The sequence below is a fragment of the Chelonia mydas genome, chromosome 11 (genome assembly GCF_015237465.2).
Source record: "Chelonia mydas isolate rCheMyd1 chromosome 11, rCheMyd1.pri.v2, whole genome shotgun sequence".
In the NCBI taxonomy this organism is placed as follows: domain Eukaryota; kingdom Metazoa; phylum Chordata; order Testudines; family Cheloniidae; genus Chelonia; species Chelonia mydas.
The window spans coordinates 42563405-42707583 of NC_051251.2; the positions used below are offsets into that span (position 1 = coordinate 42563405).

Below are 144179 nucleotides of genomic sequence, written 5' to 3' on the forward strand. Positions count from 1 at the left end.
CTTTGCTTGGATACTGTATCCCTTTTCTCCCCCCTCTGGTTTGAGACCGTACATTCTTAAGACAGACAGTGTGTCTTTTTTGGGAGCACATTTTGGATACCAGCATGGACTAAATCAATATCTGCACATTGTGTACACGTACTAGTGAAACAACGTGAAGCCAGTCATATGACAAACATTGCATTTATTATGCTCTTCTGACTACCTCATCTGCACTCTGCCCACTGGGCATACTTCTAACAATCCATGAGCATCTTAAGGGGGCTGCAATTAACATGTTCCATAAAAATATTTCCCATTTCTCCCAAATATGGGGCTTCCCCTCAACACAATCCCCGGTCAATGACAGGTTCAAGTTTGAGATCTTTTAACCATGAAGGCAAAAAAACTGCATACAATTGAAAACTGAAGATGACCAGCTTTCAAATGAAACTACTTCTGTCTCTCACTTGTTAAGATATGAAACCTAAAATCATATTTACCAGGAAAGTAGACTGTTTTTTGGGATAATTTAATCTATCCTCCTGGGGTCATAGAATCATAGAATATCAGGGCTGAAAGGGACCTCAGGAGGTCATCTAGTCCAACCCCCTGCTCAAAGCAGGACCAATCCCCAACTAAAACATCCTTTGTCAAGCCTGACCTTAAAAACCTCAAAGGAAGGAGATTCCACCACCTCCCTAGGTAATGCATTCCAGTGCTTCACTCTCCTAATGAAAAAGTTTTTCCTAATATCAAACCTAAACCTCTCCAACTGCAACTTGAGACCATTACACCTTGTTCTGTCAATTGGTGTACAATTGGTATACAACTGGACTCAACAGAAACTGGTTTTGCAGACAAAAAGACATGAAAAATGTTGTTTGCAGCATAGTTGTAGCCGTGTTGGCCCCAAGATATGAGAGAGACAAGGTAGGTGAGACATCTTTTATTGGACAAACTTCTGTTGGTGGACAGAACAAGCTTTCAAGCTTCACAGAGCTCTTCCTCAGGTCTGGAGAGGGTAGCAGCGTGTCCAAACTAAATACAAGGTGGGACAGATTGTTAAGCATAAGGGGTTCTCACATGCTGTAGGAGACCACTTAAAATGAAGTGGAAAACTGCACTATAAAACTAACAATATACATCAATGATATTTTAATCCTCTGGACAGATGACCTGAACTCCCTCAGACTTCCAACACAACTTCAACAACCACCACCCATCCGATGAACTCTCTGAAATACTCCCACTCTAGCATTAACTTCTTGGACACCACAATCAGCTTCAGCAATGGAACACTACACACAACTATATACAAGAAACCCATGGATCACCACATTAATTGCCATAGATCCAGCAACCACCCCAGATACACCAAGATATTTTATCTACAGACAGGCACTCAGAATTTGCTCCGAAGAGGAAATCTGGGATACACACCTAAACTCTCTAAAAATCACCTCCACCACACAAGGATTCGCCCACCAGAGAAGTAGATTATATCATGGAATGGGCCACCCAAATACCCTGGGAGAACCTGCTTCAATACATAAAAAACCCACTGACTGCACACCCCTAGTTGTCACCTACCACCCCAAACTAGAATCCATATGGGGTATCAAATAATTACAATCCATACTTGATGGGGACCACTTCCTGAAAGAAATCTTTTCCAAACCTCCTCTTGTAGCCTTCAAACAACTGCCCACCAATCTGCCAAATTCATCATCAGAAGCAAGCTCCCTACAGACTAGGGCATACCAACTCAAAGTGGAGCCAAACCCTACCAGCACAACAGACACAAAACCTGCAAGCCTGGACACAAAAACTGCTAGGAGGATTAATCACTCCCCAGCAAAACACACCTTTAAGGATCCATGGGTCCTACACATGCCTATCACAACATGTACCTCATTCAGTGTATCAAATGCCCCAGCCACTATGTGGGTGAAACCACACAATCACTAAGCTCTCAAATGAACTCATACAATAAAAATGACAAAAGACATAAAAGACAGACACCCCATCGCCAGTGGGTCAACACTTTTCACAAAACGATCACTCCATGTCTGATCTCTTAGTTCTCATCCTCAAAAGAAACCTGCACATCATCTTCAAAAGAGAGCCTGGAAATTTAAAGTCATAACTCTGCTGGACTCTAAAAAACATGGACCTAACAGAGGCACTGTCTGCATGGCTCATCACAACAATTTGTAATATGCACTACTGCCTGCTAACCCTTAATTGTCCACTTCATTTTAAGTTGTCTCCTATAGCATGCATGAACCCCTTATGCCTAACAATCTGTCCCGACTTCTATTTAATTTGGACACTCTAGTTACCTTCCCCAGACCTGAAGAAGAACTCAAAAGCTTGCTCCTTCCACAAACAGTAGTTGGTTCCATAAAAGATATTACCTCATGAAAATATTAATATTTTAACAATACTTGAAAATATTTTTTCTGTACAATGAGGCACATGCAGAGCACATGATGGTGCGGAAGAGGTTTGACTGACAATTATTTGGCATGACCTGTATTACTCTGTATCAGACACACATGGTTTATTCAGGCCATCCCAAACATGTCAATAAGACTTCTAATATAAGAGAATACATAATAGTCATACATTCTGCATACACAAACCAATGAAACATCACCACCTCAGGGGTGAAATGTGACATCAGCTTAGCAGTGTAAAGCAACTAATTACAACTCCAAGGATAATTTTAGGCAAGTAGAATATAACTAACCAATATGGAAATTGTTTAGGGTAATGTGGATTGAAGTCCTTTTTGCAAGTAGTACATGGAATTTTTAAAGACCACCAACTACCAGGATTTCTGTTTTACATGCTTCAGAGTAACAGCCGTGTTAGTCTGTATTCGTAAAAAGCTCATGCTCAAATAAACTGGTTAGTCTCTAAGGTGCCACAAGTACTCCTTTTGTTTTACATGCCACTCTTAAGAGGGCAGCTCCAGCAGCAGAACCACTCAACTGTGCTTCAGGGTTTTGTTTATTTGTTTCTAAAACATAATGGCAGCTCTGCAGTAATCAGCTAGGTGGAAACAACTAAGGCCCTGTCTATACTACCGGGGTAAGCTGACCTAAATTACGCTACTCCAGCTAAGTGAATAACGTAGCTGGAGTAGATGTAGCGTAGGTCGACTTACTGTGGTGTGTACGCCACTCTGCATTGATGGGAGACGCACTCCCATTGACTACCTTACCCTTCTCAGGGAGCTGGAGAACCAGAGTCGACTGGAGAGCGCTCTGTGGTCGATTTAGTAGGTCATCACTAGACCCTCTAAATCGACCCCGCTGCATCAATTGCCGCAGCGTCGATCCCTGGTAAGCGTAGACATGGCCTTAGTAATTCAATGTGCTGTTAACCAAAAAAAACCCTGGAATTGTAAATTAGGCACATTTAGAAAACAGTGGAATGTACTAACATAACTCTACAAAAAGCTTCTAGGTTAATTACCAACCCAGTTCAATTCTACCAACCAAGTCACATAGGTACTAAAGTACATGCTCTTTATAAAGCAAATTGACGTATTCCTTCAAGAGTCTCCATAAACCGTTATAGTTGCTATATAGCACACAAAGTTTTCTCATGAGTTCTGGAAAATACAAAGCAAATATTGCTGCTAGATAGTCTTTATTTTCCTTTAACAAAATACACAAAGGCACAACATTCACTTATATATCGTCATTATTATACAGGTATAAATAACGCTCAGTATTCAAGTACCATCAAGTGCAGAGACTTCCTATACTTTATGTAAACACAAACTAATTTTGTATATCATGTGCCTTTGGCCCATCTGCAACATAGGTAATGCCAAAGGAGTTACCATATAGCTTAGTGCTGTTTAAATGCATTCTGTCAAAAAAGTTAAGACAATGACTAAGCTGTTACAGTTATGATGACGTTTCCATACTGCTTAAGCTGAATGCCTAAAGACATTTTAGCATGTAAACATCTAGATATTTAAAAGTCACTCAATCCATTCCAATGGGTAAACATTAAAAAAAATCCTAAAAAGTTCACAAAACCAAAACTCCACTAGACAAGTTGTTGCCAATTACTGCAGCTTATGTTCAATAACCTAAAACTTAGTATGCATTTGGTTAAGTGTATGGAAAATAAACCTGTAGGTAAATTTTAGTTTTCAAATATACAAATCTAAACTAAAGCGACCTGTGATTGTGTTAGACTTCAACCAGCTGCACATTCTGCAGTGCATTAGCTCACTGAAAGAATACATGCTTAATGTTCAATATCCAGTAGTGCACATAGTTTCAACGTACTGTGGTAGTGAGGCAGTCTGAGCTCAAGAGAGATTTTAAATTATACCATTTTCGAAAAGCCCACCTTAAGAGTAACAACTTGCATGAACAAAGCTAAAAGAACTAGCTACAGAAGGCACTTGAAGTACTTATTCTGCTTCCAGGACAGACTCATCACTTTGTTCAGTTGGAACAGCAGAATCGATTTTTGTAACTGAAGGTTCATTTTCATTTGTTGTTTCTTCTTTAACACCCTCTTCAGATAATTGAACCCCTTGCTGCTCAGTACTTGATGCCTCACCATCTATCTGGTCTGCTTCAATAATATGTGTAACTTGTTCTATGGGTTCTGAGAAAAAATAAAATCATTAAATTAATCATTTGATCACTTCCAGAAATACTGAATATACAGTTCACATTTGTAAAGAAGTGTGGGAAACTTACACTTGAACATTTTCTAATCACAGGTTTAGAGTACTGTCACTGTATAAAAATTCTTTATAAATACCAGGACCAACTTGCAATGGGTTGATATTTCTCTAATGGTAAGGCCAAAAGTAAGAATTTGCAGAGTTTTGTTGTGGGGAGAGAAAAGTGGACAATGGGTGGAAGAGATATTGAAAATTCAAAGCTATCAAGGCAGGCATTTATATATTTGAGCGTATTTGATATAAGATTACACACAAGAACATTATTATAAAATTGCAAAAACTTAAGCACTCAAAAGTTAAGTATCAGAATTAAGGTTTCCTATGCAACCTTAATTCAGTACCCTTGTGCATATACATTATGATATAGTCTTTAATTACATGTTCACATACCATTTTTTCCCCACAGGACCCCTGCCTCATTCTATGGACAGGACAGACTGAATTAGAACTGTGCAATGAAGGAGGCTGTTTGTAGGACCCCTTGCAGCTTCTGCAAGAGATGAGGCAGTTCAACCTGAGTTGACTAGTTTGTGATTTTTACATGTTCACATACCATTTTTTCCACAGGACCCCTGCCTCATCTCTTGCAGAAGCTGAAAGGTGTGTAATATTTATAGTACTGGAGGCAGGGGGGTTTAGGTCTGCCGATAACTATAGGCCCAACCCCTCAACTACAGGGGAGGAGCCAATGAGCCCAGACTATAGTTGATTTCTGGGGACAACAAATGAAAAAAAACGGGCACAGAAGTGACATCAGAGGTAAAAAATAAGAGCTCCAGAGGGGGACACAAAGCAGAGAACCCCAGACAGCACCCACTGCTCCTCTAAGGAGTTTAGGGAGTCAGTGGACACTGCCCAGAGGAACTCTGTCCAAAGACGTGAGCGGAAAAGGGACCAAAAATAGGCCCCACGGTCACAGAGCACCCCTCTGTCTAGCTTCCTCCTCCTGGAATGATGGATGACCATCTTGGCCAGCACCAGGAGGAGGTTGATGAGGAGGTCCTGCAACTTTGTGGGGCCACAGATGCAGTGTGCATAGATCAAGAGGTGTGGGGAAAAACGTGGCCAGAACCTCAGCAAGAGGCTCTGGAGGAGCCAGAAGAGGGGCTGCAACCCGATGTACCCACAGAGATGTGCACCAGGGTCGTCTTCTCATTGCAGAAGGGACAGGCATCAGGGGATTTCGTGAACTGCACCAAGTACATGCCTGTGCTCACAGCCACCAACTGAAATGCCTGGCAGGCTGTGGGACCAAAGTGGAATACAGGCTGGCCCACCAGTTCCTCACCCTCCTCTGGTGGCAGCAGGTCCTGCCACTTGGTGTCAGGGTAGGACACAAAGGTGAGGATGTGCATAGTATAAAGCACTAGGACGTACAGATGTTCTCTGGGCAAGGTTTGGAGGCAGACTAGCTGGATGTTGTGCAGTTGGCTCAGGTGGCATTTTAGGAGTGGCTGGGGAGGCTCGCAGGATAAGGGTCCAGTGATGAGTTTTGGAGGGAAGCATCCTCCTGCAGGACTCACTCGAGAAAAGCGAGAAGCAGGAAACAAGGCTGCCCTCAGTTCCTGGAGTGCACAAGAGGAAATGTGCAGGATGGAAAGCCCCATGTGCTGGCCAGTGGTTGCAGGGTCCACCTGGCCCCTCTGATCAGAGTCCAGGTGTGTAATGAATGAGGCAGGGGATGCAGGAAGAGAAAGGGTGGTCTCACAGTTAAGAATGCTGCCCTGGAAAACACTGCATTCTATCCCTGCCTCTACACACAGTTCCTGTGTGGTGCGAGGCAAGTCACTTAAACCAACTTTTCACAGGTGGTCTCTCATTGTGTGTTCTTTATTTTCTGTATGCCCAACCTGAGATCCAGATTGGAATCTGATTTGCAAGAAGACTGAGCACTCACAGCTGCAACTGAAGTCAGAGCTGTACTCTCATCATATGAGCTGTTAAATACTCTGAAAAATCAGATCCAAGTCAGTTCAAGTTGAGCACTGAAAGTTAACATCAGAAGTGTCCACTGTAAAATGGGGATATCACTACCCTCTCATCTCTCACAAGCGTTATGAAGATACATTAATGTTTGTGATGTACACAGATACTATAGTGATGAGCACCATAGAAAGGCCCCCGAGCAAATTAATAATTTTGTCTTCAGAGGAGAGTTTCAATACCATGCAGTAAAGGCATGGGGACACTAACTGAACAATGAGGAGGAAACAAAATATTTAATACTTCTCATTAGCTGGGCATCATTTAACCTGCACACTGAATGAGGCAGGGGGTCCTCTGGACAAAACTATATGTGATCATGTAATAAGGCTATCACAAGGGAGAAAATTAAAGTTGGACAGACAACCTTAATTCTGGCATTTCCTAACTTCTGAGTGCTAAACTTTGCAACCTTAATATTAATTTTAATGTAGTTTTTTTAAAAAATATAATTTACTAGGTCTTTAAGAACACAAGCTATAAAAATAAATTCCATTATATGGCATCATACTGACACTCATGAGGTTCACCAGCAGGGCTGGAATCTTTAAAGCCACTCCACTGATCTCTGCAACTTGAGCTAATGTTGTAAATGGTAGCCGTAGAAGGTTGTCGTCCTCTACACGGATCAGCACCAGAGTGGTAGGACACACCGACAGGGGGTTCACAGATATTTGGTGACAGAAAAGGAATGGGGAGATTCAGGCATCTTGGGTTCCATTCCAGGGTCTAGAGGGGAGTGTGATCTAGTGGGCACAGGCTTCTGCACATTCTTTTCAACTTGACTCCTGTTCTGTTCCCTCTAACCAGTCCCTGTCTAGTCTCTTCTCCACCCATCTCATCATCCCAGCCTCATTCTCTTTGCCTCACCAGTCTCAGCCTCCACTCCTCTGGCTTCTCATCCCAACCCCAGTTTCCTGGCCCAGACAGTCTGTTTCATCTCCCAGATCCTCAATCAGTCTCTCTGCTCCTCCTTGGCCTCCAGTCCTTCCCACCCGCACTGGTTTTCTAATCCCAATTATTTTCCCCAGACTCCTCATCTAGTTTGTCTCTCTTACCTCCACCCCACTCCCTGGCTCCTTGTCCCAGTCTCAGTCTCCCAACTCCCAGTCAGATTTTCTTTCATGTCTTACTTCAGTCCCAGTCTCAGACTCCTTGTTCCAATCTACTCCGTTCCTTGCCCAGTTCTTATCCTCTCTGCATTCAAGTCAGATAGCTTTCTCCTCCCTGGGCTCTTCCCCCACGGTGGGTGGGTGGGAGTGCCATTGAAAGCACAGGAGAGACACCCTTCCCCTGCTATCAGTTCCAGTGCCCAGCCGCACCATAGCCTGGAGATTTTTAGCAGCTCAACCAAGAAGTCTGAGCATGTGTGAACTGCAATTTTTCAAAAGCTTATAGCAGCCAAATTTGGGTGGATTTTCAAAGGGAAAACAAAAGGCACATTCTTGTTACAGAGACCACTCCCCTGCCAAATTTCAAGCCCCTGAACTGAAGCATAGGGGCACACTAGAGGTCTCAAAAGAAGATTCCAAGAATATGAAAAGGTAAGTGAAAAGTAAGTTTTTATTCATTAAAAATAATTCTGGCAAAGGGCTGAACTGTTTGGGCTGAAACTTTCAAAAAATATTCAGCCTGAGGAGACACTATGCATAAAAAAATTTCAGCATAAATGCTTAAAAGTTGGCAAAGTTGTATGCAACTAAAAACAGGACCTTATAACAACTCCACCTATTGTATAACAAACTCTGATGTTTAAAGCTTTCATGTGCAAGTACAAGGATTTAATGTTACATCATAACAAATTGGTTATGATTAATGTAAATGTCTAAAGTAATTTAGATCTCAGTAACAATTTAAATGCTAGCAAAAGCTGTAATTGTAGAGGGATAAAACTCTGAAAATTAAATTGAAAAGGACAAAATATTACAATGCAAATATCTAATTCGTTGAAGTACTTGAGTATTAGCGATTAGCTTTGATTTAATTGAAGGGAAATACACCTACATATATCGGTCTTACACACAACTGTTGTAGACACTGCGACGAAGAGCTGGGTCGTTTTCTTGAATGGCTTCGTACGCTCTATGTAGAAGGCAAGGGCCCTTTGAACATCGAGGGAGTGTAGGCGCTGCTTCTGACTACTGGCGTGCGGTTCTGGACAAAAAACCGGGAGGAAAGTGTTCTGGTTGATATGGAAGGTCGATACCACCTTGGGAAGAAAGGCAGGGTGAGGTCGCAGCTGCACCTTATCCTTTTGGAAGATTGTGTAAGGTGGTTCCGAGGTAAGAGCCCTAAGTTCGGAGACATGCCTCGCCGACGGGATAGCAATGAGGAAAGCCGTTTTCCAAGAAAGGTATAGGAGGGAACAGGTGGCCAACGGCTTGAACAGGGGCCCCATAAGCCTGGAAAGGACGAGGTTAAGGTCCCACATGGGGACTGGCTGCCATACCTGCGGGTAGAGACGGTCCAGGCCCTTAAGGAACCTACAGACCATGCGGTTGGCAAAGACAGATTGGCCATTCGCTCCCAGGTGGAAAGCCGAGATGGCTGCCAGGTGAACTCTGATGGATGATATCTCCAGGCCCTGCTGTTTCAGCCTCAGGAGATAGTCCAAAATGAGAGACATGTATGCTTGGAGGTGGGGGCGTGCCGCGGTGAGTGCACGAGCACGAGAATCGCTTCCACTTAGCCATATATGTGGCCCTAGTGGAAGGTTTCCTGCTACCCAACAGAACTTGCTGCACCAAATGAGAACAGAGGAGTTCTGAATGGCTCAGCCTATGCAGCATCCACACCGTGAGGTGGAGGGATTGTAGGTTGGGGTGACAGAGGCGGCCGTGATCCTCAGTGATCAGGTCTGGAAAAAGGGGCAGCGGCACTGGGGCATCCACAGAGATCTCCAACAGCATGGCATACCAGTGTTGCCTGGGCCACGCTGCGGTGACCAGAAACGGCAGCGTCCTGTCCCTGCGCACCTTGAGCAGTACCTTATGTGCCAGGGGAAACAGCGGAAAGGCGTAAAACAATCGGCTCGTCCACGGGAATAGGAAGGCATCTGTGAGAGAGCCTGGGGAGCAACCTTGGATGGAGCAAAACGCCGGGCATTTCCGATTGCTGCGAGAGGCAAACAAGTCGACCTGAGGAAACCCCTACTTTAGGAAGATGGAGTGGATGACATCCAAATGGAACGACCACTCGTGGTGGTCCGCCAACGTGTTCTGGACCCCTGGGAGAAAAGATGCCACTAGGTGAATGGAGTGGGCTGTGCAGGACTCCCACAATCGAATGGCCTCCTGACAGAAGGGAGGAACAAGCCCCCCCTTGCTTGTTGATGTAGAACATGGCTGTGGCGTTGTCTGTGAGGACTGCCACACAATGACCATGCAACTGCTCCTGGAAGGCTTGACAAGCCAGACTTACCGCCATCATCTCCCACACATTGATGAGAGAGAGCTCGGACGGGGCCTATAGTCCCTGCGTCTGGATGTCCCTGAGATGGGCGCCCCATCCCAGGGCTGATGTGTCCGTGACGAGGGACAAGGAAGGCTGAGGAAGGGGACTCCTTTGCATACCGTCCTGGGGTCTAGCCACCAGTGGAGGGAGGCCAGGACCCTCTTCGGGATGGTGACCACCAGGTTCAGGCTGTCTCGACCTGGGCGATAGACTGATAGCAGCCAGGCTTGAAGCAGGCAGAGCCGTAGTCTAGCATGCCTAGTCACGTATGTGCAGGAAGTCATGTGTCCAAGAACACATGTTCTTGCCATCGAGGTTGGGAAGCTTTGAAGGCTCGCCAAAGCTTGGAAACGAGTGTCCAGCAGGAGGGCTCGAGCTCGCATGGAGTCCAGGACCACCCCGATGAATGTTATTCTCTGGGTCGGTTCTAGCATCGACTTCGCCAGGTTGAGAAGGAGGCCTACTCGACAAAACGTGTCCATGACCAATTGAAGGTGGGACTGTACCTGTTCTTTGGTGCGACCTCGGATGAGCCAGTCGTCAAGATACGGGTATACCTGTATCCGTCGTCGACGGACAGCCATACATTTGGTGAATACCTGGGGGGCCGTAGAGAGGCCGAATGGAAGGACCGTGAACGGATAGTGTTTGCGGTTGACCATAAAGCTGATGAAACGTCTGTATGCTGGATGGATCGCTATGTGGAAATATGCGTCCTTCATGTTGGTGGTGGCATACCAGTCTCCAGGGAAGGTATAATGGTGCCCAAGGAGACCATGCGGAACTTCAACTTTACCATGAATTTGTTGAGTCCGTGCAGGTCCAGGATAGGCTGAAGCCCGCCCTTTGCCTTGGGGGATTAGGAAGTAATGGGAGGAAACCTCCCTGACCCTTAGCTCCCTTAGAACCCCCTTGATCGCCCCCATGGTAAGGAGTATCTGAACCTTCTGAATGAGGAGTTGCTTGCTTGTGAGAGGGGTCCCTGAAGAGGGACAGGGAGGGAGGGTGGGGAGAAAGAAAATTGGAGAGAGAGTATCCCTTTCCACCATGTGAAGAACCCAACGGTCCGTGGTTATGAAGGACCAAGCACGGTGGAAACGAGATAAACGATTCAAGAAGGGTAGGGTAGGATCCGGAACGAGGTCCAGTACATCATCCTCGGGTGTCCCTTCAAAAGTTTTGCTTAGAACCTGCCGAGGGCTTGGAAGGGCCCTGGCCCTGCCTGGATTGGTGGTTGGACGGCTTCCTCCTGCCATTACAACCCCGTCTCTTATAAAAATCCTGCCTTGGCCAAGAAGGGGGATAGGAGCGCTGAGGCTGAGGTTTAAAGGGCTTCCGCTGGGTAGCCGGCGTGTGCATGCCCAGTGACCTCATTATGCCCTTAAGTCTTTGAGGCTCTGAAGCCTTGAGTCTGTCTTGTCCAAAAACATGTCCTCTCCATCAAAGGGGAGATCCTGCAACATTTGCTGAAGCTCCGGTGGTAACCCAGAAGCTTGCAGCCAAGAGATACGCCTCATTGCGATCCCTGAAGAGAGGGTCCGAGCGGCAGAGTCTGTGGTGTCCAAGGAGGCCTGCAATGAGGTCCACGCCACCCTTTTGCCTTCTTCCACCAGGGCCCCAAACTCTTCTTTGGACTCGGGAGGTACCAGCTCCTTGAACTTCATCATGGAGTTCAAAGAGTTAATATTGTATCGGCTCAGGAGCGCCTGCTGGTTCACGATCTGGAGCTGAAGTCCCCCCGAGGAACAGACTTTGCACCCAAACAGATAGAGGTGCTTGGCCTCTTTTGACTTGGGCACTGGGGCTTGCTGACCATGCCACTCCTTCTCGTTCACTGAGGCCACCACCAGTGAACAGGGCTGTGGGTGACTGCAGAGATAGTCATATTCCTTGGAGGGTACGAAATACTTCCGCTCAACCCCTTTAGCAGTCGGGGGAATGGACGCAGGCATTTGCCAGATTGTTCTGGCCGTGGTCTGAATGGTCCGGATGAGTGGTAGGCCCACCCTAGATGGAGCCTCTGCGGACTAAATGTCAACCACAGGGTCCTCCACCTCTGCGCAAAAGGTCCCGGTGGGTATGGAAGTCTATTGGAGGGGGACCCGATATAGCAGTTCCCTCGTCTGGTGAGGATGAGGAGGCCGCCACGGGAGGAAGAGGATCATCTGGAGCCCTGAGCCCGCGACCTCGGTGTCCGGATCAGGAACTGGAGCTGGAGGAGGGCCTGGAGCCGGGAAGGACGACACCACAGTCTCCATGCTTCCAGGAGCAGTACAGCTGGCGGTGGCCTCTTGCAGTCGCGGCTCAGACGGGGCTGAACGAGAAGCCCCAGATGGAGCACCCTGGCCTGGTGGTATGCCCAGGGCATCCAAAAGGGCCATTGAGTGGACCCTTGAGCAGGACCTTGCTCCTGTATCTGCCAGTGTCCAGCCCCTGAGTCCAGGCAGCTGTGATCCAAGTGGCGGCGGTCTGAGAAACTCGACCCTGCCTCTGACTGAAGAACAAGAGGCGGAATGCGATGGCCACAGTGGTGCCAAGTGGGTCTGCGCAGAGTCACATCAATGAGACGATGGAGAGCGGTACCGCAAAGCTAGAGATTGGTGCCGCGATGGTGGAGAGCGGTACCTTGATGCCGGGGAGCAGTGCCGGGACCTGGACCTAGGCCGCGATGATGACTGACGTTGGGAGCAACGTTTGAATCAGGATCTACTCCTGGACGGCGACTGGCGTACGGAGCGGTGTTGAGAACGGTGCAGGGAGTCAGAGCGGTGCCGTGAGTATGACTGACGCCGCGGCTCAACTGACAATACCGGTGGATGAATAAGAGCCAGCTTGCCCCGGAATGGTGCCACACGAACAGGTGCCGGTGCCTTGGTCTGCTGAGGGGATGCCGACACTGTCATGGCAATCAGATCCCTTGCAGCCACAAAGATATCTGGAGTAGATGGCAACTGGACCTCAACCATGCTGTGAGTCGGGGAGTCCAGTCGCACCGGACTCAATGGTTCCTTTCTTGATGCTGGAGTCAATGGTGCCGAAGCCGCCACTCGTGCCCTGGGTGCTCGGCTGCGGGACGCGGCTCTGTAAACAGATCCAGGGAGGGTGGCACCTGCTGAGGTGGGCCAGCCTTTTCCGGTTTGCGGTGCCGCTTCTGGCCAGGCGAGTGGGAGCGGTGATGTCGGTTGCGGTGCCGGGGAACGTCGGTGCTGCGGGTCTCTATCAGAGTCCAACCGCGATGCCATTCCTACCGCTGTTGCTGGGGCGCTGCACACCAAAGCGCTCGGTGCCAGGAGCTATGTTAAGCAAAAGTCCCGCTCCTTCTTAGTCTGGGGACGAAACCCCTTGCAGATCCTGCACTTGTCTGCTTGATGAGACTCCCGCAGACACTTCAGGCAAGAGTCATGGGGGTCGTCCATTGGCATGGGCTTAGAGCAGGAACAGCAGGGCTTAAAGCCCGGAGCCTTGGGCATGAGCCTAAGCAAAAGATGGGAAGGAGGGAAAACCCCTTCCAACCCCACTAATACAAACAACTATACTATAACTATTAACAATCTGTGTAGGAAAAACGCTAGGGAGAGTGGAGAGCAGCAAAGCCAAGCTCCACAGTTCCAATGACAGTCACGTAAGAAGGAACTGAGGGGGCGCTGGGCCGGCTGAGGTATATATCCAGCGCCATGAAGGCGACACTCCAGGGGGCTCCACAGCTGATTCACCGGGTGTTGCTAGGGTAAAAATTCTCTGATGACCGTGCACATGGCATGCGCACACCTAATTGGAATCAATATGAGTAAGCACTCTAAGAAGAACCACCCATTGCCTATTCTCTAAAATTCTGAAGCAAGAGACTTTTGTAACACTTCTGCAGCAGTGATGGCATCCAGCCACCTGTAATTCTACACTCAAGGAATCCATCACTAGCAGCAGAATTTCAAGAATCCTGGCTTTTCATAATTCTGTTCACAAAGCCTCAGACGCAAGAGAATTAAACCCTTTCTGAACTAGAAAAATCAGTATGTGATTAAATGGTTTCAAATTAAAAAATTCTCTGAAAATCTGCGTTATCAAAAGTGAAACAAGTTTATTCAGTTCAGCCTAGCACTCCACAGAATGTCAATTCTGTATGACAAGAATGGAACAGCAGAATTAGAGTTCAGGGATATACATAAAAGCTATGTGAACAAGTTACTGTATACAAAAACTTTTCTGCATTGTACCACGCTTTAGCTACTACTAACAACATTTCACTCTAAATAATAAAGGTCATCCCAAAAGTTTCAAGTTAGAGTCCAGGGATTCACATTTTACTCACTAAGAGTGAAGTGACACAGGAAGATATTTGAAAGTTTTCATCTAGTTACACACAAAGCAAAATGCCAGGTTTCAGTTTTATAGACCACACGTGACATCAGCATTGTGTCATATAGTCAACTCCATTGTGTTGCATTTAGATTGACTGGCAAACCTCATTCAACCAAAGTGCACATTTTGGGGAGCTGTATGAAGTCCCTTTATTAAGTAAATTTTAAATGTTCAGAAGAACCAGCCACCTGTTAAATAAGGATTACTGGGATAAATCAACTCTTCAGCTCCTAACTTTAAAGAGTCTCATGTCCAGACTTGCAAACTACAGAACCTTTACTAGTAGTAAAAGCATGAGAGGCAGTGCATGCATCACCTAGTCTGGAAACATTCTGTAACAGAGGAATAAGACAGACAGACCGACCGACCCTCTCTAATAATTTCTTTAGTTGTTCCTTCCATTGGCAGAAGTGATCTCAGAACCTCCATTTGCTCCTTTGCATTGGGCAAACTCCTTGTTATTTTTATTATTCTTAGTACAATGCAGGATAGCTTAGGAGTTGACAAAAGAAACCAAAGGTCTTAAAGTAACTCAAGTTTTTGCCCTTTATATGAATTTTCTCTAAGGCTAGGTTTCCTTCTCTACCTTAGCAGACTCAGTGAAATAATCTGACTTTTAAAAATGTGCACTAGTGAGATATGCACTTTCCAGTGTCTCAAATACCTGCCCGAGGGATATTTGTCTCACATGTATTCTGTGTGCGTGGCTTTTATACCATGAGGAAGGAAGGAAGGAATACATGCATTTTAGTTTTTCTTGAAGGAGAAAGCCTAACATTTACACAGCACTTGCATCCATATGCCCGTGACAGTTCTGCCAAAGAGGTAGATCAGCGCTCCTCAGCAAGTCAGACTGAACTGAGTAAAAGGATCAACAACTTAGGACATTTTTACACTGAAAAAAAATCATATTAGAAGTAACTGAATCCAAGAAAATATGATTAATCTCCTCAGTCCTCTGTGCCAGTGTTAGGAGGTCTGAAGAAAAAAACCACAAAAGACATTCGGGGGCAGAAATGCTTTTCTTCCAAAGAAAATAACTTATGGGTTTAAGAAATGGTGCCCTAGTGCTATTCCCTTCCAGAGCTAGAAGATATTAAGCCTTACTGGTTAAGAGACAAGCCAATTCTTTGCCAACAAAGTTTGCTTTCAGATCCAGTTTCTTGAACAGTCATTCTGAGCGGTCATTCAAACCGAGCTAGATTTTTTCCCCTATAGTAGATACTATGTCTCTGCTGCAAGTATCTCAAAAAACATATCTGACATTTGAACCAGTGTCTATTCTTCTGGAGCATCTGGTAGGTAGCCAAACAATGGGGTCAACACTTAGTCTTAGAGACATGCATCGTTGTCTGCTGAACTTCAGTCTACGATTCTGAAGCTCCCTTTTGAAGGGTAGGACTTTTTACAGCTAAAATAGATGAGCCTGAAAAAATAAAAGTATCAGATCATCTGCCACATTGGCCTATCTCCTGGCCTGCCCCAACTGCCATTAAAAAAAAACTTTGAACACCTTTTTGTTTCTAGTAGTCCCCTCGTGGAAGATGGTCTTCATAATCTCAAAACATGAGATACCCAAACAACAGTCAGATCAGCAGTTTAGGAACGGTCAGATGTGCAGTAATCCCCTCCTGCTTGATGTGCAGTGAGGACTGTCCTCAGCTATAACTTAGCATCTGCTTTTAGCACAGCTGTTTTCTGAGAGTGAGGAGGTCTTGAGACCACTTGTCAACCAGCTGCAGGAAAGGAAAGTGTATTTAAGCAAGCCTAGTTGCTGCTTCTACTACCTGTAGATTGCAGGTACTCTAGCTAAGCCAAAGCTTGAGAATTCAGCTGTTTTTACCTATCGGTCCTCTGGTTCATAGGCCAAAATGAATCGAGTATTGGACAAAAGTTATCTGTTCCTTTAACAAAACGGGCTTAGTGGGACACAGTTTGAATGAAACATTGTATTATGAAAAAAAACATTAAACTATTTTATGTTGTGGAAACGAGCTCTCTATAATACTTAACTATATTCTAGCTTTCCTTATCCTAAAAGGTAAATCACTTCAGACAAAAAAAGCTTTAATTTCTTTTGCACTTCTGTTTTGAGCTTGTAACTGGGAAAGCATGTCTTGCACTGTTCAGTCTTTTGACTGATCACTTTAACAACCTCAGAATTGTTGTATACAGTGGATTATTTTTTTCCAGTTGTATATTTTTGGAACCCTATACAAATATCACTGTCCTTGTTTCATTTTAATGTGCTAAACTATGTAGCTTTATCATTCGACTTATGTTTTCTTTTAATCAACTGTTGCCTTGGGTTTAGGTGGAATTAAATTCGGGCATCACACTGGAAAATGCCACTTACTGGTGGTAGTTTAAGGTTTGGAGAGTACTATGGGTTAAAGTGCAAGTTCAACACTATTATATCTTCTATGTCTGTCCATGCAATGTGGTTCTTGTATTCAAATTAACAATCTTAAGATAGGCTAGGGGACCTAGAGCCCATATGAAACTCCTTGACTTACTCTACCTTTCTGTATTATTTGTTGCAATATTTTCCAGCACTGCAATCACCTTTGATTGATAGGTCTTGGAAGTTAAAGTTTACATTGAGTTAATGGCATATCAAAACAACCTCCTTTCCGGGATCCTTCTTATAACAAGTTTCTAACGGAAAACTCATGTCCCTGTCAGACAGAAGCCATGGAACTAGAGCCAGAGCTTTATTGGGGCAGAAGTTTTACTCCAACTATCCTCAGAGAAAGAAGTTTCTGTCCCATTCTTGACAACTGAAAATGGAAAAAACTGACAAACAGAAGTTTAGGATGGCTTCTCAGTAGCTACTATGGCTTATCTGCTTTCTCCCATCCCTTAGTAAACTGACTCATTTTTATCTCCCAATTTATAATCCTATAAACCCTTGGAACACTTGTAAAATTCATCAGAACCATACATGTTCCTTTCAGGATGACATGACTTTAAATCCTCAAGATACATTTTTGCATCCCAGGGGGTCGGAGACTTCTACATAAATCAATGTATTTTGCTTCCACTGTTTCTTCCAAGACATGATCTCCTTGGGGAGAGATTAGCTATATCTGTTAAAATGACTATTTTGTTTTATTTAAAAACTCTAATTTAAAAGACTGTCCACTTGGGGCTATGGGTGCCTTCACCGTCAGCTAAAAGCACAATACAAAAGCCAATTACAAAAATAAAATCAAAATAGCAGAATTCTTCTACACACCAGTCACTAGTCAGCATATTACATATTATCTGCCAAACAAAAAGCCTACAATCACAGCTCGGCCTCAATGTCAACTCAGAGGAACTCTGTAGGATGCTTAGGTCAGATCTGAGTTACTTTAGAATGAAGCTGTGTACCACCGGGCCAGGGGAGAGGAAGATGCTTTCCCAAAGGACTTCACAAAGAATGCCTTGCCAGCAGCCTGTTCTCTAAAGGTTCAAACTGAGTACCTACGCAGATCTCAAATTGTGGCAGTATGGCATAAAGAGACAGGAAGGTCCTTGGCCATTGTAGGTCAAAACCAATACCATAAACTCTGCATGGAAGCCAAAAGGCACCCAGTGCAGATACTGGAGCACAGGTGTCACATGTGCGCCACGAGATACCACACTTATGAAGCATGCTGATGTATCATGCATTAATTTCAGCTTCCAAACAAATGTTAAGTATGACCACCCTGAAGAGCATATTACAGTAGTACAAAGTACAGGCGACAAAAATATGAAACAAGGACAAGGTCAGCATCAGAGAGAGGACTGCCATCTCCTGATCAAACAGAGAGGAAAAAAAGTCCTTATCACTGCCACTTGTTGATCATCCAAAAGCAGCTGGTAATCTAATCAGATCACCAAACTACAAACTTTGGTTACAAGTTTTGTAGATTCACTCTCAATCAGGGATACTGCTAACTTCCGCCAGCTTGTCTGCTTCCTTACTGCAACTCACCATTCACTACCTGAGTCTTCTCAGGATTGAGTCTCAATCAACTCACTCTCATTGCACCCAGACACTAGGAAAAACACTGAATCATACTCTCTGGATTGGTGAGATATAAAGTTGGCAAAAAGAAAAGGAGTACTTGTAGCACCTTAGAGACTAACTAATTTATTTAAGCATAAGCTTTCGTGAGCTACAGCTCACTTCATCGGATGCATTCGGCTATAGCTCAAGAAAGCTTATGCTCAAATAAATTAGTTAGTCTCTAAGGTGCCACAAGTACTCCTTTTCTTTTTGCGAATACAGCCTAACACGGCTGCTACTCTGAAACCTGTCATATAAAGTTGGGTGTCACTAACTCTAGCAGCCCCATATATGCAATGAAGAGGGATGAGAAATTAGATCCTTGTGGTATGCCATGACAGCCCTGGGGTGGGGGGGGTAAGGGAAGAGCAAATCCAATACTATCCTCTATGGTCTATCAAGAGCAAAACAAACTAAGGCAATGAAATGCAGCCCTGTCCATTCCCTTCAGAGATCCCGGGCATGTTCAACATCACCTCATGATTTAAGGTACCGAAAAGCTGATTGAGGCCTATCTTAAAATAAACACCTTATCTTTTTGCATCAGGTGGTTGTCAATACAATAAAGCATTCTGTGCCATACTCAGGTTGGAATCCCAATTGCTCAAGGTCAAGTAAATCAGAAGCACAGATCTTCCAAGATTTGTCAAGATTTGCTGCCTTTCTACAGTTTTAATTGGATATAATGCTCTATTTTTGGTTACCAAATATGTTCGGTGTCAAGATTTGGCTTTTTCCAACAGGGACTAAATATGATGCACTCAACAGGAACATTTGGAGACACAGACCAACAGCTGCTGATCCCAAATAACAGGACAAAGAGAAGCACTTTACTTTAAAGCACTCTGTGCTCTGTCTTCAAATGAAACCAGAGGAGCAAAATGGATAAAACTGTGCTTTGTAGCTTCTTAAAAATTCTATTGGAGATTTAGTACTAAAATGACTCAGGTTTTAATCTACTAGAGGAAAGGCAGCTACCATGGCTTCCCTAATGAATTTCTCAATTACTGAGATATATTGAGGCTGCCATTAGGAGCTCAATTCAAACATTTACTAAGCACTAGTCTTTTGATTCAGATGCAAGATAAGATGGTAGGCATGTGAGAGCAATTTGCTCAACTAGTTTTCCTCAGGCACATCTCTGCTGGCTAATCTCTATCGAGTTGAGATCTGCAGAAGCAATTTCATGGAGAAAAGAAGAGCAATCACCTTAGTGTTTTAGTGTCAACAGGTACTTTAACCCCATCCCCCTATGTCTGTGACCACAAAAGATTATGCAGCAGGCTAGTGAATACTTGGACACAAAACTGGAGGGAGGGCGGGGGGCGGGGATTCAACCCAGTCATCTTTACTGAAGGTGGCTAGTCATTTTGTCCATGCGACTGTGGTTTTGCTATTTTGGTAATGGCATTAGCCTTACTCCAAGGCTATGGTTTAACAGGGTTACTGATCCAAATTATGTTTCTGAATGCTGTCAACATTTCGGTAGAAGTTATTTTCCTGTTGCCAACATCTGTTGTAATTATAATTAAACATACCCTTTTTTGCCAGTAGAGAACCATCTTAATAGGTGATCTGCAAAAGCCTTGCTTACAGTTTATACCTCATTAAAAGGAAAGTTTAGTAGCTTAAGTTTACAGAGTCACATTAATTAAAGCCTTTAAAATCAGTATGGGTCAAAACTACCTGTAAGCAGAGTTTATGCTATAAATTAGATCTGACAAAAAATGGCTCATTGAAAATACTTTTTGACAGATTGAGAGAAAAGATTATTTTCATAAGACAGCTGCTCAAATGAAATGCCTTGAACCAAGTCATGGGCAGTTTGTGCATAATGACAAAATTACAAATTAGCACCAACCTATAGTGCACCATCTAATATGGGTACAAAAAACATTTTCTTTTGGATAGTACAGTTAGAGAGTTAATATTTTGTTTTATACATCTATTGTAATAGATTAAAAGACAGTAGGTACAGTATTTATCTAGTATATTATGTGGCTGAGATTTTCAGAAAATAAGAAAATTAGATGCCCACATTCCAGTAATAATGGGTGTTGGGAACTTAACTCCCTTCTTCTGTAAACCCCAGCCTGTTTTAAAAATGTAGTCTGGTGCATATAGATTATACTTTCATACTTTACTTATTGACAATTAATTTATTGACAATCTGGATTGCATGTTTTGTTTTAAAACACCTTAATCCTTTTTTAATTATATCAGTGACTTCCCTGCTTGTCTGTATTCTGACTCTGCATTCTACACAGAGAACTTTGGAAAATAAGAAATGGTTAATTCAAGGGAGGGATACTTTACAATTTTATCTGCAATAGCAGCAGGAAGATCTGGGTCTGTGTTCAATAAAGAACTCAACGTTTAACTAATATAACGCAAGATCACACTGGTAAAACCAAAATGATGGCCATCACGATCTTCATGATTAAAAATCAATTGAAAGATGATCTCATAGTTAATACAGTTCAACATAATATTGGGAATATTAATGTAACATACGTGAGAAAATACAAAGAAAAAATACTTCTTTTTAGAGAAGCAGAATTACAAGGTATCTTTAAAAATGGTTTGCTTCACCAGCAAGATTTTCCCTCTATGAAGGTTGAGTTCACAGAAAAAAGAAACTACACTCTGGGCTGCTCTAATCTATGCGGGGGAAAGTTATCGATAGAGTCAGCCTCGAGAGCAAGTGAGGGCTGTATACAGCTACTTTGGAGTTCCTTCACTTAGCTGCACCCAGAGTTTATTGGGTGCAACTAAGGATTGAGCCTGAAACCTCTTGGCTAAGGAGATTAAAAGGTAGGAAGACTAATAAAGCCAATATGGCTCCATCAGGAGCTCTTTAGTGATATGAAAAATCAAAAAGGAATCCTACACAAAGTGGAGAGATGGACAAACTGCATGTGTTTCTTCCTCCTTGTTGTTAATATTAATTGTTAAGCATCTGGCCAGTTAACCTTATTAGTGAATGCTGAAACAAAATAGGCATTAAACACCTCAACCTTTTTGATATCAGTTATTAGCTCTCCTTCCCTGTTAAGTAGAAAACCTACACTTTCCTTAGAGTATGTCTACACTGCAACGTAAGAACATGCTTGAGCCCGGGCCGAAGCCTAACCTGACCAATGTGAAAAGGTTAAAAAAATTGGGCTTGAGAAAAGGCGACTGAAGGAAGTCCTAACAGTTTTCAAACAGAAGGGTTATTTTAAATAAGATGATCAATTGCTCTTTATGCTTATTTCTTGTCCTCCCTTCTGTGATGGGCTGAATCTGCAGTAAGGGAGATTTAAATGAGATGTTAGAAAACCCTTTTTAACTATAAGTGTAGTTAAGTTCTGGAAGAGGTTACTAAGGGAACATGGGAAATCCCCACCACTGTTAAGAACAAGTTGGATTAACACCTGTCAGGGATGGTGTAGGTTTTCTTGGTCCTGCCTCAACTCAAGGTTTCTTCCAGCCCTGCATTTCTATGATTTTATGATTAAGTATGATTGACTAGAAACTGGAGAACACAACAAGGCCCTGAATAAGGGCTAAAGCAGCAAGAGACACTCCCACATCAGAGCCACTGAGCAGTTCCTTCACTGACCAATCAGAAAGGAACTGTCTGCAATGTTCTGGATAAGGTTATGTCTATACTGCAAAGAAAAACTCAGTGCCAAATCTCAGAGCCCAGGTCAATTGGCTCAGGCTGTAGGATTAAAAATAGCAGTATAAACATTCCCACTCAGGCTGGAGCCCTGGCTCTGGAAGCCAGAGAGGGTGGTGGAGCCTGTGCCCCAGCTTGAGTGGGATGTCTACACCTCTATTTTTAGCCCCGTACCCCAATGCTGAGGAGCCCAAATCAACTGACCTGAACTCTGAGACTCCGTGCTTCTGGTTTTTCTTTGGGTGTAGACATACCCTGAGGTACTTGAAGTTGGAGCATATTCAGCAAGTTAGAGCTCTCAAGCCAGCCTGCAGGTGCCTCACCAGATCAAGTTTTTCAAGACCTAGAGGCAGTTTCCCACATGACTCATGCTGAGGCAGGAGACATCAGTAATGAGAATTCTGTACAAGTGGTATTTTTAGAGAACTCACAGCACTATTAGCAAGTAATTAGACACTAATTGTGTGTGTTTTTAACCAGTTTAAGCCATTAAAGGTCTTAATACACCACTACAAAAAACCCCAATTTATTAATCTGTCCTCTGTGCAATGGCAAAGATGATCACCCTGCCTCTTCATGCTACATACAAAGTGAAAGACAATGGCACTCTGTCCCCAACATGAAAAGATTACAACAGGAAGGGAGTTTTATTTGTTAAACTACTAGAACTATTTCCTGTAGTCAGCTGCCTTTTAAACCTCTTCAGCTAAGCACATAGTGACATGAACTGCTCCATACTCCCTAGCCCCACATGCATTAGATCTTGTCTGGTTTGAACGGAACCGTAGAGAAATCCATACCTCTTTAGTAAATAATCGAAAGTTAAGTCTAACTGAAGATTCTTTGGTTTTAATTACAACTCTTTTCTAAACTCTCCTGAAAACATTGCATCTTCTTCTTGGCTGAACTCTAGACACCTACTGTATTTGCAGACTATAAAACCTCTCAAAAGGAACTTTGTTAAATTAAAATTGACAATTTGTCTTTGAACTCTTGATTTTAAGCAAGGCAGTTTTACTAGATTTTCCTGCCCTGGGGAAAATAGCAAAACTAACTTAAGGAACAAAGGCAGGAATTTCAACCCACCTCAACCAAATGACCTGCTGAAAAAACAGTGAAATTTAACCACTTAGGGGCAGATTGTCTTGTTAATTATGCACATAATATACAGTTTAGATTTGATATTTGTTTATCAATAATTAAAAAAACCAGGGATTTCATTAAGCAGTATTTTCAAAGGGAAAATAACCTTGCCAGACATGAGTGAAGTAAGACTGAATTTTAAGGGGTTGAATGGCTAAAAACCCTTCAGCAATGCAGATGAAGAGTAAACCACAAACACTAAGGAACAAACAATGCAAAATACACACACTACAGGAGAATAAAAAAGTTAGAATGCTTTAAAACTGCTGCACTTTAAGGAAAAAAGACAGAACCAAGAAGAGCAGTGACAAAAGGATTTCAATGAACATTAATAATGGCAACCTTCACAGGATTAGTACACACCTTCCTTTGGTGGATTCTCTTGTAGTTTTACCCCTCCAGAATGCAAAGGTCCAACCGTAGTCTGCAATTCTGTTGGCTGCTTCTTTTCACAACTGAAGTCTGGGAGTCGTGGAGCTTGTGGTCTAGTTTTTCTTGCAGGATTCAGGAAAAAGCAGTACGCACACCTAAATGCTGCACAAAAGATTACAAAAGCATACACAATAATAATCTCACTTTCAGCTCTGCTGCTGCTACTTGTAAACATTTCTGGTAAACATTACTAGGGGTGTCACAAACATCAACAAAACATGATTGTCTATGGAAGAAAAGTATACTTAAAGATTTATAAGACCAGTCTCTTGGGGGTTTTTTTTGGTTTGGTTGGGGTTTTTTTGTGTGTTTTTTTTTAAATAAATACTCCAGTATGGATATCCATTCCCTTTAAATTATTCTGTAAAATATTATTATTCAGTCATTTCCTTCCCTGAGGGCTACACCTTGATGTGGTGGGAAGGCTTGAAAGTTCTCATGACCTGGAGAGCTTTGCCAGCAGGAGTTTAACTTCTGGTAGGACCACTCCAGCCAGCCAGGTCAAAGACTAGGGACCAGACAAAAAGCAGTCCATTGCTGGGGTATACAAGACTCCTAGCCCCAGTAGGCAGCTCGTCTAGGAGAAGACATACTCTCCATAAATTGACATATAACCTCCGGGGCTTGTTCCGACTCCTGTTTTGATGCCTCCTTGAGATCTTCTTGCCAAAACAAGATTTTCTTTAAGTTCTTTAAGTTTCTTTAACATCAGATAGTTTTTAGCTATAAAACCCTTTTGAGAGCTATTCATAGCCCACAGTGATTCTCAAGGATGTTTTGGAAGAGGCTTATTTCTCCTGAATAGTTTTACACACACAATATACTCAGCCTGAAGGTTGTAATAAAGTACTTTTTTAAAACTTAAAATGTATCCTTAGCTACTGAATAATAAATTACCATAAGTGGCATTTCTTAGCTTGTACTAAGTACTTAATTAGAATCAAAATGTTACAGTACTGTAACAGTCTCTCAAGAAGTACAAAACTTATTTTTTAAAAGAACAGACTATATAAGTTAGTTCTTACCAATGTATTCAAACTCCTCCTTCAGAGCCATACCATTATGAGAAAAACACTGTTGACATATAAGGGCATACCTTAAAAAAAAAAAGAGTAAAAATACAGGTGTTAAGTTGAAGCTAAGTATTCAGACAATGGAACTGCTGTATAGTATTAAAGCTGAGCAACTTTCAATATAGTTAAAATGTTAACAAGTAATGCCCAATCCATTTATGAAGAATGTACTGGTTAGCAGGGTCTCTTCATTTACACATCAGCAAAAGACAAATTTTGAATCATAATCTTAAGAATTAAACCAAGATGGTTAGGTCTTAACCTATCACATAGCTGCAATTTAAGTGTCTGTTTCATACTAGACTCTATAGAAGCCACATCAAAAATACTGGTAATTCAACTTTTATGAGGAAATACAATGATCTGATTAATAGTTCCTCTAACAGAGTTAGAAGGCCAGCTCAAGTGGTTTTGGGACAATTCAGCAGGCAATTAGTTATAAGCAATTAAAATGACGATACATGTGAAAAGAAATTAAGAGTCTCAGATGTTTTTAGGTGATGGTTTAATTCATTCTCCCACTCAAGCTTCAGTAAGGCTTTTCTTTTTCACTAGTGCACTATCATTTTAAAACTGCTCATGCTAGAGTTTATGCTTCTGAGTGTGGGGTAAAAGAGTTCAGGCAAGGCATTAGAGAGCCAGTTCATTAGGAAAACTCTATATGAAGCCACCAACAAACATAAGCAGCAGAATTCTAGAACATCTAATCCTGCACAAACAAAAACCAGACTTTCAACTCATTGTGTATGTGCTGTTACTTACTATCATTAGCAAAATTTTACCTGTTCTGTGGACCATCACCAACTAAGTATTCAACAACTCTATCCAAAGCTCCCCTTTCTCGAGGAAGAATAGGTCTTGCTAAAGGAGGGCCTGGTGGATGGAGACCTAACAGATGAAGTAAGCATAATGAATTGACTTTTAACAACAAAGTCGTACTACATAATGTACTAGTTCTACTGTACATGCTAATACAGTGTATTAATATATGCAGTAATTTTAAACGGTCACATTTGTGAAATCCACTAGGGAAGTTGTACCACTTTAGATAGTTGGACTGCAGCTAGTTTTCTTTTCTCCAACATGTCATTCTTAAAATTCAATTGCTCTTGCTGTTTAAATCTTTCAGTTTTATCAGTTACTAAATGTGAAATCAAAGTTATGATTTCTAAACCACTTTTTTAAAAATACTGGTAAGTAAGTTACTGTTGTTCAAAAGTCAAATCTTTGAGGAAAAGGATTATAAAAAAAGCAAAATCCACCCTTGTAAACTGAAGAACCTTTGAAGGAATGTGTATGAACATAGAGCATGTCCAATTCTCATTTATCGTAAGGCCTTTTAACACCATGTTGTCAGTGTAAAGAGATGCTTACAGTAGGTGTAAATATCAGAGCATGCACTGGTGCTTGTGTATTTGCTGGAATAAGGGATCTCACTTCAAAATACTTTTGCTCTCACTGCCTATATTAGCCAGACTAGGCAGAAACTAGGGGCAGAAATTCACCTGCTCCTCAAATGTAGATTACCAAAAAGCCAAAAGGTTAGACAAAGTCAGTCTAGACAGCCCAAAATTAGAATCTTAAAAATATAATCTTGAGTATCAGCATCTTAATACCAACAATGGACAACAATCTCTCGGAGTACCAAAATGGCATTACTTAAAATAGGTACTGCAAAGAACAGATGAGAAATCCAAGATTGAACACAAAAATGCTGTTATAAGCAAAGAAATTAAGCGAAGCTAAAGAGTGATCTCGTTCTGCAGTACAGTAGTTGGGGAAGGCTATTGGTGCATTCTTCCCTGTCAATTTAAAGGATCAAACAAAAAAATTAAAGTAAATTTATGACCCCAAACTATTTTAGAGGGCAAGCCTTAACTTTTTGCATTGCCATGAGTATTACGGAAAATTTAAGACAGGTTTCAGAGTGGTAGCCGTGTTAGTCTGTATCAGCAAAAACAATGAGGAGACCTTGTGGCACCTTAGAGGCTAACAAATTTATCTGGGCATAAGCTTTCATGGGCCAGAACCCACTTCATCAGATGCATGGAGTGGAAAATACAGGAGTAGGTATAAATACGTGAAAAGATTGGAGTTGCCTTACCAAGTGTGAGGTCAGTCCAACGAGACAATTCAATTAACAGTAGGATACCAAGGGAGGAAAAATAACTTTTGTAGTGGTAATGAGAGTGGCCCATTTCAGACAGTTGACAAGAAGATGTGAGTAACAGTAGGAGGAAATTAGTATGGGGGAAATTAGGTTTAGGTTTTGTAATGACCCAACCACTCCCAGTCTTTATTCAGGCCTAATGTGATGGTGTCCAGTTTGCAAATTAATTCCAGTTCTGCAGTTTCACGTTGGAGTCTGTTTCTGAAGTGTTTTGTTGAAGAATTGCTACTTTTAGGTCTGTTATTGAGTGACCAGGGAGACTGAAGTGTTCTCCTACTGGTTTTTGAATGTTATAATTCCTGATGTCATATTTGTGTCCATTTATTCTTTTGCGCAAAAGAATAAATGAACACAAATCTGACATCAGGAATTATAACATTCAAAAACCAGTAGGAGAACACTTCAGTCTCCCTGGTCACTCAATAACAGACCGAGAAAGCTTATGCCCAAATAAATTTGTCAGTCTGTAAGGTGCCACAAGGACTCCTCATTGTTTTTGGAAATTTATGAACACCTGTGGTAGAAAACCTGTCAACTGTTGCTTCAATGAGGTTTCATCTCTAATAGAGATGCCATATTATGGATCATCTCCCTCCTATTTGAAATCATGAAATCTCCCTTTTGGAAACTATAGCAGTTGACGCAACATGAAAAAAATAGCGATGAGAAAGAATTTACGTACTTTTAGTCAATTTTCATAAGTGTTTTGTCCTCTCAAATGAATTAATCTCACAATCAGATTTTGCTTCTTTTTGTCTCTCCTCACATATAGAAATAAGACCACCCAACTCTCCACAGACCAGAGTTCGGGAACAGTGGGTCTGCTGTACAAGATATAGGCAACCTTAAAAACCTGCAAATTTTATTTCCTGTAGCTTTAACTCTTCTCTTCCTTACTCCTGAAGTTGTCAGCCACATTATGGAAAGATTCTTGTCAAATTAATTTTTAAAATCTAAAGTAGTCTCAATTATACAAAACCAGTCAAGTGTTAACAATTATTATTCCATTTCCCCAAACTCTCACATTAGCGGTCAAGAGTCAAAATTTGGCCAAGAACTTAATGAATAATAATACAGGTACCCTGTGATACACTGATAACAAATACTGGACAGATTTTACTATGGTCAATGTCAGCTGCCTCCTCTCCCATTACTGGATGCCTACATAAATACACTGAGTAGCATTCTATATTTTAAAGGGAAATTTGCCTCAAACCCAAAATAGTTCTATGCCCTGAAATTTGCAATTCTCTAATCTTCAGAAATAAATCTTACATTGCCATATCATTTTTCTAGTGTCCCATAAGTGAGTTTGAAAGTTTGTCCAGACTTTATACTGAAAATTTTTTTGTTCCAAATTTTAAGCCGTTCATCAGTCAGCAAAACTCAAACTGCTTTTGAAAATAGGGTAACAATGCAGGTGGTAAGGATGAATACCTTTGGCTCAGACTTCATCCACACTTAACTTTTGTGTTTAACAAATCTGAATTGAAAGAATTAATAGATTAAAGCTACAACCCAAACGCTGATTCATGAATAACCAATTTTAAGGTAAACAATGTTAACAAACATTAATTACAATGTACTGTTGCAGTACTATTCAATGTCAAGGCCCTAACATTTGACATCCCTCAAAATGCAACACAGGAAAATTTCTGACGATGTTTTTTTGGTAATGATTCACAAACAAAACTGCACTTTGAATGAAAAAGGCCTTTGAAAACCTATGTTTAAGATAATAAAAAATGCTGACAGAAAAGGTTGTGTGTGTTTTCCATAACTCCCCATTCCTGCAATAGATTACAGGGGTAGAAGAGTGACATACATGTACTGAAACATAGAATGAAGAATTGCAAAATGGTAAAATTAAGAGCTTTGTTAGCTCTATTTTAATAATTTGTAATTCTGGATACCGAATGGGTTTAGATGAGGCAACACTTAGGCCAAGGCCTTGCCTGGCATAAGTGTGGTTTTGCCAATCCCTCTTTGATATAAATTGCTGTTTTGTTTAAAATGATATTATTGCTAGCAAGATACATAATGTGTCACGTTACAAGATGTGTTGCAAGACGTAAAGAAGATACACATAAACATGTAATGATAAATATAAAATCCCAGGTTTCTGGGAAAGCTAGGAACAGGGTGACATAGAATGACATGACCCCAAAACTGCAAAACCAGCAGGAAAAATTAGGTAAGTTAGGTAACTGAAGTTTGCACGTGCATATTGTATAGGTTACACACACGCACAAATGAAGGGGATGATGTGGTAAAAGCCTACTGGATAAAATTAAGTAATCTAGAAATGCGTAAAAAAGACTCAAGTGAACAAAGCCCAAATTAGAGAGACTGCACCAGAAGCTGCAGGAATGGGACTGAAGGACTAGACCAAGAGATCAGAGAAGGCGATGATCATCATGGAAGGTGGAAGAACTTTCCAGTGCTCCGGAAGGCAGTAATTTGGGCCCATTTACCTATTCTATCTTGTCTGTTATTGGCATAAGCATATGTTCAGACATTATAAATTACAATACTTCTGTCTGAAATTGTATAAATAAAGGCAAAAATTGATTAAGCCTAAATTGGGTGGACTTGTGACTCAGTTTCCCACTTTGACATTGAACATTGGCATCCCTGGGTAGGCACGAGTCCATGATGTCTTGTTCCTTGTGGTCACTTCCAGCTCTTCAGGATTATGAAGGCTCCAGATACTAGGATACAGATACAAGCCTAAGGCTTGGAAAGCTATAGAGAACAGTGCCCTGGCCTCCAGCCATGGTGTTGTCCAACACCCAGACAAGAAAGTAAGTTCTCAGTCATAATGGAGGAGTATGTTAATATAATTTGCCACAGAGAGGGATTTGAAAGAAAAGTCTTAGCCAAGGAAGAACCTTGGGACATAGCTGAAAAGACTTAACAGTAAAGTTGAGAATAATAAGAACTATAAAAATTCCCATGAAAAGGGACTGTATATGGAAGTAGTATATTTAATGATCTTGTGTCTGAGGAACAAGTTAAAGAACGCTGCACCTAGTTACAAGTACAGAATAGAGAGGTTGTGGCCAATGACCAAATGACAACCACAGTATTTGCTCTTGGTAAAAATCAGTCAGTGAGCTATGACAGGGAGAAACTAAGCACAACACAGATTGTTGTGCAGTTACGGAAAGACAGAACACACAGTAATATGTCCAAGAATATAAAGTACAATCAAACTATAGAGAATTTAAGGAAACGTAAGGATATTGGTACTAGGGAGGACTTGTCCCATCTGTACCTTTGGGAAGAAGATAATGGCTATTCTGATTTGTATTCCCCCTCAACCTATAAACCTTTTTGCTAAAACGCTGGCCACTAGTAACACTGAAGATTATAGACCTCTATAATTGTTAAAAGTTTGTATTATGTCATGGAAGGACAAATTCAGTGGGGGATGCCACTCACCACAAGGATCCATGAAAATATGTTTGTTAAGTTTGTTTGTTTGTACTAGAAACCAGAAAAGGGTTGGGAGGGGGCTCTGGGCTAGGGGCTGGGGTACAGGAGGGGATACAGGGTGCTCACTCTGGGAGGGGGGTCAGGGCTAGGGCTTTGGGTGCAGGAGGAGGTTCAGAGTGCAGAAGGGGGTATGGGGTGCTGGCACCGGGAGTGGGCTCATGGCTGGGGGTTCAGACGCAGGAGGGAATTTCAGGTGCTGGCTCTGGGAGGGGCCTCAGGGTGGGGCTTGGGATGCAGGAGGGGTTTCGGGGTGCAGGAGGGGGTATAGGGTGCTGGCTCAGGGAGGGGGCTGGGGTGCGGCCTCCCTCTGGGCAGAACTTACCTCTGGTGACTCCCAGTCGGCAGCGGGTGCAGTGGAGGCTAAGGCAGGCTCCCTGCCTACCCCAGCCACACACCACTCCCAGAAGGGGCCAAAGTGCATTGCCCCTCTCTGCAAGCCCCGCCCCCCACAACTCTCCCAGCCAATGGGAGCTGCGGGGGCAGTGCTTGCAGGCAGGACCAGCGCACGGAGGGAGACCCCCGCCCCTGCCCCTGGGGCCGCACTGGCTGCTTCTGGGAGTGGCATGGGACTGGCGTAGGCAGGAAGTCTGCCTTAGCGGCAGCCACACTACACTGCCAGAGATCACGATCAACTGGGAGATCCTTTAGGATCGACCAATTAGTGACCACTGTTCTAGACTAATACATAGCCTTACTTCAGGAGGCAGCTTTGCATATACACACACACAGACTAATGTATTATCATAATACATATATCTCATGCAATGTATTGTATTTTCCTAATAAAACAAGTTTTTTGTATATTTTGAATATAAAGTAGGTTGAAAATCAGAAAAAAACTGAATACTTTTTGTAAAACCCGGGAATTTTTCAGTAAAAATTTCGTTTTCAGTTTAAACGAAGGGGCTTATGTTTTTTATATGTAATTTTTTGTTTTATATATCGTAGGCACCTATATTTTGAAGCACTCAAAATACAGGGGAAAACTTATGAATGGCTCAGTCCTCAAACCAAATACAAACTGAGTTTATATATTTGTGGCATAACTTGCCAACTGAGGAGCATCAAAAATCCACATTCATCAGTTAAAAATGTTTGAAGGGAAAGCATAATATTGTTAATATTTTGCAAAATGGTTCTTGGAATATTTTCTAAAATGCTTGTTAAACTGTATTAAAACAAACTGCAGTTTTTAGGAACTGGCTTCTCTTGGGAGTTTATATTTGAATATATAGAAATAGTTGCTCCTTCATATAGTTTGCTTTAAAAATGTAGTAGTTGGGAATGGAACCCACAAGTGTCTGAAGCAGTCACTAAATTGAAACCGGTATTAAGCTCAGTTCCAGTGTTGGTTCAGCCTGACTATTCACAACCTTTTGTGTTGGAATTAGCTGCTACAGAAATAGCACTGGGAGTCGTCTTGGGTCAACACAGAAATTCAAAACTGAGACCAACTACTTACACACTGAGATACTAACTCCTGTAGAACAGAAATATACCTGGTATGAAAGACACATGTTAGCTACATTTGGGCTGATAAGCATTTTGCTTATATTGTGGGACCATCGTCTTTAATTATCAATACACACCACAGTACAATTCTTGTTATTTGCCCAAGCACTAACGGAAACCCCAAAGAGGGCTAATCAGTTAGTCACAATAATGAGGAAGCTGAACATCACACTGTAACTATACGTAATGTGAAATGCAATGGGTGCATATATATGAATAGATGTTTCACAAGCTTTAAAAGATATCCGCATAGGGAAAACGCATAGCCTCATTACCAACAAATATCTGCTGGACTGGTATAGGAATGAAACAACTAGTCACAGAGGTTAATATCCTCAGTAATCTAGCTGTGGTAACAATATCATCTCTTAATTATAATTACTATACAAAAGGCTATTTTCTTTTTAAAAAGTCTGTCCACCCCACTTTCACTGCCAATAAAGTAAGCATCCTCAAAGACTCCAAATTTAAGGAACATGTACCATGTCCAGCCATGTACCTCACATACTGGAAGACACTCACATGAATGGTGGCAAGCACCTCTTCTGGACTGCTGCACAGAAGTGCAAGCCAAATGGATCTGCTGATGTGATGCCCTAGGGGCCATGCAACCAATCTGTGGTATAGATCATAATAATGAAACAAACCCAAGAAAGAAATCATCTTTCAACTGCCAATACAGCTGAGTATCTAGAATAGACATAAAAAGTGTGAAATGAAGACTACTGTGTGGTTATACAACAGTAAAAATACAATCATGGAGGGAAAGTGTGCCCATTCAATCAGCTCAATTGGTGTTTTATTCTTAAAATTCAAAACTATAATTGAATCAGTCAAAATTATACCTATACTCAAATTTGTTGAGCCAGTAGTAGTAAAGAGTCAACTAAGCTTAATTGCTAAGGCTTTGCAATTACTTCCTAACTTTAAAATACCTCTTGTAAAATTAAATTTGCATTTAAAAGTCTTTATTAAAATAACATACAAACCATTGAATTCACATGCAAGAACAATTAAATACAATATATAATTAGATAGAGTAAGTGTTACACCCAGTTACTGGGATCAAATTAATACAATTGGGGAACATCCAGATATGGCATTTAGTTTTAAGATAATATTATGGATACCAGTGTTGATAATTGTAGTAACGCTTATAATGTGTTGTAAGATAAAGTGGATTTGTGGCTCAGTTTCCCACTTGAAGCCCCAACAAAAATCAGTTAATCTGATGAAAGCTATGAAAATGAATAGTTATGCTTTCTACCATCTCCAGTTGGCTTGAAGACCCCATCCTATCCTTATGGATGATGACCAGTTACACTGCCTTTATCACCTCCTCGCTAGACTACTGCAATGCAATATACTTGGACAAGAAGCCATCAACGCTTAGGAAACTCAGAGTATAGAATGTTGAAGCATGTCACCTAAGCAGCATGGGTTATGATAAGCACATCAAACCTGTTCTCTGCTTTGACACTGGTTTCCCCACAGACTATCCAATCAAGTTCAAGGTCTTGATCCTGATCCTCCAAGTTGCTTAATAGCCTAGACCCAAGATATTGAAGAGTGCCTAAAGCACCAGAAGGAAGTGCACTCTCAACAACTCTGCTTCTCAGGCACAACAGAACTTACTACCTTTAGTATTACTACTTTAAGAGTAAAGCTCGCCCATGCAGGAGATAAAGCCTTCTTTGGTGGACAGTCCCAGACCGTGGAATAAACTCCCACAGGAACTAGCTACCACCATAAACCTGAGCATCTACCACTTTAAGTGAAATGTACCTTTGTGTTCCCTAACAAAACATAAAGCAATATGTATTAATTTATAAATGTATAATACTAAACTGTACAAGATTTCCCCCCGGGGGGAGAAGGTGAGAGAAAAAGTTAACCACACATGACAGATGTTCATCAGATGGAGAGTTTTTTGCAGTTGTGCACTGAGCAGATACTACAGTGATGAGGGGCTGTATAAGAACCTAAACAGAACACAATATATGGAAAAATCATGTTAATTACATGCTGTGTGAAGACAGACAAGAACCATAATTATACACAGTAAGGAGGGCAAACCCAGAAAAGACAGTTACCTTTTTTTCTTTTTTGTAACTGGTGTTCTTTGAGATACGTTGCTCATGTCATAAGAATGTTCTTATGAACATAAGAATGTCCATTCCATTGTAGGTGTGTGTGCTCGCCACATGCACCGGTGCTGGAAGTTTTCCCCTCAGTGGTATCCATAGGGGACCAGCTCTGGTGCCCTCTGGAGTGGTGCGCGTATGCTGCGGTATAAGGGGTATTGCTGGTTCCCCCCACCGTCAGTTCCTTCTTGCTGGAAACTCCAACAGTGGGGAAGGAGGACGGGTCATGGAATGGACATGAGAAACATCCCGAAGAATACCAGTTACGGAAAAGGTAACTGGGTTTTCTTCTTCGAGTGCTTGCTCCTATCCATTCCATTGTAGGTGACTCCAAAGCAGTACCACTGGAGGCGGGTAGGAGTTCATGGGCATGTCGATTGCAACACAGCTCTGCCAAATCCAGTGTCATCTCTGGCCTACTGAGTGATGGCGTAATGTGTCATAAACGTGCACGCTGAAGACCATGTGGCGGCCCTGCAGCTGTCCTGGATGAGGACGTGCACTAGGAAGGCCGCTGAGGATGCTTGAGCTCCGGACAAGTGGGCCTTCAATACAGTTGGCAGTTCGGCCTGTGCTAACTCATAACAGAACCGGATACAAGAGGTGATCCAGTTCTAGATCCTCTGCGAGGACACTGGAAGGCCTTTCATCCGGTCTCCTGTTGCAATGAAGAGTTGGGTCAACCTGGGGAAGGGCTTGGTGTGCTCCAGGTAGAACACTAGGGCATGCCAGACATCCACGATATGCAGCCGCCTCTCCTCTACAGTGGAGTGTGGCTTTAGACAGAGAACTGGGAGAAAGATATCCTGGTTGACATGAAAGTGGAACATCACCTTAGGCAGAAATGCAGGATGGGATCACAGCTGGACCTTGTCCTTGTACAAAACCGTGTAAGGAGGTCAGGAATTAAGGGCTTTAATTTCAGATACTCACCTTGCTGAGGTAATGGCTACAAAGAAGGCAACCTTCCATGACAGGTGTGAAATGGAACAAGAGGCCAGGGGCTCAAAGGGAGGTCCTGTGAGCCTCGAGAGGACAAGGTTGAGGTCCCACCGTGGAACCGGATCCCAAACCAGTGGGAAGAGTCACTCTGGGCCTTTTTGGAACCAGATGGACATGTCCTGGAAGAACACAGATTTTCCCTGGATCTGCTGGTGGAAGGCCAATATGGCTGCCAACTGCACCCTGATAGAGGAAAGAGCGGGGGCTTGAGGTACAGTACGTAATCCAGGATAGACTGCGAAGACCTTGTTGGTGAGATGCCATGCAGAAGAATTGCTTCTACTTTGCTAGGTAAGTCGCTCTGGTGGAGAGCTTTCTGCTTTCCAAGAGGACTTGCTGCACCTGGCTGGAGCAGGCCCTCTCCTGCGGGTTCAGCAATGCAGCAACAAAGCCGTGAGGTGAAGGGAGTGAAGGTTCAGGTGCAGGAGCTGCTCATGTTCTTGTGAGAGGAGGTCTGGGTGGCTGGACAGTGGCCATGGAGGGGCCAGTGCCAGATCCATGAGCGTGCCGAACCAGCGCTGGCGATGCCACGCCGGAGAGATCATGACCACCTGTGCTTTGTCTGTTTTGACTTTTGCTAGGACCCTGCTGATGAGCGGAATCGGTGGGAATGAGTACATCAGATGCCGTTCTTCTGTCGTGGGATGGGGATCGGAGAGGAAGTCCCTGCCGAGGCCCTGGAAGGAGCCGTACTGTTGGCACTTCCTGTTCTGTCTGGTGATGAACAGGTCCACTTGGGAAGTTCCCCACCATTGGAAGAGCAGTTGAACGATCTCTGGATGCAGGGACCACTCGTGGGGAGAGAAGAACCACCAGCTGCGGTGATCCGCCACCACATTCCGGCTGCTGGGGAGGTGCGACGCCTCAAGGTGGATGTTGTGCTGGATCCGAGTGCTTCCTGGCAGAGAGCCGACGAGCAGGCTCCCCCTCACCTGTTGATGCAGATCATCGAGGCTGTGTTGTCTGTGAGTATCCATACCACTCAACCAGAAAAATGTGGCAGGAAGACTTCGCAGGCTAGGCAGACTGCTCTGAGTTCCCTGATGTTTATGTGCAATGTCAGCTCCTCTGGGGACCACATCCCTTGAGTTCTCAACATGCCGAGATGCACTCCCCAGCCAAGGTCAGAGGCATCCAATATCAGAGATACCAAGTGTCAAGGACTCTCCAACGGGACTCCTTCCAGTGGGGTCATTCCACTACAGCAGGAGGCAAGTATCTTCGGCGGGATCATAACAACCTTGTCCAGATGGTCTCTGGATGGGACGTAGACTGTTGTCAGTCACTGTTGGAGGGGTCGCAATCTAAGCCTCACACAGCAGTCAACACAAGTACATGCCGCCATGTGGCTCAATAGCCTGAGGCAGACCTGGGCTGTGGTGAGGGGATACGCAGAGACACTGGCAATGAGACTCACCATCGTCTTGAATCAGTCCTGTGGCTGAAGTGCTCTGGCACAGGTGGAGTCGAGGACTGCCCTGTTGAATTCTATTGTTTGTACTGGGATTATCGTTGATTTTTCCTCGTTTATCAGCAGGCCCAGGGCATGGCACGTGACCTGAAGTGCTGAGATGTCATGCTGGACCCGAGACCTGGAGCGGCCCTTAATGAGCTAGTCGTCGAGGTATGGGTAAACCTGGATACCCTGACGCCTGAGGTAGGCAACCACCACGGCCATGCATACAGCCTCAGGGCTGTAGCCAGGCCGAACAGCTAATGAGCAGGACCCACCATGAAACGCGGGAATCATCTGTGTCCTTGGAATATCGATACGTGAAAATACGCGTCCTTCAAATCAAGGACGGCGTACCAGTCTCCTGGATCCAGGGAGGCCAGGGAGACCATGCGGAACTTCAACTACTTGAAGATATTTGTTGAGGTCTCGCAGGTTTAGGATGGGTCTGAGACCCCCTTTGGCTTTGGGGATCAGAAAGTACCAGGAGGAAAATCCCTTGGCCCTGTACTCCTGAGGGACTTCCTCCATAGCCCCCACTTGCAGAAGGTCCTTTTCCTCCTGCACGAGCAGGTTCTCGTGAGAAGGGTCCCTGAAGAGGGATGGGGGGTGGTGGTGGGAGGGAGGGACAAAAACTGGAGAGTATAACCCTGCGTCACGGTGTTGGGGACCCATGGTGTTGAGGACCCGAAGTTATGGAGACCCATGCAGAGAGGAAAGGTTGGAGAAACATGGGGAAGTAGGATCCGGGATACAGGCTGGTAGGTTGCCCTTGGACGAACCCTCAAAATGCCCGCTTACCACCCTGTTGGTTGCGGATGGAGCTCAACTGGGCAGAGGGCACCAGCTGGTGACCCTGCCAGCATCTGTAGCTTCTCCCTTTTTAAAGGCAGGCTCCAACCTGGGCTGGCTCCCAGAGCACTGGGGCTGCGGCGACAAACTGCTTTCTGGCCGGGGCCAGGGTATAGAGGCCCAGGGTCCACAGCATCATCCCAGAGTCCTTTAGACCATGTAGTTTTGTGTCTGTTCCACAAACAGGAGGTTGACTACTGAATGGGAGATCCTGTATTGACTGTTGGACCTCTGTTGACAGAACCAAGTGTAGCCAGGATGCCTCCTCATTGAGATGGCCGAGGCCACTGTTCTGGCCACAGAGTCCGCCGCGTCTGACGCCGCCTGAAGGACCACTCTGGCTACTACTTTGGCTTCTTCAAAGATTGCATGGCACTCTTCCTTGGGGTCCTCAGGCAGTGAATGCTCGAACTTGGCCTCAGACTACAACATGTCGAAATTGTAGTGGCCAAGCAGGGCCTGGTGATTGGCCACTGACAGCTGGAGGCTCGAGGAAGAATAAGTTTTCCTTCCAAATAGATCGAGCCTCTTTGAGTCTTTGTTCTTGGGGGGGGGGGTCGCTCCTAGTTGGTCCTGTCTTTCCCATTCATTAATGGCCAAGACCACCAGGGAGCTTGGGGCAGGGTGTGTATAAAGGTATTCATAACCTTTAGCAGACACATAGTACATTCGCTTTGCTCTTTTGGAGATGGGGGGAAGCGACGAGGGTGTCTGCCACAAGGATTTGGTGATCTTTACCACCCCCTCATGTAAGAGCAATGCCACCCTGGCTGGGGCCGCTGAGCTGAGAATATCAAACAGGGAGTCTGAGGGTTCCTCCAGCTTCTCAGCATGGAGCACCAAGTTTGAGGCTACCCTCTTTAGTAGCTCCTGATAGGCCTTCGCATCATCCTGTGGAACTGGATGAGTGGACCCCTGTAATCGCCTCATCAGGAGGGGAAGAGGAGGAAGCAGGTGCTGGAGGGTCTGCTGCCTCTGATGGTTGCTCCACTGGTCCCTTGATGGGGGCCAGGTGAACTTGAGGAGTCTTTTCCCCAGTCAGCTCCATGTTGGGTGGGAGACTGTGGCCAACGGCTTATGCAAAGCACCAAAGACCAACCTGAGCCCTTGCAGAAACCCCCAAGTATTCCAAAGGTAGCAGGGGTCAGGCCACAAGGTGACGGGTGGTGCCGTTGGTAAGGAGGGTATCCCTGGCGTGGGACCCTGGACTGCTAGTAGGGACTCTGAGGCGGAGGGATCACGACCGGGGGACCAGGACAGTGCTGACTGTCCATCCCGATCACGACTGTGCCAATCTCGATGCTGCAATGGGGGATCTGTCAGAATGTGATGATTCCCTGCGTTGAGCTCCCGGAGACAGATGGCATTCAGCGGATCAGCAACAGTGGCCTGGCAATCTACGCCTCACGCTTCTTGAGCGGTTCCGGTCCGTCAAGTGAGAGCAGGAGCATGTTAGCTGCTGAAACAAGGAACTTCAGCCCAACTGTGGTGACCCATACCAGTGCTCCGGCGGCCAGTAGTGAGGCGCTCGGGACCATCGGCTTGGGTTTCCGGAGTGGTCTGAACACTGGGGGAACGGCTAGGTCGATCCTGGTTTTGGGGCTACAGGGATGGGAGCACTTCCATGGGCCTGCGCCATGCCACTGGCGATCGGCGTCTCAAGCCCGACAAGCAGTGCCCTGAATCTGGAGACCTGTGGGGGCTCCGTTGGGCTGGCCTCCTGATGTCCGAGGACTGATAGCTCCACACAGGGCAAGCGCTGGTGGGACACTCCCTGTGGTGGGGAGCGGTACTGCGCCGATGGTAACCACTGAAAGGGTCCCAGGACCGATTTACCCCTGGAATGGGGCACCGTTGTGACTGGAATTGGTAGCGCTAGTATATCCTCGCAGCCTGCAGGGCCTCAGGAGTCGATGACACGTCCAGGTGCCGAGGGCCCATGTCACTATCCGAGGTGGCAGGTGGGTCTTGGGGTGGGCTAACCCGCTCGACCTGAGCCGGAACCCGATTCCCACTTGGGGGTCAGAACCTGCCCTTCTTGGATCTTTGCTCCCCTCTGGCTCCCTCCTTCCCTTTGTGGGATATAATAGGTCGTCCCCTCATGGTCTTTCTTTGCCTTCTAGCCAGTGCTGGGGAGGGAGTTAGGATCAGTGACCGTCTGAAGACGGCACCAGCAGAGTGCTCCGCACCGATGCCATGGTGCTGGGAGCAGAGTCTGATCTAGATGGCTCCAGTTCCAGCGCTGATTCCATAAGGACTGCCCGGAGATGTTTTGTCTGAGGTTTGAAACCCTTACAGATATGGACACTTGTCACTGATCTGGGTCTCGCCCAGGCACCTCGGACAGCTACTATGGGGATCGCTGATGGGCATCTTTTTTACAGTGGTCACAGGGTTTGAAGCCTGGGGATCAGAACATGCCCTGCCCCTAGGCTGAGTCCCATCTGGAACTAACTCACTCACTCCACTAAGGGAAACTACTAACAACTGTAAACTATTTACAGGCAAGGTTCATAGAATGACTGAGACAGGAAAGGGTCAGGCATTGTCATGCTGTCATAATTAGATGGCTTTGAAGAGATCTTATCAGGGAGGCAATCGCGAGGAACCGGTTGTTCAAAAGTTGAGCTCTTGCTTGTACTGAATTGAGTCCTGCCCCTATGAACTCTATCCTTTTGACCAGGATTAGGATGGACTTCTGGAAGTTCAACAAAGGGCCCAGAATATCAAAGGTCAACTGGATGAACCATAAGTCAGCCTTTACTTCAGCTCTGGACCAGTGCTTGATCAGCCAGTCATTGAGGTATAGGAACACGTGGACCCCTTTTTCCTTGGAAGGCTGCTGCTACTGCCATATATTTCATGAAAATCCACAGAGCGGTGGACAGGCCAAACGGGAGCACTGTGAACTGGTGGTGATTTTGGTTTACTTCAATCTTAGGAAACATCTGTGACCAGGGAAGATCACAATATGGAAATCAGCATCCTTTAGATCAAGGGCAGCATACCAATTCCTGGGATCCAGCAAGAGAATAATGGAAGCCAAGGAGACCATGAGGAACTTCAGGTTCCTGAGATATCATTTGAAACCACGCAGGTCTAAAATGGGTCTGACATCCTTGTTGGCTTTCGGGATTAGTAAGTAACAGGAGGAGAACCCTCTTCCCCTCAAGTTCCAACAGGAGCTCCTGAGAAGGTCCCTGAAGAGGGATGGGGGTAGGGAAAGCTAGGTGGACAGGAATTAAATGGTGCAACCCGGTTTTATGGTGTTGAGGACCCATCGGACCAAAGTAATGTGAGTCCAGTATCCAGGAAATAGGAAAAGGAGTTGGAAAACAGGGGAGTAACTGGATCCATTGTAAAAGGGGCAGTAATGCTGACCTTGAGTGCTTTGACAACTCGGGGTGCCTGGAGGCCAGTTGCATAAGGCCCGACAAGGATGACGGAGGAGGCTGCCTGTGCCTAAACCCTCTAATTCCTTCTCTTCTGTTAGTCTTGACTGGCTGCCCGAGGAAAGGAATGGCTGGGCTGCTGTGGTCTGTATTGTTTTCTTGTACTTGCTAGTACATAGAGACCCAAGGACTTCATGGTCACCTGGAAGTCCTTAAGGCTGTGCAGCCTAGCATCCGTCTGCTCTGAGAAGAGTGACAAACCCTCAAAAAGAAGGTCCTGAATGGTGTGTTGCACTTCCTGAAGAAGTCCCGATATTGCAAACAGGAGCTCCTACACATTGTCACTGTGATCACCAATGATCTGGCCATAGAGCCAGCAGCGTCCAGGGCTGTTTGTAAGGAGGCCTGGGTTACAGTTTTCCCTTCCTCGACAAGAGAGGAAAAATCCTGTCTGGAATCCTGGGGAAGAAGGTCCCTGAATTTGAGCAATGACTCCCACATGTTGAAGTTGTAGCACCCTGCTGATTTACTATACTCAGTTGTAGGCCCCCTGAGGAGTAGGTCTTGCACCCAAAGAAGTCCAGATTTTTAGGGTCCTTCACCTTGGGAATAGAACCCAGTTGTTCCTGACGGTCTCATTCATTGGTCGCCGCAACTACCAAGGATCTCAGGGGGACAGATGGGATGCATAAAATGAAACTCCTACCTCTTAGCCATGGGCAGCGGGTGAAGCCCCACTTTGGGGAGGCTAGCCTACCGGCCCCGCCCCTTCTGCCTGAGGCCCCGCCCCCTGCATGCCAGAGCCCCGAACTCCACTCCATAACCGGAGAAGCCCTGAGGGCCCCCCCACAACCAGAAGACTCTGGCCTGCCAGCCACAGCCATGCTGGCCCAGCCCCCCAAGCACCGGCACAGCAGAGCCAAAACACCCTCCCCCCTCAATGAGCACCGCATTGGCCCCAGTGCCCAGCCGGCCCATGCCAGCCGCTGGCTCCCCTCCTCCTCATTCTCCCGCAAGACCGGGCCTCCCCCCCACCGCGGGTTTGCCGCATCCTTCCTCACTCCCCCACCTCAGAGGAGGAGGAGGGACATGGAAAGCTGGTGGGGACCTCCTGAGAGTGAGGGGTGGAGTGGAGGATGTCAGACAGCAGCAGTAGGCGATGGGGTGGGGCCTTGGGGAAGGGGCGGAGCCAACACATCTCAGGCATCTGGTGGCAGGTCAGCAGCAGCTTAGCTAGGGAAGGCTAAGCCTTCCCTAGCCTATTATACCCGCTGCCCGTGCCCTTAGTTGAAATAAAGTATTTATGCTCCTGAGCGTTGGTGGAAGGGAGGCAGGGGTTTGCAAAAGGGCTTTAATAGGGGTCCATGATGGCATCATGTAGTGGTGGGCCACTATGGACGGCCCCACTGGTGACAGGATGTCCAGGAGGCCATGTGTCACCTCCTTAACCATCTCCACCTGGATCCAAAAGGTCTTGATAAGCCTTATTGTCACCCAGCAGCGGAGAGTCTCTGGGTTCCATCATGACCTCATCTGGAGAGAAGGAGGAAACTAAAAATCAGATGGGAAGCCTCAATTGGTGCCAGCACAATCCTGGTTTTCCTCCTGGGGTTTGGTACCATGTTCGGTACCAGAGTCCAGTCCTGGGGTGTGTGTGAACTGTACCAGGGGTGCCCTGGCCTTTGAGACAACCAAATAGGATCTCTGGAAGGGGTCCCTGGAGGCAGTGGTTAACCCTCACAGGTTCCAAAAGGGCCTCTACATGGTGGTTGGGTCCCATAGGTACCGTGGCTAGGCACCCGGAGGTCCCAATGAACTCAGTGCCATGAAAAAACAGGAGCAGCCTAGGGAGCAGCATATTCAGACACTTCAGCGACAGGATGAAAAAAAGAGGAACACACTTTCTCTTCTGACGAGGAGGAGGTGTGCTGCGGAGACCAGGGTGGAGTCATGCAGCCTGGTGCTGGAGAAGGTCATCTAGGGGACCTTGGCGCTGTGAATGCTGGCTTCCCTTTGGACAGCTGGCACGGTGCTGGTCTAGGTGGCAGCACTGACTCCCTGCCACTTGGGAGCACCACTGGTGCAGTTCTGACCCTCCGGCATGGTCATACGATCCCTTGCAGATGGAAACGCTTTGGGGGTCGACAGGACTGCAAATTAATGAGTACACTGGTCTTGATTAGGCCTCGTAGGACACTGCTACACTACGGCTATAGGCACCTGACAGTGCGGTGCCAGGGATGAAGAGCGGTCTTACACAGTCTCACTCTGTCCCTGGCCCCCTTGTCCTTAAGTACCAGAGACCGGCTCTTCTCCAGGTACTTGCAAGCGTTTCTTCTTGGGCACTGATGAAGACGATAGGTACTGGGGAGCTCTTCTAGATGAAGGGATTGTGCTGCACTGAGGCTGAGGTGCTTGGTGCTGAGTCTGAGCGCAGCTCCAAGGCCGGTGTTAAGGCTGCCTCCATGAGTAGAATTTTCAAGTGAGTGTGGTCCTTCTGGGTCCAGGGCTTAAAGTCCTTACAAATTCAGCAAGGGTCTTTCCTATGAACTTCCCCTAAGCACCTGAGACAGCTCGAGTGCGAGTCGCTCGAAGGCATAGACTTGTTGCATGCAGCTCAAGGTTTAAACCCCAGCAACCAGGTCATGCCTCAGCACTGGGACTAAGGATAGCTACGCTGTATAAAAGCGGGGTTGTCCAAACCAGTGGTTCTCAACCTTTCCAGTCTACTGTACCCCTTTTCAGGAGTCTTGTGTTTTGTGTACCCCAAGTTTCACCTCACTTAAAAATTGCTTGCTTATAAAATCAAACAAAAATACAAAAAAAGTGTCACAGCACACTATTACTATAAATTGCTTACTTTATTATTTTTACCATATAATTTTAAAATAAATCAATTGGAATATAAATATTTTACTTACATCTCAGTGTATAGTATACAGAGCAGTATAAACAAGTTATTGACTGTATGAAATTTTAGTCTGTACTGACTTCACTAGTGCTTTTTATGTTGCCTGTTGTAAAACTAGGCAAATATCTAGATGAGTTGATGCACCCCCTGGAAGACCTCTACGTAACTCCAGGGGTACACGTACCTCTGGTTGAGAGCCTTTGGTCCAAACAATCTAAAACTACTTAAATTATCTAAACTAACAAACTACTAAACTATTTACACTAAATTTTGAGTAAAACCACTAAGGGAGGAGATTGCCTAAGCAACAAGAGGTTCCAGCAACCATCACGGGCAGTAAAAAGGAACTGAAGGGCAGGGTCGGTGGGGCCCTATGCCACTACCCAGCTCCAAAGGCAGCACCGCCGCTAGCAGCAGCACAGAAGAAAGGGTGGCAGTGGGGCGCTAAGTCTGCTATGGAAAGTGATATTTGTATGTTAATATCACTTTTCACAGCCTCCCAGCTAGCAAGTCTGCTGTGAAGTCTATGCTAGTAAGTCTGTTGTGAAAAGTGATATTAACAAATGTACAAATATCACTTTAAGATAGCATTAAATATAAAAAATGTGTTTTTAATTGATGAGAGGGGTAGGGGGAGGGTCACATTCAGAAGCTTGCTGTGTGAAAGGGGTCACCAAAACAAAAAGTTTGGTAATCACTGTTTTAAGGTCACTGAAACAAAACACTCCCATTAAAAAGGAGTGGGTACAGCTGAATACAGGTGTGAATATAAAGTTTTAGAACACTCTGACGGCATACTATAGTCTGGAAGAAAAGAAACTGAACACCTAAAATATTCTAGTAATAATACTTAAAAATTCAGTTCTCCATTTAAAGTATTATAAGACTCTCCATAACACTTTATACTGCAAGCAGATTTAATTGCTTTATATGAATAGTCAATGCAGAGAAGTACATAAAGAAACCTAGAGGTATTAAAACATGAGAACATGCTCCACAAGAGCATCTTCAATCACTTGCATACTAATAACTCTCAAACCATGCATCTTAGTCTTCATGCTGTTATGGACAACTGTAATTAATATAAAAATCAAAAGTAATCATTGTATGAAGACTGGTCATTTTTGCAAAGCTTGGCAAACTCTCAACTACCTGCTGGTTATTAATTTTCAAACATATGGGAGCTCTGTTGTGGTACACGTTAAATTGATTCTCTTCTACAAAATACAGTAATAAAAATGAATGAATATTCTTACTTTAGAGATAATTAAGCCCATTCATATTTGTTGCAAGTGATGCATAGACTTAGGTGGAAAGATATTTACTCTGATATTGGATTTAGTTTAGACTAAAATGTTGTGATTGAGAGTGTACATGCACAAGAGTCAGGAAATCCAAAGACTGACTTCCACAGTAACCATGACATCTCACACAGTGTTTGCAATTTCTGTATATGAGAAATAAGTGAATCATCATATTATATACATATACACACATACATATATGACAGAAACTACATATATGCAAGGGAAACATGTCAGTTACTAAAGGAAACAATTTAATTTGTGAATGTAAAATATTAGCCACAAAACTTGCATTAAGAGTTTATTTTTACTTAAAAGAGTTAGCAACTATGCATTGCAATACACCCATTAAACACCTATTTCACTGTTCTATACTTAGAAGCTCAAATTCAAATAGACACAAGTTAGTTCAATGTGCCTACATCTTAATATTGCTAAGGAAAATTACACACAGTTAAATAATTAAATATGAGCAAACATTTAACCAATTATTTCAGCAACCCAACAAGGAGCATATGCTTTAGGTACATGCCAAGTTTGAACTTGTTAAACGCTGCCATTAAGTAGAGCTGTCTGACTGCAATACATTTATTGGTGGGAAAACTTCACTTTGGTAACTTAAGAAGCTAATCAGGATTTACTAAAAAAAACTTTCCCCAAACACCTCAGTTTTAGTCTCAGCATAAAGATCATTTTCAAGTAGTTAATTGTTCAAGAACAGGGCATTACAATTAAAGTACCTTCTCTAATCATTCTATAGAATTTGCTACCATCATAGGCCAGTGTAAATTAACTTAATATGGTGAGAAGTTTAAATCCTGCTCCATTTAAAATCTTATCTCACTAAGTTGTTTTAAGGTATGGTAAAAATCCATTTAAAAATTCAAGTGCCCAAGTTTCTCCGGGGGGGGGGGGGGGGGGGGGAGAGGAGAAGGGGAGAAAGAGAGAGAATGAATCAATGTACCGATGTATTTTATTACCTAATGTAAGCCAAAAACCCTAAAATAATCACTATAAAACCTCCAAACTGGGGACATAAGTCACAACTAAAAAAAAAGCTTCTTGGCAACAGTATAAAGTGAACAAAAACTTCTCCACAGAATATGGATTAAATTGCAAAGAATGATAGCAAGTATTTTTCATGGAGAAATTCCATTCTGAGTTTTGACCCAGAACTAAGCTGAAAAAAAGCATCTGCAAAACAGGAGGCCCATTCAGAAGTGAACAGTTTGAAGTATTTTGTGTAACTCACTATTTTTTAAACATCACAACGGCTGCTAAACCCTTTTATTGGGCTACAGTATAAAATTAACGTGCCATTTTTAGAAAAATCCATCTATCTAGCAGAAAAGATTTTTTAGGGTACACAGTATTTTATACTATAACTCATGCTGCATCAACATCCCTGCTAGAATAAAAATTTAAATAAATGTCAAGATGCATAATAAAATATGTGCCGAGTTTAGTGAGAAACGAATGTATACTGAAAGCGTTTTCCTTTTTACCTGATTTATACAAAATCTAGAGCTTTCCTAAACCACGAACATAAAAAGGTATGTTATACTGTTGACTACAGAATACTGCAAAGTTTTATTGCCATTTAAACAAAGAAGCCATAACAGTTAAATGAGCTCAGGCAATAGGTTTCAGTATCACAAGGTGCCAGCTGTAAAGAGTTATGGCTAATTGAATATGGAACTCCTGCTTAATCAGATAACTGCTCTGCTATTTCCAAATGAAATGCCATTTCCATACTGTCTGAAAATGGCCTGTTTTATTGGTAACCAGAGAAAACAATATAAACTGTAAATAACATTAAGTGCTCTGTTTACCCATTCCAGGCATTGAAGTAGCAGGGGATCCAGGACGTCTTGGTAACACATTTGACTGGAAGGCTGATGCAACGGTTCTTTCTGGGGGTCCACCAGGAGCTGAAGCGTCCTTTTGCAGACCAGGAGATGCTGCTAGTGGACCTGGAGCTTTTGGAGATCCCTGTTTAGGGCTTACTGGGGTGGTTGCAGAGACATTTCTTTGAGCTGGGGTCCGCTGACGAATTTCTGACAGGAACATGTACATACTGAATTTAATGTTCGATACCATATTGCAAGTAACAAAAACACAAAGTATTACTATTTTAATCAGTAAGAAAAGTAATAAGCAGGAAGTCAAATAAATGTATACAAGACTACACTACAAAGACCAATCATACTCTGATTAAGCGTGCACTTCAATACAAGCAGTTTGATCAAATACACAATCCCATATTTTAATACAAGTATTTGGTTAACAACTAGTATATACTCAGAACAAAGCATCTCCAAAAGTGCACTAATAGAGAGGTAATTGCTTAGTATACATATCTTAGTATACAAAATGAGAGACATTAATTGCTAGAATTAATCTGCTATACTCAAACAGAAAACCTGAACACACTGACTGACCACTAATTTACCCTATAGTTTAAATGTTTCCAAATATTGTTTTAAATTCTATGGAAGACTAAGTCATTTTGACTGCAACTGGTAAAGTATTCAGTCTGAATTCCCCAGCAGTATTGGTAGTAAACACCCTTAATTTTCCAAATTAGAAAATCTAATGGTCCCTTCTTGTCTTAATCTATAGATTTCAGTTTGCCCAGTTCATCCACCCTATACTACCACCCTATTTTTTTTGAGTGTGCTTGATTTGTTATTGCAGCAACAATGCACTGAGGGGGAATGACGTACTATGGTGCTCCCCTCCTGCCTTTTTAAATAAGCGAAAAGCATGCTCAAACTGAATTATAGGCGAGTCATCAATATGGCAAACAATTTAAGGGGATCTCTTCAGTCCTCCTCACTCAGACAGAACTCCCATTTACAACAAAAGGAATTTTGTTTGAGTACTGCATTGGGCTTTGGGCAGTTGCAACAATTTATTGCAGAACTGAATAGCTGCTGACTTAGCCATCCAGAAATTTGTTAACCAAAAAGTGATACAAGTCAGGAACAGCTTTAATAGTGAAATAGCATTTCTCTCTCACACAATTCTCCCCTCACTGGTTCCTAATTACCACTGGCACAACCATTTTCAGGCATCAGTGCTTGTCTCAAATACCTACAAAATAATGCACAACACTTGGAAATCCACCCTAAACACATCCTCCCCCACACCAATTTCACATTATCCAAATCATGGGCAGTAGGATGGCTCCCCAGTAAGCCAACTTCTTCCTGGGCCACCTGAAAGAAGAATTACTGGAAAAATGTGCCACGAAACCAACGATATACCTGACATACATTGATGAAATCTCCACATGCTTTTCACAACATGTGATGTACTTCATTCAGTGCATCAAATGCCCCAACAAAAACAATGTGGGTGAAACCAGACATTCATTATGCTCTCAAATGAACTCTCACAGAAAAATGATAAATGACAAACACACTATCAACCATGGGCACGCACTTTTCACAAAGCAATCAATCCAAATCTGACTTCAGTCCTCGTCCTCAAAGGAAACCTACACAACAACTTCAAAGATGATCTTGAGAACTTAAATTCGTAACTCTGCTAGCCACTACAAACCACAGACTAAAAATACATTGGTTTTAAGACTCATTACAAATGTAACACACCTTACTGCCTGCTAACTCTTAATTTCCCACTTTATTTTAAGTACTACATGTGAACCCCTCATGCTTAACAGTATGTTCCACCTTGTATTTAGCTTGGACATTCAGGTCCCCTTCCTCAGGCCCAAAGAACTCTGTGAAGACTTGTCCTTTCCACCAACAGAAGTTGGTACAATAAAAGATATTACCTCACATATCTTGTCTGTCTTTAGAAACACACATTATAGTAATAAGTAAAGCTGGAATTTTTTAATTTTATTTATTTTTATGCACTGCAGTAGTGTGGACATTTACATGAAATCAGCAGATAAATAGTTTACTAAGCCCCTTTCCAAAGGGGGGGAAAAACTCACAGAACATCAGCGTCCACCAGATGAAAATTAAACCAGTAGAGTGCATGACTGATTAAGTGCATTCCAGGCACTTTCTTTTTGATGGTTTTCCTTGTTACCTACACTGATAATTCACTAAAATTTTGGTGACAACAGCTTATTTGAAGATTTGTGTCAGGGGTTAACTGAGATCAAAGGAAAACTGGCCACTTGTTATCTTTAGGGAGTGAATTGTCTCCCAAAACCTTAGATGCCACAGATTACTGTATATTCAAATAATCAAACACAGGCCAGGTCTACACTAAAAAGTTAAGTTGACCCAGCTACATTGCTCAGGGGTATGACAAATCCACACCTCTGAACAACGTAGCTATGCTGATCTAACCCCTGGTGCAGACAACTCTAAATTCACAGAAGAATTCTTCCGTTGACCTGTCTACCGTCTCTTGGGGAGACGGATTACCTATGCAGCCAGGAGAACCCCTCCCATTGCTGCGTGAGTGGCTACACTTAAGCATTACCGTGGTGTAGCTGCACCACTGCAACTGTGCTGCTAAAGCATTGTAAGTGTACACAGGCTTAGACAATATTGTCAGCCCCCAGTGCTGGCAAAAGGTTAACTGACCTCCCTTCACCCTCACTGGGTGGTACAGGGGCCTACTGCTCTAGAAAGTATTGATAATTTTTATTATAAGTTGGTGCAATTAAGTTAATTTTAACCATGTTTTACATTCAAGTGCTTCTTCACCCTGTTACACGATTTTTACAGAAAAGGTCAGGTCTAGATCAAGAGGTAACAGTATGTCTGCTGCACATACTGTATGGCAAGATCTCATTGTCCTCTGAAGAGTGGAGTCAAAAAAAGCCAAAGAAACTAGATTGAGAACAGACATCAGAAAAGACAGCTGTGATAAACCATTATTTACCAGGGATAAACTGTGCTAAACATGCTTTTCCCACTAAACTGTCTACCTTCCCATCCCTCCTACATCTCCTTTGTAAAATCCTAAATGAAGTACACGTGTATCATATTTCAGCCTTCTTCCATCTCTCTATCCCATTCTTTGTCTTTCCCTGCCAGTGCCCTTTTGTCTTGTTTCTAAATTCCTCCTTAGTCCAAATCTTTTTTTTTTTTTTTTGGTAATTATCTTTTTCACCATCCTCCACTATACAGTCCTTCATCCCTCGCCCCAGGTAGTATTTTTTTCACCACATATGGAGAGCAAGGTCAGTGGGGCCCTTATTATCAGGACTGCATTCTGCTTTGTGCTGTACCAGGGGTTTAGGGCACAGCCTATCAACCTCCAAAGATTTTGCAGAATAGAAGCAAGAAGGGAGAAGAGGGAGGAGTACCGATAGCTGGGGATACAGTAAAAGCATCTGGGATAGAGAGACTGTCAAACAATGCATAAGGTGCGGAGGAGAATTCTTTTGTTTAAGCAATTTCACTGCTCTGCTGCTCTTGTGCTGGCCTGCAAGCTTAGAGAGGACGAAAGGGTTGATGGGAGATGGAACAGAAAGAAAGAGAAAGAACAAAAGAACGAAAGAACTATTTTCAGTGGTGTGGGTATATGAGGTGCCTTTTAAGTTTCTGTGCTCCTTTACCACTTACTGCTTTCATCAGCTGCACCTCAGTCAGCAAGAACAGGGTAGATAATGCTTATATGCCTATCCTAGACCAACCACCACTTCTCTGCTAAACCTCTGAATCTTTCTATTCCTAAAGTACATGCCATAGGCAATTTTTGCTGCAAGGTTTCACAAATGTTTGTTCATTTCACTGAAAACTATCCCCACTGGGAGAAGATAATATTTTAGTAGCTGTAATATTCAAGTCACATTCACCTTAAAAGATCATGAAGTAATTTAATGCTTGGGAAAAAAAGCAGGAGTCCCCTTCGTCCAGCAAACAGGTATACCTGGAGTTACCTTACAAGTGGAGAATCAGTGTTAACAAGGCCAATTCAGTCAGGGTGGATGTGGTCCACTCCCACTCTCCAGGAGGTGTCAATACCAAGAGAGTGGGCGTGGACCACATCCACCCTGACTGAATTGGCCTGGTTAACACTGATTCTCCACTTGTAAGTTAACTCTCTTCTCTTCATGTGTCAGTATATTTATGCCTGCATCTGTAATTTTCACTCTATGTATCTGAAGAAGTGGGGGGTTTTACCCATGAAAGCTTATGCCCAAATAAATCTGTTAGTCTTTAAGGTGCCACCGGACTCCTCGTTGTTTTTAGTCCTACTGTTTAAGACTAGAACTATATATTTAAAAAGCAACCAGCATTGCATTATTTCCACACATTTAGACTGATTCTTTTCTACAGACAAATGACTGCTATGCAATTGTGGATCCACTAGATCTCTGAAGTAAACAGCTCTTCAGCTTTATAGTTTCCATTTTCATCTCTTCAAACATTTTCTTTTTTTAATCTGTCATGAGTGCAGTTGAGACCAATCTGGCCACACTTTCAACATTACTTATCTTCTTTTTAAGAGTACAGAATTTACAAGTATTGACATTTAAATGATAATTGAGTTTCTGATATCTACTGCACTTCTGACCAGTTTAAGTGAAAAGAAAACTTAATTAAGGTTTGCACATAATTTAAATATGTTGCATTAATTTAATCAAATTACATTCATGCAGACTTACATTTATCATATGGATCAATTTGAAATTGATATTTAGTTGCACCAATAGTGAATTATATACTGCACAAACCAGAAGCAGATACTGGTTTCGTCTCGGAGTTACTACCTACTTTGAATAGTACTACCCAAGCCAAATTTCAGAACCTAATATTCTTCTTGATGGCCTGACCTATAAGGTGAAACACATCTATTAAAGAAAATCAGAGATTAACAAAGTTAATACTGGGCTGGTAGCAAACTAGTCCCATTTTCACACAGCACTTTGAGCCGCAATGCCTGTAAAGAGACTAGGAATATGTTTCCAGGCAGCTTCTCTCTTCATCCACCACTACTCAAATGCTCAGGAGAGTAGTGATGATCTAGCTCTGGTGCATCTGCTGATCTAACTCAAGAAAAAGAATGAGGACTAAACGGATAAAAGATATATGCTAGCTCAAACAGAAGTTAGGGCTTGAGACAGGAATTGCACTGCAATTCTATGGCTGGTGTTATTCAGGAGATCAGACTACATGATCATAATGGTCTCTTCTGGCCTTAGAATCTAGGACTCTAGGATTAGGACAGTTAAACATAGTGGAGAAGAGAAGACAGATTGTTGCCAAGACATCAGGAAACCAAAGGAGAAGGCTGTTTGTGAAAACAGCACACTGCAAAACGTGCACATTGTCACGACAATGGCAAGCAAGGATGGGCTAGTAAAAAAATCATGATAATTTTGGAAGACTGAGCAAAAGCAAAAGAAAGTGGATTTTATTCAACTGAAAGGAGAATTATACAAACAGCTTTAGTGGCAAATTATAACCTATTTCATGTTGTACAAATATCATAACCAGCATTCCAGAAGCTGTGACATGTGAGAAAGTGATTTAAAATAGCCATGATGGTTTAAAATTAGGCCTCCTCAAGCTCTTTCCTTCTTCCCAAACTCAACAGATCACAAGCAACTGTGGGAACAGGATGAAAACTAAATAATGGTTTGATTATGTAGGAGTCTTCCAACCAGACTCCCACAAAAGCAGTCAGGGCTACCATGCAACCACCAAAGATACATAAGAATTGCCAAGCTCCCACATGTGCTCAGCTGGAAACATTAATCTGTTATTGAAAAATGATATCCCTCTGATTCTATAATTACTTGTAGTGAACACTAGACCCTGTGCAGCCCCATTGAGTGACTTGCTTTAAAAGCAAATTAGTCCTTAAATTTTTTTCTAGGCAATCTATCTTCAGTTATATTCATCCAACGACACATTTAGATTTGAAATAGTAGCATTATTGCAATATTATTGTAGCATTTCATATTTACTTAATGCTATCAATTTTAACCAGGAGAATAATTTAAGTTTTCCAAAAAAGACTAGTGTGTTTACAGCCCTATTTCTAAATTAGAGCCATTCCACTTGATGTGATAAATTTTACCTTCTCTTTTGGGGTGGGAGAATGCATGTTTCTCAGCATAAGCCTTTTCCCTAATGATTTTTAATACATAATCATTTTCTATTTCACTAGCATGCATAGTAGTACAAACTTTAAATGGAAAGGTCTAAAACAGTTAAGAACGGTCAGGTTTTAGCGCTCCATAAAATATTCAGGTGATCTCTGCATTAACTTTTATCTCTAAAACTTTACCCTGGGAGTGTTTTGACTAAGTAAAGAAAAATACAAATGAGTTGGTAGGAAAACCAAATCAGTCATTACATTAAAAACTCTGAACATAACTGTTGACTGCAAACTAGCATTCTGAGGGATTACCACCCAGAAAAGTCTCATCTCTGAAGATAAACAAAACATGAATCTGGCTCCAGAATACACTATATCAACATCAAGCAGCATTAAACATTTAACTGGCTGAAAAAGCATTAAATTCATTCATCCAATAACAGACCCACTACTAAATAAAGAGCAACTAATAGGCACAACCTAATACCAATTCCCTCCATACACCCAAAAATTTAATCCCAGTTTACCACACAATTTTTTTTTTTTTTTTAAATGGGAAGACAGACTCCTCTAGTGGAATTTGTTGCTATAAATACTGATCTTTCATGAAGAGCAGCAATTTCACAGAACTATTACCTTGTCCAGGTCTTGGAGTTGCAGATGCTCCAGCAGATGGTAGTTCAACCTCCTGTCAATTATAGTAATATTATAAAAGTGTAGCATCGAGAAAACATTTTATAATAAATTAGTATTGATACCAGATTCCTACCTTTGCCTTCTTAGATTCTGGATCAAACCTTTCAAGAATTAATTTAGCTGTCTTGTAAGTTTCCTTTTCCATTACTTCTTCAAGCTAGAAACAAAGGTTTCACAGGTCAAGACAGACTTCTTTTAAAAAAAGATTTCAAATGTTTATTTTTCTATTTACAAGCATCACATTAAAATTTGCAAGAGTGTAAAGCTTAGTCCAACCAAGCATTACTGTGCTCAGCCACTTTGATTTACTGTATTCAAAGGAAACAAAATCTAGCTTTAAAAAATTGTTTCTAACTTCTAACTTGTACTCAATAGCTTTATTGCAAGGAAACACCAAATATTGTTAATTGTTTACATATAATGAGGAGAATAATTACATGCACCAACTTCAATAATGGAATGTGCAAAAATCTATCAGCTATCATTATTGGAAGTTATTAGACATGACAAGCAAATGACAGGCAATTCCTCAGATTTATTTCCTCATAGCACTTAATGCTATTAATTTAAAGAAGGTCATTAGCCAACTGCTTTACAGAATAAAGTCTCTGTGCCAATTAACTGCTGTCAGCATTGATTTTAGATTATTTATTAGCAGAAGCAATTAGCTTGCTGCAAATGCTGTGAAAACTCACTAACTGGGAGAACAGCCATGGAATTTGCTCAAGTGACTTTAAAGACTAAACTCTATCTTTACGGTTACGTTCAAACTGCTTTTCAGAAACAACTGAACATGTTAAGAATTTAAATAAAAATTTACTGAGTATTATGCATACTTTAGGGAGCATAATTAAAACACTTCATTATACAGCATTTTATTTACAATGCACTCAAGTGGCTTTATAGCTAATACATGGGCTTAATTAAAAAAGTAATCACTAGTAAAGTATCTTTTTAGCAGTTAATAGCCAACATCAGAAGAAGCTGAACTTTAGAACACAGATACACATAGTTAAGACAAATGGCTAATATGTACAGTGAATATAACGTATTTTACAGAGTCTTAGATGGACCTTATTCCTCAGATATTCCAGTATCAAATAATATTTTGTTTAGAGTACTATAGTTTCATATTATGTTTGGCTGTTGGTGTGAACAGTTGGTAACTTAAAAGGTCAGTGGCCACAAAATTAAAGTTCTGTCAGTCATTTATCGCTGCTAAGAAATAAATTTACTGAGACTTCAAGACCACTAGTTTGTAGAGGGTGGGATGGATGCAATTTTCATTTCTCACCTGCAGATTAGTGATAATAGCTTACCAACTATAATAGTGCCTTCTTATCCAGATAGATCCCAGAACATGTGTAAATAAAATTTACTTCATTCACAATGGAAATGCAGCATCTGTTTAACCGCTCACAGCAACACTCACAATGGTTTAAGGCAGGAAATGAAATATTATCCAGATTGTACATTAAGCACAACTGAAACCACTAAATGATTAGGGAAATAAAAAGCAATTCTCTAAACTGAAATTTGAGCAGGATATTGGGGTTAGCCTACCATCCTTGCAAAAAGTGCAATGGAGCTTTAGTATGAGATCAGAAATAAGGATCTAGAATACACATCCCTCAATAATATTTCTAAGGAGAAGGGGAGGCCAGAAGGGAAATCTCAATGTGGATGAAAGAGATTTGGGAAAGGAGGCTTGGGAAGGAGCCAGTTATGGTGATATATCACTTTATGAAGGCAAATGAAGGAGCACCTTGGTCAACCTCTGGCTCCTCCCCCAACTCAGAAGCCCTGAAACTGGGCTAATTACTTGTTCCTTTTCATGCTACTGGAAAGCAGTTAAAAGATGGGTGTCATGTTTTCATTGCTCTTTGATAGCCACACAAAAGAAGAGGAAACTGAAGGCAAGTAGCCAGCACCACACAAAGGCCTTTAGAAAGGTCTCTGTGCACCTCCATTTTCCTCCAGCAGATGACCTTAGGAGAGGCTCCACAACTGTTTCAGCTCTCCTGTAAAACTGAACCAGCCATGAAAGCTAGTATACACTAACACTATCCCATCACCAAGGGAAAGTAACACTCTCCCGTTATGCCCCTCTGCTTTCCTTTGGGGAACAACAGGGGTCGGTCTGAGCGGTGGTGAAGAAACAGCACAGACTCTTCATGCCGTCAAAGGGTTATAGTAGCCTTTTTCACTCAGACCTCTTGCTGGGAGCACTGCCACTGCAGCTCTAGATTGCCTTCAGTTTCTTGATATCTACAGCCACAAAAATAATATGGGAGCAATGAAAGCCTATCCCTGATCCCCCCTCAGCATCAGCAAGGCACTGACAGATAAGAAGCCTTGCTCCAAAGCATCACAGTGGCCTATAGTTCGCATGAAATATCTGCTTAGTGAAGTTTTTACATGGTTCCAGTAGACTACATACCTGGTAGTCCACTTTCAGTGCAAGGCTCTATTAAACTATTTTTATGGACCAAGGAGGATTCCCCATTCAAATGATCTGATGCTTTTTTCTTACAGCCTGTTAATGACAATCTGCCAAATAAAATAAATTCTATACCATTTTAAGATTAGACTCTCACCTAGTTATCCTGTGTATTGTGTCTGAAATGGATTGTCTGCATAAACTGATTGCAAGCCCTCTAGATATGAAGTGTAGTGCTAAACAGTGCTAAAATAAATGAAGTATTGCAGAGGATCTTGGAAGAAGTCAATGTTACATTTAAGGATACAACGAAAATTTTGTTAGAGGTCAAACCTAATAGCTTTTATTTCTTGATTTCTCTATACTCTATACACTTTCCATTAGTAATGGCCCCAGATCCTAGCAGGACCCAGCATCATGAAAGGCAGCTGCTCATCTTAAAGAGCATGCACATGTAGTTCTACGTTCTCCACACCTCCCTTTCAATGTAACAAGACATCTGGAGAGGCTACAATAGGTCACAGGTTCTATTTTCAACAATATAGCTATGACATCCACTTCATCTCCTTTTCTGTTCGACGCAATCAATGGTGTCACCAAGGTGTCAGTGTCTGCCAAAGATTAGCACATGGACAGACTGCAACTAACTCAAAGTGACCCATGCAAGAATGAAGCGAAGCACTTCAAAGAGCTAGCCAAGACATTGACCTCTCTTCCGTAGGGCATCTTCACCTTCCATTCATCAGAGTAGTAGAGCCAGGTTCCTCCTGATCATCCACATGGCAACTCATTGGTGAGAAATCTCATTCACCTCCAGCTTTTAAGGAAACTATACCTATTTCTTTCTTATAAGAATTAAGCCAAAGATATACTCTACATTTAGGCTAGATTACTGTAATTAAGTGCATTTAGGACTGAAGGTGGAGACTACATGGAAAATCCAATTTGTACAAAATGCAACAGCCCAACTTCTCAGTAACCAGAGTCACAAAAATAATTGAAATCTCTCTGTACCTTGATACCACCCTACAAAACAGCGGTTTTCAAACTAGCTCATCATGGTAAGCATATCTTAAAGAGATGGTCTCAAGGACTACAATCTCGCCGATTCATAATTTCATGGATGGTCTGCTCTCCAACTGGCAATCAACAGAATTTCTGTAGCAACTACATCAATTGCATATTTGAAAAGTATCAACATCAATGCATTTTAAGCTTCTTTTAAATTTGATTTAGCAGCTAAAAATTTGGAGAACCAGCAGCACACCATGCCAATAGCTAACATTCCATTCCACCATAAAAGGTCCAAGTAGTTCAACTGGAGAACTAAAAGAATCTGATGTTCGCTGAGCTGCAAGATTAATTCACATCTTTTATATAAAATGTATGAGTTAATATAGCAATCCTTTATTTAAAATAGGAACTAAAATGCATACATTAGGCCACAACAGTCTGTACTCTGAGTAGATCATAATCTGAGCTAACAGTAAAGTGAACAAATCTAGCCCTTTTTTTGTGGACATTCCATCAAAAAGCAGACAAAAACGCCTCCAATTCATTCATTTGGAATTAAAATGCATTTTTTGTTAATTTTACTCTACAAGATTAAATGTGAACACAGTTCACTATAAACTCTGTACTCTATGAGACGTATTGTCTAAGACTGTCTCACCCTCCCTTCCAGTTCATGCAAAACTTTGCTGCTGTATTGTCCATGAGAACATGAAGATTCTGACCCTTGATGTGAAAGAAAAGAGTTTAACAGGCCATAGCCCGCAACTCCTGCACGTTTGTGTGAAGACCCAAATCTTGTTGGGCTCACAGACCTTGACTTCATAAGTTTTCTAGGTGAGCTCCCCAACCTAGAAAAGAAGCATCTGTAACAAGAGTCACTGTGGGTAAGGGAGGGGCAAAGGAATTGTCTGGGTCCATCCACCAGTCCAAGGAGGCTAGCATTCCTGCAAGGACTCAAAGCAGAATGTCCAATGGTTGATGATTCAGGGAGTAGAGTGACCTTAAACAGTCCTGCAATTTCCTGAGATGAAGTCTGGCATGCCAAACCACATATGGCCCAGCAGTCTGTGGCAATTTCTCACTCTTGTAAGCGGATGGGCTTTGAGGTCTATGGAAAACTTATCATTATCGCAAAGCTGGCCTGAAGTAAGAGCACCCTGACTACCGTAGAATCCATAGAATCCAGAATCACCCCTATAATTCTATTCTCTGAACAGAATATTTACCTGTCCTTGTTTATCCACATATCCTGAACACGTAAGAGATACCATATTTTGGAGAGACAGACTTCTACTTGGAGCATGGATAGACCTCACACAAGGCAGTCATCCAGGTAAGGAAACACTTGTACACCTGCTTTCCTTAGGAATGCAGCCACCGCCACCACACATTTTATAAATACTCTCAGGGTCATAGACAGGCCAAAGGGCAAGACCAAAAACTGATAATGGGCCTTGTTGACCAGATATCTTAGCGTTGGTAGTTAGCCACATAGAAACATGTGTCCTTCAAGTCGAGGCTAGCATACTAGTTGCCATGATCAGGGGCGGAGATGATGATTATGGATGCCAGGGTGACAGTGCAAAACCTTATTTTCTTTATATATTTGTTCAGATTTTGCAGGTCTAAAATGGGCCTGAGATCTCCTTTAGCCTTTGGGATCAGGAAGTAACATGAATAGAAACCTTCTCGGAGAAAGAGGGGGAGCCTCTTCTATAGCTCTCAAATGAAGAAGAGACTGGACCTCCTGGAGAACAACCTTGGAAGAGTGAACCCTGAAAATATGAAGGAAGGAAGGAGAACATGGAAATAAACTACAGAGTACCTGTATTGGAAGGAAGATGGGAAGGAGAACCTGGAAATAAACTACAGAGTATTTCTGTTCCACAATACATAGGATCCATTCATCTGTGGGACTCAGCAAATAGGAAATGGGACAACCCCTTGGAAAAAACAGGGAAGGGAGATACTGCAACGATATGATCTGGTACTCTGTCCTCAACAAGGCAGTCAAAAAAACCCAGACTGCATCAAAGAGCCTGCCACAGAAAAAAACTGAGGCAGTGTAGGTCTCCTCCTGCAGTTTCTTCCCCCTTTTTTGGGGTGGTCAGGCTGCCTAAGGGGGAAGAGTAGGTATCTCTGAAGAGACTTAGGGCAGAATTGTTTTTGTTTAGGGAACAGCATGTAGATTCCCAACAATTTCAAAGTGGCCCTTGATTCTTTGAGACTTTGCAGCATCTCATCCAACAGCCTGCCGCATCCCTGATCCCCCTCCCGCCCTCTAAACCCCTCAGTCCCAGCCCGGAGCACCCTCAAACCTATCATCCCTGGCCCCATCCAAGAGCCTGCACCCCCAGCCGGAGCCCTCACCCCCCCCCCCGTACCCCAACCATCTGCCCCAGCCCTGATCCCCCTCCGGCCCTCCAAACCCCTCGGTCCCAGCCTGGAGTACCCTTCTGCACCCCAAACCCCTCATCACCAGCCCCACCCCAGAACCCACACCCCCAGCTGGAACCCTCACTCCCCCTCACACTCTCAATTTTGTGAACACTCACGGCCTGCCATACAATTTCCATACCCCGATGTGGCCCTCAGACCAAAAAGTTTGCCCACCCATCCTAGATCACCTGCTAGACTTCTTGAGGTATACCCAAATGTTTGAAGCCACGAACATCTGCACAAAGTTACTGAGGATGCCATAACTCTGGCTGCCGAACCTGAAGCAGCCTGCATAGAGGTCCTAGCCACCAGTTTGCTCTCTTATAAGGAGGTCTTGCCTGGCATCCTCTGGCAATTTGTCTGAGAACTTCACTACATTACCCCGGAGGAATAAGTCATACCTTCCCAGTAAGGCTTGCTGGTTAGAAAAACAAAATTGTAGGCTAGCTAGGAAATAAATCTTTCTATCAAAAAGATTTGCACCCTTCTCCTTTGGGGTAGAAGAAGGCTATCCCTGATGCACTCTTTCATATACTTTTGAGACAATCAAGGAACCTGGGAGGGATAGGTATAAAAATGCTCTCAGGCTTGAGAAGGCACACAGTACCTTACAGGAGCGCCGGAAAAGGTAGGACCAGGGAGCCATGACTCCATCTCTTTTAAAAGTGGGAGGACTATGCCCTCCCACTCTTTACCAGCCACAAGGGCAAGCAACAGGGGAAGGAGGCAGAGAGGAGAGAGCGTGGGGGGAGGCCTTGGGGCGGCACAAGGAAGGGGGTCTCGGGGAAGCGGGCAGCAGTGGCCCTTCCACTTTTAGGGAGCTTCCACTGCTCATGGTCCTTCTTTCAGATATCTTGGCTGTCAGAGGCAGAGAGAGGATGATATTTTCCACAAGGCTCTTATAGGCTCCAGGATGGCCTCATTGATGGGGGAGCCACTCTAGAAGGCCCTGTTGAACCCAGAACATCCATGAGGCTATACGAATTCTCCTGGACCACCTCAACAGGGATATCAAGAGAATTATGTCCTCTTTGAAAGGACTTAGTAAGCCCTGCAGTCATCTTGGACAGGTGAGGTGTCACTAAGAGCCACAGTCTCATCTGGCAATGACAAGGATGAAAGTAAAGGAGGCAGAGACTGATCCTCCTGCAGCATAGTGGGTGGATGTTCCAAAGGTTGCAGGTCTTGAGGGTTTTGCTCAGTACTAACGTCCTCCTCCTGGACCTTGTAGGGGTGCCTAGAAGCAGGGAGCACGCTCACAGGTTTCAGTAGGCCATGGGTGTGGCCTAGGACCACAACCACAAGTACTCCAAAGATATCTTTCTCTGGAGTGTCTCTGTACCTCTGGTGGGCATCAGGAACAAAACACACGATGAAGGACAAAGAGTGCCGTCATCTGTCTTGGGAGCAAGGGACACAAGAGCCTCCTCAGACTTCACGAAAGACAGCGAGTCAGCTGACAATTGTGGTGTCCCACATATTATCATCAATATTAAAAAATTAAGCATGATTTTACCCTTCTAATATTCACTATGAAGTAAAAGGTTACTCTTTAGAGGAGTAAGCATTCCAGAAGTAAAGTATGGCCAAAAATACTATTTTTTCACACTTAACAAAAAATATTAAAGTATAATTAGTTAAATATAAACAGAGTATAATTTGAACCATGATTTGCTAACTCTTGTTAAGGAGCTATTTGAATGTAGAGGTGAAAAACAAGTTAGACGCTATTTACATGCTGTGAGGACATAAAAGGGTACATATTTAGAGAATCGGGGTGATAGCTCAGTTAACAGAAACCCCTCCTTGAATTTCTTGGGTTCACAAGGGAGACAGCAGTTTAGTAGTTAGAGCAGACTGATTAGTCAGAGTTAGTTTTTATTCCCAGAGTTCCATGTGACCTTTGTCTTCACAACTTGTGTTTCATTTTCCTGTCCTTAGAGCTAAGGGGTTGAGACTTAACGACAGTATAACACTCATACCCTTGGAGGAAAGAAGTCATAGAAGCATAAAATATCAATCAACAATACTTTCGCAGTTACACTAGGCTCTTCCAATTCAACTTTTAAATTATATTTATTCACACTAGGCCAATTTTCTTGACTAACTACATGCACAATCTTTAGAAATCTCTCCCTTCTACCATTGTTAAGTCTCAATTTCTATACTGGCTGCAGAACATTTGTCTTGTCACAGACTTCAACCTTAAAGAAATGTTGCTTGTTAACTGAAATCTGGGCATTTCAGCAGTTTTCCACATACCTGCCATTCCCACCCTCATTCTTGTGTCTCAGTAGCATTCATTCCCTTATCCAACGTCTCCTTCAACAAAAGCCAGACTCTTCACTACAGACCCAGATTCTAAACTTTTTGCACTGAATAGACTACTCCTATTTTAAATTTGTTGTTGTACCTTCATCATCATAAAGTGAGTAAAACTGTACACTAATCAAAATTCAGCCTCACTAGTCCTTTTACCATACTAGAATTTAAGACTACTTTTGCTTCCAGGAAGTCAAGCAGCTTTACTGACATTTAGAAAGTTTTAGAGTGAAAATAAGTGTTCAGAAACTCTCCTGTTATTTGTTTGTATCTACTAGCACTTGTTTGGACAGTCCACATGTAATGTAATCCTCCTGAGGGGAGATTTAAAAAAAATGTAACGGGCAGTCGCATCTATTTAAGCCATTCTGAAGAAAAAAGTGAACTCCCCTTTCTTCCACCACCACTCTAATTGAATGGGTCCCCTACTAGTGTCAGTTTACAGATACAGATCTCTAAATATGCAAAGGAGGAGAATTAGATGCGATTTCACTAGGAAATTGGGACAGTTACCTCTAAGTTGTTTCTATTCTATTTCAATTTAACCCCCACATCAGTAAAAAGGAAAACAGAGTGGAAGATTAGTAAGGTCACCTTTCCCTGTAATGGACAGGTACTGCTATCTGCTTTATGCTGTTTCCCTCCAAACAATTGACTGTCTTACAGATATCACTGGAGGAGGCGTGAGTCCAAAACACACTCTTTTGGAGATCTTGCCTTAATACAGCATGCTAGTGACATGTCCTGAAACATTTAGGCTTCTTTGATAATTGATTTCTAAGTAGGAAAGAATAAAAATATGGATTATTTGGCCCTCCTTCTGTCCATCATAAAGTGATATAATGCAGAAAGTTTTAGGATAATCTGTTTCAAACAAATATTCACAGCTTTTGCAGTTTCATTTCCATATTTGGTTGAATTAAGCTACTAAAAGGTAAGGAAGCATTTTTGTAAGGACACTATTGTAGTTATGGCTGATGCACATATGGAGAAAAGATTTGGGGCTTCTAGTTCTGCCACCCGCTTGGCTGCTGTCATATCAAATCAGAAGATATTAGAAGAATATTACCACATTAGAAGAATTCAAATAGTAGAGAGCAACTGAAAAAAAGAGGGTCACCTCACAGGTTTAAGATTAGAGAAGTACTACTGAGACAGCATCTCCATACCTTGGACATAAAGTCCACAGGAGCAAAGAGATTCTAAGTAACTTGGAGAGAAAAATATATGAGGACCAAATTATGAAGGGAGTCTAGTGTCTTGGGTGACAGTCTCTTTCCAAAGCCAAATGATTAGCACTTAAGTGTATGCTTGATAGCACAATGTAGAAGAATGAAGTGTAATCTTTGCATAAGTGAACAACGATCTTCCTTATCATATTGAAAATCAGAATGGAATGGTTCCCAACATTGCACCATTGTAATGAAAGAAAGAATTCTTAAAGCCCAGGAACTCTTTCAACTCAAAATCCAGGCTACTAAGATTAAGTGTTGATCCAGGTGAAGCAAAGTACTTGCGAGTGCCAGTTTCAGACTTATTTGGAAGTGTTGTTTGAAGAGCTACATAAAAAAGTGGATGAGCTCAGAGAGGGAGAGGCTGATAGGATAGACAAAAAATATGAAGTATGGAAGAGAGATTTTGGAGAAGAGGGAATGAAAGGAAGGAGATAGAGAACATTGCAGGGAGAAAGGAGGAAAAGAAGAAACTGTCAAGGCAATGCAGGAAAAGATACACTATAATCTATTACAGAAAAGAAAAAATAGAACAAAGCCAGAAAGGGAGATAAGGTAACGAAAGTTACATTTTATTTTTAACCTCAAGCAAACAAAGTTAATTGACGATATTACAATTAAATACAATTGTGTACTGTATTTTTTAATTATTGGGGTGTGGTTTTAGTGACACAGCAGCACAGATATTTTTCACCTTGACTAGTCAGTTTAGTCCTCATGCCAGTGGGCTTCAGGTAAATTTTTCAATCCCTGATTAAATAGGATCAGATTGTAGATCCAACAGTCCCAAGATCAGTGGCTTGATGGGATGTCCAAATAAACTAAAGTGAGATTGATTTTCAAATGCAAGAATCAATTTTGGTTATTTTTGGTGAGGGACAAGACCTCAAATTATGTATTATAAACACATTACAAAAAGATAGGGTGGGAAAGAAAGGAAACTATGTTCTATAGTCAATCTCAGTTAGCAAAGCTGTAGAGAGAATGTTTAACAGGATATAATGGATAGATCTATTTGAAAAAAATTTACTCACTATTTTTTTCTTTTGGGATTTTAGCTCTTCTAATGCTTCACCTAAAAAAAACCCCAAGATTTAGGTTAGTTTTTATATTAAAAATGTAACTGAAATATATTTCAGCATAGGTTAACTGAATATTTCTCTCACTTGTGAGAGCCAAACAATATTTTCCATTCACTGGCCCCAAGTAATCCCAGTACATTAGCAAATCCTTCTTGTGCTTAGTTTATTTTCACGTAAGTGTTTTAAATAAGCCACCTAAAGCTATTGGCAGTTTCAAGTTTTAATTATAAAGCCTTTTAAAGCACCACTTAATTAAATGAACTAGTACAGCACAAGTCCTGTTTTGACCGATATTAAAATTGGTGCAACAATAGCAATATTTGTTTAAATATGCTGATTCAGTTGACTTTACAGAAAACATTTTTGATTCCCAGATTCACATGTTTAATACAGTTTCTACAGTGCTGTTGTAGCTGTGTTGGTCCTAGGATATTAAAGAGATGAGGTTGGTGAGGTAATATCTTTTATTGGACCAACTTCTGTTAGTAAGAGGGACAAACTTTCGAGAGTGCCCAGAGCTCTTCTTCAGATCTGTGAAATGTACTCAGAGTGTCACAGCTAAATATGAGGTGGAAAAGACTGTTTAGAATAAGGAGTTAACACATATTTCAAGGGACCATTCAAGGTGAAGTGGCCCATTAACAACTCTCCAGTCTTGGGGGTTAGTGGATTACAGATTGTTGTAATAAGCCATAAATCCAGCATCTCTATTCAGTCCATGATTTTTAGTGTTTAGCAAAATTTGTCTCTCTCACCATTTGGTCCAATAAAAGATATTACCTCACCCAACCTGTGTCTCTAATATATTTTATGCAAGTCTCATGCAGGCTAGTTGCAAATACTAGATCATTCCTTAACTTAACAATGGGATCTATATATTTCATCCTGACAGCATTTCCAAAATATAACAAAACTACCAGAAGATCATCTCATTACTACAGAATAGAAGGGACAGCGTTACAGCCAGTAGGCATAACATCTACCCTTTTTCTCTAAAAGAAAAAAAATTAAGTCAAATCCATGTGGGATTTTTCCTGAAAGTCAATACTAGTAGTTCAGTACTTATGGAAAACTCCCTGTAATAAGCCAGTGTCTGCAATGTAAGGGAATGAATTCCCTTGATACTACCAATTCTCTGCTACTTCCTTTATAGGTCAACAAGACATTCTAACAAGCAGAAAAATATAACGGTATTTACAGTTAATTTTTCCTCCCTTAGTGTTATTTAACAGCTGAATCCAGCTTCCTCGGTACAGCTCATTTTGTGGGCTCAAAATTTATTTTGTCAGCATCAGTTTTTCACAAAGATAGTACATAACTGAGAAAAGGCTATGGTGAAGAAGAAACTAAAATTATGGAATTACATAACCATTATTTAGGCCATCACAAATTCATAAAAGAAGAAGTCTGGAATAATTTTGCATTATCTATGAATTGTTAGTCAAAATTTAAAAAAAGGGTTTACATTAGTGTTTGTGTTCTCAGACAACATTTCAATTCTTGCTGATTTAGTAGGCTTCTTTCATCACGGCAAGGATATTTTATTTGTTAATTTATAACATGCACCAGAAATGTATAAATTGGGCATACGTCCATAATTTAAAATAATTTATACAAAGAGACAGCTATCACCAATCCAGTTACCTTGTCCTCAGAAAAGAGCAATAGAGTATGGTGCAAGGCCTAGAGACCCACTGTTGTTGGGCCAGCTGGAAGAAGTAGTTTCCAGAGTCATAGAGCCCCCAAGTGATTAAATATTAAGGCCGCTTGCTCACACACTGTGACGCTGACAGACTAGTGAACTGGTGTGTGACTAGGGTGACCAGATGTCCCGATTTTATAGGGACAGTCCCAATATTTAGGGCTTTTTTCTTATATGGGCACCTATTTCCCCTGTCCCGATTTTTCACACTTTCTATCTGGTCACCCTATGTGTGATCCATAACAACTCAACAGGAGGCATTGAAATGGTAAACAGGGCCATTCCTTGTGGATAGTTATTAAAGCCATGTTAAGTAGACTTGAATCTTTAACATTTTTGCCTGTATTGTTGGAGAATCAAGAATAGATACTATTTGTCTGTGTTTACCTATATCTTGTAAGAAGTTTAACAATGTGATCTAATTAGTTTGTAGATGCTAAAATCCTGTTTCTATCTTTTAATGATTCATTACTATATTCTACTGAATCAAAGACCAAAGATGTAACGTATTGTAGGAACTAAATGTTATTTACTTCGTCTTCAGCTTACATTGTCTATGCTATAATGAACTGCCTTGATAGCTTGAATGGTTAATTGCCTTATGTCAATTAATACAAACTAGTTACCTATGTATGTATAGGAAGCATACGATTAGCTTCAAAGCAATAATATACCTTACCTAGTCTTCATCCAAGGAAGGCCCTTCTGTGACGATCGCTGTCAAGAGGCTATAAGCCTGCTAAAGAACTATAAAGGAAGCTTCGGGCCTGATCCTTTTTATCTCACATCTGCTTAAACATTGACAGGGAAAGTCTAAGCCACAAGACTGAGGCCTCCAGGTTTACTCTGGGTTCCCCCTGGAATTCTCACAAAAGGAGTTCAACAAACTCGGCACCTGGATGTCTATTGGACTATAACCTTTTACACTGATTTCAGAAAGACTTACAAATCAGCAGTCTCACCATCTCTGCTATGAAACTAACCTAAGGACTTTACACACATTTGTATGTATACTGAACGATATATAACTCTCCTTTTTTCTTTTAGTAATAAGTCTTAGATTTAGTTAATAAGGATTGGCTGTAAGAATGTATTGGGTGAGATATGAAATATTCATTGACCTGGTGGGCAATGTATCCGGTCTTCTGGAATTGGCAGGACTTTAAGTATGGTGAATACGGTTTTCAGTAATCTCTTGCTATATTAGACTTGGGAGCCAAAGACTGGATTGCTTAAAGGGGGACTGTATTTTGGATTCTTGGTAACCAGTGTGATATTACAGAAGCTATTTCGCTACTGGCTTAGTGAATCTAATCACAGAATAAGCCACCAGTTTTGGAGATTGTCTGCCCTATTCCTTGCCGTTTTCACTGAGAAAGCATTCTCAATATGACCCCTCCAGGCACCATGGTCACATACACCATTACTGAATTTGATTGCCACAGAAAATCACTAGAGAGAGGCAGCCTCCCAGATAGCCCACACGATTTAAGACTTTACAGATCAATGACAACTCCTCAAGCTGCACCCAGAAGCAATAGGATGCCAGTTCAGTTGAAAAATTGGCAAATGTTCCAGTGGTTAATACTATGTAACAGACAAGCAGCAGCATTCTTCACCAAGTGCCACTTCCCAGTGGTCTTCAACTGCAGCCCCAATGAGCACTGTAGTATTTTTAAAACTTGGGCAATTCATTTTTATTGCATAGATCACTTTAACAGATTACAAGTGGAAAGGAAAGTGATCCACAAGTTAACCTCACGGAGCACCTCCCAGTGGCAATTCCTGGAAGTCATGATTAGGAAAGTGTCATATTTTAGCACTCAGCTAACTTTAGCGGATGAAAACAACAAGGACTCAGTACCATATAGCCAGTATTTTGGAACCAGTGGTGTGGGGGTTTTGGGGATTTATTTTTATTAAATAAGTCCTAAGGGCTAGACTAGGTCCAGAGCAGAAAAACAACATCAAATGTCTACCCAAACAGATTAAGAGATACTAGTGACATGGAGTTCAGACACCCTATAAACAGAGATCTTTAAGTATTCCCAAATGCAGGACTCTTGAAGGAAGAGTCATCTGCATTCTCCTGGCTCACATTTTAATAGTGGGCACTGAAATCCCCCCTCCCACATCACCTGAAGATCGAACCACACAACCTATTACCATCACCTCTGGCTTAGTCAGTGTAATCTTCAGCCATCCTACTCTCCTCCATGTTCCGATTTTGGCTAAGCACTGAGAAAGCACCACGTGCGTCTGATGAAAGTGAGACCGAGCTTCGTCAAGAATTGATGGTGGCTCAATTCAACAGTCTCACTGTCCATCCTCACCCAACAGCCACATTTAGAATATCAAGCAGCATGTAAACCATTCACCTTCCCCTGCAAAATATAAGATCTCCCCCACTACAGCTTGCTGTGAGAGTGAAAGAGACAAGATAAAAGCATGGCCTCCCAGCATAGACACTGTCTAAAACAAAAATAGAAACCCCCACCCCACTGTCACTAGGATTAAGTTTAACAGTTGTACTCAGAAGGAAAAGAGAATGGAGAAAGAGAAGTCTGAGCTAGTCTGTTAAACACAGGTTTAACAAAAGTATTAAAATTAATCTGTGGAGTTTAAAACATCTGTAAACTTAAAATATCCAGGCAAACTACACAGATACTGTAGAAACTGAAAAAAGTGCAACATATTAGCACCTGAGACACTGATACACCTTCATCTCTAAAGAAAATAATCCTAGAACACATTGAAAAATAACGCTATAGGTATATTTATATCTAAAATATTTAAGCAGTGTTGAATCAGAGGAAAGATGTTCAAAAAGTTATGTTGCTTAAAGTGGTAAATTACAAGGTGTTTCAAATAACCTAAGAACAATTCTTGAATCTCCTTTGAGTCATAAAACACAGGGCCAAATCTGAATTCTCTTTTCATGTTTTGCCTACATCAATAAGGAGTGTTGAAGGCAATTTCACCTTTAATGAATAGGTCTCTTAATTAATTCTAAATACTATAGATAGACCCACCACCACAAATGCCTGTTTTTAAATTTTGCCTTAGAATTTATCCTTTTATTGGAACTCTGGCCATCCCTTTTGAACATTCTGCATTATTCTCATGCCACCTATCTGTACTACTTTAAAAAAATTAAATAAATAGAAAAGACAGGAATTCCCATTGCTGTGGATAGGCAGCTCTCAAAACAACATATTAATATTACATCAAGAAAATGATGCTTGCCTGTCCCACTTTTCCATTTAGAAGACACTGCTTCTTTTTAATAGCATACTATTACAGCCATGCTACAGACAACAATGAAAATTGCAGTAGTCTCTTCAAAAGAAGGACATTAGAACTTATTTCATATAAACAGTCTCTGCCCTTACACACAGCATGAGAAAGTTAAGACAGTCAAAATACTGCCAGAGTACTTGTAGTAACTCTTTTGAAGCCTATAGTCAATCGATCTTATATACTAGTAAGGGGGCCATATGAGTTTCTGACATACAATCAGAGAGTTTAAGGCAAGAAGGGACCACTAGATCATCTATTCTTATCTCAAAAGTAAATGAAATCCACAGAAGATTGAACTACTGTATGCCACAGGCAGAGAATAGGAGGGATCAAGATGCACCAGTGCTGAAGGCCCCTGCACTGATCTATTACACCTCACAACACCCCTGTATGGCAGGGTGTTGCCATTTTATAGCTGGGAAGAAAAGGGATTAAGTGACTTTCCAAGGAAGTAAGTGGCAGAAACAGAATTTAAAAGTCTATCAAGTCCCAGCTCTGTGCCTCTACCAAGAGGTCATCATTCCTCTCCGGGAAGCTAATATTATATTGAGTCTCACTCCTACTAAATAGTTCCACAGGATTTGAAAAAGACTGAAAAGATACTTACTATTTCTTTCTGTTCTTTTGGAAAAGAAGAAAATGAGCACTGTTCTTATAAACCAGATTCTGGGGAAGGGAAAAAAGTAGTTTTATTAGTCTTAATGTAAACTAACTGAAAATAGTTAAATTTGTAATGGGAAGCTAACTTCACCCTCAATTATGGAGTGACTAGCACTCCTCCAAAATGGTTTACAAGTAGCCTATTCTGAAGGTTTAATAGAAACTCAAGTTTCAGAGAACAGCTAGTGTCAAACACTTTCACAAAAGGTAGCATTGTTCCCCTCCAACATCTCTTACAAATGCTGCAAAGGACACCAACAGAAAAAGTAACATTACTCCTAGGTCACATTCCCCTTGTAACACCTAGTTTTTAAAGTAGATTATCTATAATCAAAAGGAGTACTAGTGGCACCTTAGAGACTACCCAATTTATTTGAGCATAAGCTTTCGATGCATCCGATGAAGTGAGCTGTAGCTCACGAAAGCTTATGCTCAAATAAATTGGGTAGTCTCTAAGGTGCCACTAGTACTCCTTTTCTTTTTGCGAATACAGACTAACACGGCTGCTACTCTGAAACCTATCTATAATCACTTCCTTCAAGGAAACCATCCTTAGCAACTATGCAGAAAGTAGTGAAAATCTTCACAAATATATTACGAAGTGAGAAGTTATGAATGATGCTCCAGCATTTCCTCCCATCACAGCACTGATTTACATATCAGTAATGTTTCTATTAAAATATAATGAAACAAATTATTACTATGTAAAGAGCTAATGAAGAAGCAGCCACAATGACAATGTCATATTTAATGGGGAAGTTTTAATATATTACTCTCCAAAAGTAAAGCAGTAAAAACCTATAATAGTAAGAATTTTAAAAATAAACTACTCACACATATTTAGTCACATATTAGAATATGTAAGGATTCAAGCAAGGATTGATTTTCATGTAGAAACATCATAAATTCAAGGACTATGTTGCTCATGTAATCTGCTGCAAACAACTTCATTTGCAGGTTACTTCTTGAAATATTTATCAAACATACTAACCTGAGGACTAGACTTACCAGCTATATTCAAAAAACTGAAGATTTGGGAGGTTAGTGGGGAGGGGTCATACCATAATGGTCCACAGAAAACAGCTATTGTGCACTTGCTACATTAAATCATTTTCCAAGCAGAAGAGTAAACTGACATAATTCTTGTCAGAGCCCTGTAAAATTGAATAGCAGCAGTGATTCTGACCCACATCTTGTCAGTTTTATCCTGCTGCTTCATAAGACTTTGAATATTAGCAGAAACAATGAAGCAGTTTATCTGCACTCTTAGGAGGGAAAAACTGCACTGATTTACATTCATTTTACATTAGTAAGGTTCTCCTTGCAGGCATAAGGATTAGAAATTTTTTTTTTTTTTTTAAACTTAAGTGCTACTTAAAGTGATAACTTTGGCGCCTTTTGCTTGTCAGGAAAATCTACCAATTCCCTAGTAGCAAGTACATTTTCAAGCCTCACTGAGAATTTTATGTAAAACCCTGTTCGTCATAGGCACTATATAAAAATCTAAAGGCAGACACAGAATTAAATGAAGCCAATAATAAATATTAGGGGTCTGCATGAGGTTAAAGCAAAGAGTTACCAAAATCATGTTTAGCATCAAAAAGAATAAGCAAAATTCCACAAAGTTTTAACACAACACATTGATGTCGCTGATTAATAAGCACATACTTAGCATTTATATCTTATATTGCATTATTAAAATGCTTACAACAATTAATAGTCACAAAATCCCTGAGAGGTAAGTTAGTTAACTACTATCCCAATTTTCCAGATGCAGATGTCAAAGCACTTAGGTGAAGTGATTGCTGAAGGTCACAGACAACAAATCATTAACAGAGACAGGATTAACAAAGGCATCCTATACTGACATTCCGCTTCCAAATTCATGGTTTAATAATTATTTTAAAAACAGTTATAAAGTAGTATAATGATTGCTGACATATTCCTTATATGTCACGTGAGTGGCACTTATTCTCTATAAAGTGATGAGAGAATGATGCATCATGTGTCTATAGGGTCTTAAATTGTTTTGGAGAGTATGCTATAAACCCAGAAGCATTATTTCCTTTAACCATTATGTATTTTTTCCCCAAGTCAAGTTTCTTTCCCCCACCACCTAGTGCTATATGTTGAGCAATCAGATAGTGCTATTAGTATTGAAGTTTCCATTCTAAATTCTCTTTTTTAGGACTATTATGTCCACTCCAGCTCTCAAATTTAAAAGCTTAAATGAAGAATCTTGTCAATTTAATTATCAGAGAATTAAATTATTTAAAGTTTCAGCTGAAGAAATAAGACAAAATAATTCTGAATGGAAGTAATTGCAGTTTCAAGAAGCGAGGCTTTCTTATGTGCCACTATTTTTCTCAAGTCTTCAGTTATTTAAATGTAAGTATTTCAAAGTTAAAAATGCTACATATTCCTAGAACCTAGCTCACTGTACCAGCATCAGTAACATGCTCAGACCTTGTGGAAGTGAGGTAACACAGTACTGTTAGTGAGTGACTGCAGGTTGGGGGGGGTAGGGGGCAGACATTTTCCAGTTTGCTTAAGGCAGAAAAATCTCTAGAGTTAGTACTGGATGGCACCAGGCATTCAACATAGGTTCACCTCTTGACTGAGAAAGAAGACATGCTGGCAGCTGCTTGCCATTCATACCTGCCAGATAAAAACTGAAGAGGACTGGGCTCAGGAGAAAAATCAGACACATCCTTCCAAGTCATAAGAGCCTAAATTTAATTTTAAACATTCATATGCTTGGTGGTTGCCTGACTCAGGATTTCATGAAAGCCTATCGTTCAAAAATGAAATGTGTACTGAACTTAGAAAAACAGGAGAACAAAATATCCATTAGAAGATCAGACTAGTAGTAGAAGACAGGCCCTTGAACAATGGCAATACTCATTTCTACACTCATTTGCTATATTTGAGTATAAGAGGGAGGCTGGCATAAATAGCAGGCTAGGTAAAAAGCCTTTTTCACAATACTACCGGGGAAGGGGGGAAACCTATTCATTCTGTTTGTCAAAGCCTACTTTGAGCCTTCATTTATAGATCAGTTCAGTCAGTGTATTGCTGTACATGTATATTGATCTACATGTTTTATTTCATGAAATATATATCCATTTTCAAGTGAACATCAATATTATATAGCAAGTTAGTACATATTATGAATAGCAAGATTACTACATGTGCAAAAAGCATTTTAAAAGACTTCTTCATGTAGTTTTGCTGTCCACAGTCTGCACAAATCAGTCTTGCTGTAATATCTGTATTAAAGCACCAAAAGGCTAAACAGACTTCATGCCTCTCCGATCCCAAACAAAGATGATCCAAGGTGAAAATCCTGTCAAGCCTAAATTTCAGCAAGGGTAAAATCAGGGCCGGTGCAAGGATATTTTGCACCCTAGGCAAAACTTCCACCTTGCCGCCCCCCCGCCCCCTCGGCCCGGGGAGCCGCCCCCCCGCCTCAGCCCGGGGAGCCGCATGCGGCAACTCTGTGCCCCAGCTCACCTCTGCTCCGCCTCCTCCCCGAGCATGCTGCTGCTTCTCCCACCTCCCAGGCTTGCGGCGCCAATCAGCTGTTTGGTGCACAAGTCTGGGAGGGAGAGAAGCAGAGCGGGGCAGTGCTCAGGGGAGAAGGTGGAGCAGAGGTGAGCTGCGGCAGGGAGCGGTTCTCCTGTGCACCGCCCCCCACCCCATTACTTGCTGCAGGCGGCCCTCCCTGCGCCCCCCTGCCCCAGCTCACCTCCACTCCACCGCCTCCCCGGAGCGCGCTTTTGGCCGCCCCCAACCACTTGGCACCCTAGGCGACCGTCTAGTTCGCCTAGTGGTTGCACCGACCCTGGGTAAAATTTGAAACTAAACACAAAACTTTGAAAACAAGACACTTTACAAGCAAAGTAATCAGTTCAAGCAAACAGACCTAAAACCAACTTAGTAGCCATTTTGCCTACTGTATATTCAAAGAGTTAACAGCATCAGGGCTCCTTAACATTCTATGATAGGAAAAAACTCTATCAAGAATACTCCAGTAGAACAGCCCCTCATGTGAAACTCATCCACACGTTAAAGGGACACCATCAACTTTATTAAAAAAAAAAATCAATTCAACTTGAACATTTACAAAGTTTTGTTAGTTGTACCTAAAATGTACTTAAACTGAAAACTTGGAACATTTTTCTTTCCCAGTTTTAGTTTTTGCATTCACCAGCACTTTGACTACCTACAAAGTATTTTGTTTGTGCAACTCTTTCAGACAATGGGGGGAGAAATTTTTTTTATAAACCTAAACGATAATAAAGCCATAAAAACAGTCCAGGAATTTTAGGAGTAGCTGTTGCATCCTAATAATTTAAATATTTTTTAAAGGACTAGATTTTGAGTTGATGATATCCCTTTAAAAACTTAGAACAGGACAAACTTATCTTCAACCCAAATGAAACGGATTTTAAGGCTGTTCAGATTTACATAACCCGAGTATCATTCTAATAAACTAAGCATCTTCAGATGTTGACACTTTTTGAACTGAAACATCTTTAAGTTCCACTCCAAACCCAGACCCAGCAGACATCTCCCTCACCAAAAAAACCCAAAAACAAAATAAAAAACAAAAAACCCCACACCACACTCTTCTGCCTAACTACTCAGATCTATTTTAAAGGTAAAAATCCAGCAAGTTGTGATAACTTAAGGGTTGACAAAAACAAACCCAGGGCCCTGCTGAGATTCACTTTCCACTTCCTTTCAACAAAGAGACAGCAGTTAGGAAAAAGGCATATTTTACTTACATCAACGGAAATGCAAAAAATGGAAGCATCATAATCAGCCTTGCTGTCCATTCATCAGGAAGATACCACAAATATACAATTAAACAAGTAATAAGATAAAGAATTGATGAGTAGAGAAGTAGTCTTCCAACCCATAGCTTCTGTAGCCTCTGATTTTTTTCTCTAAATTCTTCTAATGCCTGGATGTCCTGTAAATAAAGGATTTTTAAGTGACTAGTGGTTGAAGGTAACGAATGCTTCATTAGGTTTGTTGAAGTTGAGCATTTCAGTATGACATCTGAAAACATTACAAAAGCAATCAGGCTTTCTGTACTTGACGCTGTTTGTCCAACAGATCTAACAGTGTTCATAGCATGAACTACACCTTAATACATTGGCCGTGGCATGGACCACCTGCCCTTCATTCATGAGCAGATAACATTCCTTGGGCAACTACAGCAACTCAAGAGTGATATTAAGAATATGTGTATTTTTAGCTGCCTTAATGAAATTTAGTAACTTGGAAACAAGGGGGAGAACCAGCATCATGGGACCAGCCAGCTTTTTGTGATCACAGCAAAGTGTTCCACAGTTTGAGTACTGTTGCTTTAACAGGCATCTGTGAAACTTCAAAATATGTTTTTATATTTTAATAGTACCATCTCCTGCTGTGACAAAGCTGAGCTATTGCAGCCACTTCAACTATATTTTTGTTTTAGTACTCCCTCCCATTAAGAATACAGTCCTGAATATCTTAACACTGTTTTGTTTTGGTTTTTTTGGCAGGTGGATGAATGATCTAACAGTGCTTTGTACTTTCAGTGACAACAGGATTACTCACACCTTCATTAATTTGACCAATGAAAATATTGATGGGATATTTCAAGACAGGTCATTGCTCCATAAACAGACAACTTTCACAAACGTTGACCAAAATCATACTAGATCACTGAACCGTCTCTTTAATTATTCTGTCCATGATCTTATTTTATCACCATAATAAAAATTGTAACACAACCTGTATTGAAGCTTTTCGAATGAGCCAAATGAATAGGACTTTGTTCTAGTGACATTTTCTGGAGAATATAAAAATGAGGGCCTAAAAATTAGCCTTAATTAGATTCTCCAACCAGGCCAATTTAACATTCATTTACTTTACAAGTTGTTGAAATGTAGACTTAGACTATAAGTTATGTAGCTATTTCTTGAGGAAGTGGTAATATTCAAAATCATTTAATGTTGGGGTTCTGCTCTCTACTTTCCTTCTCCTGAAGCTCCAAGTCTCTAGTACATCAATGCTCAAGTCTGGAATCAGCACCATTATAATTTTAATTCCATTACAATTAGGCTTGGAAGGATTTGATTTTTTTTTAAATCCGTAAATGTCAATTTCACCGTATGCACACAAACCAAAAAAAAATATTTCCATTGACAATCAAAATAGACAGGCAAAGTAAAAAAACGCTGCTTAAGAACTTAGATTTTGATTTAATGATATTTACTTTGTATATATTGACATGTGATATTGGCAGTGTGTGTTTTAATGGTTATAAAGCTTTAACTTTCTGAATCTGTCCACTGAGATTAAATAATTATTGCCTGATTCCCCACCAATAACTTCCTGCAACTATAAAGATTTAAATAACATGACAAAATTCTAAAAAAAGTTAAAATTGAATTCTGCCAACCCTAATTAAAACGTACATAACCTCCTCTCCTCCCTGCTCCCCCCATTTGTTACAAGCTTGGTGATTTTAAAAAACTGCCCAGATGTTAGATGTCTATTTCTAAAGTAAATAGAACAGGAATAGTGCAGAGGCAAAATACATACCTTATCAATTTTCTCCAACACTTCTATTGTCGAAGCCTTTGCCTGCTTTCAGGGGAGGGAAAAGAGGTGTCATCGAACTCTACAGTGATACCCAAGATATTCTGTTTACAACATACTGCCAGCAGTATTCATATGTGACAACAGATTAAGGTGTTTTCATTCAAAACCAATAAATGAAATGTACTTTTACTTTGTACTCATTTTAATTGACTAGTTATCCACTTTCCGTGCACATTTCCTGCTGACATTAGCTGCTCATAAAGGCTCCTCTCCTAAGCCACACACTAACAAGGATGTGCACCGTGCCAGCAGACCTAGTACACAAAGACCTGGTCTACACTACAGAGGTAGGTCCACGTCAGGCAGCTTATGTTGACCTAATTATGTCAGTGTACACACTACAGCCTCGTCCCGCTGATGTAAATGCCCTACTACACCGACATAATAACTCTACCTCCACAAGAGGTGTAGAGCTTATGGTGGTGTAGTCCGGGAGACAGTGTCTGTGTAGACACTGTTACTTACATTGGCTGTTGGCTGTCTTGCCCATTTCAGGGCTAGGTGCTGGAGCCCTGAAATGGGGAAGAAAGCCAGGCAGCTAGAGCCCAGCTGCCCCCAGCTCTCTGCCAGGCTATACCTGCCTTGCTCCCCACCCAGCTAGCCTCTGCTCCTGGTGGGGAGCGGCACAGAGCTGAAAGCCCTTGCTCTCAACCCCACCCCACAGTTAGTTGAAGCACTCCTTCGGAGGACATCCACCACCAAGAGAAGGAGGGTACTGTGGTGGTTGATGTCCACGCTAATTACTGTGGGGCTGGAAGTCGAGCTAACATACATTGATTTAAGTCTGTAGTGTAGACATGCCCTTAGAATATGGGTTCTCAAACTTATTGCACCGCGAACTGCTTCTGACAACAAAAATTACTACAGGACCCCAAGACAGGGGATTGAAGCCTGAGCTCGCCCAAGCCCAGCTGCCCCGGACTCCACCCCTGCTCTCTCTCCCCGCAGCAGCACCTGGGATAAGGGGGAGAGGTGCCTCTCCCTGGCCACAGCAGGTTCGGGGCAGGGTCGGGTCGGTTCTGGGGGAGGGGCACCTGTCCCCAAACTGTGGCAGGTCCAGGGCCGGACTGGGGCAGGGCCGGGGGAGAAGCACCTGTCCCCCCAGCTGCAGCAGGTCTGGGGAGGGGTGCCTCAGCAGGTCTGGGGCTTGGGGAGAGGAACCTCTCCCAGCTGCAGCCCTGAACACCTGCGTGGTGCTTAATAGACAGCTGTGCTGCCATGCAGCTTAGAGGGAACTTAGCTTGCTGCATCAGTTATGAAAGTAAAAAAAATTGGTTGAGCTCCAGCACCTAATTGCTTGAGCCCCGGCAACTTTTTCATTATAAATTAAGAACTCAGCTGCTGTGCAGGAGAGCTGCCCTTCATTGTTCTCTGGGTCTCACCTTTCCCCTACCCACTTCCAGTGCTAGTGATTTGGTGTACACACACAGCGGCAATAAGGAGGGAGGTAGATGAGACTTTGAGGAAGACAGAGAAAGGGGGTACATGTGAAAGGAGGAACACCTGTGGAGAATCTGAAGCTATTATGAATGTAGGATATGGAATAAATGAGGAGAGGAAATATATTGATGAATGAAACAAGGGAGGAGATGTGAACAACAGAGACCAACCTGACATTCCAACAAAAAAGTCACGTGAACATTGCTGCCTATGTGTATTTGTTTTAAATAAAAATTACTAGCAACTGCAAACAGAATATTTTCACCTCCCAGGAGGATTTCTTTCAGGAATAGAGTCCATCTTCTAAAACACTGAGTTTTGAGAAAAGAAGATACATCTCAACCTGTTCAATATCTTTTTTGGTTCCCCCTCAAACTCACGTAGAGGTGTCAGCCAGATGGCACAACATGAGCAGGAAAGTTATATTTTACCCGTGAGGGCCTGGTAAAACATCCATTATACAAATTTGACAGGTTAAATCTTTAGAGGACTAGATTTATGCAGTATTTTTTTGGTTAAAAACTCAAGACGTTCTTTGGGCATGCAACACATATGAGAAATATACAGTGCATTTAGGTGAGCTGTAAATAGTTTGCAGTTTACAAGTGTTTTGTAAAGAAAGCTTTCACACTCAGATATGCTAAAAAACCAAGAACAAACTAGACTATGGAACTTACTCCCGCAAGAGGCAAGAATGACCAGACTTCACCATTCATGTATTTGACCTCGCTTTGCCATAAGTTCCTCACACATCCCAACAACAAATGCATAAACTAAAGACGCTAGTTTTCCTGCAGAATGGGACGGAAGGGAGATTTACCTCTATTTTTAAATATTTGCTAGGCACTCTTAAACTAGTACATACATCTAGATAGATAAAGAACGATACTCTCCTTGATTTATTCACTAGTACCTAGGTTAAAAGACTCAGGAGCAGCAACCAAATCACAAAAAACTGTTATGTGCTGTTAGCACTGGATCAGGACAGATGTAAGTGATTATTAGATCTAGAAAGGGACTTCTGAAGGAATCCCTGAGGTGACAGTCATCTTCATCACATTTCCAACCATTACAAATTCAAAGCAAGGTCCAAAGGCAGGACAAAGAAAGCAATAAAAGTTAAGTAAGGCACAAAACAGCCTATTAGTAAGGACATGCCCTAAGTGGATTCTGAACCCAGGCCTAATCAGTTATACAGTTTTCCATTTGGGTAGCATGACCAATGTTTATTTGGTTATTGGTTTTCAATCAGCACATAGATGATTACTAGAAATTTCAGACTCAGAACAGTTTTTTGACCAAAGTATCATGAACAAATACTAACAAATTTATTTGGGCATAAGCTTTTGTGGGCTAAAACCCATTTCGCTGGATGCATGCAGTGGAAAATACAGGGGGGAAGATATATATGAACATGAAAAAATGGGTGTTGCCATACCAACTATAACAACACTAATCAATTAAGGTGGGCTATTATCAGCAGGAGAAGAAAAAAAAACTTGTAGTGATAATCAGGATGGATGACGTCTTCATCATCTGGACCCATGAAAAAGAAGCCCTTGAGGAATTCCATCATGATTTCAACAATTTCCATCCCACCATCAACCTCAGCCTGGACCAGTCCACACAAGAGATCCACTTCCTGGACGCTACAGTACTAATAAGTGATGGTCACATAAACACCACCCTGTACTGGAAACCTACTGACCGCTATACTTACCTACATGCCTCCAGGTTTCATCCAGACCACATCACACGATCCATTGTCTACTGCCAAGCTCTAAGATACAACCGCATTTTCTCCAATCCCTCAGACTAACACCTACAAGATCTCTATCAAGAGTTCTTAAAACTACAATACCCACCTGCTGAAGTGAAGAAACAGAATGACAGAGCCAAAAGAATACCCAGAAGTCACCTACTCCAGGACAGGCCCAACAAAGAAAGTAACAGAACGCCACTAGCCGTCACCTTCAGCCCTGAACTAAAACCTCTTCAGCGCATCATCAAGGATCTACAACCTATCCTGAAGGACGATCCATCACTCTCACAGATCTTGGGAAACAGCCCAGTCCTAGCTTACAGACAGTCCCCCAACCTGAAGCAGCAACCACACACCACACAACAAAAACACTAATCCAGGAACCTATCCTTGCAACAAAGCCCGTTGCCAACTCCATCCACATATCTATTCAAGGGACATCATCATAGGACCTAATCACATCAGCCACACCATCAGAGGCTCGTTCACCTGCACATCTACCAATGTGATATATGCCATCATGTGCCAGCAATGCCCCTCTGCCATGTACATTGGCCAAACCAGACAATCTCTACACAAAAGAATAAATGGATGCAAACCAGACGTCAAGAATTATACCATTCAAAAACCAGTCGGAGAACACTTCAACCTCCCTGGTCACTCAATTACAGATTTAAAAGTCGCAATACTCCAACAAAAAAACTTCAGAAACAGACTCCAATGAACAACTGCAGAATTGGAACTAATTTGTAAACTGGACACTATTAAATTAGGCTTGAATAAAGACTGGGAGTGGAGGGGTCATTACAGAAAGTACAAACTATTTCCCCATGCTAATTTTTCCCCTACTGTTACTCACTACCTTCTTGTCAACTGTTGGAAACGGGCCATCCTGATTATCACTACAAAAGTTTTTTTTCTCCTGCTGACAATAGCTCACCTTAATTGATTAGTCTCATTATAGTTGGTATGGCAACACCCATTTTTTCATGTTCTCTGTGTATATATCTATCTTCCTACTGTATTTTCTGCTGCATGCATCCGATGAAGTGGGTTTTAGCTCACAAAAACTTATGCCCAAATAAATGTGTTAGTCTGAGGTGCCACAAGTACTCCTCGTTCTTTTTGCTGATACAGACTAACTCGGCTACCACTCTGAAACCTATGAACAAATACAGAATTCTATTCTAAACCATATCAAATTATTTAGAAAAGAATATTTCAGACTTACAAGTATTTTAGTCTTCTGAACTATCTGTAAAGATTTTTATATCATAACAAGATTTACTTACCCTCCATCGGGAAACTAATCCACCCATTTTTTAATTTGTGGAAATAGGTTGACTTGGTTGCTTATAACAATCTTCTGATGGAATTCACAGCTAGAAGTAAAGCATTTCTGTTTAAGAATACGCCAAAAGTACATTTTAAGACGTTTAAGGTGATATTTCACAATTGCATTCTAGAATATAAATTAAGTAACACTGCATATGGGTGTCTATCATCTCCAAATTCTTCACATACTCCTTCACTCCAGCCACCAGTTTTAGAACCTCTTTGTATTGTTAAGTCATTCTACTAAGTAGCTTACCAAGACTGTGGGCAAGTTTATGTTTTGTTTTGGAGATATCTATCTACAAGTAAAATACAAAACAACTAGTACTCAAAGCCCTTGTCTTCATTTAAGTGCCACAAACGTTATAATTTAGCAAATGAGAATGATTTAAGTGCCATGTAATTTAATTAGCCGTACATTAATTTCAACTGCAGATTATTTAAAATTCAGATCACATTAAAAAAAAATCTAAACTGTCAAATTCAAATTTAATGTGAATTGAATGCTCTTGTGAAGTGTCAGATTGGCCTCTCTTTATGCCCAGAATATATACAATCCAGACAGCAGCAGTGCAATGGCCTTTAATACTTCTAATGGTGCAGCAATAGGTCAGTCTCCAGGTCCAGCTGTCTGCCAAGACTGACAAGGATTCCGATCAGCAAAAATCATAATGTGGATGCTTCACAGAAAAATGGAATAACCACCAAGTTACTTCAGAGACCAATGAACAGCAATCATAAACCAACAACCTTCAGCCACGAGCTTGCCCAGATGGGGTCACACAGAATTTACAGATGAAAGATTACATATTTTACTACCATTTCAGTCCCTCAATTTAGAATTTTTACCTATAAATAAGTGAGAAAAAAAAAGTTACAAATTCCTATTTGTAATAACCAGAGATTCTAGAAAGCCATTTACCATGGAAAAACGTGGAATTTGCATTTTTACAGAGAATCTTTCATTTTTACATTTTGTAAAAAAATAAACGTCTGTGTATATTTATACATACACATACCATATCTATATATACCAGAACCCCATTTATCCGAACCTCCATTATCCATCTCTCCATATTAACAGAGCCACCAGCTGCCCCGCGCTGACAATGACTGGGGCTTGGGCACCTCTGGTTCAGTTAATACAAGGAGGCAAATAATGAAGGCTCAGCTAAATGGGGTTCTGCAGTCTATCAATAAAACATTGTGTTCAACAGATAACTATATATCACATACACACACACACGTATCTACCTCAAGGCTAGGGAAACTAAAGTTCAGCATTTCATTTTAATTGTGGGAAACACTGGATTTTTATGGTTTTTATCAGATAATTTTTTTTTTTAAATCCCAGAAAACTAGGATCCCTGGTAATAATCCCAACCAAAAAACAAGGGTTGTACCAAGTCTTTTGAACTAAGGAGATTGAAGTAACACTGTCTTTAAGAGAAAAAATCCTTCATTTTAGCAGAGGTATTAAAATTACCATTACTAATTATCTTTGGCCAAATTAAAGATACAGAAACTCCATCTAGATCCAGATTTCTTCTCAAAAAGTTTAAGAGGTTGTCAGAACAAGGTAATAACACAGTACACATAGCCACAGCAGTATTAGCTGTAGTGAGTGCTAAGTAACTCTTTCACCATTTAAGAAAACCAAAAATTTCCATGGAAGCCAGAACTATGAGAATGCAGTTAAGCCTTATGATTCTGAAAACAATCCTTAAAGATGCTAAGAAAAATCAGTATTTGAACTACTGCAAATTAAAGCAAAGAACAGATGGACAGATCAACGTTGCTGCTGCCAGATGACTAATCAAGAGGGGTGAGCTGCAGACAGGGAAAAGCACAAATACTTTCTGGGTCCCTTAGATTTACCGTGTGGATAGCCACTTCTATAACAGAGTCCACAATGAAAGAATAATCTATTTGTTTTAATGCTAAAAAACGTTTTGTTAAAGTTTATATAACATCTACTTGGCAGTCACATGTAAGGCGGTGTATGCCAAATATGTATTATATGTTTGGACCATTCTGAGCAGACACTTTGCTCTTGAACACTTTTAAAAAGAGATGCTGTTTTTGTTGCAAAAAAAAAAAAAAAAAAAAAAAAGAAGGGCTAAGCTACAATGTGTCTAATTACTCACCAGAAAGTTTGCATTCTTTAAAAGGACACAAACAATCTCAATAGTATATATTTAACTTGGCATTATTAGTAACACTTGTCTATTTTGAAACTTATTTGGCAAATATCTGTGAAAGAAAGCAGGCTTGTCAAAATGCGGGTATGGACACGTTCATATGGACTAGAACTGTGACTTGCTTTACATGTACTATTCTGAAAAATCAGACATTTTTAAAGGAATGATATTTGATATGAACAGCTAAATTAGGGAAGCAAGTAAATTTACTATTCTTTATTTATATGCCGTGTATTATATTTGAAAGACTAAGCATTCCCCATTGTTTTGGTTTGCACATGAAGTACATTAGCTGCCAGCCCTTCCAGTACCACTCTTCTTCCCCCATGTCTTTCTTCTGCAGCTCTTTCACAAACAACCACAAGACAGATTTCCTCCAGCTCCTCCATAAATAGAATATCCAAGGGCCTCTTGCTCACTCTACTTCACATCACTTCTCTCTCACACACACACACACCATTAACTTCCTAATATCTATCATAACAAAACTTCCCCTTTCCTAGGCCTCTTTCCTTCTCATGCCCTTGCCAATAGCAAGTTACAGCTTATTTCCGCCTCTCTATGTCTCCACCAACGTGAGTAGAGTTCCTCTTTTCACTCTGAGTGATGGTCAGTGCTGTGATAGAACCTACTTCCATAAACATCACCACATATTACTGAAAATGCAACTGTGTTACCATGTGCAGTATCTGCTATCCCAATGCGGCAAAGCAATAATTTAAGTGTCCAAAGCTTATCGTTTAAGATAAAAGTTACGTGGAAACATTTTATAGTCAATTCCTAAATTGAGAGATTAAATATGTTGACAGTATTGCTTCAACCAGAGAAACTAGCTTCTGTACATTGCTTTATAGTAATCAAGAAAATCTATGTGAAAACTGAATGGTTGGGAAAATTAAAGGGCTGAATGAGGCAGAAGGGAAAGTTTCGGGTTAAGCTTTCTTTCCTTTATTTATTTTTAAGGGAAGTTGACCAGTCAACTACTGAGCAGGAAGCCCCATCTCTATAAAACAACTCTAGGAAAAACTAGCAAAAATCAGAGGAATATTTGTATGCTTAATTTGGTGTTCTGCTAAACATGTTTCAAGAATTGTGCAATTACAGATTGCTTTCTTCAGGTAAGACTGAAATATGAGCATTTTGTCTTACTTTAGAACTCAAATAGAACCCTAACCTTAAAGCAAAGATGACAAAAGTGTCAGACCCTCCAACAGCCACTCAAGAAAAAATGGTATCAAAAATTATATGGAAAGTCCTATTTTCAGCTTCAGATTTCTCCACACTACTATAATAAATAGGAGTTTTGTAAAATGCAGGTGATCTCAAAAAACGAGTTTAGATCCTTTAATTTTGCAACCTGAAACACTTATGTACAATATTCTCAAGACTTAAAGTCACCTCAATTCAGGTAATATACAAAAGGGATTAATGACTATTAACAGTTTACAAAACTGTATGTAAGAGATTCTATTAGATGATTGCAAGGATTTTTTTCCCCCTTCAATAGTATACATATACAGTTGTTTGCATTCTTCATGACAAAACCATTTTCACCCAGAATTCATTGATGCTTTCTCTTGGCAGTTCATTGCCAATGCAACAACTTCAACTGAAGAAAGTGGAAGCCCATTTTGAAAGCCAGATCCAGAATCAGACAGCTTGATTCAGTTGATTCCATCCTCTAAATCCAAAAAAAATCTTTTAAAGACACCGTTAACTAACAAAATATAATCCTCGTAGCCTTGACTAAAAAGCCCCAAAATGCTTTGTAATTAGAATCACATAATATGATTTGATCTTTATTCCAGCTTTTTTTTAAAAAAATCTTCAAGTATTATAAAACAGTCAAGATTGCATAAAAACAGTTGATGTGCTCAAATATGGTGGTGCCTAAATTATGTTCTTAAATCTATATTATGTCATTGATTTAGGAGTCTAAGTTTTAAACATGCATTTTTGGCCAGTTTCATCATCATAAGTTTTTAATTCAAGAAAACCAACCCTGCAGAAAAGACAACTAAATGTGGAACAGCCTGAAACAATTAAAGCTTCAGGACGGATAGGCCTTGGAGATTATACTGTTCATTTTTTTATAAGTTTCTTTACCTATGTTGCAAAAACCTTAAATTACTAAACAAATTATTAAAATCAAGTCTGTTTTTCACCATTATGGCTGCCTGTTTTTGTATCTCAGTTTGAACAATGAAAATAGACTCCTGAATTTAATTTTAGTTGTTTTTCCCCCTCAATTTCAGGTTCTTATAGATTAGCACATGCACCAACGCTGAGCTGCAAACCCTGTAGAGGAACATCTGCTAAAAATCTTTCTATTGATTAGTTTTTTAAATGTCATTGGAAATAACTAACAGTGTTAAGTTTTGTAAAACCTTATTTTAAAAACAGATTTAGAATCAAACTGGACTTCAAAGAGACCAATTAAGGAGTTTACTGGATTCACAGTATTGAGCCAGATCTGGGAATTTCCCTACACAATGGTATGTCACTCTGGTTGGCGAAATGGTCCTTAGTAGACTATGCTTTTGATAATGAATTAAGGAGTGGTTTGGTTGAGCACTTTTTTCACTCTAGTTTTCTACAGCTGCCCATGAAAACAGAGTAGCCAAAACACACTAACGCTGCAGTGAGGCTACCTGTCCTGATACAGCTGTACTGGAAACTAATGTAAGCTACTCGCAGCTACCTTTTGTCTGCAAATCACTTATGAAGCATATTCCCTAACGCTGTACCACCTGCTCCGTACTTTACAGAAGTGGGAACAAAACCATACAGGCTTTCCCGAGGCCACCCCCACCGGCACAATTCTCGTGTGCGGGCGCAGGGAGAACAAGCTGCCGTGTCACGCTGTAGCTACCCTCTCCGACTCCCCCAGCCTCCCGGGTCACTGGGAGCTGCTTTGGCGACTGGGAACTAGCTCCCCTGAACACGACGAGACCCGCCCCCCTTCCCCAGCCCAGCCCTTGCCGGGCGCAAGGCCTGCGCGCCAGGGAGCGGGGCCGCCTGTCAAGCCGGTTGCGGGGGAAGCTCCAGGGGCAGAGCAGCGAGGACCGGGGCAAAGAGGGCACCCATCACCGGGCATCCGGGCCGCCTGGGGAACCGCCCCCCGCCGGCCCGCGCAGAGCCCCAGGACACGCTGGGTACCCGAGCAGAGCCCCCAGTACCTGCCGCGGGCCCGCCCCGCGCATCCTGCTCTCGCCTCTGCTGTCTCCCGCCGACGCTGACGGGGCTGCAGACAGCTCAGCTGCTCTCCCATCAAACACCGCGCGCCGCGCGCAGCCAATCGCCGCTCCCCTCCCCCCACCCCCGAGCCCGGATCACGTGAGAGGGGAGCGCCGCGCAGCTGGGAGCTGTTGGGCGGTGCTGCTGCTGTGCCAACGGCCGTCGGGGCGGCGCGGGCGCCTCGAGCCCCCCGCAGGGCCCGGGCAGCGGTGGGTGTGCACCCGGCGGGGCGAGATGGCGGTTCTCTGCAAGCCCGGGGCTCCCGCACTCCGCCGCGCAGTCTGCCTGGCCTCGGAAAGGAGCCGGGAAAGCGCGGGTGGGGGTTGAGGTGTTTCTCGTTCGTTCCCGCTTGTCTGAGCCGTTCGCAGCGTTGTTTTTTGGTTAAGGGAGGCGGGGTCCACGCGTCGCGTCTGGGCGGTCGCTGGGCGATGCACGCGTGCTCGTGTTTACAGGTCTTTGCCTGGGAATAAAGACAACGCACGTTGTTGGGCGGCTTTGTCGGCGCTCACATCTTGACAGCAGCAGCGCAGACTTCCCCGCCCTGCCCTGCCCGTAAAATGAAACAGCGGTCAAGTGCTCTACCCCTGCGCTTCCCGCGCAGAGCCGTTTGAGGCCAGAGCACACACCTGAAGAAGAAGAGGAAAAGACCCAGGATAATTCAGGAGAGGAATATTGATGGGGTTGTGACTGAGCAAAATTGTGGGGGAGGAATAGCTAGTTGAGGTCGTGCCGGGGAAGCAAAGGTTTGTAGAGCGCAAGGACATGGGGAACGTTGTAGGAATGGGGGCAAATGACAGCTATGGGAACATAATATATCGAGTCAAAAAGATCGGGAAAGAGATGAGTGAGAAGAACAAGGGGGAGAAGAGGAGAAGTGCCCAGCAGAGATGTAAATAGGGACTTTTTGGGTAAAGCCTTTTAGGTGAGAATGAAGTTTGAATTTGATCTGGTGATGGAGGCGGAGTGACATGGGAGGAGAGGGAGATGACTTAAGAAGCAACATTTTGAACAGACTTGACCAGGGTGGACTGAGATGCAGTGAGGCCAGAGAGGAGAAGCTCACAGTAATCAATGTGAAAAACGACCAACACATGAAGAGAGGAAGTTGGGGTTCATAGGCAGTCAACTAACGTTATCTATGCCTGCACAAAACTCTGACGATGTAAATTATATTAGTACAGGTATTGTTAAGGTGCTGCTAATATATCTCTGGAGTGAATTGTTACTCTGTCTCTAATTGGGAGCTATTCCTGAAAAAACACGCAGAAGCTTTGACTAGTACAATATGTATGTGCACTAATTGTTGGCAAATATAATAGATACTTTTCAGAGGCAGCATTTTCTTGTGGTTGTAATTCTAGTCATTGATTTTGAGCCAGAAATCGCTATGTCCTTTAGTACCTACTTACCCAAGAAACTACCTCTCTCCCACACAGCTGCTGAAAGAGATTTATTGAGATAATTTTGGTAACAGCCCCTAAATGCCGCAGGGCTAGAGGCAGGGTATTCTTGGAGTTGGGAACCTGGACTCTGGGATTTGCTTTTTCACTGTTATATCAGTCGCTATGGCAGGAATTGCAGTCTCTTCCCACTCCTGGTACGTTGGAAATGTCAGCAGCCAGTGAAAGGATGAAAAAAGTAATGTTGGACAAGGATGCCAAACGGTGACCTTTTGGAGAGGGAGTACTATTTCTCAAGCATCCTGCCAACTACAAAGCAGTTATGGTTAGATACCAATTCCAGCTTTGGGAGCTGGTGGTGTTTTAATTTTATCACTTTCCAGAGGAACAGAAAATGACATAAAAGGAGCTGGTGGCTACAGGATGTGTCGTACTCAGTTGTCTTACAAGTCACTTACGATGCTTCAGAAATATTGGGCAGTGGGCCCAACTATTTCATTTGTTAGTCTTGCTTCAAGTCTGATATCAGGCTTTTCATCTGATGCTCACACTCATGACGAGAATCTCCAATTTAGAGGGGTAGCATCTCTTCAGAGCCAAGATGCTAGGGAAGAATGATAGTCTCTCAGGCTCCTACAACTTTGTCAGAGGAAGAAGTCCTTCACATCACCTGCCTTCCAGTACCAGGGCATTATCCCTGTATCCTTGTACTGTTTTCCATCTGCAGTACCTAAAACAGCAACCTTGTAATCAGGGTAATGGGAAGCACATCAAAATAGGTCTGCTTTGATTTTATGCCCAATGATCCAGAGTGTGTTTTAACATCTACTTTCCACCCTTCCTCTTCTTTCTTTGTGAACTGTTTGATCTTGTAGTATGGTGTATGTTTCCTTGGGGCATGGAGTAGAATCACTATGGATCTGTAGGTCAGTTTAGCTATGCAATCCAATTCCACTCTATGCTGCCTTCCAACCAGTCTGTCTTTTTTCTGAGAAAATGACTAGAGGACTCTTAAGATTCTGCCTGAGGTTGATGGGGTCATGGATTCCAAGGCAGTATGCAGGATCATTGTGATCATCTAATCTGGCCTCCTGCATAACACAGGCCATAAAAATTTCACAGAATAATTCCTTTTGAATTAGAGCGTGTCTTTTTACAAAATCATCCTGTCTTGATTTTAAAATTCCAGTGATGGAGAATCCTCCATGACAGTTTGTAAATTGTTCCAGTGGTTAGTTACCTTCACTGTTAAATATTCATGTCCTAGTTCTAGTCTGAATTTGTCTAGCTTCAACTTCCAGCATTTGGATCTTGTTATACCTTTGTCTGCTAGACTGAAGAGCCCACTATCAAATATTTGTTCCCTAGGTAAGGTACTTATAGACTGTGATCAGGTCACCCCTTAACCTTCTTGTTAAGCTAAATACATTGAGCTCCTTTAACGTATCACTATCAGACCGGTTTTGTAATACTTTAATCCATACTTCATAAACTTGACACCTCAATCTTCTTTAAAATTAATGCTGCCTACAACACTGGTAAGTGGCAACTCTGTAGATGTAAAGGATATGGGAACACTTTTGAACATTCCTCCAAAAATCCCCACAACCTTCTGTTTTTGGAAACTTGGTGTGCTGATATTAGCTCTTTTTTCTGTATTCTCATCTATTGTGGTCATGTGATATACATACCAGATGATCTAAGAAATCTCTTCTACCACTGATCAAGACTTGTGTGGTTCAAATGCTTATTTATTACATCAATGGATATGGGGTGCTTGTTCTCAGCTATTCTCAGATGTGTGATTTACTGAGTATATCCCATTGCCCTACATCTAGTTGTCAAAAAATAATTTTCTAGCAGATATTAGTCATAGACTGCAGGGACAACACAAGATGTCTCTGAAATAGACTGCTGTTTGATTTAGCAGAAAGAATTGAAGAGTTGAAGCTGTACAATCATTTAATAACCTTGGCTCCAAACAGTTGCCATAAGAGAATACTATGATTCTAAGAGGATGCTTTCATGACACCATGGGACAGTGCTTTCCTAAGGGTTCCTGAAGCTCTAACCCAGGAATTGGCTGAGATATTGGACTTTAAGATTGTCATGCTTTCATATATAGAAAAGCTACTCTAGGGCATATGTAGAGCTTTTTTAGATCTCCATCTGAAACCTGTACAGTTAAGTTAATGGTAACTATACAGTGGTGCAGTTTGATATATGTATATATTTCAGTTTTTGGGGGGGCTCAAAAATGCAATAGCATTAACGAACTGGAGGAGTTCAAGCCTTTTAGGCCAAGGAGCTGATTGTTTGTCTTGCTGATGTTTATTTAGTCAACACAATATAAGAGTTCACTCTGGAGATTAAAATAGGGATGCTGTGTCTGATCTTCTGCAAGTCATTTGCCTTTGCTGCTGACACTAGGGAACTCTTCGTTTCAGCCTCAAAAGGTGTTCAGAGCTAATCTTATTGCTCACACATGGGTGTCACAGCAGTAAAGTACCAACTGACTACAGTTGGGGCCCATAAGCAGGACATGCCTCAACTCAGAATCAAACTAGTGAAACAGTCAACAAAGAACTGTTGACCAAGATGGATATGGGATGGGATCAATCCCAGAAGTAAAAACAGCCTGGCTGTATCTAGGCTTTCCTTTTTCCTCAGTGAGCTCTGGTCACTTCCTTGAGAGTAGTCTAACATTCCATTGACTAAGCCTTCCCTTCCCCAGTGAGGCTTCTCATCTCACCAGTTTACTATAGTCTCCAGATCTGCTGACTAAGCTTCTTCTAGGGCTGTATGTTCTCCCCTCTAGCCTGTTCCCACTTGATTACTAACTGCAGCTGACGTGCACCCCCTCCTGGCTTGAAATTTCTGGCAGAGGATTGTGATTGTGGAGCTGATATAAGTTTGTCTCCAGGACAGGCCATTAACCTCTTTTTGCCTAGCATAGTATGGGTTTGTATACCACATCCCTGATATAAATGTACACACAAAGTGAAGGTAGTATGTTTACAGGTTCTTTGGAATTCTGCAGCCAAAATGGTTTTTATGAGACCCTTCCACTTCCAACAGCAATATACATGTAGAATTATGATAGCTGAACAAGCAGCCGTAGCACTGAAAACCATTCCTATGTCAAATAATACCATCCATCAATGCATTGATGACCTTGTGTAAAATGTTCAGGACCAGTTGATAGAACACGTGAAGAAGAGTCAATATTTTGCACTGCAGCTTGATAAATCCACAGTCATAGCCAATGTGGCTCAGCGTTTGTTACATAAGGCTTGTACAAGCAGGTACAACAGTTGAAGAATTCCTTTATTTTGCAAAGAAATCCCAACCCAAACAATCAATGAGGAAATGTGCAAGATCCTCAATAAATTCATAGTGGATGAAGATCTTAACTGGGCTATGGTTGTGGCAGGGCTGTACAGTGTGGGTCAGCAGCAGTGACGACAAAGGGGATTGCAGTATGAGTAAAGAAAGTGGTACACGCAGCAATGTGGACACACTGTATGATTCAGTGCCAAGCTTCAGCATTAAAGTTGCAGCCTGAAATACAAAAGGCCCTCGACAAAGTTATTAAAATTCCATGTAATGAACACACATTGTTTTAGTATGCTATGCAAAGAGATGGGCTCTGACCACATAGCTTCTGTTTCAGAGTAAAGTCAGGTGGTTGTCTCACAATTCAAAAACAATTAAAATATTTTCACGTGACAATCAGAATTTTCCTCCATCTGATAATAGACCTTGAAGATTACATATATAATGAGAACTTTTTGACTATGTTAGCTTACCTGGTGGACATATCTGCAAATTGAATGCACTGAATGTAATGCTTCAAGGTTGGAATACAAATATACTAGATATGAAAGAGAAAATCAAGAGATTCAAGATAATTTATCTTTAGAGTTGCCACATTGAAACGGCGTTACTGAGATGTTTTCAGACTTTTTTAAAAGGAGAGTGTGAATGTGATCAAAATGTTATTAAAGACCAAAAATTAACTAATTTGTCTGGATTGTATTCCTATTTTAATTAATACTTTCCTGGAGTTGAATACGAATCTCTAGATACTGACTGAATTCTAAACCCATTCTTAGTAACAGTTGACTCCATTCCAATTCTAAGTATCTCAGCTCAAGAAAATCTCTTAGAATTCCTGAAGACCAAGTTTTCAAGTCTAACAATTCAGGAATTCTAGATTTCTGTTAAAGGAAACTCCGGAGAACTCAAGAACATAAGAAAGTGCTGCTTTCATTTGCTTCCAGTTATTTCTGTGGTTCTGGGTTTTCAGCAATAATTTCTCTGAAAATAAAACCTAGAAATCATTTAAACTTGGAAAATGGCTTACATTTGGTGCTATCAGAGATTCCACCAAATGTGCAATCATGCAGTTCGAAACAGGCCCATTTTTCTCATTAAACTCTAAGGCTATGTCCAAACATACCAAAACAATTCATATGTTCAAACTGTATTTTAAAAACCTGGGTTAGATCAGATGATATAATTAAACAAAGTCCATGTAATTGAATAAATTTGTTCAACCTTCTGAACTCTAGTGTCCCGAGGAAGTAAAAAAATTGTATTTGTTTGTGGGGAGCCACCAAGTTTTAAAATATCTAGAAGGGAGCCACAGTACTAAAATGTTTGGGAACCATGGACCTAGGGCCATATTGTGGTATTGATTTTTAAGCAGTTCTCGCCAATGAAGTTCTAATCAGAGGCATAAAATTATACATCTAATTAATTTGTAGCTGCAAAGCTGAGTCTCTCACATGCAAAATTAAGCAATACTTTAAGTGCATGTCTGCTAGCTGATAGTACACAGCATTCTCTTTCCTCTAGTGTGCAATAAGTCTTGATTTGTCTTTCTGTGAGATTACATCTTAAACAGAAAAAAAGCAGTGTTATACTTCTAGTGAAGCTAATACAACCAAATACAGAATTATAATCTGAATCCAACCAGAGTAAAATATTAATTAATCTGATTTAAAATTGCCCCCTACAGAGTATTTAAATTTTGTATATCTAAATAAATACCTCACTGAATATAGCTTCTTACCAGAGAGGAATTGTTTGGATCTGTACTTACCTAATGCTGTGTAACCACCCTAATGCTAGTGTGTATTTATTTGCATGTTTATTCAATTTGCATCATAAATAATTAGGGCCCTATCAAATTCGTGGTCATGAAAAACATGTCATGGACCATGAAACCTGGTCTCCCACTGTTAAATCTGGTCTTTTGTGGGTTTTTACCCTATACTATACAGATTTCATGAGGGAGACCAGCATTTCTCAAATTGGGGGTTCTGACCCAAAAAGGAGTTGCAGGGGGGTCATTAGGTTATTTTAGGGGGGCCACAGTCATAGGCACTGAGTTTTTAATCTGCCAGGGGGGAGCACTCCCCCTGGCTCCACCCAGGTCCCTCCCCCACTCCACCCCTTCCCCCATGGCCCCACACCCACCCTGGTTCTACCCTTCCCCACCCCGTTCCTGCCCCTGAGCACGCTGCACCCTAGCTCCTCTCCCTATCCTCCAGTGCCACAAAACAGTTGATCCGTAGCAGGTTCTAGGAGGGAGGGGGAGACTCTGATCTGTGGGGCCTACTGGTGGGAAGGAGGCACTGTGGGGAGGGGGGCTGCCGGTGGCTGCTCAGCACCCACCATTTTTTTCTCCTGGGTGTTCCAGACCCGGAGCACTCACGGAGTCAGCGCCTATGGCCGCGGTATTGCCACCCTTACTTCTGCACTGCCTTCAGAGGTTGGTGGCTGGAGAGTGCTGGCTGGTAGCCCAAGAGCAGCTCTGATGGTGGTGCCCCACCAGCAGGAGCGCAGAAGTAAGGGTGGCAATACCATATCATGCCACCCTTACTTCCGCACTGCTATTGATGGCAGCTCTGCCTTCAGAGCTGGGCTCCCAGCCAGCAACCACTCTCCAGCTGCCCAGCTCTGATGGCAGCACCACCACCAGCAGCAGCGCAGAAGTAAGGGTAGCAGTACCACAAGCCCCCCTACAATAACTTGCAATCCCACCCAGTCATAAATATAAAGGGAAGGGTAAACACCTTTAAAATCCCTCCTGGCCAGAGGAAAAACCCTTTCACCTGTAAAGGGTTAAGAAGCTAGGATAACCTCACTGGCACCTGACCAAAATGACCAATGAGGAGACAAGATACTTTCAAAAGCTGGGGGGAGGGAGAAAACAAAGGGTCTTGATCTGTCTGTGTGATGCTTTTGCCGGGGACAGAACAGGAATGGAGTCTCAGAACTTAGTAAGTAGCTAGATATGTGTTAGATTATGATTTCTTTAAATGGCTGAGGAAATAAGCTGTGCTGAAAGGAATGGATATTCCTGTCTTTGTGTCTTTTTGTAACTTAAGGTTTTGCCTAGAGGGATTCTCTATGTTTTGAATCTAATTACCCTGTAAGGTATTTACCATCCTGATTTTACAGAGGTGATGCTTTTTACTTCTATTAAAATTCTTCTTTTCAGAAACTGAATGCTTTTTCATTGTTCTTAAGATCCAAGGGTTTGGGTCTGTGTTCACCTATGCAAATTGGTGAGGATTTTTACCAAACCTTCCCCAGGAAGTGGGGTGCAAAGGTTGGGAGAATTTGGGGGGGAAAGATGTTTCCAAACAACTCTTTCCCAGTAACCAGTTAAACATTTGGTGGTGTCAGCAAAAGTCCAAGGGCAAAGGGTAAAATAGTTTGTACCTTGGGGAAGTTTTAACCTAAGCTGGTAAAAGTAAGCTTAGGAGGTTTTCATGCAGGTCCCCACATCTGTACCCTAGAGTTCAGAGTGGGAAAGGAACCTTGACATGCCCTGTGATAAATGAAGGGCGAGGAGCTCCCTTTTATGGACACCCAGCCAGACAGCAGCTATAAAATCCCTCTTAGTAGCTGTTCTCTAATTGCTCTACCTGTAAGGGGTTAAAAAGTCTCATTGCTATGTATAGGTAAAAGGAAGTGAGTGGGCACCTGGCCAAAAGAGCCAATGGCTAGAACTTCTAGAACTAGGCTAGAACTTTTAAAACTTGAACAAAGGCTCCCCTTTTGTCTGTCTGTGGTTGTTCTCCCGGGGAGAGGCAAACAAGGCAACAGCTATGCTGTAAGAAGCTTTGGGCCAGGTATGAAAAATTCCTCAGTATCATACCTAGAAACTACTCATTTGAAACCCAGATATGTAAGTAGACCAGGAAAGGTCTAGGAAGATGCGATTAGATTCATCTCTTTTTATTTCTTTATGGCTTATGGACTCCTCTGTGCTAACCCCAGGTGCTTCTGTTTTGCTTGTAACCTTTAAGATGGACCTCAAGAAAGCTATTCTTGGTGCTTAATCCTTGTAGTTGCTCTTTTAAAATCTAGCTATAGTCTGAGTTCCCAAGTGTATTTTCTTCTGTTTTATTAATAAAATTTACCTTTTTTAAGAACAGAATTGGATTTTTGGGTCTTAAGAGGTTTGTGCATATGTTGTTTAATTAGCTGGTGGCAATAGCTGATTTCCTTTTGTTTTCTTTCTCAGCTCTTCCCTCCAGGGGGGTGAAAGGGCTTGAGGGTACCCTACAGGAAGGAATTCCCAAGTGCTCCTTCCTGGGCTCTCAAAGGGGTTCTGCACTTGGGTGGTGGCAGCATCTACCAATCCAAGGTCAGAGAATAGCTGTAACCTTGGGAGTTTAATACAAGCCTGGAGTGGCCAGTATTAATTTTTAGAATCCTTGCGACCCCCCCACTTTCTGCACTTGAAGTGCCAGAATGGGGAATTAGCCTTGACACACACATCCTAACTCCTTTTTGGGTCAGGACCCCTACAATTACACCACCATGGAATTTCAGATTTAAATAGTTGAAATCATGAAATTTATGATTTTTAAAATCCTCTGACTGTGAAATTGACCAAAATGGACCATTAATTTCGTAGGGCCCTATGAAGAATACTTCATACTTATAACTCTCTCCAGAGTACTGAACAAACAATAACTTATGTTTTAAAAGAAGCTTTTTTCAACAAAAACATTTTGAAATAAACTTAAAATTATCTGCAGCCTTTAGGACAACTTCTTTGGAAGAATTTTTCCCCAGTAACTTAAGAGTTGAACTGTGTTCTTCCCCTTCTTCATCAAGGAGCATTTCTCTCCATTCATAAAGCATATATGCATCAGCAATGTATGTATTAAACAGCATAATTTGTTGTCTAAATATATATATGGTCCCATATGTCCTTAGAAAAATGCCATTTGGTTAAGAGAAGCTTAGCGTTGCTAACTGGGCTGTTCACTTGATAGTTTTAATTAGGCTGACAAAAAAATTTGAGCAACCTCTTAAAAGTAGAGCCTTTTAGACTTTTCTTTCTCCAGCTGGGAAGGCCATATAGATTTAACTCATTCGGAAGCAGAGTAAGTTTTGATGAAGAACAGAACATGGACAATCTGATGAGACACTAACCAATGAAAGAGCAATTTGACACTTACATGCTACTGTATGCTGCATTTCTTGGACCACACCTGGAGTACTGGATTTTATGCTTCCTTGTGCCTACAGGTGTCACACTGCCACTCATTACCTGGGCTTCCATAAGGGGAGGGCAGCTTTCACTTCTGATAAAGCATAGGAGCCCAGTGTGAAAGCTTCCCAAAATTTTCAGGGGCACTGTTCATACCCCTCTACCTGAGTTAATACTCTACTTTTGGAACTGCATTAGAACAGGGTCCGCAAAGCAAAGGACTTGGTGTTGAGTGTACCTTGTGCTGCTACAGCTTCATCTGGGCAGACATTCCCCTGTTAACAGAAGCCAGCATAAATCAGATCTGTGTCAAGACAATTATGTTCAATTTAAATTATATGCTCATCAGGGCAGGGATCATGTTTCCTTCAGGGTCTTATACAGCATGAACACACTGTTGATACTTAAATGATAACTAGTAATTCTGGTCTTGTCATACAAGGACATTAGCTGTGGGACTGGACATCTCAAGGGGACCCAGTCCTGCTCCCACTGCAGCCACAGGGAGTTTTAACACAGATTCCAGCTGGAGTCTATAATTGTAGAATCTGACACCTCTAGGTGAGTAGTTAAATCCAACCCAGATCCAAGGTTCTCCACAAGTAGCAAAAGATGGCAACTCCACCACACATTCATTTTCTCCCCACATATTCCCTACCTTGAAAGCTTCTCACTGTTTTTACTGGATCTAAAACAGGGACTTGGTCTAGATGATCCACGGGTTCCTTTGAACCTTACACATCTATGAAGTTTATTCATCCCTCTTCCAAAGGAAAGCAGCATTATATTATTTTTAGAAAGGGTATCTTATATAGTAGAATCCAAAACAAGACTTGCAATCTATTAAAAGATGAAATATAACCACTTACAGTATAAAATTGTTTGACTTCATTATAGTGAACAAGCTGCAAAACCATTATAAAATATAGCTATTTAAAAGGAAAAATCAATCATAAAACAAACATTTATCTGTTTAAGATGTTTGGCAATAGTTGTGCCACAGCAAAAATTGAGTCCCTGCCCCCAGGAAAGAAGGAGCTTGAGCTTAAGGACTGGGGCTAAGAAGCAATCTAGAGGGAGGTCTTTTCAGAAAGGCTGGGAGGCTGGAGTGGACAGGCAGACAGAGCCCTGCAGTGGGACTGGGATCCTGCGGGTCCCGTAGGACCCAATGTCATAATAGCAGGACCTGGTAAAATGTATTTTGTTGCAAGCAGGATTGGGTGGGCAAAATTAATGGACTCCAGTAATTTGTGGGGAAAATACTTTAAAACTTTTAATACTTAAATTTAAGGAAGGGATAGAATGAGATTTGATGTCAATTATAATAGGAGTTTAAGTATTTTTTTTACATAGTTTAAGCAAGATTTGTTTTATGCTTTTAGTGATAAAAACCACATCTGAATTCTGTTTATATATCATTTAACTGACCTTTTTTGGTTTAGGGTTTGTTTTCAGTCTGGGGAAATCTGTCTCTCTTGTGGTACTTGCAGGATCAAAGGTTTTTGCGGGCGGGGGCGGGATAAAAATGCAAGAAACAATGCGGGAGCGAGTGGGAATGGGTATTGTGGGGCGGGACGGGAGCGGGATTAAAAAAAAAAAAAAAAGCCCCATGCAGGGCTCTCCTGGCAGAGCTCCCTTGCTCAGAGTGAACTGGGGAGCTAAGACCTCACACCCTGAAACAAGGGCAAACTCAGTGGCGGATTTGGAGTTAGTGGGGCCCTGTGTGCAGCTTCATTTTTAGGGACCCCCCCTTGGGACCCAGCCAAGAAAAAGAACATTCTCTCTTATTTCCCCTCTCCCCCCGTTTTTGATTCTTTTTTTCTTCATCCTCCTCCTACATTATAAGTAATGGGAAATAAATGAAAATAAAGTGAGATACCTTGGATTGGTGCAGGAGGTAGGCTCTGGGAGGAAGTTTGGGTGCTGGGTGCGGGCTCTGGGATGGGGTAGGGGGTTGGGGTGTGGGAGTGGGTGAGGGGTTCAGGCTCTGGGAGGAAGTTTGGGTGAGGGGTGCAGGCTCTGGGCTGGGGCAGGAGGTTGGGGTGCGGGCTCTGGGCTGGGGCAGGAGGTTGGGGTGCGGGAGGGGAGCAGCGCTTACTTCTGGCAGTGCGGCTCCCAGAGTGACCAGCACACACCCCTCTGGCAGTGGCTCCTAGGCATGGGAATGGGGTCAGCGGGTCTCCGCATGCCACTGCCCGCAGGCACTGCCCCCGCAGCTCCCATTGGCCTCAGTTCCTGGCCAGTCGGAGCTTCAGAGTCAGAGCTCAGGGCGGGGGCAGCACATGGAGACCCCCACTCCCAGGGGCTGAAAAATGATAGAACATTTTTTAAAATGCAACATTTAACTGTCAAATACCAAATCAAATTTGCCCAGTTTTCAAATGAACTTCTCATGATTCTTCTTACTGCTTGTGCTGGAGTTCCACATGGTATGTAAAAATCAGCTATATTCTTTTTACTTCCTACTGTATGGGATTGTTTACAAGTGGAGTTATTCCAGAATAACTATTCCACTTTAAATCCACACCCTAGCTTATTCCAGAGTTACTTCTATGTTTAGACAAGCTCCATTACTAATAATATGTTTATTCTTCCATCAGAACTTGGACCCTGATTCAGCAAAGTACCCCTATTCCACAACACTTAAGCAGGTGCTTAGGTCTCATTAAAGTCTATTTGCCTGAGGCAAAATAAAAAAGGTGATTCCCATTAGTTCTTTTAATTTTGCTGTGCTGGTGTAAGCACAGGATTTGTCCCACCATGGTAGGGAAATTTTTCTATGCATACAGTGCCCCAGCTGAACTGAGTGGTAAAAGGATCTGAGTCCCTGCCCTGATTCACTTCACCGCAGTACCTGCCCACCTTGACTTTCCCTCGTGGTACTGTGTAAACAGGATTCAGATCACACAGGTAGGAATGAGCCCAGGGGTTCTTGGCTGTTTACCTCAATTTCTCCCTGAGCAACTTGGAAAGGAACAAGGGTGCCCCTAACTCCAGGATACTCCTATCCTTACCTATTACCCTTTTAACCCATAATCACTGCAATTCACTTCAACATATATACAATTTACTTACAACAAAAACCTTTTCTTTGGATATTAAGGACATTTCATGATGTAAGCGCTGTGAGGAAATGATGTGAGTAATGTTCAATGCAGCAGTTTCTAAAGTGCAATAGACTTTACAGTTACAACATCTATAAGTTCAGTGACTTCTTCCTGAACCTGGATGTGGTGCCGTGAGGCTGCTAGTGTGGCACTCCCCCAGGATGCATTTGGACTCTGTGACAGAACCCATTCTCCTCAGGGCAAAGCCCCCCTCTGGGTCTGGCACTTAGTGGCCTCTTGACTGGTGACATCCTCCTCTGTGTCTGGCACTTAATGCCTTTTCGACAGACTTGGGAAAGACACCTGTCTCTTCCTCTCTCCTTAGACCAGCGCACACGACTCTGCTGCAAGAGCATGAGACTCATCGCACCAATCCTTGATGCTTTCTAGCACTTCAAAGATGTTGGGGTATCCCAAAACAACTGCATTCACAGCTTCAGCATTGGCACTCCACCGTGTCCCTGAGAGTGAGGGAAGGCAGTGGGAATCCCTTTGGTAGTGAATCTCGAAGAATCATCCAATGACTGGTTGATGCAGAGAAAAAAAAAAAAGTACAATTCTTGGACAAATCTGAAAAAAGAAACTGCTTCAACACAACAATCCACAGCAGACTAGCCAACAAAGTTGAGTGAGTGTGCAGCATGTGGTATGTAATCGACCAAAGCATTGCACTCTTATTTTTGCCTGCATCCCTGAATATTTGCTACTCATATTTGCCAAGCTAATTGCCATTGTGTTTCAATCCAACAGTCTCATCTAAGCCACAGAATGGCAGACCACACTCAGCAAGAAAAATGATGGTTTCAACTACGTATTGGAGAATGTTCTTCCAATAAGCATGAGCTTCCAAAAACTGGTTTTCCATTTGGGTATCAATTCTGCCACTAACTTTCTTTTGGGCATGGTAGCTGCTAACTGACAATGTATGCTGCTTACTCATTGCATGATTGGTAGTGTTTGCAGCATTCTGCCATTGAATCATTGAAGCCTCTGCAGAACATTCTCCACTTTTTGGTAACAGAAAACAGATGGCAATAAAAACAGTACACTTTTTTCTTAGAAGGTGAATAGATGAGCCATTCTCGCATGCCAATCTGTTTGTTAGGCTTCACATATTCAAACATTGATTTGATCAGATAACGATTCGGATTGGTGTACTCTCGCTTTGTCAATGAAAAGTCAGCATCTAAATTCTGGCATTTCTGTGGGAACCTTCTCAGTCCAATATGCAATGAGATCTTGAGAAGTCATGTCCCACTCGCCGGGATCAGCAGAGAAGGATATTTTTGTATTACTATCACTGGGAAAGTCTTCAGAGGAGTGGGGTGAGACTGCAGCTAGAGAAGTCACATGAGGCTGCTCCTTTTCAGCAGGCACAGGTGCAGCAGGTTCACCTGGGCTGGCATTTGCCTGGACTTCCTCATCACCAGACTTAAAATAAAAGTAGGAGGAAAAAACGTTGAGAGAAGGAGTACCTTTCAGCACTACATCTTGTCTTTGCCGTCTTTCTTTGGCCTCCTTCAATTTCTTCCATCCTCCTTTCTTCGACATGGTTGCTATTGTCCAGTGTAGGCCTACTGCGTACAAAGTTAAATATTTCTTGGGCCCACACTTACTTAGCCCACAAAGACAAAATCACAACCACCATAAATTGAATTCACAATCCTGATGGATTAATTTGTACAAAGCAATATCTAATGAGAAAAAATTTGTGATGGCCCCACTACCATTGCTCAGCTGTTACTTCAATATGGAATGGAGGGCCTACAGTAGGGCCTAAAAATAGGCTTTAGCCTTATTAGCCTATGGGTCAATCTGACCCTGCGTACACTGGGTTGATTGGTAAACTAAGGGCCAAATTGTCCTTAAATGAGAACTCCTGCTGGCCTCAATAGGATTTGTACTTCATTAAGGACAACGGGATTTGGATCCAAGTAAATATGATGCTTGAGAGCCAATTCTCCCTGCTACTGGGTGTGTAACTCCCATTCAGGATTGCTACCTGTGTGTATAGGGTACAGACAAGTGTAGAAACCAGATATCAATTTTTTCACCCTGAATGCATTTAAATGCCTTATTAGTTAAGCTGGAGGAGATAGGCAATGAGAAGAAAAGTCCTAATTAGTTGTATATATTTTACTGTTAGCTTTTGATAAACTGTTCAAGACTAGAAAGGTAGGTAGAGAAACATTAACATTCTGTGCATTTCATACTTGTTTCATAGAGTACAAAAGGTTACTTTAAAACACAGTTCTAAACTTACATATAAAATTGTTTTCAGCAAAATACTGAGAACTGGATCTGCTAATAAGCTTTGTTCTGGTTGGAAACCAAATGGAGCCATGCAATACCAGAATGCCAGAAATAGGACAATAAATGTTTTTGGCACAGTTTCAAAGCTGCATAATGCCAGACATAGACATGTAAAAGTAATGGCAAGAACTACAAAGATTATAAAAGAAATAAAATCACAGTTCGTAATTCATATGATCATGTTAAATAGCAGGCTTATAAAGCAATTTGCGTAATAAGAGCCACATGTAATTGTATCAATGTACTTCACTCAGTAAAAGATGATAAATATTAGAACTCCCCTTAAAAGCAAATTTACATTTTGAAAGCTGAAGAACAGTAACTGATTGCTTTGTATTTATATTTAGATGAATAGCTTCTGTTTGTCTTTTCACATTCAATGACATAAAATAAGCTTTCTTAGGGATTATGAAACTCAAAAGCATGCTGACGGTTAGAACTGGTTTCAACTGTTGGCTGTTCTGTATCACAACTGTTACTATTTAAAGTTGCAGATAATTTAGGGCCCAGTCTTGCAGTTCCTTCACATGTGGTACTTTCAGTGATGTCAACAGGAGTTCCACGTGTGGAGGGCTTCCAGGACTGAGCTCTTAACATATAAATATTTAATATGTGCCTGTGAATCAGAGCCTGAGTTGAGGACTGCTGAAGCCAACACTCCTCCCCTTTTTTAAAACAAAACTATTTTATTAAATATGGGTAGAGGATAGACAAAAAGAGAAATTTCCCATATCAACGTTTTTCACCTGACCCCTGGTCTGTCTACAAAATACAGATTTCAAATATTAGAACTGAGGGTCAGTTCAAGACTACTTTGGTTACTCATAGAAACTTAACTTGATTTAAGACTTCTAATCCGTGAATGCTTTAAAATATGTGGGGGGCCTACATGGTCTAGCAATATAAGATGCTGCAACCTAGGATGGTTAGGTTTAGATTAGCAGAAGTTAGAAGTTAGGATACTATTTATATGCAATGAATTCTGTTTCCATGGTATAAATATAGCACCCTTGTGCTCCCTTGCTGCCCGATTTATAAATTACCATCAATCAACCAACAGGGTGGGCTAGTGAAAGATAAAACTAACATGAAGGTTTGAATGAAAGATGGAGTATAAGGCGGATGGGAAAGAGTAAAGTCTTAGATGAACTGTCAATTCCTTAGGCAAGATAAGCCAGAATGCTGCAATTGAAATGAACAACTGACTCATTTTTACAAGAGATTGAGTCCCACTGAGAAATAAGGAAAATTACCAGGAAAGGTAATAACATAGATAGACAGAAGGTAATGGCAAAGTTTAAGGACAAAATATGTATTTTGCATTAGGACAAAATATGTATTTTTGTTAAGTCTGAGTTACTTTATAAAGTAATATTTGTTAACATTGTATGGTGGTATTTCTTTCACACCAGAGAAACAAATTGTCTTGTGATACATGTGCACAGCTCTCTGTGATTTCAGATCTTTGTGAATAATCTTGTTCCACATATACACATTTCTGTCAATTCCAAGTGTAGATGGTGTTTTAGATGTGTATTAATTCTGAAAACTAAAAGCTAGCATACAACAGAACCTCACTAATTCTCACTCAGCTAATCAACATACACCATAGCTTCAACACAAAAGGTGGTAGTCTCTCCGATTTCTTAGCAAAGATCTAATACCAGAGTGCACTAGTGAGGTCTCAAGACTAAAACATCAACATTATACACAATATTAACAGACCAATATTGTCTCATTGTTTCCTTATGCTCCCCCATTTGTCTGTAAACTCTTGTCTTATACGCGGGGTGAAAGTGGGCCGCTACTGGCCGGTACAGCCTACTAGTAAGACATCAGTACCGGCCGGTACACAGCGACTTTAAAGAGCCGCCACGGCAGCACTTTAAGGAGGATCCTTTGCCGCAGCAGCATGTTAACATCACTGCCCCTTTTGCCACCACCCCCCGCCACCACCCCCCGTCCCCAGCATGTCGGCAGCCCTGCCGGTTGGTTCCCTACCCGCAGGGCTGCCGACACGGGAGAAAGAGGGCGTAAAAGGGACAGCTGCCCTGGGGCTGGCAATTTAAAAGGGCCCAGGGCTCCAGGCTGTCGTCACTGCTACCGCAGCAGCAGCTGGGGCCCCGGGCCTTTTAAATCACTGCTGGAGCCCTGGGCAGCACAGGCCAGGGAGCGCCAATGGGCTGGCTGGGGGAGGCTGACCCCCCCAGCCCCACCCCTTCCAGGGGCATGCTCCAGGTCCTCATACCAGTAAGAATTTTATGTTACTTTCACTCCTGCTTATACTTAGATTGTACGTTTTTGGGGCAGGGACCATCTTTTTGTTCTGTGCATGTACAGAACCTAGCACAATGGGATCCCTGATCCATGTCTAGGACTCCTAGACACTTCTATAATAAATAAAATAATAAATATATTACGAAGATATACAAATTAATACTAAGCATTATATAAATAAATGTTGACTTTGTAATAGGAATTCTTACTTATTGTTTGTGTCTGCTTACTCATTTACCAAACCCAGAAATTCTCTGTGGCCAAAATTTTCAAAAGTGACTCATGATTTTGCGTGCCCAATTTGAGAGAGACCTTAAAATATCCTGAATCTCAGAAATTACTGAACACAGAACTTTTGAAAAGCAAGCCTCTTTAAAGTGTCCAAAGTTGGACATCCCAAAATTAAGGCACCCATAATCACCAGTCATTTTCTAAAATCGTGGCTTGTGTCTCCTTGTCAATTATATGAATTAGCAGAATTTGTCTCAATTTATGCCAATTATTTCTTTGCTATTAATAATGTTTTTATTATAAATTCAAAAACAATAAAAATATGTAATCGCTAGGAAAAGTACAACCACCACATATATTCCTAACAATCTATAAATTCATTCCTACAAACTTTTTTATTAGATAAGTCTGGACGTAAATTGGCCAGAAACACAGAACTTCATATGAAAAGGACAGAACATTGAACAAAAAACAGCATAAATCCAGAGTATTAGACTTAAAGTTAAGTAACATATATCCCAAAATTCACTATCTTTATAATGTAATTTTATCATATAACTGTCTTAGTCACGCAGATCAGCATTTAACTTGTTTATCTTTAAGTTAAACAAAATTCAGATGTTTCTAGGGAAGACAATGCTATAGCATAACCATATAAGCTTTGCATATGAAATTCAATTTTAGCTTTAGTAGGGGCTGTCAAATTGAAGACTGTAGTATAAGGCCAATATCCTTAATCAAATTCTATCACACAGAGATCAGACATTTGTTTTTATTCAGTTTATCCAAGAGTTTCTTAGCAGCTCCTGGGTCCTAAAATAGATAAATTTTCCTTTGGTATTTTGCTTAGTTTTGCAGAGTACTTGACAGATATCACCCCAGTTTTTAATTAGAAAAGTCCACATTAATAGGAGAAAAACCATACTCCATTGCTTGTATTTGGTGGCCCACATCTGGGAAAATCCTGATTGTCTGCCCTTCTCTTTCCAGTAATGGTATGAATTCTCTTCTTAGTACCTGCTCCTTCTACCAGATGAAATCATGAGAGACCTTCCATTAATTTCAACTAGAACAAGAGCAAACCCTTTATCCCTGCACATGGAACACCCTTCTTGAACTGATCCATAAAACAGCCACACTCTTATTTTAAGTGTCCCCCCAGGGCACATTACTTCAATCAAAACCTACAAGAAAACAAAGGTTATTTTCTATTTAATCTAGTCTTATATTTTAACATATTTTTTGCTCCATCACAGGTCATGAGACTAATTCTCCATCCTAGAAAAATGCCTGATGAGTGGCAAAAGAGCACACTGGTCCCTGTCTTCAAGCGTAAAGGAGATGTGCCAGAATGTAGTAATTACTGACCCATCAAGTTACTGAGTAACACGTTGAAATGACTGGAAAGAATTATTGAGAAAAGACTTTAAGAGGAGCTGAAAAATCAAATATGCCACAACCAATTTGGGTTTATTCCAGGAAGGTGAGTAATGCAGTGTTTCCGGCCTGAACATTGCAGGAGAAGTACAGGAAAAAACACAAAGAATTGCACTTAATGTTCGTGGATTTGGATAAGGTTTAGGACAGAGTTCCTAGATAAACATAATGGCGATGCCTGCAGTCATGCAACATACCAGAGATATATGTTCAAGCTATCGTGGAGGGTAACACCACAGTAGTGAGAACCAGCTGTGGCTACAGTGAGTCATTCACTGTGAGGGTTGTCTACATCAATGATCAGCCTTAAACCCTTTCCTATTTGTAACTGTAATGGATACCTTGACTCAGGAGATTAGGGAAGAGGGTCCATGAAGCATGCTTTTCACCTATGACATTTTATGCCATGAAGAGACACAGAATCTGTAAAGTGACCTAGAACAATGGAGGCCTGCATTAAAAGAAAATGGCTTACAAAATCACTCAACAAAAGATGGAAAAGATACAATGCTTAATTGAGAGGGACAAAAAGAAGCCAGTAAAATGAAATGGTATAAAGTCTGTGCAACAGTTTAAATACAGTAATTTGTTTCAGTGTTGAGACATGATGGTAATGTGTATGAGCATATTAGGATCCACATGAAGTGTGCTTGGTGTAAACAGAGGGAGTTGACAGGAATTCTCTGCAATAAGTATATGCCATGTGAACTAAAAGGGTATAAGATTATCATTAGGCAGCCATGCCGTAGGAGTCAGAATGCTGGCTAGTGAGGAAGAGCGATAAGAACAACTACCAAAATGTGAAAGCTCAGGTGGACACTAGGTAAGACAAGAGCCGATAGCCAAGACAATGAAATTATAGAAGCCATGATGCAGGTAACCCCCCCGTCATGGAATAGCTGAGGGAGTATCAATCGAGACGGTTGGGTCATGTGACACAATAACATGTGGGATATGTTGGCCAAAGAGTACAAGAACTAGTAGTCACATGACAAAGACAATGAGAAAGGCCAAGAAAAAGTGGTTCGAGATGTGGAGGCAGACATGAAGAAGGCTGGTGTCAGCTTAGAAGGTGCATTTGACAAGAATGCTTGGAGATGAAAAACGGGCCAAGAGACGAGGCAAAGAAAGAATTTGTAAACTTTCGCCTTTAGACCTAAATGTTTTCTTCAGATAAGTGCACACAGCTCTATGACTTCAGTGGGAGTTGTGTGTTCAGAGACTCCTATAATAAAGGCTGTGCTAAAGGGAAAAGCCTCAATCCTGTGCCAATACTAAGTAAAACACTTTGGTGAGTGGGGTGGTAAAGCCTCACATGGGCGGGTGAGTGGGGGAATTCTCATCCCTGCCTCCAAGACACAGAGTTGTAGAAGAGCCACTGCACAGCTGCCACTGCTGCAGCAGTGTACACAGGATGTGTGGCCCTGTCATGCCTCCTCCGGGTCACTCTGGGGATTAGCTCTAGAGGCAGATGCCCCCTTCCACAGTTGGTATACCATTGTCGCTCTGATTCTCTAACCTGCAGCCCCCTCTCGCTCCAGGAACCGCAGCGTCTTCTTTGTGACTTAGCCCTCCATCTAGGTCACTCAGCATTCCCCCTTCCAGGATATATCAAAGTCTTTCTGTCAGCAGTCCTAGGCAGTTTTCCCATTCACTGCCTCAGGTCTATGCCATGCCTTTGGTAGGGGAACCTGGCCCCACCCTCCTCTCCAGGTTCCAGTCCAGGGACCCTCAGCTCAGCAGTTCTGGGCTTTCCTCTCCCAGCCCTCACTCTTCCTTCCCTGGACTGCTTCCTACCACTCTGTTTCCCCTTCTCTCTCTCTGCGTGTACCAGCTCCCAACCCTCCTCCCAGGGAATGACTGCAGCCTGCATGCCTCTGCAGCCTACAGATACTCCTCCCTCTTCCCAGCAGCAGCCTGTGGAGTTAATTGGCCGACCTGGCCATCTTAACACCTGTCAGTCCTAAGTGGGGTGGACACCCCATCACAGTCCTCTTAGTAAAGGGAATGGCCAGTGAATCCATGTAGCTGTGAATCCAACAGCCATGCCCTCAGTCTGCCACCAAATCTTTGGTGGAGGTTTATGCCACCACAGAAGTGGGCTTCACAACGTGCAGGTTCCACCATCCATCACAGGAAAACAATACTGATTCCATTGTACCCAGAGCATGCCTCACCCACAGTGGGCCAGAGCTGGATTTGCCCCTTAGCTATTAAAGATGCATGATAGGGATTCTTTCAGTATACAAAAACAGTCACATGCCTTCTTTTATAGAAGACAGTATGCTATGAGGAGTTCATAACAGGCTGGCTTGCATTTTGAAAATCTCTGCCTTTGAAATCAGAATGAAATGATCCACCCAGCTGCAGACAATTAAGACTAGCAGCCTAGCATAATAGGGTGGGGAACTTTTAATGGGTGTTTATAGATTGGAAGCATCAATCCCTCTTTTAAATGAAAGAAGCAGAGAAAGAAATAGTACGTGTTAAATGATAACTCTGAATTCAGAGAGCCCTCACAAGCAGAAGATCTGTTATCAAAGAGCTGTCAGGATACCACGCCTTCAAGAGAACTCTGCTCTTCAAGAATCAGTAGCGGGGAGGGGAGGGGGGAGTTACTTCAAAAAAAACGTTATTTAAAAATATTTCATTAACATTTTTAGCTGTTTTAAAGGTTAAAGCACATGCCAGAAAAAGTATCTGGAATGAGAGACAAAAACAAATAAATATTGCTCCATGAAATCACTACACTAGCATAAAAACACGCGCACACACACACACACACTTACTTAGCAGGCTTAATGTGAGAATTTAGGGAACAGTATTCCTCCCCCCTTTTTTGACAGGAAATACTGTTTAGGCATTTTATATAGAGGGTTCTGCATTTGTGAAGGGATAATTTGCTCTAAAATATGTGGGCAACCAGCCTAAATTCTCTAATTGAGTAGTTTGCTCATAACCTAAGGCCATTAGGTGAATGTAAACTGTTACAGGCTTAGTAAAAAAAAAGTCCCATTAGGATTTTAGTATTTGTATGTGGTTGTGGGTTAGTGTGACTGTTTCCAAAATCATGGATTAATGAAAAGATCTTTTTCTCTGAGTTTGCAAATACCTGCTTTGAAATGCCCAAACTCAAATTAAGCCAAAGGGTTCTTTATTCCCGACTCCTCCTCCCCCAAAAAGGAAAAAAAATACTTTTACAAGATCAAGGCTTTACTATGAGTTCCAAGGTGAATTATCTAGGATAAATCACAGACATATAGGCTTTTTTTAAAAAAAACACTAAATAAGAAAATCTCCCTCTTTATAACTTTTCATTCATTGAAGGCTCCCATAGTGATGCCTAGTTCAGTTTTGCTCTACAGTTAATAAACTCACCTTAATTTTGGGAGCCAACTAAGAGTACAATAAAAGTGTCCAATGCAAGACTTACTTTCTCATCTAATATGAGAAAACTATGGCCCTTCCAGAAGTATAAGTATTTAGCCTCATGCTTTGTACACATATTTCACTAGTTAATGCTCATTATCACGCAAGATGCTCGTAATTCTATGAGGAAGAAGACAAGTTTATGTGCAGATTCTGTACGCTAACATTAAATCTTATGTTTTACCTACATTATACATATCCTCAGTTGAACAGTCTGTTCCTCTTTCCATTCCCAAGTTACCTTTAGCATTTTGTTTTTACTAACTTTCATATATATGCAAATGCTAAGAAATTAAGAGGAACCAGAAAACTAATGAAAATTAACATGAATGAGTGAGCCTGAATCCAGCCTACTATTTATAAATGTCCATCTGGGTAATAGGAAAAAGTATATATATTTGTATTTTAATTCTCCAGAAATAACTCAATCATTTGATTTTAAAATAGCTACCTTTATAGTTTTCCATATGCCTTCCTTTTTTCACACATCAAACTAGCTATAGTAGTGTTGTGACTGACAATACGACATTCCATGTTATCATTCCCCCTTGACTCTGAACTTTATATCTTAACATATAACTTGATAGGTTATTTCCTCTGAACTAAAATCTGGCTTCTCTCTTATTTGGTTCTAAAGAGTCTGAGCTCTTTGTTATTTTCTTTGTACCAGATGAGACATGTCCCCATTAGAATACACAAGCCCAACTTTTGTTCCCTTGAAACAGAAGCTGAAACAAATGCAAAGATGACATTCATAAGATAGGATTGCAGTGTCGCGGTCTTGGACATTACCTGGCTTTTTCTTATAACAAATTGAACATCTGCCTGAAACCACTTTTAGAGTGTTAGACTGAAATCCCTACCCAAGAGATGTTTTAGTGCAACAGTATGGATAAAGAAATATGAACTCCAAAGAAACAAGGTTCTAAAACAAACATGCCCTGAAAGAGACTCGCTACAAGAGAACGAGTGTGAAAAACTAGTTGTGGCAATGGAACCTGGTGCTAAACATTAAGAGAGAAATCCTGGCCCCACAGAAGTCAATGGGAGTTTTGCCATTGAGTTAAATAGGGCAAGGATTTCACCCCAGGAATTCCCACTGAAGTCATGGAAACTTCCAGGTACAGCTCAGCATCTCTCAGGATTAGGCCTCAAAAGCACGGCTCTTCTTGCAGTGGCAGTAGCTGCAGAGGTCCTAGATCCCAAAAGTGGTACAATTCCCACAACAGTTGGCAGATTTGCCAATATAGCACAGAAGAACCAGAGGAGAATCTCAGAAGTGGAAGACAAAATGCCCTGCAACAAGGCCAGGTTGGTGTGCTAGGAGGAAGGATATGGAGACAATGAAAAAGAGCTGAACATTCTGAAAACCAGGGCTCCTAAGGTAAGCTTCATATTATACAAAGAGTCGGATTGCCCAGGGGATTAAATGAAATAACCCCAACAGCAGCTTCCCCAAGGCATTAAAATTGTAGGTAAAAGGGATTAATTAAATAGAATTACATGGCTTGTTCCATTTCCCTGATGATCCAAAAAGATCATTGGTAATTATTATTATTTATATTGTGCCACTGATGTAAATGACATTCTACAATAGATAAAGTGAGATAAACACCAAGTCCCTACTCTGGAGACTTTAAATATAAAGACACTATGGTGCCTTTATAAAGTACAGCACAAAACAAACACAGAAACATGCGATTGTAGAAGGTGGGTCTTCAGAAAAGTACTGAAGTAAGGAGGGATCTTGATGTACATTAAGTGGTAAGTTGCTCCAGCCATATCAGGAAGGCATGGAGCGGATGAAGACAACAAAGGTAGCAGTCAAAAGAGAAGTGTGTACGGACTGAATGGAAGCTTATAATGAAAATCTACAGCTGAAGGTTTTGGAATTGGTCAGAAAAATTAGTCAGCTTGAAACTGCAAACCCAGTTCTCAGATTCTGAGATGATGGTGAACTTTGGATATGAAGTGAAACAATTGGTGACAATCAGGAGATGCATTGTTGGAATTAAGAGGGTGCCTCTTAAAGTAGAAGGTTTCAGCAATGCAAGGCCTGTTTAAATCTGATTGTGCATAATTATATAGGGAGAGAAAGAATCAATGAAATCCCTCCCATACTTCTGGCATTACTATGACAGATACTTATCTGATTCATGGTCAGATGCACATCATTTGAGTTTAACTCACAACCTCCCTCCGCAGTTCTTTTAGCAGCAGCTGATGGAAACTGGGCTACAACCCTGATCTGGCATTTGTCAACAACAACACAGCTGATTCAGGTCACAAACTTTGGGTCCGATTCCACATTCACAACTCTGGCCCATTGCCATCCAGATCAATGCAGCCATAACACCGAACTCAGTACCATTCCAGCACCATTTTAATTTTAAGAAAGCAGAATGGAAGGGCTTCACCAATGACCTTGATGCCGTTGTAAAAAAAGAACAAACCAACAACAGAAAATTATGATAAGTTTCTCAATGTAGCATGCACTGTCTCGAAGAAGCATATTCCATGAGGCTGCAGAACAAACTATGTACCAGGGCAAACATCCAAGTTATCAGATCAGTATGCAAGATACAAGCAGAAATTTGAAGCAGACCTGTTTGCTGAGTATACCATTGCAGCTGGCAAAGAATTGGTCTCTGCAGTAAAGGCGGAAAAACAGAAGTCATGGCAGAATCTCATTCAGAGTGTGGACATAACCCACAGCAGCATGAAAGCATGAATAATGGTCTGGAAGCTTAACAATGACCCAAGGAAGGCAGAGCAACACTACATTACTGCAGACCAGGTCACACACCAACTTCTAGTAAATTGCAGGGTACTGAACAAACAACCCAAGAGAAGGCTTAAGCAGCAAGAAAACATAATTTGGGGGCACAATACCAATGACCAAATTAATTTCTAGAACTAACACCCTCAAGAATGGCTAAGCTCCCAGTCTAAATTCATACTGAACAAACCAAACATTTGGGACCAAAAGTAGTCAAGTTGTTTAACACATGTTCAACCACGTACAAAGTACCCAAGATCTGGCACCAAGCGCATGTTGTGACACTCCTGAAGGCACAGAAGGTCACAATGGAGCCGAAGAACTTGAGACCTATAATCACTACTATGTCACCTCTACAAACCATATGAGCATCTCATTCTAAGCCACCTATCACCACTTGATGAAAAGCACTTAATCCCAGAGCAAACTGGATTCTGCCAAGGCAAATCATGCACTGGTCAAGTGCTGAACATCACTCAAAACTTCAAAAATGGCTTTGAAAAGTGTGTGGGAACAGGCACCATACTAGGTGACCTATTAGCAGTATATGACACAGCGAATCACTGAAGGCTCCTCACTAAAATATACAACATGATGAAAGATCATCACCTTACATGACTGATGCAATCTCTACTAGAGAACTTACATTTTTACAGTGAACTATGCAGGAAGCAGAGCCAATGACAGCAACAGAAAAACAGTCTACCATAAGGGAGCATACGGTTGCCAATAATCTTCAACATCTACGCTAATGATTACTTAGTCCCATCTCAGCAAAAGAAGTTTTATCTATGCTAATAATATATGCTTTCCTGCCCAAGCCAAGGATCTCTTCCAGATCAAAACTACATTAATATCAGTGCTCTCTGAGCTCTCAGTCTGTTACACCAAGAATCAATTTTGCGCAAACCCAGCCAAAATGCAACTGAGTCTCTTCCATCTTTGGAATTGTGAGGCCAATAGACAACTCAACATCACCTGGAATGGGGTATCACTTGTCCAGTATTGAAATCCTGTCTACCTTGGATGCTAGACCACACTCTCTCCTTCAAGGTACATGTGGAGAAGACAAAAAGCAAAATGAGCATCCAGAACAACATACTCAGGAAGCTTGCAAATTCAAAACGGGGAACCAACTCAGCAGTACTAAAAGCCACCGCACTTGCACTTTGCTATTTGATGGCCAAATACACATGTCTAGTTTGGGAAAGATTAGCTCATGCAAAGCAGCTGGACCCTATGCTGAATGACAGTTACCTCTATATCACAGGATCTCTAAAACCAACAAACATGAACAGCTTTTATGTGCTTGCCAGACTAACTCCACTGACTATTAGAGCAGTCACAAGCTAAATGGAATGCTTACGAAAGGTTAAAGATACCAAATGTCTGTTACATAGCCACACTGCAGCAGTTAGCTGCCTGAAATTGCAGAAAAGTTTCCTAACTGCAACAACCATTTTTAAAAAATTATGGATTTCTGCACAACTGGAAATGTGGTGCACACAGCTCAAAAAACTCAATGAGGACATCAAAATGCACACTGATACTGCCAAATGCCTTTCCACAGGTGCAGAGAAAGATTGATAGAGTTGAAGATATTTAAATCATCTCCAAACAAGAGTTGGCAGGTCAAAAGTCAATATGCAGATGTGGAGCTATTCCAATGACCCAAATATATGTGACTGCAGTGACACACAAAGCGTAGAACATCTGTTGGTCTGCCGACTCCTGGAGGAAAGGGTTGACCATGGAAAATCTTGCCAGTTCTATAAACCAGGCCATGTCATGTGCCCAACACTGGAAAAACTATGATTGTGATGGAAAGACACAAGAACAAGAAGTCTGTGCCCACTTTCTCCTCCTCACAGCCTGCTGGTCACCAACAGGAGAAGTATTGAGAGCACAGGAAAGACAGTATCCCTGTTCTCAGTTTCAGTGGTTGGAGCCACAGTGGTCCCTAGCTGCTGGGAGGAATAATATACTGCATGGAAAATCCTATCAGCCCTGAAATGGTCTGAAACATGCTGTCACCATATGGGGATGGCATATGCAGAGCCCACTGAGCACACAGGAGTTGTGAAGTGATGGAGCATGCTCAGTGCAGATGGAATCTTCCATGAATTTAGCTGCCAAGTGGGAACTGAGATTGTTCAGAAGTTTATAACCTGGTCAAATTTGAATGGATTTTCACAGGAATGGCAAGAATCACATGTCTGACCCTAGGGTGACTCCCCTACCAAATTTCAAGCTGTTGCTCCAGAGCATGTAGACACAAAAGCCTCTCAACAAAACTGTTGTAAGATTAGTGAAATATATTTGCCTATGTTAAAAATAATCTCATTCTTGGAAATGACTATTTCTTTAAAGCTGAAACTTTAAAAAAAAAAAAAAAAAGAAGTCAGCCTGAGGCAGATACCTGACATAGGAAATTTCACCCTTTATGGTTTCAGTTTGGCAATATCACAGCCCCCTGAAAACAGGGTCTTATAATGGGAAGTGTTGGGCAACCTTAACTATCGGGCAATCTACACGATCTATAATGAATTTATAATTCATTTGAAAACAGAATAGTAGTAGTAATCGTGTACAAATCAAGATTTTCCGTGGAGAAGAAGTGAATGAATTTTCATCGTTCATTAATCATTTTCATGTCTTCGTCACTAGTGTCATGACTCCAGCAAGATCAGCAGCTAGCTCCATTGGTGGTTCTGGTTTGTGTGACAGTGCAATACAGCCTTTCAATATTCACGCCAGAGCTGTTAATACATTATGATGACTTGTCAAAGAACTGCTTTCTGAGTTGTTCTTTCACACAGTTTTTTAAAAAGTAGCCCTCCCAAGTAAATTAAAAGCAGCAGTATTCTATCACATTATAGATCCTGAACTTTGAAACCAAAAACAGAAGGATGATTTTCTTATTAGTTGCATCAAATACTGTTGTTCTGAATTTAATTCATTACAGAATCAGGCTCACATTCAAAAAGAGTCTTCCTATGCAACAGTGGAAAGCAAATGATGATTTTATAGGATTGGGAAATTTGTTAGAAGGGATCCATCTCATTCCAAAAGAGAATAGCAGACTACGAGCAGCATATGCTTTCCTCCCTATTCCTTCTCAGCCTTGATTTCTGCACATAAAGGTGCACTGCTTCCGGATCCCACCTCCCAAACCCCAATCTGGAAGGCCCAGTTCTATGGTGCTTCAGGAGTTATCCAGTTTCCACACACATGATCCTGCTCTCTCTCCCAGCTCAAGGCTCGATCCCCTGCACACGTGTGCACACACACGCACACACACACCACCCCCTCCCCGCCCCCCCCCAAGGCCTGCTGTCTCCAAAGAGAGAAGCAAGATACTAGAGGTGGTGTGTATGTGGTGGGAATTCTGCAGGTATTCTAATGTTTAAATGAATTCTCTTTGATGGCATTCACAGGCCCTCTTGTGTTTGCGTTCTTGACTATCCTAGCATAAAAATGGTAAATTTTAAGTAAACATTGCCGAATATCTGCAGAAAGCCTAAGGCTATGGCTACACTTCCAGCTGGAGATCTAATTCCCAGTTCAAGGAGACATATCAAAGCTAGCTCTGATCTAGCTAGTGCACTAAAAATACAGTGTAGCCATGGTAACACTAACATGTTACCATGATAACTAACGGGAGGGGCTACCCACCCCAACTACTGTTGTGGCAATTAGTCTAACTTTTGCCTTCTTAGGAAATTACCATGAAAAATAGGTCAATTTATTTTCAATAAAGAATGTTATAAACAGGTGCAAGACAGAACGGCTGGATTAGTCCAAACAAAAATATATAATGATATAATGCAAGAACAGTTGAGATTACGCTTGTTAAAAAACAGATGATGTAGGTCCCCAAATTAATGAACCAAAATAGGTGTGTAGGATATTAGGCCCAAAAGGTGGACAAAATAATGAGGGGATGGGCTATTCTACCCATCACACCCCTTTTGGGTCCTTAAAGAAAGACTTCGAGGGAGAAGTAAATACAGAAAGAACAGATGAAGAGAAGAAAAGACAGAGAGGCTATTGAATTGAGCTTTACCATCATGGCTGGTCTCTCACCATCTTCTGGGACCCTGAGCCTGTGTCATCCTGATTCTGACCAGACCAGGCCAGAGAGAGGGATCCTGAGGACATCATCACCTCTACCAGCTCCAGCTGAATCCCATACACTACCTGCGATGAAACGGGATCAGATGTTAGCAGCAGCAGCTTCAGCTCATCTCAACTAAATTCTTGTCTTTTACGCAAAGGATAGTTATTATATTTGATACCATTGAAAAAACTATCACATAAGACGGGGGGTTCCTTCTAAAAAAAATTTTCCAGGTAAAAAGAAAGGGAAACAAAAATGTTTTTAAAATGCCTTACTTAATACTTACGTTTCAGATGTTTTCACTGTTTTCTTTTTTTCTGTAATAAAAAGTTTAAAAGATTTTTAAGGGCATGTTTGCCATGGTACTAAGCAAGCGGAAATCTCCATATACCAAATCATAGAATCATAGGACTGGAAAGGATCTTGAGATGTCATCTAGTCCAATCCCCCGCACTCATGGCAGGACTCATCCCTGACAGATGTTTGTCTAACCTGCTCTTAAAAATCTCCAGTTATGGAGATTCCACAACCTTCTTAGGCAATTTATTCCAGTTCTTATCCCAGACCTTGTTTAACACTGTTTAAAGTTGGACAGTGACTGGGTTAACATCTTTGGCCCATTTATTCCATCTAAGTTAATACAACAATACATACCATCTGAGATGCTAGGTACCTACTTGGGCAGCTAACCCCTCCCAGCACTCTGACTATGCTTTATTTTTAGCCCATTAGCTCAACCACAGCTCGTGCTGGTATGTCTCCCTGTGCTGAGAATTACACCCCCAGCTCAAAGCGTAGACCTACTCTAAGTATCAGAATCGGGTTCCCCATGCAAATACATGACTATGAATTTCAAAAAATTTATAAATGTCAGTAATAGTACAAGAACCATGGTTCTAACAGGAACACTCAGTCAGGGAACAGAAACATACCATGTGGCCGATGGCAAAAAAAAAATTAAAAAAAATTAAAGCACGGGAACTAAGTTTAAGCATATACATTGCCTTATTTTCAAAGGTGTCGACCACTGATATGGAGCTTCAGATGCTGAGCACCTCTGAAAGTCAAGCCACTTTTATTTAAGTGTTCAAATATAGAGTTAGGGATTTGGAATGTAGAATTTGACAATTAAACGGTCACAAACAAGCAAAAGACAAAATTATTCTTAGCCAAAAATATTTGAATTTAAAGAGAAAATGAAAAAAATATATAATCTGTTGGTAGACATTTCATAAACAGAAAAGGTAGTGATATTACTGGAATAAGATACACAGAATTAATTTTTCACCCATTTCTACAACTATGAACTGCCTTCGCTCTTTTCCACTGCCTTTGGGAAGAGTGACCCACCAACAGGTTCCTTCCAGGGATGTCTCCAGGATGATATTCATACCAGGTGCAATGGAGTTGCAGCAGGCCAATTTCATCCTGGTACCTCTAGAGGGGATTGGAACTAGCTCCAAGTAGATAGTTCCATAAATCTTTGCTGTGCTAGAACCTGACACCACATTCTGCCTTCTCCAGTCTTTTCATGTTCTTTGAGATCTCTCTCATCTGTTGTTGTCCTCCCAAGAGCTATGTTCTACCCTTGATCTCTTTTAACACATTGTGATATAAAATCCTTTTCAGGATTTAATATCAACAGTTTAAGCTTTATTAACAACTTAAGTTGATTTTATTTTAGCTTTAAACTGTCAAGTTTCTTGGGTTTACATTGGAAAGGGCTTATAGCATGATAAAAATCACAAGAACCCTAATTTTAAAATTTGTGGGTTGACATAAATAGTACTTACTAAACTGTCTTGTACAATGGATACAGAAACAGGATCTAACAATTCCAGGGAAGAGAGGAACAGGATCAAAGCCAGGCTTCAGAGACATATTTAATAATGTATTTCTGGTAAAGCAATAAAGTTTATAGTTAGGCCCCTGTTCACAAAAAGGACATTGTTTTGCTATGTTCTTCTTGTAAGTGTTATTTTATATGTTATGCATAAAGACAACTGTCAGTTCCATATGGGTGTACCAATGTGTTATGGGGATTAATCAAAAGGAAATATGTACGTTAAAATTGTGTGTCATTAAGAATCCTTTGCCAATGAAGTGGAACTCATATTATGGTCAACAGAGTGAATGCCTAATGCATAAAGTTGCACTGGACCTTCTGCACTTCTGGAAAAGTGATACAGAATAATTTCCAAATGGAATTGTTCATGCTTTTATTAAGCCAAATATTCTGTAACGGGGGAAAAAAAAACACAAGGGAAATATTGTGTGAAGATCGCCCTCACTGTGCTTTTCTACTGCCCTTCAATATAGAACATTGACTTAAACACTATGACAGCAGAGGAATGGAACGGAGAGATAGATTTTTACTATTTGAAAATGCTTGGGAGGAAAATACTATGTTGCTGAGTACATAGACGCATACTATGTATTGTATTTGAAATTAAGGTACATTTTAGTTTAATTAGATGATTATAGATGTCATTTGAATCCCAGTTTCATCCACTGATTGTTTTTGGCCTGTAGATAAGCAGCAGCCCAAAGCCAGCAGCTGATACATAGCGTGAGCCTCCTTGATGACTTCACACTTTTGAACCAACTTCTAAAAAACACACATCTGAGATGTCATAACTGAAAAACAAAACTAAGATTCACTACACCTTTCATGTTAAACGGGGAAAATGAAATAGAGGGAGACAGAGATAATGTGGAGCATGAAAAGAGATAGTGGGAGATGAAAGTGAGATTTAAATTGTCCTTCCTCCCTCACCTCCAGGTGCCAACCAAGCCTTCAGTAGCACTTTGCATTGTAAAAAGAAACCCTGAAAGGGAATTGAACAATGTTCCAATTTTAATTTTTATAACAAAGTGAGTTAAACACAGCTATTGGTCCTTTCAGTAGAAGTTTTTGGCCCCACGGGGATTAATGTTGACTGAAAATGAGAAGATCAACAGTACATGAAGCTGGGCTGATGAGAGTATTATGAAAGGGAATGCTGACAAAATGCTGACATAACTCTGAAAGGATGCTACTGTGTTAAAAACAACAATACAGGGACCTTTGTTGTAATGCTGACTTATGTAAAGAGTAGATAAAAGGAGAATCATATAAAGATTGAATTAAAGTCATGTTAATGATCAAACAAACCCACAGGAGAAAGGAAATGGAGAGAATTCTAGCATAATTCCCCATCCCATTGTGTCTATGTACTGAAGCATACATAGCCCTACATCATCCAATCTCAGTCAGTGAATGAGCTTCCATAGCCTGCAACAAATGTGCATTGGTTATTGTTAAGTGACTAACAATGAATAAATAATGATCAAATGAGGATTACAGGAAAATGAGGAAACATCCAGAAAGGCAACAAAACACAGCCCTAGTATGATCCAGGAGTTCTCAATTGGCAATGAAGTCACTTAAGAAGCATGAAATAAAATTATACAGGAAGACAGACAGGAAGCAAACCAAGAACTTAATGAATCCTACTGGGCAAAATACTTTTAAAAATGCGCATCTGCTTTCCACACCTACCAGTGAGGCAACCATTGGCTCCACAAGCTGAGCTAAGACCTGGTGTAAAGTTTCACACACACACGTTGAAGGAAATATTTCCCAAAATTGAGAAAATGAACTGCTTTGAAGTGTTATCAGTACTAATTAATAACAACTTCACTTTGGTAAAGCTAGAAATATTCAGGGCTTGATTCTCCACTCTGATGCACCAGGGTCATAACAGCAATAGAACTCTATTGATTTCCATTGTAAAAACTTATGTAACAGATTTGAGAACTGGGCCCTTGGTTTCATGTACCTGTTTCCCTCACATGTGCACCTTAGGATGGCTCAGGGGAATTTAGAGAATGAGATCCTCCCATCGTTCCAGTGAGATATAGAGCAGTCCCACAAGAAAAAAAGTGGCACTGTCCCTGGACTCTGTAGCAGCTTCATTTAAATTAAAAATGTAGAGTTTTAATTAACTGAATGAATAGTATACTCTGTACAGTAGCTCCAATGATAGTCACATTTATATACAATGTGATTTATTTTACAGGGACCCTATATTTTAGTTTTCAATATGCAAAAGATTTTGTACTGATAACACAAGTGCGCCATGGAAATTGTCTTTTGGGGCAGCTGGAAGTTTTGGCTAAGTAAGGGCTTTGGCACCTTGGGAGGCAGATTGGGGTTGTGAGATAACGCTGTTAAAATGAGCGGGAGCGAAACAGTCATTAGTGTTGATATTTAAACTGTTATTAGGTAGCCAAGTTAGCACCCCACTGAGATGGATCCTCTCACTCTGGTTCACTCCTCTTAGAGCTGTTTTCCAGTCTGTCTGCAGATTCTGGAAAACAACAATGCATCGTTTGTAACTGGTATTCACTTCTGGTTTTCAAAGTTGTCTTTAGAGCCCTGAGAACTAGAAAACCAATATTTTAAACACCAAGACTGCAGGTTCTTGAGCACAGTTCTGTGGGAGGAGTGGGTAATGGGTGGATTCTGAGGCTGCAGTTGCCAAATACATTGAGCCCACACCATGCTCTTTCCACAGAAGAATGTACATGAAATATAATTAAAAGGAACAGCTACCTTTGTCTGGTGCCAGTTGTTTTTGTAGGGTTGCCTTGTTTATATTGTAAACAGGGGAGCCAAAACATATATATTCACTGGAGCCTATTTTTAATCATCCACGAGCCTTTCCAAGATAGTAAGTGAATCTCCAATTCTTGTAACCCATCATATGGTGTGGGGAAATTTCCCTTTCCCTGAATTTGGCAAAGCAGCATCTCACTATCATTAGGAGGTGAAAGATTAATTTTGATATTTTAAAGAGTTTTTTAAAGCTCGTGGACTTAGAAATATTAGCAGAGTATTGAGAAGTAGCCAAGAACCAGCGGTTTTGAAGATTAAGGATGTGCATCCAAAAGTGGCCATCTTGCAAAAGCATGGAATACTACTATTACAATAACCCTGTCCTGTGAATCTCAGCCCATCCACAGTCATACATGCTATCAGGGAGCACTGTCATAACGCCTGGTCCTGCTTCACTATTGGCTTCCTGCCATATCATCTCCCAGGTCTGTTAAAGCTATAGAGGGAGAGTTATTGCTTTTTAGGGCAGCAATAACTTAGAATGCAAATGCACTGTAAATTTTGCTGCCTTGACAGTGCAACGTGTCACATAGAACATTTTACCACTATGTGGTTACATAGAACATTTTAACTCTATGTGGTTACAAACAAAGGACCAAAATATCTGTTCCAACTTACAGCCCTTTCACTTACATGCTACCACTTCAGTGGAACTGTGAAGGATGGAAAGGAGGTTAGAATTTGTCCCTGAAGCTTAAAGTAATGGCAAGGCCATTCTAGATATAAAACAATTGCTGGTTTCAAATGTAACTGATGCTGGCCCCAACTTGAACCACCTTTTATACACATTTACCAGGGGCTAAATATTCACACAAGCGTACAGTAGTTTGTTTTCACTGCATTTGGAATATTTTTGAATGCAGATCACATCTCTCTTTTCCCCCCACACCCTGAGTTAGAATTCAGTTCAGGTAAATGTAGACTATCCCTTAGGAAACTAAATATGGCAACTACTCAGAGAGATTAAATGAGATTGTATGTTGTTTTTGTACGTTACAATTAGACAGCCAACAGCTTCACCTGTAAATACCAGATTATAAAGGATAAAAGACCAGTGCCTGCTTCCTTCAGTAACATGCCTGAGTTTTTTCCCCCAAGGAGACAAAAAGCCACACACCTTTTTGCCAATTGTACTGAAAAATTATTTCAGTGGAGCCCATCTAATTGGACACATCCCATTTACACCATATCTCTCCCCATTATGTGACCACAAATGTGGTCTTGGTTCCTTAACATGTGAAAAGCAGGTGCTGTAGAGACAGAATGCTTCTCTCTTAGGTGAAACATACCCCTCTTCAGGAGGGCTCCATGCTACTGTTGGGATGAGGCTCCATAGTCTGTAAAGGTAGTGGAACAAGAACACTGTAAATAAAGTGCATGAAGTGTTTTACCAGATCATTTCCAAGAAGCTATAAAGTAGGTAGGAGTAAGTCCACCCTGCTACAGCTGCCTAAATCCAACTATGGATCTAGCCCCAAATCTCCTATTTTCAGACAAAGATTCCTAGTAATAAATAAATAAATTAAATTAAATTAAATTTAAAAAAAAAAAATCAGGAGACAATATGTTATTCACCTGAATCATCCCTGAAGAAAAAGAAAATATTGTTCAAAGTTTCTCAAGACATGTTTCTAAGACGTGTTAAGAATTTGAATTGTTCTAAAATACAAATAGTTTTTCTTAAGTGGCTAGAAAACAAGAGCTTTATTCAGGACAATCAAGTCTATTGTTGAGAGCGGGCCTATTATTAATTTTATTTAACTCTCACATTTTGTTCTCTACCTCCCACCACCTCTCTTGAGCAAGTGAATGAAATGCACAGCACCCTCTGAGAGCACAACCAGTGCTGTATTAGCAGAAGCGAATAGTGATGCAGTTTACACTTCTCTCTCAGGCCTCATCCAAAGCCCAGCAAAGTCAATAGGAGTCTAGAAGCCTTGCACAAGCACCACTCAAGTCCTCAGAATAGGGCATAGGTGTTCTTTTCCACTACTCTTATAGACTACATAGCCTCATTCCAACAGTAATACAAAGCCCTCAGCTCCTGCGCTTTTTACAGGTCCTACCTATTCCTGCCCAGCTGGGCCTGAGTCTAATTAGCGACCTCCTTGTAGCCTATATCTCTCCCCTACTGGCTGCTTAATTGGTCAGTTAGGCTCATCTGGCCTAATTTAGCTTCTCAGGAGTCAGTGTGGGGAATATACCCATCACATGGTCCATCATGGTTCTGGCTCTAACTCTACTACCCACACTCACTCACTTTGTTCCTCTACTTCATGCTTCCTTCCTGTGTCTTTTGTACCATCTGGGCTAATGAATTAATTAGCCTTTTAACTCTCTCCAGCCCATCCGAATCTAACGGTTGAAAGCAGGTCCCAAAGTCATGTGTGCAGCGGGGCAACTAATTGGAGTTGCAGTGAGCAGAGTAGTGGATCAGCTTCTGTTGCTCAGGGTGTTTTACCAGCACACCCCGGCCTGGCACGGATGGACACCAGAGACCCCTGAGACATGGTCCATCCCGATCAGACCTACACCGTCTGGGGGCAACACAATCTTTGATAACTTATATTTGGTTCTGAACCTCCTGGAGCTCGGGTGTAAGAATGGTCTGTTGTTTGCCCTCCTGTCCTTGGACCAGGAGAAAGCATTCAACAGGATGGACCACAGGTATCTCCTGGGCACTCTGCGGACGTTTGGCTTCAGGCTTCAATTTGTGGATTTTCTCCAGGTGCTGTATATCTCCCTGGAGTGTTTGGTCAGGCTCAACTGGACCCTGACCGACACTGTCAACTTCAGGCAGGGGATGTGTCAGGGTGTCCGCTGTCAGGGCAGCTGTATACTTTGGTGATCGAGCCCTTCCTCTGTCTCCTCCATTGTAGGTTGACGGGGTTGGTGCTCCTTGAGCCAGAGATGCAGCAGGTCCTGTCAGCGTACGCTGACAATGTGCTCCTTGTGGTCCAGGACCCAGGTGACCTGCTGCAGGTGGAGGCCTGCCAGGCGATCTACTTGGCAGCCTCTTCCACCCGGGTCAACTGGGTCAAGAGCTCTGGCCTGATGGTCAGGGCAGGGTGGCAGACAAGCTCCCTCTCACCTACACTTCAAGCCATTAGGTGGAGTGCGGGTCCACTGCTCTATCTCCATGTTTACTTTTCCACCACGCATCCTTCTGCGTTGGAGAACTGGCAGGATTTGGAGGCCAGGGTGGGTGAGCAGCTGCGGAGATAGACAGGACTCCTCCAGTAACTCTCCCTGAGGGGGAGGGTACTGGTACTTAACCAACTAGTCCTGTCCATGCTCTGGCACCACCTCAACACCCTGACCCCGGCTCCAGGGATCCTGGCCTGCCTCCAGAGGATAGCTCTGGAGTTCTTGGCCAGGACTGCACTGGGTCTCTGCAGGGGTTTTGAGTCTTCCCCTGGAGGAGGGAGGACAGGGCCTGGTCTGCCTCCACAGCCAGCTCCATGTATTCCACCTCCAGGCCCTGCAGAGACTCCTTTATGGTGCAGGTAGTCCGGCATGGAGCACATTGGTGCACTCCTTTCTCCTCCGCCTCCAAGGGCTTCTGATACGACCGGCAACTCTTTTTTCTCCACCCGAGGGGTCTTCCGCGAGACCTCTCCAAGCTGCCGGTCTTCTACCAGGACCTCCTCCGGACCTGGAAGCTGTTCTCGGAGACCAGGTCTGTTGTGGCCACCGAGGGGGTGGACCTCCTTGTGGAGACCCTGCTACACAACCCCTAGCTTCGTGTGTAGGTGGCGGAATCCCCCTCAGTGCACTGGAGGCTGGTCCTGTCAGAAACCACCAGAACTGGAGACCTCCTGGACTACAACAGCGGGCACTGGGTGGATCCCCAAGTTCTCGGTCAGCGCACGGGGCTCTTCACCCTCCTGTGCATGCTCCAGGAGATGGGGGCACCCTTGTCACCCACCTCTTGGGTTTTTCTTGAGTGGGTACTGCAAGAGGGTGCTCCCCACCCACCCCTTACCCCAGGCCCTCTGGACCTTTTCATTGGGCCCCTGTCCCACGAGCCCTCCTGGCCCTGGCCCTTCCACAATCTAAGCCGGCTGCATGCCCTGCAGTCTGTTCGCTTCCAAAAAGTGCCAAGGAAACACCTTTACACGCTCATGCTCCACACATTTCACTTCCTCACCCTCATACCCTGATACCAAATAGCGGGACTATCTACCACCTGTGGAGGGTAAGGAACCCCGGTGCGCCAGCCTCTATTCCACCCTGATCTCACGGCCCGCTGGGGATATTGGTTGGTGGCTCCTCTATGGACATGTACCTGGTGCAGTTCACCCCATCCCTGACACCTGCCCCTTTTGTGGCATGAGGGAGAACCTGGCGCATGCTTATCTCTAATGCACCAGGTTGCAGCCCCTATTCCGGCTCCTCCAGAACCTCCTGTTGAGGTTCTGGCTGCACTTTTCCCCACACCTGTTTATACTCACACACCCTATCCGTGGCCCCACGAAGTCGTGAGACCTCCTCATCAACCTCCTCCTGGCCCTGGCCAAAGTGGCCATCTTCACCACCAGCAGGAGGATGCTAGACGAGGGGATGCTCTATGACTGTGGGGCCTATTTCCGCTCCTCCCTGGTCTCATGCATACGGGCAGAGTTCCTCTGGGCAGCTTCTAGACAGCTTCTGGCTCCCTAGACAGCTTTGAGGAGCAGTAGGCACTGTCCAGGGTTCTCTGCTCGGTGTCCCCCTCTGGATCCCTAGTTTTTAACCTGTAACCTTCACTCCTGACCCTGTTATTCCTCAGTTGTCCCCTGTATTCAGTTTGTTCCTGGGTCCAGTGGTCCCTCCCAGGATTTCCAATAAGGCCAGAGACCCCTGAGACCTGGGAGGGCGCCAACCCTGTCATCATCGGCATCCCCGGCCACCCAGTTCCCACTGACACCCCCCTCTTCTTCTGCCTGACACCACTTCTACTCAGGCCTTGGGGATAGTGCTCCTGTCATGCCCAGACAAGCAGGTGGGCCCTACCACCACTGTGCACAGTCAGGCAGGGCCCACGAAGGACGGGGCGACTGGATCATCTCCGGACTTGGGAGAGGGTCCACCTCAGGGAGAAGTCTCCCTTCCACCTTTCACTCCACCCCTGCCTCCCTGATGCCATCACCCTCACCCCCTGGACCCACCTGCACTGGCTAGCCCTCCACTGTCACCACCACCTTGGAGGGCTGAGTGCTTTTTCAGGGGAAGCACAGCAAATGGAACATGTGAACTCAGCACCTCCACCTTGGTGTGGAGGAAGAGGAGGTCCCTGTAACACCATGAGGTGGCTGCTGCTGCTGAGCCTTCCACTGCTCCCCCCGCCCCTGTACCCTCATCCCCAGCCCCCGGTAAAGTCAGTGGGTGGAACCAGCTAAGGAGACATTTGACATCAGATGGGAAAAGGTGTCACCAGCTCCCAGAGTCCCTTTCTGAGGAGGCCTCGGAGGGAGCACCCCCACCCTTTTGTCATTCATGCCCTTCATCGGCACCAAGCTAGAAATTGCCCCGGTTTCTGACCGTGGTGGTGGGTGGAGACCTGCACTCCATCTTCTAGGAGATCATGGCCCTGGGTCTGACCCCTGTCACTCAGGGGGAGGACAGTCTGCATGATGGCTTTGTTGCACCACCCTCTCTTCCTCTCTCTCCCTTTCCCCAGTCGGCCATCTGCACTCTCGCTTTTGGGGCACCCCGATTCTCACCCACCTGCCTGGCCATAGAAGGCACTCCGTTCGAGGCTGCCAGACCCATTATGATAACGGCTGGTGCCAAGCAGCTGGGCCCCAAGTCTTTGGGTGTGTCCCTCTCTGAGGCAGTGCAGCTGCCCCTTTTATGATCTGAGAGCCTGGACCTAAGTAATCCCCTGCCTGCTGCCATGGTTGTGGGTGCCCCCAGGCCCGGCACTGTAGAGGGCCTTCTTCCCACATCTGCCCCCTCTACCCCCATGCCTGGTCAAGTGGTGCCATACCAGTGGCCTAGTTGCTGAGACCCCTGATCCTGGTCCTGCTCCCGCTCCCATCCCTGGTCCTCATCCTGCCCTTTATCCTGATCCTGTCCCACCCCCACCTCTTCCCCTCCCCCCCTCTGCTTCCCATGTCACAGCCGCCCCTGGGATTGTCTTGTTTCTATCCTCTCCTGACAGCCCCCGGGAGGTGGCTTTTGTATTTCCCTCTCTGAGCCCCACCCCCAGGCTGCTGCTCTCCCTCCACTGCCACTCCTCGTACTGGGGACTGAGGTGGGCGGTGCAGCGCCTGAAGAACTGGTGCCACGCCGGGGGTCCACCCCATGTTTGTCAGTCTCTATAGGTCGCAAGGCCATTCCAGGGGTGCAGCTGGAGGATGACTGGGAGTCTATGAACCTGGCCCCGCATGTGCTGCAGGATGAGCTGCACCATTTCCTGGTAGACATTTGTGGCTCCAAGGGCAAGGTGCAGCTCACCCGCCAGCGCTGGCAGGACTTTCACCTCACTCTCTGGGCTGTGAGGACCATTTTGAGAGAGGGTAAGGGGACCAGGAAGCAGGATGCTGCAGCCGATCGGCAGACCCACTGCTTCCATGACTCCCTGATCGCCTTGGGGTTGATTGTGGGTTGCTGCGCTGCAGGGCCCTGTGAGGGCTGGCAGTGCTCCTGCCCACGAGGATCCTCTCTTGCCCCCATGATGAATCTGACCGCCTTCGGAACTCTGAACAAGGAGAAGACCTTGCTGACTGCAATTGTGGGGTTTTTTTTGTTCTGCTCAATCATTCCACCATCCTATAGGCTCAACCTTGTGAGGTAGTGATTGTCTCTTGCAAAGTGATGAGCACCTTCCACTCCCACTGAGGAAAGTAGTGAGGTCAATGAAAACTGAGATGCTCAGAAGCCCACAGGATTGGGCTTTGTAGACTTTCATCGTCAGTGCTGGTGAAAAAGGTTCCAATCTGGGGGGCATGAACTGACATCAAGAGGTCTCAACAACTCTGTCATTGCTAAATGGTAGAGGGGCCCCACGGCCTCCTGAAATGGAAAAGATTGGGAACTGCTGGAAAAGTGCATCAAAGTGGAAATGTTCTAACCATTGAAACTCCAGTGTTTTTCCATGTATCTAATACTGTGCAAAGCTGAAATATGGCAAAGAATTGTCTGCTAAATGCAAACTCTGCTGAAATTTTCTTAGTCAGAGTCAGAAAAAGAAGATTATTCGGACCCAATTTTACATTTTTAATCACAAAAGTCTATGGATACAAAGTTACCTGTTGTCAGGACAATGCCATAATGATGCCAGTGCAAGTCTGTAGAAGTGTCCGGTTACAAAGTCAAATAATGACTAAGCAGTATTAGCACATTTTTATGGAAAATGGTTTGATACTGAACCAGTGTCAGTGAGAGCTTAAGGCGGCTCACTTTTCACGCTCAGGTGAATGACAAACCAACAAGAGTTTAAGTAGATCACTGATGACATTGTGAAAGTGAGGACAAAATGCCACTGTATATGGCTGTTTGCTTAAAATATCAAGAGTAATACAAAAGAATTTCATTACTAAAAGGGTTCCTATATAGCTAGGTACACCAAGAAACATCTAAAAATATATTCATTAAAATAATATTAATACTGAGCCATCATCTCATAAAGGCAAGGAAGTCATGAGTCAGGACTGCTACAGGTTATATAAACTGAACCATTGTGCTACATCGAAAAGCCTGCAGTCCAAATGGGAGCTGGACATTCAATGCGTGCAGCATTTGCCCCTTCAATTCACAAAACTCTTTTCACCAATGAATAAGTATTATTTTTACATTTTTAATTACAGTTAATGTCTCATCTAATGCTGCAAACAGCATCCATCTTGTTGAAAAGCAATATCGTTTATGACATCACAAAGCAACTATGAATGCACCACCAACCAGATTGCTTTACTGATAGAACATCTCAACATTTTATTTCGCTAAAAGCCATATCATCTCATGCACTGGAGTGTATACACGGCTCTGTTGCAATTTTATGCAATATTCTAGTATATATATATTTCTAAAATCTCTGGATAAGCATTCCTCCCTGCCACATTCTGGTTTACGGAACCAGAATATGGCTTCCACTATATGCCAGCTGGGGGCCCAAAGCATACAGTCTTTGCAAAGCTAACCATATTTTACAGCATCATCAAGAAACACACTGGTGCTTTATATAATTATAATGGTTCCCCTGCCAAGACTCTTTGGGGTGTTATAAAGTTCTTTCATTTACTGTGCGGGTAATTCCAAGAACCTCTCACCTGAGGTACTCAGTATCACCCAAATAGTAAATGAGAGAAGTTTATAATACACAAAAGAGACAGGCAGGGGAGCAGTTATAAATATATAGCAGCTGTGAGAGAACACAGTGGAAGAAACTGTAAACTTTCCAACTTGCTTTAATTTTGGTGTAAATGTCCAAAGAAAAGACTTATTATTTAAACCAAATATAATATCCCATTTATATTAAATTTGGTTTAAATAATAAGTCTTTTCTTGTGACTATTAAGTCTGTATTAAAGGTGGCTGAGGACTGTTTTACATTCTCTTGTATAGGCCTGCCAGTGTCACACATGACTTCACTTTTCAGCAAGATGGCACTCAGTTGAAAAATACCCACTACAGTAAAAAATGTGTGATAAGATCCCACTACACTTGAAAATGGTACATCCCACTGGGAAAATATTCACTTTTCCATTAATTGTCCAAATATTGGTTCAGCTGAGTTGATTTTGAGAAGATTTCTAACTTATTCTGAATGATGAATTGGATAACTTGACTGGTAGAACATCTTTTTTTTCCAAAGGAGATGCAGGCTCATGCAATGGAATGGGCAGCGTGCTGTAGTGAAGATCTCATAACACACCCACCTGGATTTCCTTCTGAAAATACTTCATTTTAATAAACTGAGAAAGGATTTCCAAGGAGCGAGAGAAATCAATCTAGCCAGCTTTCTGTTGTCTCCTGAAGCTTCATCTCCTGTCTGCCTATCAGGAGCTCTCAGCAGAGCAGTGAAAGCAGCTCTTGGCTCCAGTCATGCAAACCCTTACTCATGTGTCTGCCCACAGCTATGAAAACAAAGTTTTTCTACTTGCCTACCTATCCTGCTGCAGCCTTTTGTTTACTCAGGTGAGCTCTCCTGGATCCTCCACATTGGGCATTCAATTTATACACTCCCCTAACCTGCCTCCTTCTCTTCTATGACACAACCAGCCATCCTCTCTATGCTTTATTTCTCCACACGCAATTCCCACCTAGTGTGTTTTATCTTATATTTACATACTCCTCAAATATCCACTATCCTCATCCCATCTACAGCAACCTGGGCTTCCTCATGCTCCTTACCTACTTCCCAAATTCAGCATTCCCCCTAAGCCACATCAACATTCTAAGATACCCCATTCCACTACTCACCCAACTACCACAAATCTCTCAGTTCACACACATATATTTCAAATTTGCTAGCCATTCTAAAAAAGAATTCAGAGGCAGAAAAGTTAAAATGCAATATTTACTATCCACTGTATTATTCTTGGTGTCAATAAGACAGAAACACTTGTTTTCTTACAGGCATTATGGTCTAGCCAAAACTGTTCATGGATACAGACAAACTGATGCTAATCCTGTTTTATTTGTATTATGTAAACACTTGGTGACTTCCTATCTAAAATGACTTTCTCCGGGTGATGCATTTGACTCTAGGAATGCAGTCTAAGGGATATCAGTTTGCATAGCTTCTTGAGAACTCCATGCAAGTTACAATACCTTGAAGTTTTGTGGTTAACAGTTGCTTTTACAATATTTCCCCTTTTCTTGTTTACTCATTGTTAATTTTATTATACTACTCTATCTAAGCCCTGTTCATTGATCAGCCTAGCCATTACTTCAGTGGCACTTCCTTAAGGGCTAAAATGCTTTTATCTTTGAAATTTAATAAGCGTTCAAATCTCATCTCAGATCTGCCCATACACAGAGCAAAAGTGAAAAAACATATGCATTTTAGCTGGTGGCAGCAGCATAAGATCAAAAGCATAGCAAAAGGTCCATTAGTTTAGATATGAATTCCATACTCCAAAAGGCCTATTAGGACAGATATGCATCCTCTGAAAAAGCTTACTAGGACAGATATGCTTATTCCCAAAAAATTATCCTCCAAAAAGCCATGCTCTGGCCAAAGTGGGAAGTCAAGTCTAAGTTCTACAATCCAAGTTGCAATCCATTTGTGAAATCCAACATTCAAGATTAATGATAACCTGTATGAAATTTTTGGTTCATAAACCAGTGAAATACATTTGTCCATATCAGTAGCTATTTCCTCAGCAGAAATTTAAGAAATGTATATGGGTAATATTCTTTAATAAGTAGATGAACACAATGTAACAAAAGCTACAGTACAATAGTTGCTAGTTAACTCTTTCAAAGCATCACGTGGAAAAGAATGCAACTAAATGGAAATTGCTTATACAAAATGTGAAAAGCAACTGCAGAACTTTATAACGTGTGGCATGCTGCTCAATGTAATTAAAAGCATATCATACCTTGGTTTTATCAAATGAGCCATTTCACAGGCAAAAGCTCAACCTTTGACATCCAGCTCTTTGTTGAGAAGCATGTCATGTGCGCTGATCTAAGACCTTGTTGAACTCAGGCTATTCTCCATTGGTGATGTCTCATAGAAAGGGTAAGATATACATTATTTTTTGGATATTGAGAATAATATATCAAAATCTATAAATACCGGCTCCCCTGTTGACCTCAGAAGAGGGTTCAAAATCCAGGTCCTAAACTGCAGGCGTTTCACGGATTGTGACTAGGTTATCTCAGAAACCACCTTACCCCCCTTGATCTCCTGAGACAAGTAACTTTCAGGTTCAAACTACCAGGCAATGAGAACACAGCATTCTTGATGATGTGACCCCGGCTTTGAAACTCAAATTTCTAAAAAATTAGAATGACCCCCGCACCTGATGTTGTTCCATGAAGGTTGTGCTGACAAGAATTCAGCTGCAGGATATAGCCAGTAAAGTAAACACAGCCCAGGGCTGTCAGTCAAACTGTTCGCTGGGCGACCTTAACAGGTCCATGCATGCGCAGAAGGAATTCCTTATCTAAGGAGTGGGCAGTGCTCCAAAACCCTTGGCACGCCACCAACGTAAACTGAGTAAGGCAGCTGTTACGCTAACCACACGTTGTGAATTTAGTGGTAATGCAGGATAGCGCAGCAAGGCTGCAGTTACATGGAACTCGGAACACCACCTGTAGTCATGAATCGTATGAAAGGCACCTGTTAACCAACGATAATAATGATTGTTCATATGACAGGTGCATGGACCTTTGTTGACTGGTTGATTGTCCGATAGCTAGTAAATATAAGTTATGTGCTTTTGGTATCTTGTTGGAATTATCTGTTGGACAGGTTAAACCACCATGACTCTGTCTGATCAGCAGAGCTCTGCTATTCTATAACCGCGTTTCTTCAATAGAGCTGTTTATTACTTGCCAAAACTCCACAGGCAGGGACCAGACAGGTAGCAGATGGAAACCCGTGGGGAATACTATCACTTAGAAAGTCCAGGCTGTATAGTGACCCCAATATGCAGACCAAAATGTAAAGCATATCTTTTCTATAGGACCTTCCCATTGCATCAGTACACTTATAAAAAGATAGTATACACAAAGTTATGCTCTTCTGCCCCTGAAGAATGGAGAAAGTTAAAAATTAGGTGAAAACCCAAGATAGATAAATAGCTGTGACAAAATGCTCTAACCACCGCAGCAAGATGTTGCCATATGTACAGGCAAAGTATATACTAGATCTCAGCTACATTATTTGTGATTGCAACAATCATAAATAGCGTATGAGAAATGGTGGAAAATGTATATCTGTCTTTCAGATGTGGCATAAAACTGACATCCTGCCCATTTGTTGACATTAAAGATCCCACTGCTAAGGCTGGATTTTATTTATTTTATTTTTTCGCAGAAAAAAAGGGCCATTTTTCATAGCACAAAATGGTAAATTTTGTGGGGCAACATTGCATTTCATAAACAGATATTTTAATAGACACTGTCAACCAAATAATGCTTTATAAGGCACTAGGAATGATTCAGTATATGTCTGGAAAAGGTGTAAAGAACTTCTATTCACTTTGAGCTTGTTGAAATCTTATTGTTTTCTCTAGGGGGCTTTGTATGTGGGTCAGGCTTGAGTCAGGGACCCTTTCTATCATTTTTCCTGTCTTCCCCTAGTGCAGCTAAAGCAAGGACCACTCCCTGAAGAGCAGACCATTGACAGCAGCAGGGGCAAGAGAGAAAAGAAAACACATTGTTTACCTTACGGGGGTAAGTCGACCTAAGTTACGCAACTCCAGCTATGTGAATAACATAGCTGGAGTCGACGTTGCTTAGATCAACTTACTGTCGTGTCTACAATGCGCTGGGTCGATAGGAGACACTCTCCCATCGACTTACCTTACACTTCTCATTCTGGTGGAGTACCGGAGTTGACGGGTGAGCGATCTGCGGTCCATTTAGCAGGTCTTCACTAGAAAGTGTAGACATGCCCTCAGGAGATCAGAGGACTGCCTCTAACCCAACAAAATCCCTTTGGCCCCCTTTTTAACCTCTGGGCTTATCTACACTACGTCATTAGATCGACATTCCCCTCATTGGGTCGAGTTTATAATGAGCTTGTCTACACTACAGAGCCCTTCCCGCCGACCTAAAGGGCTTTTAAAATCGACACCTGTACTCCACCTCAATGAGAGAAATAGCACTAGATTTGGCCTTCCCAGGTCGAATTAGGTGTCGTGTAGACACAGCACAGAGTATTTTGACTTGTTTGGCCTCTGGGAGGTGTCCCAGAGTGCTCCAATGTGTCTGCTCTGGACAGCACTTTCAACTCCACTGCACTTCAGCCAGGTAAACAGGAAAAGCCCCGGGAACTTTTGAATTTCCTGTTTGGTCAGCATGGAGAGCTCACCACCACAGCTGACCTTGGCTGCCCAGGTACGCAAACGTGCTCCAGCATGAGGCATATGGGAGACACTGGATCTCATCGCTGTGTGGGGAGAAGAGTCTGTGCAGGCAGAGCTCTGAACCAGCAGAAGAAATGCTGACATCTATGCCAAAATTGCACAGGGCATGGTGGGAAAAGGCTAAACCAGGGACACACAGCAGTGCCGTGTGAAAATAAAGGAGCTCAGGCAAGTGTACCAGAAGACAAGGGAGGCAAATAGTCACTCTGGTGCTAAGCCACAGACATTCCGCTTCTATGAGCAGCTGCTTGAGACTGTAGGTGGGGATCCCACCAGTACCCCAACACTCTCCATGGATACCTCCCAAGGGACCGAGGTGGCCCCTGGCAACAACGAGGAGGACATTGTTGGTGAGGAAGAGGAGGAGGAGAATGTGCAGCAGGAGGATCCATTCTCCCTGACAGCCAGGACCTTTTCCTAACTCTGGAGCCAATCTCCTCACAGGATCCACTGGTGCGGGACTGTGATGGCGGGGAAGGCACCTCTGGTGAGTGTACTCTTGTAATAACATTACAGAGGTTAAATGCAATTGTGGTTACAGTTTAATTTGAGGTAAACAATTGGGATACAGTGGCGGTCAGTTCAGCCACGCAGAGGGTGCTCCCCGGAAAAGCCTGTTTGTGTGCCACGAGTTTCCACACTAAAAAATTTCCCCTGGTGTGCCCTCACACAGCCTACCCTTTCTTTGTGCTTACCATGCCTGCCTGCAAACCAAAATCTGCTGTCCAGCTCTCTGCCATGTGTTATACCTTACTGGCAGGCTCTTCTTTTAAAACACAAAATTTGGCCAAGTATCTCAGGGAACGTATTTGCTGCTGTGAATTGTTTAATTCATTGCAACAGTTAACCTTTTGTTTTCAACAAGGTATGCTTTTCCTTGCAGCTGCAACATTTTCTTTGGGTGCTTCCTCCACTCCAGCACAAAGGCTGTCCAGATTAGGAGGCAAAAAAAGCAGACAAGGGGAGACATGTTCTGTGATTTGATGCGTTCCTCCAAGGCTGACAGGGCCCAGCTCCATGCATGGAGGCTCACATTCTCAGAGAGCATGCACATCAACTAAGAGGGCAGGAAAGCAAGCAGGGAACAAGAGCGGAACACACAAGAGGAGATGTTGTGGCTTATGGGGGAGCAAACAGACATGTAGAGGAGTCTGGTTGAGTTGCAGGAAAGGCAGCTAGACCTTAGAGTCCCGCTGCACCCAGTGATGAACCAGCTGCCTTCCTCACCAAGTTCCATATCCTCCTCTCTTAGTCATCCTAGAATGAGCGATGGGGGGAGAGGGTGGGGGAGTTCCATTATTCCTTGAACTCAACTCCAGGGAATGGTTCATGGAGCAGAAAGCTCTCATTCCCACAGCTTTGATTGTTAGACAGTGCAATTGTAATAAGCTATGTGTCCTTGCCCCTCCCTCCCTGTGTTATCAGGCCCTTACCTGGTTATCATTGCTATTCATTGCTGTCTCCGTTCAGTGTTTGTTAGCATAATAAAAAAGCATGAACTGAGTACAAGAGGCTCTTTATTCACTGTGCACACTGTGGTTCATGGGAGTTTAGTTTACAGGGCAGTACAGGCAAAAAAGAGGGAAGGTTGGTAAGGAACACCACACACAACTGTCACATCAGTGTTGGATCATTCATTAAACTGGTTTTCAAAGCCTCTCGGAGATGCAGTGCACCTTGATGTGCTCTTCTTATTGTCCTAGTGTCTGGCTGCTCATAATTGGCAGCCAGGTGCTCTGCCTCAACCCCCCCCCCCCCCAGAAACTTTTCCCTCTTACTTTCACAGATATTATGTAGAACACAGCAAGCTGCAACAACAATAGGAATATTGCTTTCACTGAGGTCTAACCTAGTGAGTAAACTGCACCAGCGCCCCTTTAAGACGTCCAAAGGCACGTTCTACCACCATTCTGCGCTTGCTCAGCCTATGGTTAAACTGCTCCTTACTACTGTCCAGACTGCCTGTGTATGGCTTCATGAGTCACAAGAGCAAGGGATAGGCTGGGTCTCCAAGGATAACTATTGGCATTTCAACATCACCAACGGTAATTTTCTGGTCTGGGAAGAAAGTTCATTCTTGCCGCTTTCTGAAGAGACCAGAGTTCCTAAAGATGCACGCGTCATGTACCTTTCCCAACCATCCCACGTTGATGTCGGTGAAACGGCCCCTGTGATCCACTAGCGCTTGCAACACCATTGAGAAGTACCCCTTTTGGTTTATGTACTCTTTGGCAAGGTGGTCTGGTGCCAAGATAGGGATGTGCATTCCGTCTATCACCCCACCACAGTTAGAGAACCCCGTCATGGCAAAGCCATCCATTATGCCCTGCATGTTTCCCAGAGTCACTACCCTTCTTAGCAGAAGTGAATTGATTGCCCTGGCTATTTAGATCACAGCAGCCCCCACTGTAGATTTACCCACTCCAAACTGATTCCTGACTGACCGGTAGCACTTTCATTTTTACCTCAGCAAAATGGATTGAACAATAATGTCCACATCTCTCAGGTGTTTCTACATTCATGTACAATATGTGAAAAACTGGTGACATTTTTGAATTTCGTGTTTCATTAATTTTTTTGTAAATGGCAAGCAGTCCATTTAACATTTCTTGTGAATCTCATGACAGCCATTAAAGTAATACAATTTTATCAATGGATCTTCTCTTCACTCCCAGGAGCTGGGGTGTCAGGGCTGGTTCTTTCCAAATCCCAGTTCTCCCAACCTCAAATTCTCTCATCAATTTCAATTAGAAAAAATTATCTTCGCTTTCTGTTTGGAATAATTTTGTAATGGCACTGGGCATGATCAGATGGCTGCTGCCTTCCACCTGCAGGCAGCTGCAGGGAGAATTTAAGACAAGCAAAATTTGGAATTTGGAAAACACCAAAACTGAAGTGATTTGTGTGTCAATCTGTGTACAAAATGCTGTGGGGGATCTGTGCATGAACAGTACTGTACAAATGTCATTGACTGTATTTCCTCATCATACATATGATGAATATGCTGTTGAGGCTTTATACTTCCAGCTGAACACTGTTTATTTCTCAAATAGTAATCATCACAATCACTGTGAGGGTTTACATCAAGTCCAAGAAAAAAATGACTAGAAAACTCATTTTGGATTGGGCAGCAAGATGATGCTCAAGGAACATAAAAACAACCCCCCCCCCACCTGCTCCCCTCCCCAAGTAAACGTAAGTAGAAGCCCATTAATAGACACAAGCATCATATGATCATGCATCATATTTGGCAGAGTGTTGATATAGAAACTCAGCCCATAGCCAGATCCACATAAAGGTCTGCCAAAACAAGCAGAACAGCATCTGGCATAGGCTGGGCTGCCCTTATATCATGAAAAAGTGCCTCCTTTTCCAGTTATTCACTTTTTTCCTCCCAGCAATCAGTGTCAGACCTTTAAAGCCACTATGATATCCTATCTCAAATCCATCCTTAAGACTCACTTCTACCAGAATGCCAGTAGCACAGCCCCCCATGATAATAGCTTAACAGATGGCAAGCTGAGACTATGGCCACTGATCTGCTTATTTGTCTGCATTAACAGAGCCAAACAGAAACACCCTATATCTACAAATTCTGTATCCATCTAGTATATGAAAAAATAAGCCTGTATTACTGTTCCCCCAGTCCATTCCATTTCTTTCCCCCATTTGTTGGCTTCATCCACCTGTTACACCTTGTCTTGAACAAAGGCTGTGAGCTCAAGGGGGCAAGGACTGTTTTTTACTATATGCCTGTACAGTGCCTTGCAAAAAGGGGCCCTGACTTGGTTAGGACCTCTAGGCACCACCATCATACAAATAAATAATAAAGTGATACACTGAGGGTACACCACTCAAGCAAAACAAAAGAAATTGAAATAGTCTTGAGTCATCTGGCAAATGCTACTGACATATGGCCTGATCCAAAGCCCATTGACTACACTGTATTTCAGATCAGACCCCAAGTAACTATGCTTTCCCACTGTGGAACAATTGAAGGATCTACACCTGCATTTTTTTGTAATGGCTTGAGGTTGGGGACACACTGGGTGAGTGGGAGGAGAGAGACTGGTACTGACAAGGAGCCCAAGGGGATGAGTAAGAGACTAGGATCTACTGGGCGAAGGGCCTGGAAGGAAACTCTGATGAGGAGCATAATAGAGAGTGGAGGGAAACTGGGATTTGAACAAGGAACCTGGAGAGCATAACTAGGACTGGCTGGTCAAGGGAACTTGAACTGGAATGAGGAACCCCACGGGGTGGTTACTGGGACTGGGATGAGGATCTAGGGTTTAGGAAGAGACTGGACTAGCAAAAGGACAGGCTGGAGGGGACACACGCAGAATTGGGAGAACAGGGACAGAAGGGATTTTGTCCTCTAGAGCACATTCCCCTCTAGATCCTGGAACTGAATCCAGGACTCCTAAGCCCGGTGTAATCAAATGTCTGAAACCCAATGAAAAAATATGCATGCATCATCCCCTTCTAGCTGCTGGTCCACAGGGAGGATCACAGCCTGTTACCGCTGTCAGTTACTTTGTTAGCTCAAGTGGCAGAGGTCTCTGTGTTGACTCTAAAGGTTCCAATCCTGTTGATGACCCATTTAGGGGTGGGTATGATTCCACATGATGGATTTTTTTCAGTTTATTCTTTTAAAGAACTTAGGAAATTACACACAAAAAACTATGTTAAAACAATGTTAAGGTTGAAAAGTTAAATACTCAAAGGTTAGAAAATGCCAGAGTTAAGGTTACCTGTGCAACATTAATTCAGCCCCCTTGTGCATTTGTATTCTCATACAGTCATTAATTACATGATCACATACCATTTTTTTCCACAGGACCCCCTCTCTCATTCAGTGAACAAGATACACCTTAAACTCTTTGTGCCTCAGTTCTCCAGCTGTAAAACTGGGATAATAGTATCCCCTCATCTGACAGGGATACTGTGAACATAAATTCATTAATGTTTGTGAAACATTCAAATACTATACTTATCAGCACCTTAAACAATCCTATGAGGAAATTAATAATTCTGTATTCAGAGCTGGGTTTGAATAGTGTGTAGTAAATAAGGCTTAGAGCCACACGTGGAACAATTAGGCTAAAATAAAGTATTGAATAGCTGCTCCTTCAATGAGCGCCATCCATTCTGTGCACTGAATGAGGCCTGCAGGGTCCTGTGGAAAAAATAGCATGTGATAATGTAATTAAGGACTATTTCATAATGCATACACACAAGAGGCTGAATTAAAGTTACAAAAATAACCCTAATTCTGCAATTTCCTAAATTGTGAGTGGTTAACTTTGCAACCTTTATTTTTTTAATTTTGTTGCTTTATGTGTGTGGATGGGCAAGTGCACAGGTTTGTGTGGTGGGGAGGGATGCAATATATATGTAAATATATTGCAGATCTAAAGAGAGCAGATCTGTTCACTGACCTGGCTACTACTTCAACAGTGCTAATTTGGGGCCAAGAGACTTTTCTCAACATGTACTCAATAAAGTAACCAGGGATCCCAAATGCCTATCAGGTATTTACAATTCCACCACCCCAGAGACTATTTCAAATATTCTGTTAAAGTGCTTTAAAAATCAAAAGTACAGCACTAATTAAAATCCTTGAAAGCTGCCACTGTCAGAGAATAAAGGAGCTTTCCTGCAATAGTGTTCACAAGAGCTCTGATAGCAAAAAAGATGCTATCTGAATTCCAGACTGGCTTTTCCACCTGTATTAATATTTTGTATGGAAAAATAAACTGCTTTGAAATGTGCATAGGGAAGCAGGAAATCTGGAGCCTAAAATATGGTAGTATACACAAACCCTTGCTTTATAATTGTGCACAGTGTAGAGACCATCTGTTTAGCAGTTAAATACACTCCCATTTAAATGAGTAAGTACATTTAATGGACAAAGTATTAGGATCACTGAAGGGTGAAGTTTTATAGTGCAGTATGTAAATGCCAGAGAGGAACCACTTGTACATTGTTACTAATACACACCTCTAAAATAACTAAAAAATGTACTACTTACCTGCTAATTGGTGAAAACTAGCTTCTTTTAAGCAAATTATTACAAACTTGGATAGATTGAAATGAAAGCCTGATGGTCTCATATCCTGCATTCCACTAGTGTAAATCAAGCTAGAGATTTGCTAAGGCTGTTTTGGACTCTTTGGGTACCCAGAAAGTGAAATATGAAAATAAAAGATGTAATGACTTCACTGTGAGTATTTATTGTCATTTCACAAAAAGAAAAGGAGTACTTGTGGCACCTTAGCGACTAACAAATTTATTTGAACATAAGCTTTCGTGAGCTACACGAAAGCTTATGCTCAAATAAATTTGTTAGTCTCTAAGGTGCCACAAGTACTCCTTTTCTTTTTGAGGATACAGACTAACACGGCTGCTACTCTGAAAATTGTCATTTCAGTCATCTTTTAAACAAGACAGGAGTGGAGAGAGCTTTCCTAAACACCTACACTAATAAGTTGCCAGTGTTTAAACTGCAATTAGCTTATAAGGTGGTTGATATGATCAAGCCATATGGCTAATATAATTGATTTGTTCATATTTTTAAAATTATGAAAAACAAAGCCAGAACAGCAGCATGATAGAGTTTACAACTTTAACTAGAGGTGTCTATTTAGTTAGACAGTAAATAACTGTCTTCTTTATGTTTTAAAGGAAATATTATGAACAAAAGGGAAGATGGATCTAGATAAACCTGAATTATAGAAAATAGCTTTTTGAAGGACTGTGGAAAGAAAATATACTTGATGTTTACATTACCTAAAGAAAAACAAAGGATGAGTAACCAGGTTTAAAAAGAAAACTGATTTTGAATGAATAAATTCAATCTTATGTGAAAAGAGAACAAGTAAATTAATAATGTCTAATTCTGAAATCCAAGTTTATGTTAAACTCACAATAAATAAACATACTTTTTAAAAACATAACTGCCCACATATTGTGTATGTATAGCACTGTCATCGTTTAAACATTATGACAACCAATTCTTTGAGGAACACGCCAGTGGTAGAATTTTTCACATAAGAGCTGAGTTTGGAGAGTATTTTCCTTTTGTTTTTTCAAAGACTATCTACATACAGGAAGAGGCACTACTGGCTTGATTTTCAGAAGTGCTGAGCATCCATAACTCTGATAACATAAGAACGGCTATACTGGATCAGACCAAAGGTATCCTGTCTACCAACAGTGGCCAATGCCAGGTGCCCCAGAGGGAGTGAACCTAACAGGTAATGATCAAGTGATCTCTCTCCTGCCATCCATCTCCACCCTCTGACAAACAGAGGCTAGGGACACCATTCCTTACCCATGCTGGCTAATAGCCTTTAATGAATTTAAGCTCCATGAATTTATCCAGTTCTCTTTTAAACCCTGTTGTAGTCCTAGCCTTCACAACCTCCTCAGGCAAGGAGTTCCACAGGTTGACTGTGCACTGAGTGAAGAACTTCCTTTTATTAGTTTTAAACCTGCTACCCATTAATTTCATCTGGTGGCCCCTAGTTCTTATATTATGGGAACAAGTAAATAACTTTTCCTTATTCACTTTCTCCACACCACTCATAATGTTATATACCTCTATCATATATCCCCCTTAGTCTCCTCTTTTCCAAGCTGAAAAGTCCTAGCCTCTTTAATCTCTTCTCATTTGGGAACCGTTCCAAACCCCTAATCATTTTAGTTGCCCTTTTCTAATGCCAGTATATCTTTTTTGAGACGAGGGGACCACATCTGTATGCAGTATTCAAGATGTGGGCATACCATTGATTTATATAAGGGCAATAAGATATTCTCCGTCTTTTATCCCTTTTTTAATGATTCCTAACATCCCGTTTGCTTTTCTGACTGCTGCTGCACACTGTGTGGACATCTTCAGAGAACTATCCACAATGACCCCAAGATCTTTCTCCTGATTAGTTGTAGTTAAATTAGCCCTCATCAGATTGTATGTATAGTTGGGGTTATTTTTTCCAATATGCATTACTTTACATTTATCCACATTAAATTTCATTTGCCATTTTGTTGCCCAATCACTTAGTGTTGTGAGATCTTTTTGAAGTTCTTCACAGTCTGCTTTGGTCTTAACTATCTTGAGCAGTTTAGTATCATCTGCAGACTTTGCCACCTCACTGTTTACCCCTTTCTCCAGATCATTTATGAATAAATTGAATAGGATTGGTCCTAGGACTGACCCTTGGGGAACACCACTAGTTACCCCTCTCCATTCTGAAAATCTACTTGATTCACTTGATTAGGAGTTGTGGGTGCTTAGCACCTCTGGAAATCAGAATATATGTTTATATTTTAAAAGGCAAAAAGATTTCCACATACTTTAGTGCAATATTTCCTAAATAACTTTGGCTCCAATTTATAAGCATTTTCAAAGCCTACCCGAACAACTTTGATTCTTTCTATAAATTCTAATGCTAGTTAACTGTCAAATTGAGCAGATTTTTCCCCTGCTCCTTGACTCATACTAGCAAAAAGACCATAATAAATCTGCACTGGAAAAAGTATTTTTATGACTGCCTACTCTCTTAAGTTTTTTATTCCCTTTCTTAGTTTCCTTAAGGCTGCACTTTTGTCCTCTTTACCCGATTTGCCACCTTCTCTATGTGAATAGGTTTCTCCAAATGAGACGGTTAACAGAGGAAAGAGAACTTGGTGGTGGGGCGGAGGGGTAACCTTCATTTTTCTTGCATGGCCATTCGTTTTCAAAAGCTTATTATGAAGGAGTGTGGCCACTAGTCTCTTACTGATTTGTGCATGATGGGAAACATACTTCTGTGAAACACAGGGTTTTTAATCTAACAGAGTAGGGTTTTCATACACAATAGGTATGGTTCTGATCGCTCTCACATATTGGACAATAAATAGTTTTGCCTTTAAACGCCAAGAGAAATTGAATTCAATTAGGCAAAAGCCTCATTTGCGTTGTCTGGAAATGATAGACATGGCTTTAATGATCCCTTCGCTTCTGTGAAATTCTCTACCATTGATAGTACGTGAAGTCTCATTAAGTTCCTCTAAATGGAGTTTTAATAATGTGTTAATAATATCTAGTCATTGTTTAAAATATAAAGGATTTAAATTCAGATGTTATTTTCTTTAAATCGTCCTACCTACCTATATAATTGTGCTGGGTGAAAAGTGAAATCAGGTGTTGTATATTAATTACAGGGAGATTCATGCATTGACACTATGTAAAATACAGGACTTCGGGATAAGTTCTGTGCATTTCCTTTTACCCTGAGAAAACATTTACAGAGCCCATTATATATTTAATAAACTCCTGTGATCTGCACGGGGGTTCGACTTGCAGACTGCATTCTAATCTTCCATCAGATAACGCTTTCATCAGTGTTTGCATTTCTAGTCCGAAGGGATACTATCAAAATAAAAGGACTCCTACCTCCCTTCTCCCCCTCCCCTCACGCCCCCCCCCCCCCCATTTCTAGTCACACACATCCTCACTCTACCAAAAAAGGGCAGCTAGTCCTCTTTCTGATCTCCAAAGGGATGTCTGGAAGAGTTTATCAAAGTCTGGGAATATATTAAAAAGTCAAACTGACGCTAGTGAAAAGGATTGCTTGGCAGGAATGAAATGAGGCTCTCCCAAATCTCTATGTAACCTGCTGGTCTCTAGTCCCTTGCTGATACTGCTAGGAGCAAGTGGGGCCGCTTATTAAGATTGAAGAGCTCAGCATTCTTGCTTTTTAAAACATAGTTATCCTTGCACACATTACCTTTCTCGTGAATTATCGCGCCAGTAAGAGAGAGAGCCAGAATAACTGAATATACTTTGTTTTTAAGACATCAGCTGTGTTTGCCCATCCCCCTATGCCCTTACATATTGACCAGGCAGGACAACGGGGGTATAATAAGAGTGATGCTACCTTATAACGTTTATCGGGTTGTTTCTTTATATTTTTCTTTTTCTCTAAGGTCTGACCTGACCTTTGTTGCTGGTGGTTTTGCGGAATGCCTGCGCTGGCTTTTACTGTCTCATGTCACTGTACCTGGAAATCAGGCCGGAAACCGGACCTAACGGGACAGCAACCATTGTATATACACTGCAGGGAACCAGCTGCAAGCGCTCACAGTGCCTTGTACTCCAGATTACCCCAACGTCAGCTGCAGGCTGCGTTTCCCCGTCAGGGAGAAAACAAACAACACGAGATCCGCTATTGAGC

At 42.1% G+C, this 144179-nt stretch overlaps 1 protein-coding gene and 2 long non-coding RNA genes across 9 annotated transcripts; all 3 read right to left on the reverse strand.

The window, feature by feature from the left end:
- Positions 1–3625: 3625 nt before the first annotated feature.
- LNPK (lunapark, ER junction formation factor) lies at positions 3626–92068 on the reverse strand. Of its 7 annotated transcripts, none has more exons than XM_037913224.2 (14): positions 86597–86670; positions 84972–85098; positions 81174–81263; positions 76620–76661; positions 74810–74997; positions 69967–70025; positions 64310–64350; positions 53902–53985; positions 53769–53820; positions 46922–47146; positions 25634–25739; positions 24804–24874; positions 23710–23880; positions 3626–4623 (listed from the first exon to the last, which is right to left on the reverse strand). In XM_037913224.2, exons 3-14 carry the CDS (start codon positions 81198–81200, stop codon positions 4424–4426), a joined length of 1266 nt encoding a protein of 421 aa, XP_037769152.1. In that variant the 5' UTR covers positions 81201–81263; positions 84972–85098; positions 86597–86670; the 3' UTR covers positions 3626–4423. The 7 variants fall into 7 exon arrangements, with proteins under 7 accessions (XP_037769152.1, XP_037769151.1, XP_027678752.2 ...); XM_037913223.2 differs by having other exon boundaries at positions 76620–76664; positions 86597–86669; XM_027822951.3 differs by lacking the exon at positions 84972–85098 and having other exon boundaries at positions 86597–92068.
- Positions 92069–113627: 21559 nt separating this feature from the next.
- Positions 113628–118287, reverse strand: LOC122462248. The gene is made up of 4 exons (XR_006284694.1): positions 118062–118287; positions 116555–116585; positions 116215–116348; positions 113628–114907 (listed from the first exon to the last, which is right to left on the reverse strand). It is a non-coding gene; the product is annotated as an uncharacterized LOC122462248 (long non-coding RNA).
- Positions 118288–119713: 1426 nt separating this feature from the next.
- LOC122462249 lies at positions 119714–122995 on the reverse strand. The gene is made up of 3 exons (XR_006284696.1): positions 122754–122995; positions 122218–122265; positions 119714–120620 (listed from the first exon to the last, which is right to left on the reverse strand). It is a non-coding gene; the product is annotated as an uncharacterized LOC122462249 (long non-coding RNA).
- Between the last annotated feature and the right edge of the window lie 21184 nt (positions 122996–144179).

Coding starts and splice junctions, on each gene's coding strand:
- LNPK (XM_007060523.4), bottom strand. CDS start 81,200: ATGGGTGGATTAGTTTCCCGATGGAGG. Junction 74,998..76,619: donor TGTTGGAGAAAATTGATAAG/GTATGTATTTTG, acceptor CTTTATTTACAG/GACATCCAGGCATTAGAAGA. Junction 25,740..46,921: donor TACTTCAATGCCTGGAATGG/GTAAACAGAGCA, acceptor TTCATCTGTTAG/GTCTCCATCCACCAGGCCCT.